We start from the raw sequence: 125019 nt of genomic DNA on the forward strand, positions 1-125019 counted from the left end.
TGACACAATGGGTAAGAAAGCACTAAGACTATTTGCAAACAGAGCAACCAACAAGGGTTTAATCTCCAAAACATACAAACAGCTCATGCAGCTCTGTGTCAAAAAAACAAACAACCTAATCAAAAAATGGACACAAGATCTAAATAGACATTTCTCCAAAGAAGATATACAGATGGCCAACAAACACATGAAACGATGCTCAATATCAATAATTATCAGAGAAATGCAAATCAAAACTACGAGGTATCACCTCACACTGGTCAGAATGGCCATCATCAAAAAGTATACAAACAATAAATGCCGGAGAGGGTGTGGGAAAAAGGAAGCCCTCCTACACTGTTGGTAGGAATGTAAACTGGTACAGCCACTATGGAGAACAGTATGGAGGTTCCTTAAAAAACTACAGATAGAACTACCATATGATCTAGCAATCCCACTCCCGGGCATATATCCAGAGAAAACCATACTTCAAAGAGATACATGCATCCCAATGTTCACTGCAGCACTATTTGCAATAGCCAAGACATGGAAGCAACCTAAATGTCCATCGACAGATGAACGGATAAAGAAGATGTGGTACATATACAATGAGCCATAAAAATGAACGAAATAATGCCATTTGTAGCAACGTGGATGGACCTAGAGATTCTCATACTAAGTGAAATACTGAGCCCACGTGCTACAACTACTGAAGCCCGTGGGCCTAGAGCCCGTGCTCTGCAACAGGAGAAGCCACTACGATGAGAAGCCCACACACTGCATCGAAGAGTAGCTCCCACTCACTCTAACTAGAGGAAGCCTGTGCACAGCAACAAAGACCCAACACAGCCAAAAAATTAAATAAATAAATAAATAAGAAGAATGGGGCTTCCCTGGGGGCACAGTGGTTGAGAGTCCGCCTGCCAATGCAGGGGACACGGGTTCGTGCCCCAGGCCAGGAAGATCCCACATGCCGCAGAGCAGCAGGGCCCGTGAGCCATGGCCGCTGAGCCTGCACGTCTGGAGCCTGTGCTCCACAACGGGAGAGGCCACAACAGTGAGAGGCCCGCGTACTGCAAAAAATAAAATAAAATAAGAATAAAAATAAAAAAGAGTGGGTATATGTATATGTATAACTGATTCACTTTGCTGTACACCTGAAACTAACACAACATTGCAAATCAACTATACTCCAATTAAAAACTAAAACAGACTCACAGATTTTGAAAACAAACTTATGGTTACCAAAAGGGAAACATGGAGGGGGGAGGGATAGATTAGGAGCTTTGGATTAACATACACACACTACTATATACAAAATAACCAATGAGAATCTACTGTATAGCACAGGGAACTCTACTCAATATTCTGTAATAACCTATATGGGTAAAGAATCTGAAAAGGAACATATACATATATGTATATGTATAACTGAATCACTTTACTGAAACTAACACAACATTGTAAATCAACTATACTCCAATAAAAGTTTTTAAAAAATAAAATTTGAGGAAACAAAAAAATAAAACGTTTTTTAAAAATAGAAAGCACTAAGACATCTAAGGTCATGACATGCTCTCCCTCCTGTGTCCAACCCTTCAGAAAAGGAGATATGACCAGACTAGCATAGGGATTCTTGGGTCAGAATTGGGGAGTCTTCAATGACTGCCCCCCCTACCAGATATCCATCTCCAGGACTAATTTTCAAAATATTTGACAAGTGATAACAATCAGCCACAGAGCAATCACAACAGTTGCCAGCCACAGTACTAGAACAGAGTCCTGGAGGTCTCCTGCTATGACAGACATTACTTGATTCAGTTGCTAGATTGTGGGGAGGTCCCAGAGGTCCTAGAGGCAAGATTGAGGCAGTGGCTCTTCATCAACCAGCACAGAAGATGTTCAAGTCCTCTGTTAACAACTGAAGTACCTGTACCAGTACACATTACCCCAAAGATAGGGGAGAGAGAGAGAGAGAGTAGAACCTCCTTAAAGCTTTATGAATGAAGGATTGAGCAACTGGTTGATGCTTACATTCATGGGACATCTTGCTGATTTCACAGGTGGAAATTTCTCCTCTTTACTGAAAGACCAAAAGAGACTTCAGTGCACCACTCAAAGTTTTTTTCAAATTTAGACTCTAGAAAGACACCTTACTACAAAAGTAGGGGTACATTTCAGTGAAAATCCTTATCCCTACCTTTTCATCATCTAGGAAGAAGCAAGGAAAGCTGGCAACCTGAAATGGGGACCAAAGGGTATTGGCCCACGTTTCCAGCTGTCCCAGATCTGAACACTGAGGCCTGTCGGGTAGTGGGGTCTCTTTGGACTACCCCTCCCACCACAAGTCTACAGACTCATTCATCAGTTCACACCTAGATCAATTCCTCTTCCTGTGAAGAGAAAGTCTACAAACAGAGAGGGAAATTGGATAAGCTAGACCCTGAGGCACAGCCTTTACTAGGCAGGAAAAAAACAGGGCTATGTGTGGGGCTCCTGAGCAATAAGGGGGGAAGTGAGCCATGTTAACAACAACCATTAATTTTTATTAAATTTCTAATCAAATACAACAATAATTTCTTCTCTTTCATAAAAAAACACAAATATTTACAACATTATCAGTTTGGGAATAGACAAACAGTAAAAATGAAGAAAAGTGATGAAAAGACAAATTCAAGGACAGAATAAATACAGCTTATTTACACGCCTGCCTGGCCCCGGTGGCTGCTGCCAGAGTACCAGACCCTCGGCCTCAGAATTAGCAGCAGTTCAAAATCTCCTCCAGTTTCAACACGTCCAAGGGTGGGATTTTGGTGACTTCAAAGAAGACCCTGCAAAAGGAAGAGGGGTCTGCTCAGTGTAAAATAGCCCAAAGCAAGCAGGCTCCATGGAATAAGTGGGACATAGGCCCTTGGTTCCCTATCTTGCTTTAACTCTGGAGCAGAAAGTAAGGTAAAAAGTACCTGAATCTTTCTTTTCCCTTAAATGAGGTTAGTCTGGGCCTCCCCATGACTGAGCACAAACCCAGCCTCAACTGGAGCTTGGTACTTACTGGTGAGAATACTTGGAATGCACAGTCTTGAGCTTATTGCACAAACGCAAAGTCAGCAGGATGTTCAGCTGCCTGACCAAGGGGTGAAGATCAGAGGTCTTGTAGCCACTGTAATACTCCAGGGTAGGAGCCTGGAAGAAGCAACATGGACAGTGACTTTTACAACAGGAAGCAGATACTTCCTGTCTCCAATACCCAAATCGAAACTTCCTATCCATAGTACAGGCAGGGAAGAAAGTCAAACAATTCAAAGACTCATAGAGCACAGACACCGACCAATAATTATAGGGTACTACCTAGAAGACTATGTTCCAGCTGCAGGCTAGTGATATGGCTATATCCATATGCACCAGCTGGATATTAGCCCTAGCCATAGGTATTTAAACTGAAATCCACCAAAGAATTTAAGGAACAGGACTGACTTTGTTACTTACTCTCAGGTTAAGAGCCAATGGCCAGGCAAACCTCAGAACAAACTTGAGGTCCCAACTAAATAGCCAGCAGGAACTTAAGGCTGTTCCTCCTCTCTGGCTCAAACAGCTATCATTTCATGCATTCATTTTCTCAGTCAACTTTAAGGATGCCTATCATGTGGCAAAAGGAATATAGCAGAGTGTTTAAGAGCAAAGGTTCTGGAGGCAAACTGCCTGGGTTCAAATTCCAGCTCCATTAACAGCATGGCCTTGAGCCAGTTACTTAACCTCTAGGTGCCTCAGTTTCCAAATCTGCCAAATAGGGACGATTACAGTAATTATATAACAGGCTTAAATGAGTTAATAGACATAAAGCACACGGAACAGAGTCTAGCACATACCCAAACAATGCTAGCTAGGATATTACCAAGCCCCATACAGGATGCTGGGAATACAAAGATGACTAAGAGATGACTAAGGCTCCTGCTCTTGAGGAGTCTGTAGTCTAGTTGGGGAGACAGACATGCACACATAGAATTATAAAATGTGTGGGAAGTGCTACAATGGAAGGGAGCATGGGACAGTGGAGGAACAGAGCTGCAGGACCCATGAATTTTGGCTGGGAAAGTCACAAAAAGCTTTGCAGAGGAGGGCACATCTGCAATAGGTACTGAAAGTCTAGTGGGAGTTCCACAGGTAGAGAAAAGAAAATTCATTATTCTGTGAGGCAGTGGTTTTCTTAAAATGTCTTAAATTATTTTCCCTGAACTCATGTTTTCCCAAATATCTTACCTGGAAGCCCAAATATCTTACCTGGAATTGGGGGTGGGAACTAAGAAGCCCACCAATTTGGATCCCTTTACCTTTTACATGGCCCCTGGGCTCCTGAGATACTTCTGCAGGAATCCCAAGGCTCTACTGAATACTCTGGAAACCACTGCCACAGGCAAAGGGCAGTCATTGGCATGCTGAGCAGGGGAGTAACACATGGGATAACACATCATATTGGGTGTGTTAATTAAGATTAACAGCCCTACTGTCACTGCCCCAATTGTTCACATTGTTCAATTGTTCACTGCCCCAATGCTTCACATTGATTATTATAAAAGCCCACTCACTGGTGTTGATACGTTCACATATGCTCTCTCATCTAATATACCTTCCATACTGCTATATACTAGTACTGTTTCCAAAACATACAAACAGGAAGATGTCACTCCCCTGCCTTAAAAACTTGCAATGCCTTAATGTAAAATGGATCTTTCAGCATGGCATCAAAGGCCTCTCACAATCTGACCACACTCTACCATTCTGGTCTCACCTCTCACCATTCCCTACTCATACGTCCTCTGCTCTATCCATAGGAAATGTCTTATTCTGCCCTGAATACATCACACTGTTTTCTTATTGCCTTCACATCTTTTCAATTGTTGTCCCCTCTGCCTAGAATGTCTCTTCTCAAGGTTCCTACTCATCTCTCAAGACCCAACTCAAAAGTCACCTCCTCTGTGAAGACTTTCTCATCTATAGCAGTATATATAGTGTAGAGGACTATGGATCCAGACTACCTGGGTTCAGATCAGGGCTGACACTTAGCTGATACTCACTGGTACAGCCATGCCAAGTGTTAAAACACTGAAATATTTTTATACTGGTTGGCAAGCAGTTTGCTGCCCTGAGCCTCTCAACTGTCCTCCCTCAGGACCTACCAGCCTTCCCCAGGACCCAAGGGTAAAAGCCTGGGTCAGCATGGGGCCTCCAAGATCATGGCTCCAGGGCTACAGCCACATCCATTCTGATTATAGAGTAGGTATATTCTTTGAACAGACTCCTAGTTCCCAAAATCCTAGCTCTGCCTCTCATTAGCCAAACATGGGAAGTTATTTCTTATCTGTACAATAGGAATAATAGTGCTGATCTCATAGGGCTGTTGTGAAGATTGAGTTAATAGACAAAGTGTTTAGTTCACTGTCTAAGAACTCAATAAATGCTAGCCATTATTATTACGTATTCTTTCTCATCGCCATCCCTGCCATTTACTTAATGCTTTCTCTGTCCCAAGAAATATCAGTGCCTTGTCCAAATTCACACAACTGTTTATAGGGTTTTTCCTCAGCACACAGAGGTTTCTCCATCAGTAGTGGTGCTAGAATTTCTAGGCTGCAGGGTCTTAGGAGTGGTTGGGAAGAGTATGCTCATTTGCAAGCATACTTTTTCTATTGGATTGCATGTTACACGTCAGTAAAAATTCATAGTTTTCTAAAGTTACTTTTATTCACAATTTTTTATAAAATTGAGAAAGTATCAAATATGCATTTTATTTGTATTGGGGAAGGAGGCTGTGGGGGCCTTCCTCCTCAGAGAAGAGCACAATAGTATATCTGAGTCCCCTGTTATACACATGGACAGTTGCTTTCACTACTCTGTTCTCTGGGTCAGTGCTTTCCAAATCCTGTTCCAATGAGCTCCCTTGGGGGCCCAACCTTGCTGAGGGGGCTGCAAGGAGCAGGGGTGGAATGGGGTAAGGCAAGAAGTGGGTCCACGCCACCCCCTGCTGCAATCAGAATAATTTCACATTAGTCTGTTTTGTGATACTGGGCTTTCAGGTAAGCTGTCTTTGGAAGAAAGGGTACTGTGATGAAGAAAAGTGAAATAAAATACTTTAAAACCATGGCTCTAGAAACCCTTTAGGCAGCCAGGCCCCTAAGATGTCAAGATGTTAAAGGATTCATAATGGCAGGTATGTAGTAGTTTTGTCACAGAGTTTCCCACAGCCCTAGTTTACACCTTCCTCCTGAGCTGACCCTGTGCTTTTAAATCCCTATCCCTGGGACTTTCCTGGTGGTCCACTGGTTAAGAATCTGCCTTCCAATGCAGGGGACGGGGGTTCGATCCCTGGGCAGGGAACTAAGATCCCACATGCCACGGGGCAACTAAGCCCACGTGCCGCAATTACTGAGCCCACACACTCTGGAGCCCATGTGCCACAACTGAAGAGAAGCCCGTGTGCTGCATGAAGAGCCCACATCCTGTAACTAAGACTCGATGCAGCCAAAAATAAAATAAATAAATAAATATGTTTTTTTAAAATCCCTACTCCTTCTTCCCCACCGCACACAAGTGTTTACCAAGTGTCCGAGCTTCTTCATGTAGAGGGCCAGGAGGAAGGAGCCAGCAGCTAGCTTGGAAGCCCTCTCCTGGACATAGTCATATTCCTGCAGGGTCATTTCACAGATGAAGCGGGACAAGGTCAGTGTCTTCATGCTGGCATGGACACACTAAAGGCAGGAAGAAGACTGGCTCAGCAATCAATTCAGAACACTGGCACCAAGCAGAAAACCCCCTGCACTCACTCACTCCAGTTATCCCACCTTGGGCCTAAATGGCTCTCTGCCTGAACAATGTACCTCTTTTGCCACCATGACTCACACTAAGGACCCTGCCCCCAAAGCACAGAATCTTTAGGAGGGGGGATTACGAAATTGTCTATGGTATTTGCCATTTTCAGGGTTTTAAACCAAATTATCAAGTGTGATTGTGGTACCCTCCACCTCCCCTTTCTGTACATGCCATCCTTTGAAGAGCCGAAGGCCTCCAACTGTTGACTTTTCACTGGGTTCCAGACTAGGAGGTATTTCATGCTCCAAAAGAACTCCTTCCCTTTTCTTGTTTGAATATGTGTGTGCATGTGTGTGTGTGTGTGTGTGTGTGTGTGTGGGCGCGCATGTGTGTATACACACACACACACACACACACAAATCCTACAACAAGACACACTTGTATAATACAAAGTGACTTCCCCTGTAACCAATATTCAGGTGAAGGAAGAGAACTTTGACAGCATCTCCCCTAAACTTCCCAAGTGTCCCTTCCTGATCAAAGAATCTTCTTCCCCTCCCCTACTCTGCCCTCACCTCAAAACTTTATAGGCATACCATGGAAATATGCAATTTTCTTCCCCCCACACTCCATAAAGATTGCCAATCTAGGAGGGTGGACTGAAGAAGAAATTCCCCTGTCCCCAGTTGTCCCTTTCCCTTTTCCTACCACTCAAGCAGCCACTCTGGGAATGGAGGGGACTAACCCAGCAGTGGTAAAATGAAGATGTACCTGCCCTGTCTTACCTTAGCATATCTGCGCAGAAAATGATAAGCGATGGGAATGTTGATATCAAATTTGAGGGTTTTTAGGATGCTGATTTCCATGGCGAGCATCTCATCTCGCTTATAAATATCATCACAGATGTACAGGAAGTCATCCACACAAGGTGGGCTGGGCTCCTATGGGTGGAGAGGAGAGGCAGTCACAACCAGGCTAAGACAGCCCACTCCTCTCTGCTTGGAGATGAAAGGCAGGGGAGGAGAGGGGTGAAGGATAGGAGGTAATAACATTCCCTGGCATGAACCTTCAGGGTAGCTCTGAGAGCCAGCTTCTGGTTTTTGAGTAGTACATCTGAAAAACAAAATCAGAGAGATAGGAGGAGAGAGGATAGGGCCTCTTGTGGTAGATTCTTATAGCACTGGAAGCGGCATAATATGGCACAGGGACTGGAAGCACTGATCTCTCTTCTAATGAGTGAGAGCCAGAAATGGGAAATCTAAGGCCTACTCTTGGGGAAACAGAGGGAAGGAGACCACAGGAAGGGAGCTAGAGATGGAAAATAAGCCCGCACTTTGTTTTCTTGTCTAAGGAATGAATAAAGATGTTTGAGAGGGGGCACTACTGGGGTAATAGGCAGTGAGAGACAGAGAGAGATAGGCACAGAGGGAACCTAAGCAGAGACTGAAGACCAAGGGATGGGAGATGTGCAAGGGGGCTAGACTGGGAAGGTCCAATCCAAGCCAAGGGTGAGAAGAAAACCCCCCTCCACAATCTGGGGCACCTTTCCATGTCCTGCCCTTTGCAGGTTGAACCTTAGTTTGGGGGAAAGGACTAGGAGGCAGGTAGACCCCTGAATCTTTTCTCTAGCTGCACCTCACTGCCCACCCCAGCCTTCTTCTCACACCTTTATTTTCAGATCACAAACTGGACCAACCCTCTGGGTTTGCAGACAGGGAAATTGAGGCCCAGAGAGAGGAAGTGACTTGCTCAAGGTCACACAGCAACCTAGTGACAAGACCAGGACAAGAAACTCTCCCTTCTACTGCTCTACTCACCAGTGGCTCCTTCCTTTCTTCTCTTCTCATATCATCTCCATACCTCCCCTTGCAAAAGTCTTTCTGTACTTCTCAGTCCTGTGAGGGGAAGACACCCCTGCTCCAAAAAACTTAGTGGAGGTCCTTTGTCCTGATAACCAGAAGAGGGGTGCTCCTTGTTCCAAAATTTGCTAACGAGAGCACCTTGCACACTCCTTCTCCCTCCCGCTCTTGGTTGTCCAGGAACCCCCAGCTGCTTTTTTAACCCCCTTGAGGCTGAGACAGGGAGCACTTGCTTAAGCCACAAGGACATCCCTAGGTAGGTGGAGGAAGGAGGAGAAAGGGAGAGACGTGAAAAGAGAAAGGAAGGGGAGCAAGGGAATGAACCAGGAAGTCAGTGAGCAGGGAAGGAAATGAGCTAGAGAGGGAAGCAGGGAACAAGGGAGAGAGTGAGGGAGGAGGAAGAGAAAGAGGAAGAAAGGGAAGGAGGAGGCTAGGGAGCAAGGGCAATCAGGAGGGAGGGAGGATGGGAAGGAGGGAGAGAACCAAGGAGAAAAGGAGCCAGGGAGGGAAAGAGGGTGGAAGGGAACAAGCATGAGTGGGTGGGAGGGAGTGACCACAGAAGTGAGTGAGAGGGAGCTGAGCAGAGAGGGAGCAGGGAGTGAGGGGGAGCAAGGGAACCAGGGAGCAAGACAGTAGGGAAGGAAGTGAGCCAGAGAGGGAAATGGGGAGAACGAGGGAGGGAGGGAGGGAGGGAGGGAGGAAGGAAGAAGAGAGAGAAGGAGGAAAAAGGAAGGAGACAGGGAAGGAGGGTGTGAGGAAGTTAAGGTGGGGGGAGTCATGGTGCCAGAGTACCATGGAGCAAGGATGGGAGATACGGAGGGAAGGAGCAAGCAGGGAGGGGAGAGAAGGAACCAGCAGAAAAGGAAGGGTGAGGGAGGAGGGGAGGAGGAAGCAAAGGAGGAGGGAGGGGAGCACACACTAGAGAAGCAACAGGGAGGAGAGGGAAGGAGGAGGAAGAGAGAGAGGGAGTGACAGAGGGAAGAACATTAGCTAGGGAAGGAGAGAAGAGAGTGAACAAAGGAAAGGGACAGGAAGGGAGGGAGGGTGGAAGAGAGGAGGGTGGAGTAGGAGGGAAGGCGCGATGGGGTGGGTAGGTGGGTGGGAAGGCATGGAGGAGTGAGGGATAGAACCAGGGTGGAAGGGAGAGGGTCATGGAAGGAGGGATCAAGTGAGGAGGGGAAGGAGTGAGCGAGAGAAGGATAGAGAAAAGGAGAGTTAGAAAGAGCAACAGAGAGTGGGTGGGTGGGATGGAGGGAGGGGCCCAGCATGGAGTGAGCGAGTGTACAAAACAGGGATTGAGGGATCAAGGAAGGGATTGAAAGAAGGCTGGAGGGAAGAAGGGAGCTACCGAGCAAGGGCAGAAGTGGAACAGGGCAGAAGTGGAGCGAGGGTGGAAGTGGAGCAAGGGCAGAAGTGGAGAGAGAGCAGAATTGAAGAGAGGGTGGAAGTGCAGTGAGGGCCGGAAGTGGAGTGAGGGCCGGAAGTGGTGAGAGAGGGAGGCAAGTAAGGAGCAAAGGAGGGGTGGAGTTAGAGAGGGAGGTACTGATCGAGGTAGGAGCTAGTGAGTAAAGGAGAGAATGAAGAAGGGAAGCAGAAAGCTAGTTAGGGACAGATCTGAGTAGGGAACACAAAGACAAATCCACAGTTCTAAAGGTTTTTGTACTCATAAAAGTTGCTACTTCTCTGTTCCTAAACCCTAAGGTTTTATACTATTAGTCTATCTGAAGGAAAAATGAGAGTAGAACAAGATCATTTAGCATATAAGGAAGAGGAAAGACTCAGATAAAGTAGTTAGATGGATATGGTTATGAAGGAAAGGCCAGCTACTTGCTTTTATACTGCTACTTCAAAAATAACTAATTTACTTGGACTCACTACCATCTACACCAGGCCATTTTCTCTTAAATGTCTCCAGCACCTAGATTTGGAAATGCTTCCTTATATAAGCAATTCAAGACTCCACTAGACAGAGGTGGAGTTGCTGGAAGAAGAAAATGGGGTGGGGACAGAAAATTATGGTCCAGAAGGAAGCTTTAAAAAGAACAATCCATTTAACTAGTAATATGTCCACCTACACACATCTTCAAAGAGGAAAAGGGAGAATTTTGTTGACGCCAGGAAACAAATACACCACCATTTGCACCCAACACCAGTTTCCCTGCTTAGGAAGACAAAAAATCGGTAGGAAAACTTATTTGTGTGCATGTATGTAATTGTATACACACACAAATACACATGTGAATGTACACACATGCGTGTATATATATGTATATACATGTATATAATATATACATACACATATGCATGCATATATATACATACATATGTAAATGTACATACATACATACATACATATATATCTGGCTTGGATAGAAACCGATTGATTAGTTTTCTCCAGGTCCTATGGACTCAGGCTCACCTCAAATTTTGCTGCAATCAGAAAAGCAGTGGAACCAAGGAGTTGTAGCTTGTCCCTCTTGCATATTACCTCCATAAGGTAGTGATCTACCAGCTTCACTGCCAAGTACAGGGTCTCATGACTCATCTCAAAGGTCATCTGGAGGAACACACAAACAGGGCAGGAATCCACGTATTGTCCAACTCCAAAGGCACATCCAGATAGATGTAACTACCTGGTCTGTGGTATTGAGGACAGTGGTGCTACCAGGCCTGGCCAGCTGAAACTCTGCTATGAATGCAAGAACTCATTCAGTTAGGGGTCTGGCTATATCTCTAGTGCCTTTGAGGACCCTGGCATTATCTATCCCTACACATTTGGGTAAGTGACCAATCTTACATCAGAGGGAGATGCTCTGCCTTCTCTATGAGCACCTTGAGTGAACACACCCTCTCTCTTTCATCTCCAAAACTTAGATTCTTGCTTTCCCCATTTGCTACTTTGTAGTGTAAACCCTGACGGTTGACTTTTTGTAATGCAAGTGCCTGACTTAAGCTCTGATTGCCAAAGCATCCACTTCAAAGAGGCATTCAGATAATAGGGAGACATCTTCAAGATGGCAGAGGAGTAAGACGTGGAGACCACCTTCCTCCCCACAGATACATCAGAAATACATCTACACATGGAACAACTCCTACAGAACAGCTACTGAACGCTGGCAGAAGACCTCAGACTTCCAAAAAGGCAAGAAACTCCCCACGTACCTGGGTAGGGCAAAAGAAAAAACAGAGACAAAAGGATAGGGACGGGACCTGCACCAGTGGGAGGGAGCTGTGAAGGAGGAAAAGTTTCCACACACTAGGAAGCCCCTTCACTGGCGGAGACGGGGTGTGGGTGGGGGGGGACACTTCGGAGCCACAGAGGAGAGCGCAGCAACAGGGGTGCAGAGGACAAACCAGAGTGATCCCCGCACAGAGGATCGGTGCCGACCAGCACTTACCAGCCTGACATGCTTCTCTACTCACCCACCAGGGTGGGTGGGGACTAGGAGCAGAGGCTCTGGTGGGTCAGATCCCAGGGAGAGGACTGGGGTTGGCTGAGGGAACACAGCCTGAATGGGGTTAGTGCGCCACAGCTGGCAGGGAGGGAGTCCGGGAAAAGGTCTGGAACTGCCTAAGAGGCAAGAGACCATTGTTTCAGGGTGTGCGAGGAGAAGAGATTCAGAACACTGCTTAAAAGAGCTTCAGAGATGGGCACAAACCGCCGGCAACCACCACAGACAACAGAGATGGGCATGAACTGCTAACGCTGCTCCTGAAGCCACCAAAACTCCTGTGTGCAAGCACAGATCACTATCCACAGCTCCCCTCCAAGAAGCCTATGCAGCCCACCACTGCCAGCGTCCTGTGATCCAGGGGAAACTTCCCCAGGAGAACACAAAGCACACCTCAAGCTGTTGCAATGTCACTCGGGCCTCTGCCTCCACAGGCTCACCCCGCCTTCTATACACCTCCCTCCCCCTGGCCTGAGGAGGCAGAGCCCGCGAATCAGCCACTCCTATTTTTTTTTTAACATCTTTATTGGCGCACAATTGCTTTACAATGGTGTGTTAGTTTCTGCTTGATAACAAAGTGAATCAGTTATACATATACATATGTTCCCATATGTCATCCCTCTTGCATCTCCCTCCCTCCCACCCTCCCTATCCCACCCATCCAGGTGGTCACAAAGCACTGAGCTGATCTCCCTGTGCCATGAGGCTGCTTCCCACTAGCTACCTATTTTACGTTTGGTAGTGTATATATGCCCATGCCACTCTCTCACTTTGTCACAGCTTACCCTTGCCCCTCCCCATATCCTCAAGTCCATTCTCTAGTAGGTCTGTGTCTTTATTCCCGTCTTACCCCTAGGTTCTTCATGACCTTTTTCTTTTCTTAAATTCCATATATATGTGTTAGCATACATTATTTGTTTTTCTCTTTCTGACTTACTTCACTCTGTATGACAGACTCTATCTAGGTCCATCCACCTCATTACAAATAGCTCAATTTCATTTCTTTTTATGGCTGAGTAATATTCCATTGTATATATGTGCCACAACTTCTTTATCCATTCATCTGATGATGGACACTTAGGTTGCTTCCATCTCCTGGCTATTGTAAATAGAGCTGCAATGAACATTTTGCTACATGACTCTTTTTGAATTATAGTTTTCTCAGGGTATATGCCCAGTAGTGGGATTGCTGGGTCGTATGCTAGTTCCCCTTTAACCCCCTCCTGTCGACACCAGAGGGCAACCTACATGCAGAGGCAGGGCCAAATCTGAAGCTGAGCTCCAGGAGCTGTGCAAACAAAGAAAAGAAAAGGAATTTTCTCCTTGCAGCCTCAGAAGCAGCAGATTAAACCTCCACAATCAACTTGATGTACCCTGTATCTCTGGAACACCTGAATAGACAACAAATCACCCAAAATTGAGGCGGTGGACTTTGGGAATGAAGAGGAAATAGGCAGTCTACCTGAAAAATAATTCAGAATAATGATAGCAAAGATGAACAATCTTGGAAATAGAATGTTACAAGAGACAAGGAAGGACACTACATAATGATCAAGGGATCAATGCAAGAAAAAGATGTAACAATTATAAATATATATGCACCCAACATAGGAGCACCTCAATACATACGGCAATGGCTAACAGCCATAAAAGGAGAAATCGAGAGTAAAATCGACAATCATAGTAGGGGACTTTAACACCCCACTTTCAACAATGGAAACATCATCCAAAAAGAAAATAAATAAGAAACAAAAGCTTTAAATGATACGTTAAACAAGATGGACTTAATTGATATTTATAGGACATTCCATCCAAAAACAACAGAATACACATTCTTCTCAAGTGCTCATGGAACATTCTACAGGATAGATCATATCTTGGGTCACAAATCAAGCCCTGGTAAATTTAAGAAAATTGAAATTGTATCAACTACCTTTTCCGACCACAATGCTATGAGACTAGATATCAATTACAGGAAAAGATCAGTAAAAAATACAAACACATGGAGGCTAAACAATACACTACTTAATAACCAAGCGATCACTGAAGAAATCAAAGAGGAAATCAAAAAATACCTAAAAACAAATGATAATGAAGACACGACGACACAAAACCTATGGGATGCAGCAAAAGCAGTTCTAAGAGGGAAGTTTATAGCAATACAATCCTACCTTAAGAAACAGGAAACATCTCAAATAAACAACCTAACCTTGCACCTAAAGCAATTAGAGAAAGAAGAACAAAAAAAGCCCAAAGGTAGCAGAAGGAAAGAAATCATGAAGATCAGATCAGAAATAAATGAAAAAGAAATGAAGGAAATGAAAGCAAAGATCAATAAAATTAAAAGCTGGTTCTTTGAGAAGATAAACCAAATGGATAAACCATTCGCCAGACTCATCAAGATAAAAAGGGAGAAGACTCAAATCAATAGAATTAGAAATGAAAAAGGAGAAGTAACAACTGACACTGCAGAAATACAAAGGATCATGAGAGACTACTACAAGCAAATCTATGCTGAAAAAATGGACAACCTGGAAGAAATGGACAAATTCTTAGAAATGCACAACGTGCCGAGACTGAACCAGGAAGAAATAGGAAATATGCACAGACCAACCACAAGCACTGAAATTGAAACTGTGATTAAAAATCTTCCAACAAACAAAAGCCCAGGACCATATGGCTTCACAGGCGAATTCTATCAAACATTTAGAGAAGCGCTAACACCTATCCTTCTCAAACACTTCCAAAATATAGCAGAGGCAGGAACACTCCCAAACTCATTCTACAAGGCCACCATCACCCTGATACCAAAACCAGACAAAGATGTCAAAGAGAAAGAAAACTAAAGGCCAATATCACTGATGAACATAGATGCAAAAATGCTCAACAAAATACTAGCAAACAGAATCCAACAACACATTAAAAGGATCATACACCACGATCAAGTGAGATTTATCCCAGGGATGCAAGGATTCTTCAATATATGCAAATCAATCAATGTGATACACCATATTAACAATTGAAGACTAAAATCCATATGATCACCTCAATAGATGCAGAAAAAGCTTTTGACAAAATTCAACACCCATTTATGAGAAAAACTCTCCAGAAAGTGGGCATAGAGGGAACCTACCTCAACATAATAAAGGCCACATATGACAAACCCACAGCAAACATCATTCTCAGTGCTGAAAAACTGAAACCATTTCCCCTAAGATCAGGAACGAGACATGGATGTCCATTCTCACCACTATTATTCAACATAGTTTTGGAAGTCCTAGCCACGGCAACCAGAGAAGAAAAAGAAATAAAAGGAATAGAAACTGGAATAGAAAAAGTAAAACTGTCACTGTTTGCAGATGACACGATATTATACATAGAGAATTCTAAAAATGCCACCAGAAAACTACTAGAACTAATCAATGAATTTGGTAAAGTTGCAGGATACAAAATTAATGCACAGAAATCTCTTGCATTCCTATACACTAATGATGAAAAATCTGAAACAGAAATTATGGAAACACTCCCATTTACCATTGCAACAAAAAGAATAAAATACCTAGGAATAAATCTACCTAAGGATACCAAAGACCTGTATGCAGAAAACTGTAAGACACTGATGAAAGAAATTAAAGATGATATCAACAGATGGAGAGGTATATCATGTTCTTGGATTGGAAGAATCAATATTGTGAAAATGACTATACTACCCAAAGCAAACTACAGATTCAATGCAATCCCTATCAAATTACCAATGGCATTTTTTACGGAACTAGAACAAATCATCTTAAAATTTGTATGGAGACACAAAAGGCTATGAATAACCAAAGCAGTCTTGAGGGAAAAAAACGGAGCTGGAGGAATCAGACTCCCTTACTTCAGACTATACTACAAAGCTACAGTAACCAAGACAGTATGGTACTGGCACAAAAACAGAAATATAGATCAACGGAATAAGATAGAATGCCCAGAGATTAACCAATGCACCTATGGTCAATTAATCTATGACAAAGGAGGCAAAGATATACAACACAGAAAAGACAGTTTCTTCAATAAGTGTTGCTGGGGAAACTGGACAGCTACATGTAAAAGAATGAAATTAGAACACTCCCTAACACCATGCACAAAAATAAACTCAAAATGGATTCGAGACCTAAATGTAACACCAGACACTATAAAACTCTTAGAGGAAAACACAGGAAGAACTCTCTATGACATAAATCACAGCAAGGCCTTTTTTGATCCACCTACTAGAGAAATGGAAATAAAAACAAAAATAAACAAATGGGACCTAATGAAACTTAAAAGCTTTTGCACAACAAAGGAAACCATAAAGAAGACAAAAAGACAAACCTCAGAATGGGAGAAAATATTTACAAATGAATCAACGGACAAAGGATTAATCTCCAAAATATATAAACAGCTCATGCACCTCAACATTAAAGAAACAATCAACCCAATCCAAAAGTGGGCAGAAGACCTAAATAGACATTTCTCCAAAGAAGACATACAGATGGTCAAGAAGCACATGAAAAGCTGCTCAACATCACTAATTATTAGAGAAATGCAAATCAAAACTACAATGAGGTATCACCTCACACCAGTTAGAATGGGCATCATCAGGAAATCTACAAACAATAAATGCTGGAGAGGGTGTGGAGAAAAGGGAACCCTCTTGCACTGTTGGTGGGAATGTAAATTGATACAGCCACTATGGAGAACAGTATGCAGGTTCCTTAAAAAACTAAAAACAGAATTACCATATGATCCAGCAATCCTGCTACTGGGTATATACCCAGAGAAAACCATAATTCAAAAAGACACATGCACCCCAATGTTCACTGCAGCACTATTTACAATAGCCAGGTCATGGAAGCAACCTAAATGTCCATCGACAGACGAATGGATAAAGAAGAAGTGGTACATATATACAATGGAATATTACTCAGCCATAAAAAGGAACGAAGTTGAGTTATTTGTTGAGACGTGGATGGATCTAGAGACTGTCATACAGAGTGAAGTAAGTCAGAAAGAGAAAAACAAATATCTTATATTAACACATGTATGTGGAACCTAGAAAAATGGTACAGATGAAGCAGTTTGCAGGGCAGAAGTTGAGACACAGATGTAGAGAACAAACGTATGGACACCAAGGGGGGAAAACCGCAGTGGGGTGGGGATGGTGGAGTGCTGAATTGGGCGATTGGGATTGACATGTATACAATGATGTGTATAAAATTGATGTCTAATAAGAACCTGCAGTATAAAAAAATCAAACAAACTAAAAAAACAACTAATACTAAAATTTCTTTGGGTTATTTGTATGGAAATATGTTAATATAAATGTTTCAGACATTACCTGAAATTTCTAAAAATCTTATATGTTCTGTTATAATGTTATAAGTCATAATTCTAGTTATTACTTTAAAATGTATATCTCAGAAATAACTAAATTACCTTGTCAATTGCATTATTATGAACTTTTATCAAATCTTTAACCATGGTCATTTTTAAGTCTTTTGTCATGTACAGACAGTTCTGGGTGTACTCTGATGCTTTTGCAAAAATGTTCCTATAAAAGGGTTTCATCTTCAAGTAATTCATGGAAAAGACTCTGACAAGTACAGGTTTCTGGTAACTGACTATACTGCTGAACTGAATGAATCAGCATTTTCAGAACTCTAATGGAAAACTGATGAATTCATAAAAGTGCTAACAAAAGATGAAGATAAAAAATTAATTTTATGGGACTGAGTGAACTGATGAGGATGATTATAATTTTTGTGACTTTCTGTTTGAATAACATAAAAATCCCACAAGGACTCAGAGGCAAAAAATATACAAATCAATTTTCACTGCAAAGTAAAGGAGCTGTTACAGCGGAGGATTACTGGACTGAATGTCAATATTATGACATAGTATGAGTGTGTTTCATGTTTGGTAATTGCAATCATTGTTGCTTTTGTTGTGGTCATCCATTTACAATGCTTGGTGTCAGTTTATTTATCTCTTGTAAAAATAAAACACTGTGTGTGTGTGTGTGTGTGTGTGTGAAAAATTTAAAAATTAAAAAATAAAAAAGTAAATTAAATAAAAAGGAAATAAGAAAAGTCTGAAGTCAATAATCTAATCTTCCATCTCAAACTACGAAAAGAAGAGCAACTTAAACCCAAAGCAAGAAAAAGGAAACAATAAAAATTAGCATAGATATCAATAAAACTGAAAACAGAAAAACAGAAAACAAATAAAAGCAAAACCTGGTTCTTTGCAAATATCAATAAAAATGATAAACTCCTAGCAAGACTGATAAACAAAAAGAGAGAACACACACATTACCAAATATCAAGAATGAAAGCATCATCAGGAAATGCTATGAACATAAATACAACAACTTAAATGAAAGGACCAATTCTTTGAAAACCACAAAGTTCCAAATTTCATCTGACATGAATAGATAACTTGAATAATCTCATAACTATTAAAGAAATTATATTCTTAGATAAAATTCTTCAGAGAAAAGAAAAAACTTCAGGCCCAGATAGTTTCACATGTGAATTCTACCAAACATTTAAAGAATGAATAATATAAATTCTGCACATCTCTTCTAGAAAAGAGAAGAGAAGGGAATACTTCCCAAATTATATTTTTAACATCTTTATTGGAGTATAATTGCTTTACAATGTTGTGTTACTTTCTGCTGTATAACAAAGTGAATCAGCTATATGTATAGATATATCCCCATATTCCCTCCCTCTTACATCTCCCTCCAACTCTCCCTATCCCACCCATCTAGGTGGTGACAAAGCACCAACTTGATCTCCCTCTGGAATGCAGCTGCTTCCCACTAGCTATCTATTTTACATTTGGTAGTGTATATAGGTCAATGCTATTCTCTCACTGCATCCCAGCTTACCCTTCCCACTCCCCGTGTCCTCAAGTCCATTCTCTACGTCTGGGTCTTCATTCCTGTCCTGCCCTTAGGTTCTTCAGAACCTTATTTTTTTTGCTTACATTCCATATATGTGTTTTAGCATATAGTATTTGTTTTTCTCTTTATGACTTACTTCACTCTGTAAGACAGACTCTAGGTCCATCAAACTCACTACAAACAACTCAATTTCATTTTTTATGGCCGAGTAATATTCCACTGTATATAAGTGCCACAGCTTCTTTATCCATTCATCTGTCAATGGACACTTAGGTTGCTTCCATATCCTGGCTACTGTAAACAGAGCTGCAGTGAACATAGTGGTATATGACTCTTTTTGAATTATGGTTTTCTCGGGGTATATGCCCAGTAGTGGGATTGCTGGGTCATATGGAGTTCTATTTTTAGGTTTCTAAGGAACCTGCATACTGTTCTCCATAGTGGCTGTATCAATTTACATACCCACCAACAGTACAAGAGTGTTCCCTTTTCTCCACACCCTCTCCAGCATTTATTGTTTCTAGATTTTTTGATGATGGCCATTCTCACTGGTGTGAGGAGATACCTCATTGTAGTTTTGATTTGTATTTGTCTAATGATTAGTGATGTTGAGCATCCTTTCATGTGTTTGTTCGCAATCTATAAATCTCCTTTGGAGAAATGTCTATTTAGGTCTTCTTCCCATTTTTGGATTGGGTTGTTCGTTGTTTTGATATTGAGCTGCATGAGCTGCTTGTATATTTTGGAGATTAATCCTTTGTCAGTTGCTTCATTTGCAAATATTTTCTCCCATTCTGAGGGTCATCTTTTCATCTTCTTTATGATTTCTTTTCCTGTTCAAAAGCTTTTAAGTTTCATTAGGTCCCATTTGTTTGTTTTTATTTCCATTTCTCTAGGGGGTGGGTCAAAAAGGATCTTGCTGTGATTTATGTCATAGAGTGTTCTGCCTATGTTTTCCATTAAGATTTTTATAGTGTCTGGCCTTACATTTAGGTCTTTAATACCTTTTGAGTTTATTTTTGTATACGGTGTTAGGGAGTGTTCTAATTTCATTCTTTTACATGTAGCTGTCCAGTTTTCCCAGCACCATTTGTTGAAGAGGCTGTCTTTCCACCATTGTATAGTTTGGATCTATCCTGGAGAATGTTCCACGAACACCTGAGAAGAAAGAGTATTCTGTTGTTTTTGGATGGAATGTCCTATAAATATCAATTAAGTCCATCTTCTTTAATGTATCATTTAAAGCTTGTGTTTCCTTATTTATTTTCATTTTGGATGATCTGTCCATTGGTGAAACTGGGGCATTAAAGTCCCCTACTATCATTGTGTTACTGTCGATTTCCCCTTTTATGGCTGTTAGCATTTGCCTTACGTACTGAGGTGTTCCTATGCTGGGTGCATAAATATTTACAATTGTTATATCTTCTTCTTGGATTGATCCTTTGATCATTATGTAGTGTCCTTCTTTGTCTCTTGTAATAGTCTTTGTTTTAAAGTCTATTTTGTCTGATATGAGAATTGCTACTCCAGCTTTCTTTTGATTTCCATTTGCATGGAATATCTTTTTCCATCCCCTCTCTTACAGTCTGTATCTATCCCTAGGTCTGAAGTGGGTCTCTTGTAGACAGCATATATATATGGGTTTTGTTTTTGTATGCATTCAGCCAGCCTATGTCTTTTGGTTGGAGCATTTAATCCATTTACCTTTAAGGTAGTTATCAATATGTATGTTCCTATTACCATTTTCTTAATTGTTTCAGGTTTGTTATTGTAGGTCTTTTCCTTCTCTTGTGTTTCCTGCCTAGAGAAGTTCCTTTAATGTTTGTTGTAAAGCTGGTTTGGTGGTGCTGAATTCTCTTAGCTTTTTCTTGTCTGTAAAGGTTTTAATTTCTCTGTCGAATCTGAATGAAATCCTTGCTGGGTAATCTTTTTTGTAGGTTTTTCCCTTTCATCACTTTAAATATGTCCCGCCACTCCCTTCTGGCTTGCAGAGTTTCTGCTGAAAGATCAGCTGTTAACCTTATGGGGATTCCCTTGTATATTATTTTTTGCTTTTCCCTTGCTGCTTTTAATATTTTTATTTTGTATTTAATTTTTGATAATTTTATTAATATGTGTCTTGGCATGTCTCTGCTTGGATTTATCCTGTATGGGACTCTCTGCACTTCCTAGATGTGACTGACTATTTCTTTTCCCATGTTAGGGAAGTTTTCAACTATAATCTCTTCAAATATTTTCTCAGTCCCTTTCTTTTTTCTCTTCTTCTTCTGGGACCCCTATAATTCAAATGTTGGTATGTTTAATATTGTCCCAGAGATCTCTGAGACTGTCCTCAATTCTTTTCATTCTGTTTTCTTTATTCTGCTCTGCTGTAGTTATTTCCTCTATTTTATCTTCCAGGTCACTTATCCGTTCTTCTGCCTCAGTTATTCTGCTATTGATTCCTTCTAGAGATTTTTAATTTCATTTATTTTGTTGTTCTTCACTGTTTGCTCTTTAGTTCTTCCAGAAAGAACTAAAGAACCAGAAAAATACAGTACACAAATATTTTTAAAAAGAACACTACAGACCAACATATATCATAAACATAGATGCAAAAATCCTCAACAAAATATTAGCATATAAGATTTGCAATACATAAGAATAATACTCCAGAACCAAGTGGAGTTTATCCCAGGAATATGAGCCTGCTTCAATATTTAAAAATCAATATAATCCACCACATCAATAGGCTAAAGCCAAAAACAAAATCAATAGATGCAGGAAAAAAGCGTTTGACAAATTTAACATTGTCATGATAAATATGTATCAGCAAACTAAGAATGGAAAGTAAATTTCTCAACCTGATCAAAGGTAGCAGCAAAAACTCTACAGTTAAGATCATACTAATGGTGAAAGATTAACTGCTTTATTTCGAAGATCAGGGACAAGACAAGGTTGTCCACTCTTACTGATTCTATCAACATCATAATTAAGTCCTGCACAGTGCAATAAAACACAAAAATGAAGTTAAATGTATACAGACTGGAAAGGGATCAAACTGTCTCCATTTGCAAATGACATAATTGTCTATGTAGATAACTTCAAGAAATCTACCAAAAAAAGAACTCCTAAGATTTAATAAGTGAGTTTTAGCAAGATCATAGAAAACAAGGTCAACACACAAATATCAATATTTCATATTGGCACTGTACAAATGGAAACCAAAAAAATTTTTAAATACCATTTACAATAGCTACAAAAAAGAAAATATTTGGGTATAAATCTAACAAAACATGTACAGGATCTGTATGGTTTTTTTAAAAAAAATCAAAGAAAATCTAAATACATGAGAGACATACTACATTCATGGTTCATGGGTTGGAAGATTCAACATACAAAAAAATGTTGATTCTATGCAAATTCACCTATAAATGTGTATTGGGGGTCCCCAAGACCACCTCCAGGTACAATGATTCCTAGGATGACTCACAGGACTCAGCACATAGTCACACTCATGGCTATGATTTATTATAGCAAAAGATACAAAGCAAAGAGAAAAGGAGCATGGGCAAAAATTGGTGAAAACCAGAAGCAAGCTTCCAAGAGTCCTATTCCCGCAGAGTCTCTCAGGATGCAGTTAATTCCTCCAGCAATAAGACGGAACAATACGTGTCAAGTGTTGTGTAACAGGGAAGCTCATTAATGACTCAGTGCCTAACATTTTACTGGGAGCTGGTCACATAAACACTCTACCTAACATGGACCAAAGTTCCAGACTCGCAGAAGGAAAGCAGGTGTTCAGAATAAACCATAGTGTTTGCACAAAGAGTTTAGGCACAGTTATCATTAGGGGAGAATTTTACAGCAGTGTAGGGAACTGCTTACCAATCAAGTTCCCAGATGCCAGCCAAAGGGCAACCTTGCAAACAGGCCTTTCTAAGGCTAGTAGCATCATGCCTGTTATGTTAACTCTTTTCTGCACAAGATGTAATTCAATTCCAATCAAACCCTCAGCGGGATTTTTTAGTAGATATAGACAAACTGATTCTAAAATTTGTCTAGAAAGGCTAAGACACTAGAATAGCTAAAACAATTTTGAAAAAAAAGACAGAATAGGGTTGGAAGAATCATGTTACCTCGTTTTAAGACTTACTATAAAACTATAGAAATAAAGGCTGCAATACTGGCAAAGGGATAGACACAGATCAATGAAACAGAATATTTAAAAAAAGTATAGAAATAGACCCACACAAATAAGGCAAACAGATTTTTGGCAAAGGTGCAAAAGCAATTTACTGGAGAAAGTATATTTTTCCACAAATGGTATTAGAACAATTAGACATCCATATGCAAAACAATGAAACTTGATTTCAAAACCTGCATACCTTATATAAAAATTAACTCAAAATGAATTATAGATTTAATGTTAAAGCTATAAAATTTTTAGATAAAATATGGGAGAAAATATTCATGACCTAGGTTTAAGCAGAGTTCTTAGATATGACACAAAAATTGCAATCCATACAGAAAACATCGAAAAACTGGACTATCAAAATCAGAAATTTTTGCTCTGTGAAAGACACAGATAAAAGAATCAAAAGACTACAGACTGGTAGGATATGTTTGTAAATCACACATCCAACAAAGGATTTGCATCCAGAACATGTAAAGAACTCTCATAACTTGACACAAAGAAAATAAACTACCCAATTTAAAACTGGGCAAAAGACACAGACACTTCATCAAAAAGGATATACAGATGACAAGTATGATGTTCAACATCATTAGCAAATGCGAATTAGAACTACGGTGAGATTCCTCTACACATCTATATGGCTAAAGTTTAAAAAAAAATACCCAGTGCTGACCAGGAATTCAGAGCAGCTAGAACTCTCATACACTGCAGGTGAGAGTGCAAGATGATACAGTCACTCTGTAGCACTTTCTCATTAAGTTAAACATACATTTATCATATGACACAGCAATCCCATTCCTGGGTATTGATGTTAGGAATGAAAACTTATATTCACATAAAACCCTGTAAATTAATGTTTATAGATGTTCTTTTCACAGTCTCAGAAACTGGAAACAACCCAAATGGCCTTCAATGGGTGAAGGGTTAAACTAACCTTGGTACATCCATACCATGGAATACTACTCAGCAATAAAAAGGAATGAACTATTGATACACACAACTTGGACAGACCTCAAGGGAATTATGGTGAGTGATAAAAGTCAATCCCAAAATGTTACAAAGGTCAAAAAGAGAAAAACAAATACCGTATGCTAACACATATATATGGAATCTTAAAAAAAAAAATTGGTTCTGAACATCCTAGGGCCAGGACAGGAATAAAGATGCAGACATAGGGCTTCCCTGGTGGTGCAGTGGTTGAGAGTCCGCCTGCTGATGCAGGGGACGCGGGTTCGTGCCCCGGTCAGGGAAGATCCCACGTGCCGTGGAGCGGCTGGGCCCGTGGGCCATGGCCGCTGAGCCTGCGTGTCCGGAGCCTGTGCTCCGCAACGGGAAGGGCCACAACGGTGAGAGGCCTATGTACCGAAAAAAAAAGATGCAGACGTAGAGAATGGACTTAAGGACACGGGGAGGGGGAAGGGTAAGCTGAGACGAAGTGAGAGAGTGGCACTGACATATATACACTACCAAATGTAAAACAGATAACTAGTGGGAAGCAGCTGCATCGCACAGGGAGATTAGCTCAATGCTTTGTGACCACCTAGAGGGGTGGGATAGGGAGGGTGGGAGGGAGATGCAAGAGGGAGGGGATATGGGGATATATGTATACATATAGCTGATTCACTCTGTTATACAGCAGCAACTAACACAACAATGTAAAGCAATTATACTCCAATAAAGATGTTAAAAAAAAAAGCGGGGGATAATAAACACACACAAATGTTAACACTGTTTGTACATTGTGGGATCATAAGTAATTACAATTTCTTACTTTGCTATAATAATTATGAATTTTGTGCAATAAAAATAACAAAACTTTTTTATTAAAAGATTCAGTTCATCATTCCAGCTGCTAGAGATATTTTATCTGTTATCTATTTATTTCCTACCCCTACTCCCAGTTTCATGCCATCTGTGAATTTGATGAGATGATCTTCTCTGTTCTCATCTACATCACTTATAAAAATATTGATCAGAACAAAGTCCACTGGCAGTCTACTAGAAATCTCTTTCTTGCTTGGTAATGATCAGCAATCTTTGTGATCAATTTTACTTATTTAAGATTTACTCAAATTCTACTCTTATCTAATTTACTATTTTGCATCATTTCCATAAGATGACATTTTCATGCTTTGCTGATGTTCAAATATACCATGTCTACCACATTTCCCTGGTCTGTCACTCCAAAGTGAGCCTGAACCATTACTCTGGTACTTAAAGGATATTAAACTATATTACATTTTCTTCCCAATTATATAGTAAGCCTCTGCTGGGCATATACTATGCTTTATATTTCCTTGCAAACTCCACAGCAATCCTTTCAATTCCATTCATTCAACAAATATTTATTGACACCTACTACGTCCAGGTACTATTCTGGACTACCTTTGTTAGTATAAAGTGATAATTAAGTATTCATAACAATATTCCCTCAACATCCAACCCTCAACAAACAGCCATCTGCCCTGTTTGGGGCTACAATGTCCTTCCTATTACCCATCCCATCCAAAGCTTGAGAGACTTTGTCACTAACCCCTATCCAAATCACAAGATATACTTTTACAGGATTTTGAGAATGATTAAACTGACATACCATCATTGCCTTTTCTAGAAATCTCTCTCCTTCCACTGGGTTCTCCGAGTGTCTTATTAATAACATTCTTATAGTACTTAGTATATTCTACTTTGTATCGTTCTTATCTGCCTGCTTGTCTTATCTTGTCCCCTAGGTCATAAGCTCCCTGAGGGCAGGAATCATGGCTTATTCAGCTCTGTAGACCCAGTAAATTTTTACTACGTTTGGGACCTGGCAATGCTGAATGAATAATTGATAAAGAGAATATCAGCCCCTTAAGGCAGCAGTTGTCAGGCTTACCTGCACCTCCACCAACCAGTCCACGAGAATGGCCCTCATGTCACTGTTGATATCATTCTGCCTGGTCATGTATTTTTTAAGTATGAACTTTTCCTGGCAGCAAGAAGAAAGAAGTGTTAACAAATAAACTCTTCCTGTAGTTCAAAAATTGTAACTTGGGAAAAAATATTTGCAACTAGTATCTCAGAAAAAAATTGTAACCTAAGTAATTTCCTCAGGGTTCTAAATCATTATTTTCAGCTGGTATCAGATAGGGGCAGATAAAAGTATCCTTTTCCAGACAAGTTTCAGTTATCCTTAGGAAATGGACACACATGATATTTAAGTGTCAGGGTGGATAGCGAGGAGTCCAGGAGAATATGGAATATGGGCAGGAATACACCTATGACTATAGATGAATACCAAAGAGATTCTGCCCCTTCTTTGCAATTCAGTCTAAAGCACAATACCAGGCTGTGTAGAGGAGTCCCTCTCAAACTTTAACATGCATATGTGAAAGATACTTGAGGATCTTTAAAATTCACATTCTAATTTAGAAGGTTTGGGGTGAGGCTAGGTTTCTGCATATCTTTTTTTAAATTTAATTTTATTTATTTTTTTATATAGCACGTTCTTATGTTATTGATTTTAGTTAGTGTATATATGTCAATATATATGTCAATCCCAATCTCCCATAAGATCCCCAGTGAAACCAATACTGCTGAGCTAAGGCCTGCACTTTTAGTATAGTAATCTCTTGCTTCCTCCAAGGTATACTAGAAAAAGTACAGGCACTGGCGTCAGTTAATCTATTGCTGTGTCTCTAGAGAAAAGATGAGATATTCATCTTTCCTCTTATGCATGGCTTGCTAAAATTCTAGTTAGTAGATAACCTTGGTCCCATCTGTTCCACTGAGAGACAGAAGAAAATCTGGAATTGATGAATATTAGTGGTAAAAGAGACTGGCAGATTTCAAAGGAGAAAGAAAATTTCACCAGGTTGGAGAGCTGGAATAAAAGGTCTGGTTTTACATATGATGCCAGAAACTTGCACAGAGAAAGGAAAAGATCCCTAAGAGCAGTCACTCAGAAAGAGCCCGCTTGACAATTTTTGTGTCTGAGATTAGCTCCTCAACAATTAGAGGTGTAGGCTTATGGTCTCCAAGGTAATTAGACTTTAGTTCATATCCCAGATCTACCACATACTATTTGTGTTGACTGAGCAGTTTCCTCCAACTATAAAAAGGAGATAATAATACCTACCATCATGAAGTTATTGGGAAAATTAAACAAGATAATGTTTATAAATCCCTTAGCACAATGTTTAACTCATAGTATGCTACCAGTAGATGTCAGTTGCTGCTAATATTGTTTTCATCATCATTATTACCTCCCCTTTAAACTTGCATTTGAAGGATGTGTGATGAGAAAATGAGAACTGGAAATCATTGCCCCTCACCCTCACCACCTACACACCTCTCTCTCCTTCATGTAACTGAAGATATCCTTAGCATATATTGAGTTGAAAAATGGATCACTGTGGTCCTTGTCAATATCCTCCAGTGGGGTCATCTGCTTGGAAATCACCAGAAAGACATATTAAGAGAAAGATTCCAAGGAAAGCTTAGCACACATACATAAAAAATGACTCCTTTCTTCCCACTGTCATCTCCTCCTAAGGTTCCTCAAGCCTTATATGTCCTGGGCCATAACAGAGCACCCCTTGGCCCTGTAATCCTCATACTGTTGAGTAACCAAGAAATGCTTAGTCCTCCTGTACATACCGGCTCTGCCCTAAGAAACAGACACTATTTTTACAGGTAAACTCAAGATTCTCCAAGAAAGACATTCTTGTCTTACTCTTTCAAATTATGTCACCTGTCTTCCTAGGTCCCTTGTCATGTCTCAGTGCTTTGATCTGGCCCAGTTCATCTTCTTGTTAGCCTTTTCCTCCCTTCTACACATTTAACCAGGTTGTTCTGCCTACAAGAGGGGTCTTTCTTCTTCTGCTTGCCAAATTTCATCCCTTAGTCCTTCCAATTTACAACTTAAAAACCATCTTCCTTGGAAGATGCCTCTGTGAACTTAATCCATCTTTAGCTAAGATCCAATGTAATGCAGACTGCAATTACTAAGAAAGGCAATTTCCTGAAAGAAATTGTCTAGCCACTACTGAAAAGCATATATATACATACATATATATATATAATATATATATGTATATAATATACACACACACACACACACACACACACACACACACACAGTATTCCAGACCCTTGGGGGGTATTCCTGGAATAAATACTTTCTAATTGCTCAGGTACATCACTACGCCAATCACAAAGTCAAGAGATTCCACAAGGCCAACTTGATTTAATACCAATTGCTTAGGAAGGCAAAAAAAATCTCTTTGCTAGCAGCCACCTCCAGGACAACAAAGAACACTTCATCTAATTTAAGAAGAAAGAAAGCAGAATACCTCCTTCTCTGATCTCTTGTCCTGAGATGAGAAAGGTTCATTGGAACTGGATTCACAAGTACTGGACTGGCTTGTGGTACTGAACTTGCCCACACTAGACATGGTGACAGTGCTGGACAAGCCTGTTCTAGAGTCAGGGGCAGTGGTAGACACATGTGGGCTGGTTTCAACTTGGAGGATGATGAAATCTTTGATAAAGGTGTCTTCTTTGTGAGTGAGATTCTTTTGCAAGGCCAATGGCTCCTTGGAAGACAAGTCTTTCTCACTGCTGGGCTTCTCCTGCAAGGCCAAGTGCTCCTTCAGGATAGGCTCCTCCTCAATTGTGGGATTCTCCTGCAAGGCCAAGGGCTCCTCAGAGAGGGTCTCTTTCTCACTCGTGGGCTTCTCCTGCAAGGCCAAGGACTCCCTCAAGATGATTTCCTTCTCAATGCTGGGATTCTCCTGCAAGGCCAGGGGCTCCTTCAGGATAGTCTCCTCCTCAATTGTGAGATTCTCCTGCAAGGTCAAGGACTCCCTCAGGATGGTCTCCTTTTCAATGCTGGGCTTCTCCTGCAAGGCCTGTGGCTGCTTAATTAGGGACTCCTCTTCAATGGTGATGTTTTCTTGCAAGGCCAACTGCTTTTTCAAGAGGAACACCTCCCCCTGAGCAGTGGGCTTCTTCTTTAAAGATAATTGCCCCTCTATGCTCACTGCCACCTCAGTGGAGAGCTCTTCCTTCAGAACCAACGGTTTCTTGAAAAGGAATTCCTCTTCAGTGGTGCTTTTGTCCTGCAAAGCCAACAGTGCCTTCAAGGAGTCCTCTTTGTTATCAGTCTTCTTCTGCAAGGCAAAAGACTTCCTGAAGAGGGACTCATCTTTGTTGGTAGGTTTAACATGCAGTGAAAATGGCTCCTGAAAGGGGAATTCCTCCTCAGTGGTAGACCTCTCCTCCAAGGTCAATGGCTCCTTAATATATGATTCTTCTTCAGTGGTGATATTCTCCTGCAAGGCCAATGGTTTCTTTGAGAGGGACACCTCTTGCAGAGTGGTGTGCCTCTCTTTCAGTACAGATGGATCCTGGAAGAGGAACTCTTCAGTTGTAGACTTTTTTTTAAAGGGCAACAGCTCCTTAAAGAGTGACTCCTCTTCAGAGGTAGTCTTCTCTATGACCAGTGGCTTCTTTAAGAGGAACGTCTTCCCCTGAGTGATTTGCCTCTTTTTTAAAGATACCGGTGTCTTGGTTAGAATTGTCTCATCAGTTGAAGACTTCTTCCTAAATGACATTGGCTCCATAAAGGAGGAGTCCTCACCTTCACCAATCATATTCTGCAAGTCCAACTGTTCTTGGAAGATAGGCATCATCATTTGAGTGGTACACTTTTTCTTCTTTAAAGATAATGACTCCTTGGTAGAGATTGCCACATCTGTGGTATGTTTCTTCCTAAATGACACTGGATCCATAAGAAATTCATCTTTACTGTCTATATTCTCCTGCAATGCCCATAGCTTCTTTAAGAGGACCACATCCCCCTGAATGGTGTGCTTCTCTTGCAGTGCAGATGGTTTCTTCAAGAGGGACTCCTCCTCAGTGGTAGGCTTTTTTTTAAAGGATAATGGCTCCTTAATGAGTGACTTCTCTTCAGAAATGGTCTGCAATACTAGTGGCTTGGTCAAACAGGACACCTTACCCTGACTGGTACACTTCTTCTTTAAAGACAACAGCTTATTAGAGGAGGTTGCCTCCTCAATGGTACGCTTCTTGTTAAAAGCCAAAGGCTCCCTTAAAAGGGACTCCTCCGCAGTTGGAGTCTTCTGCAAGACCAACGGCTTCTCCAAGATGGACAACTCCTCCCGAGTGGTGTGCCTCTCCTGCAATGCTGATGGCTCTTGGAAAAGGGACTCCTTAGTGGTAGGCTTCTTCTTAAGGGATAACGGCTCCTTAATGAGTGACTTCTCTTCAGAGGTGGTCTTCTGTAATACTAGTGGCTTCTTCAAGCGGTACCTCTTCCCCCGAGTAGTATGCTTCTTCTTTAAAGGTAATGGCTTCTTGGAAAGGGTTGCCTCCTTAGTAGTATGCTTCTTCCTTGAGGAAATTGGCTCCATAAGAAATTCATCTTCGCCATCCTTTTTCTCCTGCAATGCCTCTGGCTTCTTCAAAAGGGTAACCTCCCCATCAGTGGTGTGCTTCTCTTGCAACACAGATAGCTCCTGGAAGAGGGACTCCTCCTTAGTGGTAGGCTTCTTTTTAAAGGACAATGACTCCTTGATAAGTGCCTTCTCTCCAGAGATGGTCTTCTGCAATACTAATGGCTTCTTCAAGTGGGCTCTCTTCCCCTGAGTAGTGCACTTCTTCTTTAAAGATAATGGCCTTGTGGTGAAGGTTGTCTCCACTGTGGTAGGTTGTTTCTTAAAAGCCAATGGTTCCTTAAAGACAGAATCCTCTTCAGTGTCGATCTTCTCCTGAAAGGCCAATGATTTCTTCAAGATGGACACCTCTTGTTCAGTGGTGTGCTTCTTTGGCAATGCAGATGGCTCCTGGAAAAGGCACTCCTTCTCAGTGGTAGGCTTTCTCTTAAAAGACAACAGCTCCTTAGCGAGTGACTTCTCTTCAGAGGTGATCTTCTGCAATACTAGTGGCTTCTTCATACAGGACATCTTCCCCTGAGTGGTACACTTTTTCTTTAAAGATAACAGCTTCTTGGTGGGGGTTGCCTCCTCAGTTTTAGGCTTCTTCCTAAAGTTTATGGGCTCCATAAAGAAAGAATCCTCTTCAACACTGATGTCCTGCAATGCCAACTCCTCCCTCGTGCAGGACTGCTTCCCCTGATGTGTGCACATATTCTTTAAAGATAATGTACTCTTGTTGATGGCTGCCTTCTCAGTTTTATGCTTCTCCCCAAAAGTCACTGGCTCTACAACATCACTGTCAGTCTCATCCTGCAAGGATAGTGGCTTCTCTAAGAGGGACACCTCCCTCTGATTTGTGCTCTTCTTTAATGACCCCTTGATGAGGATTGTATCCTCAGTAGTGGGTTCCTCTTTTAAAATGAATGGCTTTTTGAAAAGAGATGCCTCCTCAGTAGTGGGTGTCTTGGAGCTGGTAGATATCTCCAGAATGAATGGTTTATCTATAATATTTGGTACCATGGTGGTTGAGACTACTACTGGTGAGAGTTCCAGCTTATTATACCTGTAAAGGAAACAATGTCTGGGTAAGAAGAATGTAGTTCCTAGAATCCTCACCTACCATCTCGTTTTGTCACTCTACTTACTAAATGTATGGAAGTGGAAAGGGCTTCAACCCCAAGAGACAGACTAGAGGGTAAAAATCAATGGGTACCATAGTAAATCAACTAAGTAGCACACAGTATAGTTTCTATGACCTAGGTCCCCATACTTTTCCAAAAAATTTCCCCTGAAATCCATGTTATTTATGCTTTCTCATATATGATTTATTAACTTTATTTATATACAAAGGCATTTATTATAATACTTACCACATTGTATGAGTGACTGGCTTATATATGTCTCCCTCACTAGCTGCATTTATCTGTCTTTGTCTATCAGCACCAGGCATCTGATAAAATTCAGGTTGAAATTAATATTGTTTAAAGGCTTATGAGAGAGGATTATAAGAGAGAGGCTTATAAAAGGCTTATAAGAGAAAGTTGGGCTGGTACTTATTGTTCATGGTATCTAACCATATTCCTTTCACTCTAGGCTATTCACAAGATGCTTTCCTAGTGGAGATAATAAAAAAGACCAAAATAAACATTTGTTCACATGTGTCAGATGCAAAGCTTTGTTTTGAATAGGACTGCATATCCAATCAGAGTGACTAACCTGGTGTGACCAAATCTCTGGATGACTAGAAATCAGAATAAGAAAAGGGAGAGAATTAAAGGTAAATATGATCAGTCTGAACAAGAGTAAGTACCTTCAAAAGACTAGATATTATATGATTCCTTTTATATGAAACATCCAGAGGAGACATATCCATAGGGGTATATCCATAACAGAAAATAGGTTGGTGGTTGCCTGAAGCAATTAGGCAAGAAAATAAAATAAAAGGGATCTAGATTGGAAAGGAAGAAGTAAAACTACTTATATTAGCAGATGACATAGTCTTATACATAGAAAATCCTAAGGAACCCACACACAAATACTATTAGAACTAATATACAAGTTCAGCAAAGTTCTATGATTCAAGATCAATATACAGAAATCACATGTATTTCTATATCCTTGCAATGAACAACATGAAAATGAAATTATGAAAACAATTCCATTTACAATAGAATCAAGAAGAATAAAATGCTTAGAAATAAATTTAATAAAAGAGGTGAGAAATTTATACTCTGAAAAGTACAAAAAATGTTAAAAGAAATTAAAGATCTAAATAAATGAAAAGACATCCCATGTTCCTGGACTTAGTATTAAGATGGTAATACTCCCCAAATTGATTTACAGGTTCAAGGCAACTTCTATAAGAATCCCAGCTGGCTTATTAGTAGAAATTGACAAGCTGATTCTAAAACTTATATGGAATTGCAGGGAACCCAGAAGAGCCAAAACAATCTTGAAAAAGAGGAACAACGTTGGAGGGATCACACTTCCCAATTTCAAAACACACTACAGAACAACAATAATCAAGATACCATAGTACTGGCATAATGAAAGACACGTAGGTCAATGGAATAAAATTGAGAGTTCAGAAATAAACACATGTACAGTCAGCTGATTTTCAACAAGGGTGCCAAGACAATTAAGTGGAGAAAGATTAGTCTTTTCAATAAATGGTGCCGAGGCAATTGGATATCTATCAATACATGCAAAACAATGAAGTTAAACCCCTAACATACACCAACAATAAAAATTAACTCAAAATGAATCAACAATCTAAGTTAAGAGCTAAAAATTTTAAACTCTAAAAAGAAAAAAATCTTAAAAGTAAATGTTCATAACCTTGGATTTGGCAATGGTTTCTTAGATTATGATACCAAAAGCATAAGCAACAAAAGAATAAATTGGATTTCATTACAATTAAAAACATTTATGCCTCAAGGAACACCAAGAAGAAAATGAAAAGACCTACAGAATGGAGGAAAAGTACTTGCTAATCATATATCTGATCAGGGACTTGTATCTAAACTATATAAAGAATTCTTACAACTCAATAATGAAATGATCAATAACCAAATATTTTAAATCAGCAAAGGATCTGAATAGACATTCCTCCAAAGAAGATATGCAAGTGGCCAATAAGCACATGAAAGATTCCCAAATCATTAGTCATCAGAGAACTGCAAATCTAAACCACAATGAGATACCATCCCACACTCACTAGAAAGGCCATTTAAAAAACAAACAAACAAAAAACCCAGAAAATGGCAAGGATGTGGAAAATTCAAAACCCTCATCCACTGCTGGTAGGAATGTAAGATAGTGCAACCACTATGGAATACAGTTTGGCAGTTCCCCAATGAGTTCAACATAGAATTACCATATGACCCAGCAATTTCTAGTTACATATGCAAAAGAATTAAAAACAGGTGTTCAAACAAAAATTTGTACACAGGTGTTCACAGCAGCACTATTCACAATAACCAAAAGGTGTAAACAATTCAAACGTTCATCAACTGATGAATGGATAGACAAAATATGGTACATTCATACAATGGAATATTATTTGGCAATAAAAGAGGATGAAGTACTAATACCTGCTACAACATGGATGAACCCTCAAACATCATGCTGAGTGAAAGAAGCCAGATACAAAAGACGACACATTGTACAATTCCATTTCTGGGAAACGTCCAGTATGGATAAATCTATAGAGACAGAAAGTAGACTAGTGGTTGCCTACAGATGGGGAGGACTGAGAGGTGGTAGCTAAAGGTAGAGTTCCTTTTGGGGTTGATGAAAACATCCTAAAATTCACTGTGGTGATGGCTGCATAACTCTGTGAATATACTAAAAACCATTGAATTGTACATTTTAAGAGGGTGAATTGTGTATGTGAATTATATCTTAATAAAGCTGTTACCAAAAAAAAAACCCACTTAGAATAATGTGTGATTACAGTGAACTCTCAATAGATGTTAGCTATTAGCTCTAGCACTATTATTAGGGTCCATTTCACTGAACTCTGAATGAGGACAAGAATGTTTATGGCATTTTGTGAGGATTTCCCTGCTAAAGTCAGAATGGTGAAAGAAATTCAAAAGAAAATAACACAGGGAATTAAGGTCAAAATACACATGCAAATCCCAGGAATTTCATTTCAGCAAGAAACTGAGTGGGCTAAATGCTAATCTTCTGGTATGATTTCTTTCTGCTGGGTAATTAGCAAAGTGTCCTGTGGACCTGGCATGTTAATTTTTAGGAGTTCCCCAAACTTTTCCCCTTACCATTTGGAACCCATGCTTAGCTGGGTTATAGCTATCTAGCTGATCTATTCTATTCTTCCAGAAAGAAGTAATTCCCACTGGAATGAGGAGAGGATATAAAAAGGTCTCACTCCACTTTCTAACTCTTCTTCTAATAGAAGATTTCCTAGGAGTAAATCCTTTTCCCGATCCTAGATGAGAATACTCCTATCTACTTGCAGAACCTGTGATCAGTTCCCTATAACAGCGGACAACACACATTTCTGGCCTAAGGAGATAGTAATTTCTCTACAGTAAAAAGGAACAAGCCTCCCCCTAAGGTTTCTAATGGGATAAGCAGACTGGCAAGCTATCAGCCAGCTGCTGAGAATCCCCTGAAAAGTTAAGTTGCATCCACACTCTCAACCACAGAGTAGCTCAGTCAAGGACTGAAGTACTAAAATAGAGAAAGATGAGCACAAGAACTTTTGGCAAATTCCTCAATGACAACAGCTCTTTCAATATGCACACACCATGTGGGTGGGTGACAGAGGGAAAGAGGGGGAGGGGGAGGGGGAGGGGGAGGGAGAGAGGGAGTAAGGGAGTGAGGGAGTGAGGGAGTGAGGGAGTGAGGGAGTGAGGGAGTGAGGGAGTGAGGGAGAGGGGCAAAGAGAAAGAGAGAGAAAGATTGGGGGTGGTGGTGAGATGAGGCCTATAATTCTTCAGCAATTTAGTCCATCTAAGCACCCGGAGTTAATGTAATACTCACCACTGTAGCTCACTAAAAATGTTCTCAATGGGGACAAAAGGCAGTCAAAAGGATGTCACACCCTCTCCTTTACCATATAAAACAATGCCATCTGACTACCCTCGTACTCACCCACGAGCACGTGTGTTCCTGTTTATCTTCTTGGAAACATCTTTAACAAACTCATTACTGGCTTCTTTCTTGGGCTTGGCAGGTTGACTTTGAGAAGCCTGCAAGGAAAAAATAAAGGTGGGGGGGCTGGTCTGGAGGAGGAAGCAAGGAAATGGAGAGAGAGAGAGAGAGAGAGAGAACCTCAAATTAACCAATAGGTGGTTCTCACAGGAAGGTCCTGACACACATCCACACCCTGGACACCTTGTTTGGGTGTTCCCAGGAACATTGATCAAAACATCTTACAACCAGTATGGTACTGGTGCCAACTAGTTATGATGGAAGCTAGCAGTACAGTAGTCCTGGTGCATATTAGCTAAATAGCAGCCCTAAGTGATTTCAAGATACATATGATGTAGTTCTGATCTCCAATGTCAGGCATATGGCTGGTAAATTCTCAAAAAGATGTTTTGTAAACATCACATTCCATTTTGACCCCATAAGATGTTCAGAGGGGGGAAAAGGTAATATAACTGGCTTTGCTGCCTGAGTATACCAAGATCAACTAGCTTTTCAGGATAGACCTCTAATACAACACTACCTGTGATACATCTATCCCATCTCACTGAGGGGATATTTATTTAACATGGGGCTCTGGAAAGCTCCACCAGAAACTCTAATCATGACTAATTCTATTAAACAGTAGAAGAGATCATGGGACTGTGAATAATGTCAGTAAAAATAATCTTAAAGGTTATGCCTTTAAAATGAAACAAATGGAATCTAATTATATTCCAAATAAATACCATAACCACACTGAAGGACAAAAGAAAGAAAACAGAAGGAAATACAAGATAATAAACAACTAATCCAAGTAAACACAGACTATACACCCTCACCATATACATCCTCAGTCAGGATGTGTTTGTGGGATGGTGGAGAATATTGCAAATAAATCTGGAACTCTTTTTAGTAGGTGTGTTTATTATGGTGGTGTGGAAGAAGTAATTCTGAAACTCTTTTAGATGTATTATAGTATTGAGTAAATGTGTTGATGATCTTGTGAACCATGGTTCTCATTGTAGAGAAGGAACATATAAACACGGATTGAGGAATACAAGAAAGAACCCTGTACGTTTTGGAATGGGAGTTGTGTGGACTCATGATTTCTTAAATAGGTATATGTGTATATACATCTGAGTATACAGGAGTGTGTGTATTTGTATATATAGATATATGTGTATATATATATATGTTTAAGTACAGATGTGTGTGTATCTATATGTATATATACATGCAGACATTTCCTAACTCTGTCTGCAGAAAGGGCAGAAAAAGCAGACACCCCAGTAGCACACCTAGCACTGAGATCTTGGTCTCTAATACCATTCCCCATTAAAAGGAACAGGAATTCTTCACAGAAATGGTTGACTCCATGCCAATAAAATAGGTACAAGAACATCCTGGAACATCCTGTTATGCTGGAAAGAAAATGTTCAAAAAAATGATGATAGTATGTCACAAAGACACAGTAGTCAGATTAAGGGGGGCCCTAGTGACCAAATTTGGGACAATTTGAGCACCAAAATAATAAAATACAATACTGAACAACAAACCACTGAAAAAACAGGAATTCATAAGTCTATACCAATAATAAATAAACAGGGAAGAAGGGAGGCCTCTGCTTGTAGACTGGTAAATGGGGAGCAAGTGCTAGAGTTGGAAAAATCATCAAAAAGATTGTTAGGCAAAAATCATCAATGAATGCTAAATCTAGGGGACATTTTGATGAAGAGTGGCTATTTGGAGGCTCTTAAGGGTGTGTCCCACAGATTATTAGTTGCAAGAGGAAAAAGAAATAAACAGTAATTATATAGTGGAGAAACCAGACAACATCTTGACTGGGTGATCAAAATTAACCTCACCAATGAGGGACAGATGGATGTCATGTGCCTCCAGATGTGATACTCTAAGGACAGAACATCACCTATACAGTACTCCAGCCAAGCATATATAACATCAATCTAATCACATGGAAACATCAGACGAACACAAAATGAGGAATGTTCTATTTTTAAAAGGGGGGTTGGGTGGGACTGTATTCTTCAAAAATATCATAAAAAACAAAGAAAGGCTATGGAAGTGTTCCAGATTAAAAGAAGCTAGAGACATGACACGTAAACGACCCTAGACTGGATCCATTACTGGAGGGGAAAAAGTGCTTATAACATTGACTTTACAAAGTCAATGGAAAAAAATTGGAATATGGACAATAGATTACATAAAAACACTATATCAATGTAAATGTATAAAGTTGTTGACTGCACTGTGTTTATATAAGACTATTTCTCTGAGGAGAAATAGTATATAGAGACTCTTTCTCTATATACACTGAAATACCCTAAGTACTTCATGGTAAAGGACCATGATGTATATAAGCAGATAGGATAAAATGTTAGTAATATGTGAATCTAGGTAAACAGCATATGTGTGTTCTTTGTACTGTTTTTTATTTTTGCAACTTTTTATAAATTTGAAATTATTTCCAAATGAAGTATAAAAAAATTATGCCTTTGTATCATCGTATCATAATAAGCAACTACAATCCAACAGGGAATTCTTTCTTAGGCCCTCAAGTTGTTGTCCACTTCTGCTCTTCAAAGAGCTTGACACAGTTTGCATTTTAATTTCACCTAAAGTTTTACAAACTCCTTATGTGTCAGGCTGAGATCCAGCTTTGGAAAAGATGTGCGTTCTTGGCAGGAGAGAGGTGGAGACCCTAATCCCCAGGGTGAAACTTTCAACTTGCCATATGTGAAGGTTCAAAGCACTAATATTTTCAGATCTAAGCTCAAGGGGACCTTTACCAGTATCTCCCCATAATTCTTTCACCAAAAAATAGGAAAATAGAGATGACAATCCTACTGGCAAAAAATAATTTAGGAAATAGACTTTATCTCCTCATCCACTGGCTTTGGACCAGCTCTAACAAATCAAAAGTCCTTCCCATGCTGAAAGGATAAAGGAGAGGGAAAAAAAGAACACTCACAGCAGACTAACTAATTAAAACAGATCAGCTCTTTTGGCAAGCCAGGACCTCACTGTGGTGAATGTTGAGGAGAAGACAGATATGGGGACATGAAAACGAAGTAATACTGACAGGAAGAAGCAAATCATCATAAAGGGAAACCCCAAAATTCAGAGAGAAAAGAGTCCTCAATCCTCAAAGAAATGAGCTCAGACGTCTGCAGAAATGCCCAACCCTGGAATGGCTTAGGTACACTGTAATGATAGAACTTTGTCTGGAAAGCACCAAAGATCATTCAAGGTGACCAGGACTTGAACACAAAAGGGAAATGGGCTTTCTGAGCTTCTGAAAAGCTAGAGGCAGAGATACTGCTCAGGGATGACTTGCATCCCCAACCCTGGACAAGTATGTGGCCTAACAGATGTTGAATTCAGTTGGAGAATCAGGAGGGTCCTAGCATGTGTTTCCTATTAATTTATTTGTGTTTGTTCTTTATGAATGATGACATAAACTTCACAACAAAAAGAGGACTGAGACATGGCAGGAAAGTTTTTCATATGCGGTTAGACTTTGCTTTGCACAGTGTCACTGGACTCCCATCAGGGACTCTGGAGGCCAAGGGAAGCTACATTAAGATGAGCTGCATCTGCTTCTGATTTCTGTGGCTACCTTATTTCAACCAAGTTTCTAGAGCCATGGTTAAATAAGTCAGGAAATGAATCTAACCTTACAGGTCTGTGTGGGAGGTAGCTCTTTCAAGCAATCTAGAGTAAATCTGATTATGCAGGAAGCTGTAACACAATCATACATGTTGTAATCTGCATGGGGAAAAGACTGTTTTAGCACAAAGGTGGTCACATAGCATCTAAAGAGCAGAGATACAAAGGGGAGAGCTTTGCCAATGCTTATCCAATCCTGCCCAAGGGGGTAAAATATTATCTAGCAGATGTAAGAATTCTGGTAGCCACAGAAGGACACTATTATAGAGGGCAGGATAGGGTCCACTAGGGTTCTCTGTATCCTAGATGAAACAGACTTCAAAAACAACATTGGGCAAGTCTTTATCTGTGAAGTGGAGATAATTATAGTATCTGCCTCAAAGGATTTTATGAGGATTAAGTGAGTGGATACAGGGAAAAATGCTTAGAATAGTGCTTGACACATGGTAAACACTCAGGAGACATCAGTTATTATTATTTTCTAAGACAAAAGATTACCTCTGACTCAATTCTATATTCAGTTAGTAACTTTCTAACTAGTAAATTTTTTTTGCTGGCGCCTTAATAACATCAGAAGGGAGGTAACTTGGAAGTGAACTCAGGAATTCTAGTCAAAATTGAGTTTCTAGATCTCCATAGTTGAAAACCAGATCATGGAACTGTGGTCATCAATGGTTCTGTACATCAGACGACATTTTTGATTGTCACTATGACTTGGATGCTGCTGGAACTTAATGCTAGGGACCAGGAATGCTGGCTGAAGTCAGTCATATACAATAGAAAAACTTTGCTGTTCAAAATGTCCATAGTGCTTGAACTGATAAACACTGCCCTAGACTACAATGAATCTACCAAAGTACTTACCTCCAAGGCCTATGCAACCAGCTGAGCCACCTCTGGACTTTATCTAAATGCAAGATCCCAAAGTTCTCATATTTCTCTACAATTTCATACCTGATAATCACTCATACTGCTTCCAGAGAGCTCCATCAATTAATCCAGATGGTATGTGGCAGCAGAAGAGCCACTGCAGTTTCTGAAATTGGGTCATTGATTCCAAATAAAATTGGCTCTCAACATTCTAGAGAGGGTCAGAGTTTGGTAAACTGGAAAGGTCCCTCAAGGAAGAGGCTGTGTAAACCTTATGCAACACCATGGCAGAGAACTGGACTGGCATACTCACATTGGTGAGATCTTCAAAAGCTGACCTCTTTTTGAGTGGTCCCTGAGGTGAAGATGGAGATATCTTTGCTTGGTAATTCTCCTCTCTCTAAAAAAGTAAAAGAGGTAAATGCGTATATCCAATTGTGAACAGTCTTTTCAGGGACGTCAGGTCATCTTTGGGGCTCAGGGGGGGAATGGCTGAATCTCCAAGCAACTGTAGACGCCTATAATAAACCCCAATAAACTACAACAAAAGGAAATTTTGGAACCCACTGCTTAGATAGTCACTGAAGGAGGTAATCATTGATGATAGGGACAAGGCTGGGAGGAGAAAAGATAACTGTCAGTGTAACTCTCAGAATGAGTAAACTAGCTTGGTGAAGCTAATTTTCTCTCTTACTCCTCTCATATTCATGGCTATACTAGCCAAGATTAACCATCACCACCCCCACCACCCTGCAACTCCCAGTCATTCCTTTAATATGGACATTCCCAGTTAAATTAGTTCAATAATTTAACAAAATTTAAGTGTCTCTTAAGTAGTTGATTTAAGACATTCTCAATAAGGACAATAACACACATACCTAGATACTGATCCAGGATCAGCTCTTTATTAGGTATTGACCTCGCACAAGTCACTTAGTTTCTGAGACTCAATTGCCTCATCAGTAAAACTGGAATAATAACCTACCGCATTTGAGGACCAAATAAGAGAAAACATGTTTTTTAAAAATCTATATAAAGTATAAATGGGCAGAAATAGTATTTTAAAAGTATATAGTCCAGGCTGATGGGTGGGGCTGGGTTTCCTCCCTGTTAGTTGTTTGGCCTGAGGCACCTCAACACTAGAGCCTACCCGGCTCTTTGGTGGGGCTAATGGCAGACTCTCGGAGGGCTCACACCAAGGAGTACTTCTCAGAAATTCTGCCAGTGTCCTTGTCCCCACGGTGAGCCACAGCCATCCTCCGCCTCTGCAGGAGACCATCCAACACTAGCAGCGCCACATGTATGAAACTTGGAAGCTGTCACTCCACCCTAATAACAAGTAGAAAATCAACAACTCTTACTGGATCTGTAAGAGAAGGTGGTGGACACAGGGCAAATTGCTGCCTCCAAGATTGAAGAGACAGTTTTTTGGAATCGGGAAGATGGGGGAAGAGTAAGACGCAGAGATCACCTAACTCCCCACAGATACAACAGAAATATATCTACACGTGGAACAACTCCTACAGAACACCTACTGAACGCTGGCAGAAGACCTCAGACTTACAAAAAGGCAAGAAAATCTCCACGTAGCTGGGTAGGGCAAAAGAATAAAGAATAAACAGAGACAAAAGGATAGGGACGGGACCTGCACCAGTGGGAGGGAGCTGTGAAGGAGGAAAGGTTTCCACACACTAAGAAGCCCCTTCGAGGGCGGAGGCTGCAGGTGGCGGAGGGGGAAGCTTCGGGGCCGTGGAGGAGAGCACAGTAACAGGGCTGCAGAGGGCAAAGCGGAGAGATTCCCACACAGAGGATTGGTGCCGACTGCAACTCACCAGCCCGAGAGGCTGATCTGCTCACCCGCCGGGGTGGGCGGGGGCTGAGAGCTGAGGCTCGGGCTTCGGTCGGATCCCAGGGAGAGGACTGGGGTTGGCGGCGTGAACACAGCCTGCCGGGGGTTAGTGCACTACGGCTAGCCGGGAGGGAGTCCGGGGAAAAGTCTGGACCTGCCAAAGAGGCAAGAGACTTTTTGTTCCCTCTTTGTTTCCTGGTGCGAGAGGAGAGGGGATTAAGAGTGCTGCTTAAAGGAGCTCCAGAGACGGGTGCAAGCCGCAGCTAACAGTGCGGACCCCAAAGACGGGCATGAGACGCTAAGGCTGCTGCTGCCGCCACCAAGAACCCTGTGTGTGAGCACAGGTCACTATCCACACCTCCCTTTGGGGGAGACTGTGCAGCCCGCCACTGCCAGGGTCCCGGGATCCAGGGACAATTTCCGAGGGAGAACGCATGGCGCGCCTCAGTCTGGTGCAACGTCCCGCTGGCTTCTGCTGCCATAGGTTCGCCCCACATCTGCACCCCTCCCTCCCCCCGGCCTGAGTGAGACAGAGTCCCCGAAGCAGCTGCTCCTTTAACCCCGTCCTGTCTGAGTGAAGAACAGATGCCCTGCGGGACCTACACGCAGAGGCAGGGCCAAATCCAAAGCTGAGCCCCGGAAGCTGTGGTAACAAAGAAGAGAAAGGGAAATCTCTCCCAGCAGCCTCAGAAGCAGCGGATTAATGCTCCACAATCAACTTGATGTACCCTGCATCTGTGGAATACACGAATAGACAACGAATCATCCCAAACTGAGGAGGTGGACTTTGAGAGCAAGATTTATTATTTTTCCCCTTTTCCTCTTTTTCTGAGTGGGTATGTGTATGCTTCTGTGTGAGATTTTGTCTGTATAGCTTTGCTTTCACCATTTGTCCTAGGGTTCTATCCGTCCGTTTTATTGTTTGTTTTGTTTTTCTTTTAAAAAAATTATTCTTAATAATTATTTTTTATTTTAATAACTTTATTTTATTTTATCTTACTTTATTTTATTTTATCCTCTTTCATCTTTCTTTTCTTTCTTCCTTCCTCCCTCTCTCTCTTTCTCTCTTTCTACTTTTTCTCCCTTTTATTCTGAGCCTTGTGGATGAAAGGCTCTTGGTGCTGCATCCAGGAGTCAGTGCTGTGCCTCTGAGGTGGGAGAGCCAACGTCAGGACACTGGTTCACAAGAGACCTCCCAGCTCCACATAATATCAAATGGCGAAAATCTCCCAGAGATCTCCATCTCAACACAAGCACCCAACTTCACTCAACGACCATCAAGCTACAGTGCTGGACATCCTATGCCAAACAACTAGCAAGACAGTAACACAACTCCACCCATTAGCAGAGAGGTTGCCTAAAATCATAATAAGTCCACAGACACCCCAAAACACACCAACAGACATGGACCTGCCCACCAGAAAGACAAGATCCAGCCTCATCCACGAGAACATAGGCACTAGTCCCCTCCACCAGGAAGCCTACACAACCCACTGAACCAACTTTAGCCACTGGGGACACACACCAAAAACAATGCGAACTATGAACCTGCAGCCTGCAGAAAGGAGACCCCAAACACAGCAAGATAAGCAAAATGAGAAGACAGAAAATCACACAGCACATTAAGGAGCAAGGAAAAAACCCACCAGACCTAACAAATGAAGAGGAAATTGGCAGTCTACCTGAAAAAGAATTCAGAATAATGATAGTAAAGATGATCCAAAATCTTGGAAATAGAATAGACAAAATGCAAGAAACATTTAACAAGGACCTAGAAGAACTAAAGATGAAACAAGCAACAATGAACAACACAATAAATGAAATTAACAATACTCTAGATGGGATCAATAGCAGAATAACTGAGGCAGAAGAACAGATAAGTGACCTGGAAGATAAAATAGTGGAAATAACTACTGCACAGCAGAATAAAGAAAAGAGAATGAAAAGAATCGAGGACAGTCTCAGAGACTTCTGGGACAACATTAAACGCACCAACATTCGAATTATAGGGGTTCCAGAAGAAGAAGAGAAAAAGAAAGGGACTGAGAAAATATTTGAAGAGATTATAGTTGAAAACTTCCCTAATATGGGAAAGGAAATACTTAATCAACTCCAGGAAGCACAGAGAGTCCCATACAGGATAAATCCGAGGTGAAATATGCCAAGACACATATTAATCAAACTGTCAAAAATTAAATACAAAGAAAACATATTAAAAGCAGCAAGGGAAAAACAACAAATAACACACAAGGGAATCCCCATAAGGTTAACAGCTGATCTTTCAGCAGAAACTCTGCAGGCCAGAAGGGACTGGCAGGACATACTTAAAGTGATGAAGGAGAAAAACCAACAACCAAGATTACTCTAAACATCAAGGATCTCATTCAGATTTGAAGGAGATATTAAAACCTTTACAGACAAGCAAAAGCTGAGAGAGTTCAGCACCACCAAACCAGCTTTACAATGAATGCTAAAGGAACTTCTCTAGGCAAGGAACACAAGAGAAGGAAAAGACCTACAATAACAAACCCAAAACAATTAAGAAAATGGGAATAGGAACATACATATCGATAATTACCTTAAATTAAATGGATTAAATGCTCCCACCAAAAGACACAGACTGGCTGAATGGATACAAAAACAAGAACCATATATATGCTGTCTACAAGAGACCCACTTCAGGACTAGAGACACATGCAGACTGAAAGTGAGAGGATGGAAAAAGATATTCCATGCAAATGGAAACAAAAAGAAAGCTGGAGTAGCAATTCTCATATAAGACAAAAGAGACTTTAAAATAAAGACTATTACAAGAGACAGAGAAGGACACTACATAATGATCAAGGGATCGATCCAAGAAGAAGATATAACAATTGTAAATATTTATGCACCCAACATAGGAGCACCTCAATACATACGGCAAATACTAACAGCCATAAAAGGGAAATCGAAAGTAACATAGTCATAGTAGGGGACTTCAACACCCCACTTTCACCAATGGACATATCAACCAAAATGAAAATAAATAAGGAAACACAAGCTTTAAATGATACATTGAACAAGATAGACTTAATTGATATTTATAGGACATTCCATCCAAAAACAACAGAAAACACATTTTTCTCAAGTGCTCATGGAACATTCTCCATGATAGATCATATCTTGGGTCACAAATCAAGCCTTGGTAAATTTAAGAAAATTGAAATTGTATCAAGTATCTTTTCCGACCACAATGCTATGAGACTAGATATCAATTACAGGAAAAGATCTGTAAGAAATACAAACACATGGAGGCTAAACAATACACTACTTAATAACGAAGTGATCACTGAAGAAATCAAAGAGGAAATAAAAAAATACCTAGAAACAAATGACAATGGAGACACGACAACCCAAAACCTATGGGATGCAGCAAAAGCAGTTCTAAGAGGGAAGTTTATAACAGTAAATTCCTACCTTAAGAAACAGGAAACATCTCGAATAAACAACCTATCCTTGCACCTAAAGCAATTAGAGAAAGAAGAACAAAAAAACCCCAAAGTTAGCAGAAGGAAAGAAATCATAAAGATCAGACCAGAAATAAATGAAAAAGAAATGAAGGAAATGATAGCAAAGATCAATAAAACTGAAAGGTGCTTCTTTGACAAGATATACAAAATTGATAAACCAGTAGTCAGACTCATCAAGAAGAAAAGGAAGAAGACTCAAATCAATAGAATTAGAAATGAAAAAGGAGAAGTAACAACTGACATTGCAGAAATACAAAAGATCATGAGCGATTACTACAAGCAACTTTATGGCAATAAAATGGACAACCTGGAAGAAATGGACAAATTCTTAGAAAAGCACAACCTGCCAAGACTGAATCAGGAAGAAATAGAAAATATGAACAGACCAATCACAAGCACTGAAATTGAAACTGTGATTAAAAATCTTCCAACAAACAAAAGCCCAGGACCAGATGGCTTCACAGGAGAATTCTATCAAATATTTAGAGAAGAGCTAACACCTATCCTCAAACTCTTCCAAAATATAGCGGAGGCAGGAACACTCCCAAACTCATTCTACGAGGCCACCATCACCCTGACACCAAAACCAGACAAGGATGTCACAAAGAAAGAAAACTACAGGCCAATATCACTGATGAACATAGATGCAAAAATCCTCAACAAAATACTAGCAAACAGAATCCAACAACACATTAAAAGGATCATACACCATGATCAAGTGGGGTTTATTCCAGGAATGCAAGGATTCTTCAATATATGCAAATCAATAAACGTGATACACCATATTAACAAATTGAAGGAGAAAAACCATATGATCTCAATAGAGGCAGAGAAAGCTTTCGACAAAATTCAACACCCATTTATGATAAAAATCCTCCAGTAAGTAGGCATAGAGGGAACTTTCTTCAACATAATAAAGGCCATATATGACTAACCTACAGCCAACACCGTCCTCATTGGTGAAAAACTGAAAGCATTTCCACTAAGATCAGGAACAAGAAAAGGTTGCCCACTCTCACCACTCTTATTCAACATAGTTTTGGAAGTTTTAGCCACAGCAATCAGAGAAGAGAAGGAAATAAAAGGAATCCAAATCAGAAAAGAAGAAGTAAAGCTGTCACTGTTTGCAGGTGACATGATACTATGCATGTCACCTGAGAATCCTAAAGATGCTACCAGAAAAGTACTAGAGCTAATCACTGAATTTGGTAAAGTAGCAGGATACAAGATTAATGCACAGAAATCTCTGGCATTCCTATACACTAATGATGAAAACTCTGAAAGTGAAATCAAGAAAACACACGCATTTACCACTGCAACAAAAAGAATAAAATATCTAGGAAAAAACCTACTTAAGGAGACAAAAGACCTGTATGCAGAAAAGTATAAGACACTGATGAAAGAAACTAAAGATGTTACAAGTAGATGGAGAGATATACCATGTTCTTGGATTGGAAGAATCAACATTGTGAAAATGCCTCTACTACCCAAAGCAATCTACTGATTCAGTGCAATCCCTATCAAACTACCACTGGCATTTTTCACAGAACTAGAACAAAAAATTTCACAACTTGTATGGAAACACAAAAGACCCCGAATAGCCAAAGCAATCTTGAGAACGAAAAACAGAGCTGGAGGAATCAGGCTCCCTGACTTTAGACTATACTACAAAGCTACAGTAATCAAGACAGTATGGTACTGGCACAAAAACAGAAATATAGAGCGATGGCACAGGATAGGAAGCCCAGAGCTAAACCCACGCACATATGGTCACCTTATCTTTGATAAAGGAGGCAGGAATGTACAGTGGAGAAAGAACAGCCTTTTCAATAAGTGGTGCTGGGAAAACTGGACAGCTACATGGAAAAGAATGAGATTAGATCACTCCCTAACACCATACACCAAAAATAAGCTCAAAATGGATTAAAGACCTAAGTGTAAGGCCAGTAACTCTCAAACTCTTAAAGGAAAACATAGGCAGAACACTATGACATAAATCACAGCAAGATCCTTTTTGACCCACCTCCCAGAGAAATAGAAATTAAAAAAAAATAAACAAATGGGACCTAATGAAACTTCAAAGCTTTTGCACAGCAAAGGAAACCATAAACAAGACCAAAAGACAACCCTCAGAATGGGAGAAAATATTTGCAAATGAAGCAACTAACAAAGGATTAATCTCCAAAATTTAGAAGCAGCTCATTCAGCTCAACAACAAACAACCCAATCCAAAAATGGGCAGAAGACCTAATAGACATTTCTCCAAAGAAGTTATACAGACTGCCAACAAACACATGAAAGAATGCTCAACATCATTAATCATTAGAGAAATGCAAATCAAAACTACAATGAGATATTATCTCACACCAGTCAGAATGGCCATCATCAAAAAATCTAGAAACAATATATGCTGGAGAGGGTGTGGAGAATAGGGAACACTCTTGCACTGCTGGTGGGAATGTGAATTGGTACAGCCACTATGGAGAACAGTATGGAGGTTCCTTAAAAAACTAAAAAGAGAACTACCATATGACCCAACAATCCCACTACTGGGCATATACCCTGAGAAAACCATAATTCAAAAAGAGTCGTGTACCACAACGTTCATTGCAACTCTATTTACAATAGCCAAGAGATGGAAACAACCTAGGTGTCCATCATCAGATGAATGGATAAAGAAGATGTGGCACATATATCCAATGGAATATTACTCAGCCATAAAAAGAAACGAAATTGAGCTGTTTGTAATGAGGTGGATGGACCTAGAGTCTGTCATACAAAGTAAAGTAAGTCAGAAAGAGAAAGACAAATACCGTATGCTAACACATATATATGGAATTTAAGGGAACAAAATGTCATGAAGAACCCAGGGGTAAGACAGGAATAAAAACACAGACCTACTAGAGAATGGACTTGAGGATATGGGGAGGAGGAAGGGTAAGCTGTGACAAAGTGAGAGAGTGGCATGGACATATATACACTACCAAACGTAAAATAGATAGCTAGTGGGAAGCAGCCGCATAGCACAGGGAGATCAGCTCAGTGCTCTGTGACCACCTAGACGGGTGGGATAGGGAGGGTGGGAGGGAGGGAGATGCAAGAGGGAAGAGATATGGGAACATATGTATATGTATAACTGATTCATTTTGTTATAAAGCAGAAACTAACACACCATTGTAAGGCAATTATACTCCAATAAAGATGTAAAAAAAAAAGTATATAGTCCAATATGTTTTTAAACCTCATAGGGGAAATTTTGTATTTTAAGAAAGGAGTTTGGTAATTCATATTAATCTCTTTTAGTGTATACAAGGGAGAGATGGGGGAAAGGAGGAAGGGTGAGTATTTTGGATCAAAGGGAGCTTCCTTTCTAGGTAGTGTTTATCTACACATGCCTTACCCCACTCCCAAATGAGCAAGACTATCTCTGTGGGGTTAGAGGTTAAGGTAAATCACGCTGTAGGGCTTTTCTGTTCCCTAACAGTTTTTATTTGGTGAAAGTCTCCTAAGTATCAGATTTCCTTTATGAATTGAGAACCCTGCCCTACCTATGTCAGAGAGTTGTTATAATATGAAGCAGAACATTGAGGTCAGACCATTTATTTTCCCTGTTCTCTATTTACATCATGGACAGTTAGCACATGACACAGTAAGTGATTACAAATTTAGAGAACTGGATTCATATTACAATAGAACAATCTAGCACAGTGGAGCAATCCTGAAAGAGCTGAGAATTACTTCTGTTTTTTAATTGATTAAGCTAAGAAATAAGTAAACTATTAGTCTCTTATCTAGTTCATGATAAATAATCCTAGTGGAAATAATTAGCAAAAAATAAATTACTATTTTCTCTCAAATTGGCTAAGAAATTAACTGTTGGTCTGTTATCCAATTCCTACTTAGTATTACTGGTAGAAATAACCAGCCCCAAATAAAATCAATGGGTGAAACTGAACTCAATAAAATTTATATTTGCAAGATGTGCCCTGAGAGAGTTGGATTTAGAAAAATAACTGCCACAGAAGAAAACTTACAGTGGCAGGACTCTAATTGGAAAATTTGATATGGACAAAAATCTGATCAATGTATCAAATCTTTCTTGCCAAATTTACATAGGAAAAACACATTTGGCCCCTCCAAGAAAATCATTTCAGTGAGACAAAAATGAAAATGATTAGAAAGTGTTTATCTGTGCTGAGAGAAAACCAATCAAGGAAAATAAATTGGCCTGATGATGTTTGCTCCAGGAAATACTCTTTTTTTTTTTTTTTTTTTTGGCGGTACGCGGGCCTCTCATTTGTTGTGGCCTCTCCCGCTGCGGAGCACAGGCTCCAGACGCGCAGGCTCAGCAGCCATGGCTCACAGGCCCAGCCACTGCGCGGCATGTGGGATCTTCCCGAACCGGGGCACGAATCCGTGTCCCCTGCATCAGCAGGCGGACTCTCAACCACTGCGCCAGCAGGGAAGCCCCAGGAAATACTCTCTTAATGACAATTCATCAGGTTAGTAAAATTCTGATTAAAATATGAATGATGAGGAACATAGAACATCACAGGGTCGGAATGACAAACTATCCACAAGGTCAAAACAGCAGGCTTGGGCTTCCCCGGTGGCGCAGTGGTTGAGAGTCCGCCTGCCGATGCAGGGGACACGGGTTCGTGCCCTGGTCCGGGAGGATCCCACATGCTGCGGAGCGGCTGGGCCTGTGAGCCATGGCCGCTGGGCCTGCGCGTCCGGAGCCTGTGCTCCGCAACGGGAGAGGCCACAGAAGTGAGAGGCATGCGTGCCACAGCAGTGAGAGGCACGTGTACTGCAAAAAAAAAAAAAAAAAACTCAAAATGGGCCCATTCTTCAAATTTAATAGCTGTAAAAAGCATTATAATACATTTGTTGACCTAGTCTTCATACTCTCCCCAGGATGTACCAAGCAGCCACCTGGCAAGGTGCTTTGAGCATCTCAGAGAGAGTAAGAGTATAGATGTGATCACTAATGAGAACTGAGTATTGTTTGCTTTTGAAGGTTATGGAGGACGGCCTTCACCTTAGCCATGTATTTACAGGAAAGAAGAGTTGACACTTTCCCCCTAAGTCCTAATTTGATGGTCTTCTCCAACTACAAGGTCTGCCACCCTTTCCCACTTTCTCAGATTAAACCACACATATTTCAAAAGATGTAGGGATGAGCATAGGGACTGAACCAACACAGGAAGAGCTTATATGAAACACTGTTGGGAGGGACAGCTTGCTCTAACCTTTTCAGATGGGCCATGATCACTGGGCACAATTTTGCTGGACTGAGATTTCTTAGTCTCACGTCTGGAGCGTTGGGGTGGTAGTGGCAGTGGCATTTCTTATGGATTCAGCAGCATCTATCCAAGGCAGGGCTGCAATCAGAAAAGGACTCTTTAAAACACCATTCACCAGAAATATCAGAATTCTCTGGAGATCCTTGAGAAAACCCAGTCTCTCTGTAGCATCCCTAGGAGAAAACATACTTTGATTTAAGCAGATCTGGGCTCAAATCTTGGTTCTACCACACTTAACCATGGGCAAGTGACTTAAACTCCCTAGGCTTCAGTTATCTCATCTGTAAAATGGAGATAAGTATACGTACCTCTGCAGGGCACTGTTCAAATTAAATGAGATACTCTATGTAAAAAGCTCAGTACAGTGCCTGCCACCCCCTGTGGGCACTGGGACTGTGGCCTAGCCCCTAGTTTAGCCTAGGAACACTGGGGACAAATTAACAGTTTTGCATTGAAAATAATCAAGAACATGACAGATCATATAGTATGGAGGCTCGCTGGTAGGGTTAATGTTCTTTAAAAGGCATGGGGTCCTGGCCACAGCAATTATAATGATGCTACAGAGAAGGCAAAAGAATACACTGCACACACACACACACACACACACACACACACACACACACACACACACATGCACAATAGGCCAGAGGGTATTCAAAGGCTGCATTCAATCAAGAAACTGTAATCCAGTTCCAGACACCCAGTAAGAAAAAAATAAAATAAAAAGATAACAGCAGAAGGAACTAACTTGTTGAAAATCACTTGACATAAAAATTTAACAGTCATTACAGACCTTGGGAGAGTCCTACCTTCATCCTATCTCAGTGTGGGATCCCATTCTACATTCCTTAAATTTCTTTTAGTTTGTGAGTTCCCAATAGTTATGATATACTTATGTATCTTACAAGCAAATACATAATTAGGAGGAATCAGTTCTTGGATATCCAAGAGACCCTTCCCACTCAAATACAACTGCCCTTCCAACTCCACCGATATTCAGTGTCCAAGCTCAACTGCATTTGACAAAGAACAGGCTTCCATAAGAGAGACCCTAAAGGCAATGCACCAGATACTTCAGGCAATGGAGATACAAACACAAATAAATCATGTATCTTACCCTAGAAGTATTCACAGGCACAGCTCTAACAGTAACATAAAAATATGACAAATGATTTAAAAACGGTAGATAAAAAGTACTTTAGAAACACAATGGCAAGACAGTAATCTTGTGGGAGATTCCATCTGGACTTAAACGACAAAAAGGTTCCCAAGTAGACAGGGGAGCTTTCCAGGCAAAGAAAGCTTGAGCCTAGGCAGAGGGTTGAACATGCAGAGCACAGCAAGTTTGGTAACATCCTGGAGTGTGGAGTATAAAGAATGTGTTGGGGAGGAGTTAGAAAGAGGCTGCAAGCTAGGCTGGGGCCACGCTGGTAAGACTGCAGAGAAGACTGCAGTTTGAGGGGAAGGTTTAAGAAAGAAGAAAGGCTAACTTGGGCTTTGCTTTGGATGGAGAATATTAAACATTTTGTTGGCAAGGAAAAGTTAGTACAAGTATGTGCCTTCACATTTACTATGTCAGTTAATCCTCCCAACAAAACTGTGAGGGTAAGCAGGGCAAGTACAATTCTTTCCATTTTATAGTCCCAGATGAGTTAAGTGACTTACTACACAGGACAAATTATTAAGCAGCATAGAACATTCAGCTCTTTCCAGGGCTCTTTTCTAAAATACCATGAAGTCTCTCTGATCGTATGCAAAAAAGATTCCAAAATAGCCTACAGTCCAAAGTGAAAGGCCATAGTGTGGTAGTATGAGGAGTAATGAGGAGTTAGAATGAATAGACTTTTTTTTAAGAAGCAATTGGGCTCCTAAATCAGCCAACTTAGCATCTTAGAGCCTCAGTTTCCTCATTCGCAAAAGAGCTATACCACCTCTTACTTGCAGAGGTATTGTGTGGCTCAAATGTAAATTTGTACGTGCAAAGCTTAACCTGGTACTCAGAATAAATGGTGCATCTTATTCTCCTTCTCTTCCTCCAAATCCAAACCTATTTTCCATCTCATCCCTCAAAACTCAGCCAAGCAGCAATAAAGCTAAATTGAGTGAACCCACCCTTAACTGCACTGTATGAAAACCACTCACTCCACTATTATTATTCACACCTCATACAATTTTCTATGGATGACCAAAGACTCATGTTCTGAAATCTTTATCTTTCAAACGGAAAGAAAACATCAAACTGGAGTCAACAGGCCAGAAAACTTTCAGCTGATGACATCACAGGCTGACTAAACCTCAGAGAAAATAAGGTTTTTCAGATGATGGTTATGTATCACCTTCATTATCCTGAACAATAATCACTTGCTTTGGGGGACACAGACACTGACTTAAGTAACTAATTTCCCTGCCACTAGGTGGGGGGAGGGGATTGACATCACCAAAAACATGCTTTCATAAAAGGACACTCTGTAGAACACTCTCAACTTGTACCACCTACAGAACCCTTAGCCTTATTTGGACAAAAAAATTAAAATCCTTTCTGCTTTCCAGACTTTCCATCTCCCCTACATACACACTGATGAGTGTTGAAGACTCCATTGGGCATCCCAGGGCTGGTGCTGAAACCCACACAGGGGCAAGTTGGCCTTTTTAGAAGCCCAATTGCTCAGAGTCCAAAACTGTAGATCAAGACAATCTCAGGAAACAGTAGCGACTTCTTTTTATATATAAAGGCAGGTTACAGACAGCAAGACACTGGGGAGAGAAAGCAGCATGGTGTCAATGAAAGCAGCACTGAGCTGAGAAGGATGCCTAGGGTCTAGTTCTAATCCTGCCCTAGCTGGCTGAGTGACACTGGACAGGTCCCTTTTCCCTCTCCAGGCCTCCTTCCCCCACCTAATAAAATGAGATAGTGGGACCAGAGTCTCTTCGACATTTAAACCATGGTCAATGGACCAGCAATATTAGCATCACCTGGGAGCTTGTCAGCAATTTAAAATCTCAGTCCCCGAGGTAGGCCTCACCAAATCAGGAAGTGCAAGTTAATAACCCCAGGTGATCTGTATGCACTTTAAAGTTTAAGAAGCACTGTTCTAGGATCCCTTCAACTTCTGACATTCTAAGATTCCAAGAGGACCATAGCAGAGAGCAGTGGAAAGCCAGAGTTGGAGGGGTTGGAGGTGGTGATAGAAGAGAGCCAGGGGAGACAACAAGGGAGGAAGGACACATGTTTCCATCTTCCTTCATATCCTTCAACCGTAGTTCAAAAGGCATCCCTCAAGTAGCATTCTCTAGCTTAAATACGTCTTGTGGATGAAATTGATCCTGCACAGTTTCGCTTGTGAAAAGACGTTATGTAAATGTACTCGCATTCAGGCATGTGTACTGGTAGCTCCATTTAAAAGCTGGGACCCAGTTTTGGTTTTTTGTTGTTTTCGTTTGGTTTTTTAGGTTTGTTGGTTTTCTTTGCTTTGCCATCTCACCCACTAATACACACTCCCTGCCCAACCTCGTACAGGGCTCTCTCCGCAGACTGCTGACTGACAGGAAAAAGCAAAGGTTTCGTGTCAGGGATCCCATGCATCCCGGCAAAAGAAGACAGTGAGTTACAAGTGACTGGAGTGAGGCTCAAGGACCCACCCGCGTGCGACACAACCGAACATTCAAGCGGGCAGTACAAGTTCAAAGGCGCCTACCTCATATCGAGATTGAGGGCAGAAGAGGAAAGACCACGGGCGCAGTCCTAGCCCAGGAGAGGCCCGGGAAATGACCGGAGCTCCGCGTCCCAGCAACTGGCGTTCGTCTCAACTTTCCCCGTGCTCTCTCCAATCAGCCCAGTAGCGAATTTTGAAAATTACAGCCCAGGAAGCAGAGCAGCGGTGATTGGCCAGCAAGGGCAAATCAGCGTGCAGTTGAGACTTGAGCTCGCCTAGCAAGGAGGGGCGGGGCTGGGTATTTTTAAACTGAACTCTGCAGCTAATTGACTTCACAACGGGGCGTGGTTTCCTGTACCCCTGATTGGACTGGGCTGGGCTGACAAGCGGGAGTGCTGCGTCTCTTTAAAGACTCGTTTTCATTTAAATAATCCTGCTGGAGGATGGCGAGAGCCGCTGCATTATGTAGTGAAGTTCAGAGCAATTAAAACATTAATATTAATAAGCTTTTGGGAATTCCCTGGCGGTCCAGTGGTTAGGACTCGCCGCTTTCACTGCGGTGGCCCAGGTTCAATCCCTGGTCAGGGAAATAAGACCCGCAAGCCGGCGCAGTGCGGCCAAAACGTGCCTTTGTGAGGGAAGCAGAGCAGAAATTATTGCCCTTATTTTATGGATAGCCCCCAAAGTGCAGAGAGCTAATAGTAGCTAACATTAATTGAGTGCTAGCTCTGTGCTAATTGCTATAATTTTTTAAATTGTTTTCAACACTGTCCAAAAAGGTAGGTACTTTTATTATTGCCGTTTTACAAACAACAAAACTCTAGCTTGCTAACTGCCTAATGTCACAATGCTACATTGTGGCAAAGCAGGTAATACAACCGATATGCTCATTCATTTCATTCCTACATTAATTAATTCATTCCATTCCTACATTAATTCATTCATTCAACAAATAATTATTGAGCACCTGCTTTATTCCAGGAGCTAAAAATATATATATATGAGTAACTGACAAAAGACTTGAAGAGTGTATAACCCTGCCCTGTCTTCTGAGGAGGGAAAGAGAGAATGGAGATGCCAGGAATAAAATCTAGGAATTCCTGCATATACAACAGATACTCTACCACTAAACTGCATCTTTACACTTATTATTAGTCCATTCTCCTTTTAGTATCTCATAGCTTCTACATTAAATGGAAAATAGTCACATGATCCCAGGCCCTCTTCTCTTTTTAATATCCCTAGGTTATCACATCCAGATCCATGACTTTAAGTAGCATCTAAAAGCTAGCCCTGAACTCCAGACTCATAAATCCAACTGGCTACTCCACATCTCCACTTGGATGTCTAATAGACACCTCAAACTTAACGTATTCACAACCTTCACCAAACCTGATCCTTCCTCCAATGTCCGCCATTTCAGAAACTGGTACCACATCAAGCCTGTTAATCAAGCCAGAAACCTGGGTATCATCCTTGATTCAAACTCTTTTCCACTACCTTACCCTACCAAATCCAATCCTTCAGCGAGTGCTGTTGATTCTACATCAAAAATATATTTTATATCCATCCACTTCCCTCCATCTCCACTACAACCATAGTCTCTCGATTGGACCACAGTCAGAAGCTTCCAAGCTGCTCTCCCCCTTTCCAATCTGGCTCTTCTCTAATGCAAGTACAATACAATATGATCAGTCTTTTTTTAAAAAAAAAAAGAGGTATCATGTCCCTCTCCTGCTTTTGTGGTTTCCCACAGAACTTAAAATAAAATCCAGACTCCTTACCCTGGCCTACAAGTCCCACCTATCTCACAAACCTTGTCTCATACCACTCTTTCTCATTTACTCCATTCCAGCCATAATGATCTTCTTCCCAAACTTTGAATATACAGAAAATCCCTCTTCTCGGGAACTTTGCACATGACGTTCCCACTGTCAGAAACATTCTTCCCTCTCTTCTTTAAATTATTTTTCTCATGCTTTAAGTCTCACCTTAAATATCCACTCTTCAGAGAGGCCTTCCTTGACCATGTTATCTAGAGTAGGATTCTTCTCCCAATCCCTAATATTTTACCTCAGCGCCTTGCATTTCTTTTTTCTTTTAATTTTTATTGGAGTATAGTTGCTTTACAATGTTGTGTTACTTTCTTGCTGTACAGCAAAGTGAATCAGTCATATGTATACATATATCCACTCTTTTTTAGATTTCCTTCCCATTTAGGTCCTTACGTTTCTTTTAGAGTAATTATTGCTATTTGTAATTTTTTAACCTACTTCCTCACTCAAGAATGGAAGGTCCACAACTGCAAGGACTGCACCTATTGTGCTCTTATCTCCAGTGATTAGTATTAAGAAGAGTTCACATTTATCAATTGCTTACAATATGTTTGACACTGTTCTGACACTCACAACAATACAATGAGTTGTTAATGTCCCCGTTTTGCAGAAGAGGAACTTGAAGTACAGAGAAGTTTAGTAACTTGCCCAAGATCACACAGCTAGTAAGCTATTGGATTGGGATTCAAACCCAAGCAGTCTGATTCCAGAGACCAAACACATAAGCACTACCCCATACCTGCCTCCTTGACAGATGGCTGAAAAATATTAATATTTGTTAACCAAGTAAAGGAGTATCTTCCTTTAAGGGTCATCGCTGTGGACAAGTGTCCCACTGGGATGCACTATAAAGGAAATATAGTATTAACACAAGTCACAAGTCTTCTTTAGTCAAAAGAGGAAAAGGTCCATCCACCAAAACAATAGCAACACAAAAATCACAAAACAAGCAATTTTATTTTTCCTGTTTCTTTCCACTTCTTCACAAAAACAAAAAAGTTATTGAGTAAAAATTATAATTTTCCAAAAATTAAATTTTTTTTTCTTGCAACTTTCAAACTTCCAGTGGACTTAACCTTTCCTTTGGGTAGCACTCAGAGGGAACACTAAGAAAAGAGGAGACAGCCCTTTGACTCTACCATTTTCCAATATTTCCCTCCACCCAGGCATACAACCCTTTCATGAACTCTCCTTTCCCCTCCCCACTACATCCCTGTATTAAAACCTGATAGGAAAGATCTGCTCTTACCTACCTCACTTTTACATGAAAATATATTTCACATGGATCCAAGATTTAATTGTGAAAATGAAACAATGGAAATACTAGACAAAATATTTTAAAAATTTTTATAATCTTGCAGAAAGAAAAATATTTCTAAACAGGACAAAAATCTAGAGATAGCAACAGGCTCAACAAATTTTAGTAGCTAAAAATTTTTAATTTTTGTTTGGCAAAACAAGTAAACAAAAATAAAAACAGGGTTAAAAAACTTAACAACAAACTGGCCAAAAACATTGTCAACATGAATGACAAAGGAATAATTTCCAAAATGTACAAAGAGAATTGCATGATCAGCAAGAAAAAGATGACAAATTTGACAAGAAAATGAACAATTAGAGAAGAAATACAAATGGTCAATAAACATAAAATATGCTCAATTTCACTAAAAAGAAATGTAGATTAAAACAACAATGCATTGTTTTGTTTAGGACATTGGCAAAGGTTTAATAGATTAATAATACTTTCTGTTGGTAAAGGGGTACGTAAACAGGCATTTTTATTCATTGCCAGCAGAAATAAAAACTTCCACTAACTTTGGGAGGGTTATTTGAAAATATCTAGTGATTTTTGTTTTCTTTTTTTGGCTGCATTGGGTCTTCATTGCTGCATGCGGGCTTTCTCTAGTTGCGTGAGCAGGGACTACTCTTCATTGCAGTGCGCAGGCTTCTAATTGCAGTGGCTTCTCTTGTTGTGGAGCAGGGTCTCTAGGCGTGCGGGCTCTAGAGTGCAGGCTCAGTAGTTGTGGCCCACGGGCTTAGTTGTTCCATGGCATGTGGGATCTTCCCGGACCAGGGCTCAAACCTGTGTCCCCTCCATTGGCAGGCAGATTCTTAACCACTGCACCACCAGGGAAGCCCTCTAATGAATTTTTAAAGCTTGAACCCTTTTACCCAGAGATTCTGCTTCTGGTAATCTTTCCTACAAAAATACTTAGGCAAGTTTTCCAAATTTGAGAGAGACATAAACCTACAGATTCAAGAAGCTAAGTGAACCCCAAACAGGGTAACTCAAAGAAATTCAAACAAAGACACATCATAATCAAACTTCTGAAACCTAAAGAAAAAACAAAACAAAAACCTTGAAAGCAGCAAGAGAGAAATGACACCTTTCTAACAGAGCAAAATTTTGTTGAATGACAATAGATTTCTTATCAGAAACCATGCAGGCCAGAAGAAGGTGACAATATTTTCCCAGTACTGAAAAAAGAGAGCTGTCAGCTCAGAATTCTATATCCAAGTAAAATATCCTTCAGGAGTGAAGGGGAAATCAAGTCATTCTTGGATGCCCCCCTTAAAAGAATAGAAAGTTTACAAAGTAGGAAAAATAGTAATAGAAGGAATCTTGTAACATCAGGGAGAAAGAACAGTGAAAAGAGTAAAAATACAGGTAGATACAACACACTCCTGCTGATGCTGCTTTCTCAATTATGTCTGACAGTTATAGCAAAATGTATAACTGTCTGATATGGTTCTTAATGTATGTAGAGGAAATGTTTAAAACAATAATATAGATGTAGGAGAGTAAAGGGAGGAAAAGTTTCTAGACTTCCTCAAACTGATAAAATGTCAACTCCAGTAGATTGTGATATGTTGTGTATATATAATGTAACACCTAGAATATGCACTAAAAAAGCTATATACAACTCAACATCAAAAACACAAACACTCTGATTAAAAAATGGACAGAAGACCGGAGTAGACATTCTTCCAAAGGGGAAATGCAGATACCCAAGAGGTACATGAAAAGATGCTCAACACTGCTAATCATCAGGGAAATGCATAATAAATCAAAACTACAATGAGATACCACCTCACACCTGTCAGAATGGCTATCATCAAAAAGACAACACATAGGGCTTCCCTGGTGCGCAGTGGTTGAGAGTCTGCCTGCCGATGCAGGGGACACGGGTTCGTGCCCTGGTCCGGGAAGATCCCACGTGCCACAGAATGGCTGGGCCCGTGAGCCATGGCCACTGAGCCTGTGTGTCTGGAGACTATGCTCTGCAACGGGAGAGGCCACAACAGTGAGAGGCCCCCGTACTGAAAAACAAAAAAAAAAAAACACATAACAAGCGTTTCTGAGGATGCTGAGGAAAGGGAACCCTAGTACACTGTTGGTGGGAATGTAAATTGGTGCAGCCACTGTGGAAAACAATATAAAGGTTTCTCAAAAAACTAAAAATAGAACTAACATATGACTCAGCAATTCCACTCCTGGGTATATATCTATTTAAAAAATAAAAACACTAACTCAAAAAGATACATGCAAATCTAAATTGGAAAAGAAGAAGTAAAGCTGTCACTGTTTGCAGATGACATGATACTATACAGAGAGAATCCTAAAGATGCCACCAGAAAACTACTAGAGCTAGTCAATGAATTTGGTAAAGTTGCAGGATACAAAATTAATGCACAGAAATCTCTTGTATTCCTATACATTAATGATGAAAAATCTGAAAGAGAAATTAAGGAAACACTCCCATTTACCATTGCAGCAAAAAGAATAAAATACCTAGGAATAAACCTACCTAAGGAGACAAAAGACCTGTATGCAGAAAACTATAAGACACTGATGAAAGAAATTAAAGATGATACCAACAGATGGAGAGATATACCATGTTCTTGGATTGGAAGAATCAACATTGTGAAAATGCCTTTACTACCCAAAGCAATCTACAGATTCAATGCAATCCCTATCAAACTACCAATGGCATTTTTCACAGAACTAGAACAAAAAGTTACACAATTTGTATGGAAGCACAAAAGACCCTGAATAGCCAAAGCAATCTTGAGAAAGAAAAACGGAGCTGGAGGAATCAGGCTCCCTGATTTCAGACTATACTACAAAGCTACAGTAATCAAGACAGTATGATACTGGCACAGAAACAGAAATATAGATGAATGGAACAGGATAGAAAGCCCAGAGATAAGCCCACACACATATGGTCACCTTACTTTTGATAAAGGAGGCAAGAATATACAATGGAGAAAAGACAGCCTCTTCAATAAGTGGTGCTGGGAAAACTGGACAGCTACATGGAAAAGAATGAAATTAGAACACTCCCTACCACCATAGACAAAAATAAACTCAAAATGGATTAAAGACCTAAGTGTAAGGCCAGACACTATAAAACTCTTAGAAGAAAACATAGGCAGGACACTCTATGACATAAATCACAGCAAGATCCTTTTTGACCCACCTCCTAGAGAAATGGAAATAAAAACAAAAATAAACAAATGGGACCTAATGAAACTTCAAAGCTTTTGTACTGCAAAGGAAACCATAAACAAGATGAAAAGACAACCCTCAGAATGGGAGAAAATATTTGCAGATGAAGCAACTGACAAAGGATTAATCTCCAAAATTTACAAGCAGCTCATGCAGCTCAATATCAAAAAGAAGTCAACCCAAACCAAAAATGGGCAGAAGACCTAAATAGATATTTCTCCAGAGGAGATATATAGACTGCCAACAATGCCAACAAACACATGAAAGGATGCTCAACAGCACTAATCATTAGAGAAATGCAAATCAAAACTACAATGAGGTATCACCTCACACATCAGAAAGGCCATCTTCAAAAAATCTACATACAATAAATGCTGAAGCAGGTGTGGAGAAAAGGGAACCCTCTTGCACTGTTGGTGGGAATGTAAATTGATACAGCCACTATGGAGAACAGTATGGAGGTTCCTTAAAAAACTAAAAAGAGAACTATCATTTGACCCAGAAATCCCACTACTGGGCATATACCCTGAGAAAACCATAATTCAAAAAGAGTCAGGTACCACAATGTTCATTGCAGCTCTATTTACAATAGCCAGGACATGGAAGCAACCTACATGTCCATGGACAGATGAATGGATTAAGAACATGTGGCACATATATACAATGGAATATTACTCAGCCATAAAAAGAAATGAAATTGAGATATTTGTAGTGAGGTGGATGGACCTAGAGTCTGTCATACAGAGTGAAGTAAGTCAGAAAGAGAAAAACAAATACCGTATGCTAACACACATATATATATGGAATCTAAAAAAAAAAAAAAGGTTATAAAGAACCTAGCAGCAGGACGGGAATAAAGACGCAAACCTACTAGAAAATGGACTTGAGGACACGGGGAGGGGGAAGGGTAAGCTGGGATGAAGTGAGAGAGTGGCATGGATGTATATACACTACCAAATATAAAATCGATAGCTAGTGGGAAGCAGCCGCATAGCACAGTGAGATCAGCTCGGTGCTCTGTGACCACCTAGAGGGGTGGGACAGGGAGGGTGGGAGGGAGGGAGACGCAAGAGGGAAGAGATATGGGAACATATGTATATGTATAACTGATTCACTTTGTTATCAAGCAGAAACTAACACACCATTGTAAAGCAATTATACTCCAATAAAGATGTTTTAAAAAAAGACTTGCATACTGAAAACCACAAAACATCACTGAGAGAAATTAAAGACCTAAATAAATGTAAAGACATCCCATGTTCTTTGGTTGAAATACTTAATATTGTTAAGATGGCAATTCTCCTCAAATTGATCTACAGAATCAATGCAATCCCTATCAAAATCTGTATAGCAAAGAGTTAACATAGCAGGCCTGAGAATGCTATCAATTGAAAATCCTGCTGGCAAGTTTGGCCCTTGGCTAGGATCTGGGAACTTGAATTTGGGGAGGGTTCCCACCACCCTAACTGATAAGAATAGCTCACTGTACTTTAACTGTTTGTGCAAACAACATGGTTTCTGATGAACACCAGCTTTCCTCCTAGGACTCTGGACTTTTGGTATGTGCTATATAGGCAGAGGGTGCCTGCATGACTGAGTCTCTAATGAGATTCCTTCACAAAACAACATTTCACACATGTTGTCACAACTCTTTACTGGGAAAAGTTATGCTAAGTGAAGGAAAGCAGTTACAAAAGACCACATATTGTATGATTCCACATATTAAATGTTCAAAATAGGCAAATCTATAGAAACAGAAAGTAGAATAGTGGCTGTCTAAGGCTGATGAGGTATAGGGTTGGGGGAGCTGAGGTGTGATAGGTAAAGGGTATGAGGTTTCTTTTTTTTTGGTGATGAAAATGTTCTAAAATTTAGTATGATGATGTTTTCACAACTCTGTGAGTATACTAAAAATCATTGAATTGTACACGTTAGGTGAATTACATGGTATTTGTATTACATTTCAATAAAGCTGTTATAAAAAATAACAGTAGCTAATAAAATATATTGTTCTTCTAAAAATATTCTGTTGAAGAGTGGCAAGGGAAAAACTCAGTGGAACCAGTTAGGAAGGTATTGAAGTAAGCCAGGCAGTTTGGACCAACATGATCCAGTATTCTTGGCCGTGGCCAGGAACTTCTGTATGGTTCTGGGCATAGCAATTCTTGAACAGCCATTACCAATGATTGTCTTTCTTTTCTTTCTGAGATAGAATTGACATATAACATTATATTAGTTTCAGGTGTACACACTAATTTTCAGTTACGTAGATATCCTTAAGCACTTACTAATATAGACCAACCTAGTACTATTTCTTGCAGGGTAAATGAAAATGAGTAAAACAGTCATTCTCCTCAAGCATTTCTGTATTTGGAAAGCATTTCTGTATTTGGAAAAAGCTCCTAATGAAATAACTATAACGCAAGGCAGAGTGTGATAAGCCCCAAAGCAAAGTGAATATAAAACTGAGAAGGACTTCAGAGGACACATGCTGAGTGATTATTTTAACACCATCACTATTGTCATAATCACTCTGACATCACCAAAAGTGATTACTGATTACTGAGTGGCTAAGTACATGAGGCCCTGTTAGGTTCTCTACAGAGTTGGACAGTCACTGCTTTCCTTGAACCTATACACATCTTTATGACAGGGCCATTAAGGAAATATATCAATAAATATAATATACACAAACATGCAGTTTTTAGGATGGCAGGAAGGACTCACCAATTTCCCTTTGAATTTGAGGAACGCCTTGGCAAAGTGGGCTTGTGTATGGGGGTGATATTTGTATTGTGTGCAAACACGTTTTCCAAGCAGCTGCGACCTCCTAGTGGCCACAGGAACTCATTACCCCCATTGCCATCTTGATTTGAAAGAGACAGGCACAGAAGGTCTAACCCTGATAGCCCCACGGGGCCACACTACACCGCAAAGCTGAAGACTAGGGCAGTCTTTATCCTATTTTAGGGTAGTCTTCATCCTATTTTAATGATCCTTAAGTGTGCTTGTTGGGGGAGGTGGGGACCCGCTACAAGGGCTGTGAGGGAACCTGAGAGGCCTCGTGCTCCCAGATCCCCTTCCTCTCCTCCACGGTCTTTGTTTAAAACATTCACTCGCTGATAATGATACAATCTGGAGGGAAGCGTAAAAACTCTGTCATCAGTTAATAATTGAAGTATTTAAATATTTAAGTATTTAAATATTTAAGTATTTTTTTGTCAGATGTTCGAGACAAGTTTGTGGGTTTGACAGGAAAAAAATATCCGATTAACAGCCAAGTTCCCTCAGCAACATCTCCAGCTCTGACACAGGATATAATTATATATTTATATGTTTATATATATAAGGTAAAAGGCTCTTTTAATACCTAGAAAAATATGTTGTACCTTTAACAAGCCACAGAGGGATTGGAATAATGCTATACATTGGATAAGAGCTCCCCACCAATCAGAAACGGAAAAAAAACAAAACAAAGAAAACAAATACACACGGAAGAGGGGCTGGGGGTTGGGGGGTGGGTACTAACCGCCTCAGAATAATCTCCTCAGTATAACCGCCTTCAGAAAAAACAGCCTCCGGAAAAGCGATCTCCCAGGCCGGAGGTTGGACCCCACCATTCTCACCAGCAGGGGGAGATAACGGAGCAGCACTTGGTTCAGTCAGACCTGAAGCCACCAGATGGGGCCAAAAGATCAGAGTAGATACCCTCGATACTTTTCTTCTCAGGGAATTTCTCTTCTGCATCTTCGGACCCGAGAAGAAAGAAAAGACCTACTAATCTCTGCTCACACACACAGACACCCACCTCCAAGATGATGGTAGTGGCCAGTGCCAGACCACCAACCAAATGGCCTCTCTGCTCCAGCTACCCATTCATAAAATCAGAATCGAAATAGTACCCATTTCAGAAGATTGCGTGAGAATTAAATGAGTTAATGCATACAAAACACAGTACCAAACAAATTATCAGGCCCCATTCCAGACCTGCAGAACTAGAAACTCTGGGTCGGGGCCCAACTATCTGTTTTTAGGTTTTGGTTTTTTTAACACTTTATTTACATTTATTGGTTTATATCTCCAAAACAGCCAAAAAGAAGGGATGTACAGGGCAAAGTATGGGGTGGGGATAGGTGTACGCAGAACTTTCATGTCCCTTTCAGGTACATTACCCTCTTGATCCTGGGAGCTCCCCAACTGTTTTAACAAGCCCTTCAGGTGATTCTGATGCACGCTGAAGTGTAAGAATTATTGCTCAAAGAAGAAGGCTTCCCCCTCAAATAGCTAACCAAGGTTTTTGTCATTATTACAGATTCCATGATTATGTGGCTTCTGACTTGTTTCCTGCCTGAAATTCCAAAGCCATCATTTGTTTCTTGAGCCCACCTGTGTGCCCAGTAGTGTGGTAGATACAATGAAAGAGACAGAAAACCTGCCCTCCAGGCTTTCAATGTAGGTTACCCAGGAATAGGGAAAGTTAATTAACTCTAGGAGGCCAGACCTAGTCAATGTTAGATAAATTATACAGATGATAAACAAATGTTCTAGGAAATCACAGGAAGGAAATTTCACAATTATAAGAGGGAGGGGCCTGACTAGAAATGGCCACTGCCAAGCCAAGCCCACCCCTCAAAAATAGCTGTAAGTCATTTTCTACAAGGCAATAGAACAGACCTTAGCTGCCTAATTTAGTCCCTACCATATCTGAGGAAATTCCACCATATCTGAGTCTGCTTTCCTTTAACAGCTGCCCTCTGAAATTTAAAAAATGAGAATGTTTATAGCTTTTAAAGAGTCTTTTATTTTCTCCCTCCACTGCTTCAATCACATAGGAAAAGACAGACAGATATGCACAGTACAGACATAATATAAATACTTGACAGAAGTAATTATGCAGCACCATTGCCGAGATGTTCAGAATAGCTATCTAATTTTTCACTTTAGTGTGGTTGCATGAAGCTACTCTAAATGACATTGTGTATTCTCATGGCTGGAAAACAGTTCAGGAGAAAAAGAAGTGGAGTTCCCATTTGTATTGGTCCACAATAAATAATGTCTGATAATCATTAGCATCATGGCCCATTTACCAAATGGTCACTGTGTCATCACATAAACTAAATTAGGTAGGCTAAATCTGAGTCTGGAAGATCCTTAGTGGGACTAACAGGCAGAAAGTGATTTCATGTAGGCTGATCATTCAACTCATTTAAATTTCATTTTGCCATTATTCATAATAATTACATTACAGACACAGGTCCCATTTTTATTATCTTAATAGCTCTTTCAAACCAAATGCAAACTGAAAGCATATTTAAAGTGCTGACTTGTATAATTATTCACAAGTTTGTGTGGAAGAGATGTTTGGGTAGAATAAACAAGGTTAGAAAACAGATGGTGATTAGAGGAAAAAATGATAACCAAAGCTTCTGTGTGTAACATCTCTGTGTTTGGCTCTTAAAGGTTAACCTAAGTGCATACTACTTCACACATACTCACACACTAACATAGCATATTCCTTCTTTTTATTTATTTATTTATCTGTTTGTTTGTTTGTTCTTGGCTGCATTGGGTCTTCGTTGCGGCACACGGGCTTTCTCTGGTTGCAGCAAGCAGGGGCTACTCTTCATTGTGGTGCACGGACTTCTCATTACGGTGGCTTCTCTTGTTGCGGAGCACAGGCTCCAGGCGTGCGGGCTTCAGTAGTCGTGGCACGTGGGCTCAGTAGTTGTGGCTCACAGGCTCTAGAGTGCAGGCTCAGTAGTTGTGGCGCACGGGCTTACTTGCTCTGTGGCATGTGGGATCTTCCCAGACCAGGGCTCGAACCCGTGTCCCCTGCATTAGCAGGTGGATTTTTGACCACTGCGCGACCAGGGAAGCCCCCATATTCCTTCTTTTAACTCTTTGGATATCCCTTCTCCCCCATCTATCCCCATCTCTAGTCAGTACAGGCCAGTCTGAGAGCTTCAGCAGGAGAAAGAAGAGGCAGTGGATACACTGTAACCTATGACTAAACCTCCTTACATTTCATTATTGGTTTCCCATCCAATTCAAATGCTGCTCTTGTTTGCTCCTGGTTAGCCTCCAAGATGACAGGATTGGGGTGCCAAGGGACAGGCCTCTAATCATCCATAATAGTTCTCTCTTTGTCAGTTAGGGGATATGGTAAGACATTTTCCAGGCCAGGATCACAGTTGTTTCCTTCTGGGCTGGGAGACAGAGTTTTTCGGTTTTTTGGTGGTTGTTGTCTATTTGTTTTTATCTTAGGGGTATACGTTCTTGTGATTGAAGAATAAATAAACATTTTCTTTATTTGCTTCTTATTCCACAGACATGAGCCAGACACAGGAGCTCCAACTTTTTCTTTAATCATCAAAAGTTCCCCTTGACAAATGGGTGGTATAGGAAAAGCAGGTCCTGTATTATGGATTCTAACACATCACCACTGACAAAGCCTCCCTCCTTGACCCAAACTTATTTTTAAATAAAAATTGTATATATTTAAGGTGTACAACATGATGATTTGATATAGTCAGGCTCCTCTGAGCTGCCTTCTCAACTAGGCCTCAACCTTGGCCTTATAAGAACTACAACTTTCAGCACAATTCCATCCACTCCCTACATTAAGAGACTTGAACAAACACCAGCATAATTTCTGTCACCTCAAGGCCATGTCCCTAGGATGATGACCCCAGCCTCTTTAAAATGCCTGCCTGAGAAAGTTCAAAAGTGCCAAAAGAATTTATTGTTTATTCCAGCCAAAACCTGACTATAGCCCCCTGACCTCCCTTTTCTCAGAACATTTACTTTAGAAAACTTGTGATTGTAAATCCTTTCTCTGTCCTTTTGAGATGTATCTTCTACAACCCAGGAAAATCTTTCTCAGAGACCTGGGAGTCATCCCTTTGAAACGTAATCATCAAGAAAGATAGGGCCCCTATCTCTCAGTCTCTATGAAAGGGTAGGAACCTGACTTTGTTAGGTTAGCAAACACAGTTAGTTAGTACCAGTTAGCAAACACGGATGCCTTGATCACATTGATCAACCTCCCACCCCAAAAATTTCCCTCAGCACTTTTCCTTTAGCATTCCCCAGCATTTAAAAAGCCTTTTGTTTCAGTGGAGTTGAGTTCTGTTCATCTGAAGTAAGGGCTTCAATAGCCTGAATAAAATAGGTCTTGCCACCTTTAACAAAGGTCCAGCTCTGTTTGTCTCTGACGCCATGAATTGACAAGGTCAAAATTGTACAGGAGGGTTAAGACATGTAATTTTAGGGTAACAGATAAAAGAAGAAATGGAAGTAGAACCAAGGATATGAAACTCTATGATTTAGGTGGTAATCTCAACTGATTTTTAATTCAGATACAGTTATTCACACGAGGTTAACGTGAAGGCAGGTGAAGAAAGGACAAGGAGAAAACAAGATGAGACTTGGGCACAATGAGAGCATTTGGTTATGGGCTAATATTTCCAAACTGGGGCTAAACTGAAGGCATCTCAAAGTGTAATGGATAATGCTTTAAGGAATACTGTAACCAGCCATCTAGCACTGACCATAATGTAAAAGAATAAGTGGGGCTCAGGTCTTTTCATGATTTGAGGAGTCTGTGAAAGGCTGACCCTGACCTAAGTGGATTGGCTTTTGGGAGGGCTAATTATGTCTCATGATAAAGGTTAAAGCTTGCTGGACCACTTAGACACCCAGAATCCTAAGGATAGAGCCCCTGTGTTTGTGCTGTCACTGGTCTCTACAGAAAGAATGATATCATGAAGTAGAAGTTCTGGTACCAACTGGCAGTCAAGGCTTTAGGGTAGCTTGGAGGGTTGAGGAAAGTAGCAACAACTTGAGTCAGACTGGAAGGATCATCACAGCATCCAAATTTACAAGAAAAAATCATTCCAAGTTCCTACGAAATAGCCTACTCTGATACTACAAAGGTAGGGGCATCTTCCGACTTCTTTTTGACTAGCCAAGGGGGTGTCTTGATGATGAGATGAAACTACAGAAGCTGCTAAGGCAGCCTCAAACTTTCTACTTTCATATTTTTATTCAGGATACCCAGAAAGGACTTTAACATTTCTCTGTTTCTACATAAATCCAAAGATCTCTTGCCACATAACTCTAAATATCTAGAGGGAAACCCAAAGAGAAATAAGCTAAGATGTGAAACTTAATACTGTTTTATTCACAGAGGCTGGTGGTCATTCTGTATAAGAAAAATACAGACCTCCACTGGTAACTAATATGACTAGATTGTTCTGGAAGTCTAGCCTGAAGAGTAATGAGAAGGGAGGTCTTAAGGAGTTGTGAGCTGGACAAAATGTAAACGAAATATGTGTACCCTTCTAGACAGAACAGAAAAAATGTACAGCAGACAACCTGATGTGCTTTTGATGAGAAGGGCTACTGAGTTTGCCAGCCTGCCCCCCCCCCCTTTGCTAAGGTTGCTACAGTTTCAGGCATTATGACCCAACAAATCCTGTTACCATGTGCCAGGGTCAGAAGCAGCGAGGAGAGCCTGGCTCCTTCAGTCTCATCCAACAGCTGATGGGGTGGCAGCCAGCAGCAGGTGCCCAAGAACTTGGCATTTCCCACTTCCATCTCAAGGGGCACATCTCCCTTCTAGGTAGCACATTTTCAGCCAAAGTCTAAAATAACTTCATTATCAAGGTAATAAGTTCATAAATTTTATTTTTTACAGTTTTTTTTTAGGATTTAGACTGAGGCTATATCCAAATCACATGAGGAACCTCTATGCCTCCCCCTCTTTTTCTCTAGGCTAGTGATCTCTAGCTCTTGAAAAAAAGAAACTCCCTCTTCTGAGGATGTGGAAAACCTCTTCCTAAAACTTTTTCAGGGATTTCTAGAGATTTTTGAAGGGAGAGTCCAAGAAGATCTGGGGAAATGAGATGGAGGGGGGTAGGGGGAATGGTAAAGTGTCAAAATGTAGTAGTATCCTGTGAAAGGCTAGCCATCACAGGATAGTTGTTACTAAAATGTTGAGAGTGAGAGAGGCAGAGGGAGGGAGGGAGAGAGGAAGGGAGGAAGAGAGAGGGAAGGAGGGAGAATGGAGGGAGGGAGGGAGAATGGAGGGAGGGAGGGAGGGAGAGAGAGGGAAGGAAGGGCTGAGGGAGAGAAGGCGGAAAGAAGGGGGAGGGAGGGAGGAAGCTAGAGGTTAAAGGGGTCTAATTTTTGAAGGAAGTGAAGGGAAAGGAATTTAACTGCCCTCTAATACTTGGCCCAAAAGGTTTCTCTTGTTAAATTTTAAAGATAAATCAAATTCAACCCCAGATACCAAAACAATTCTACTGAGCTCTTAACTGTATCTTCCTAAATGTGTCTTATATAGGGAAAATCAGTCAGTGGCTTCTGCCATTTCCTTTTTACTTTTAGTTCCAGGCTGGGGTGGGAGGTGGCAGCGGGGTTGAAGGAAGTTGGCAGAGATTATTCTCTCTTTCAAATAAACTTTGTCCTATGGGATCAGGGTCTGGTCTTCCCGCAGACATTTGTCTCTTAGTTATATTTATGGCTATCAGACTGAGTGTTCCCAGTATTCAGAAACTTTTTCTATATATTGTTTTAATAAAAAGAATTATTCACTTTACTGGTATTGACCTTAGTCTTTTCTAGTGGCCCTATGTGGTAGGTAATTTCACTTTCTTTAATGTAATGAGAAAGACTCGGTTTAGACTAGGTTTAGCTAAAATTCAGTTAAAGGGGATGAGGTGAGCTTGACTCTTTGAAGATACCCAAGAGTGGATAAAGAAAAGAGGATACAGATGAGATTTAGTTAATGAGGTTGGGGAGAAGTAAATCACTAAATTTAACCCCACAGTCTCTAGACCTCCTTTTAAATTTACTTCCCAGCCTGTCATTTTTCCTGACTGGCATTTTCCCAAGTCAATATGATACTCCCATGGTTCCAAATACCTGGTTTGGGGAATCTAAATTAAAGAAGACTATGGATTGAGCTAAAAGATAATGATCTTGATCATCAGGTTCAAACATTTCGGAGTGTCCTTCCCCCATGGCTTACCCCACCAGTTCCTAGCCTAAACCTATATGAAACAGAGATGGGTTTCAGAAACCCCTTCAGGGATTCTTATTCAAACTGATTCAGTTTCTAAAAGTCATATATAAGACTTTCAGATTTATTTTCTTTCTCTTTCCAGATGTCTGATAATAATATTGACTGGTTACACAGCCACAGGGGCATGTGCAAGGTAGATCTCTACAGCCCAACAGGACAGCAAGATCAGGACCAGAAAGTGGTAATATACAAAATGACTCCTACAAAGAAAGGCTTGGCATTTGGGTATAGATATCCTGGAGCCCAGGATAGACTAATGGATAGTGGTACTGTGACTTCTCCAAGGAATCAAGCTCAGTAAGGTCTGTGGGAGACCAATGTGCTCATACATCACACAGGGACAATTCAAGGGAGGGGCAAGATGAGGAGTGATGTGAAGGAGCTGAGGAGGGGAGGCTTGTGGGGGAGCCTGAGGGGAGCCAGGGGTGGTGGTTGCCTAGTTACCAGCCTCTATTATCTCACACCTCTGAAGTCATAATAATGTCGCCTAGCTACCAGTAAGTTACCCTAAACCTGGACTCCTTCAGGAGGGCAAAATATGTATTTTTCCTAATGAATAACAATAAAAAGCACCTATTAAACACAGAAATGTTTATCCATGTACCACTTAAAATCTTCTATGTCATCAATAGTAAAAACACCACATCTTGGCAACATTAGTGTAGTAGAAAGTGCTCCAAACTGGGAGCCAGGGGAATCGAGTTCTAATAGGAGTTCCACTTTTGAGTCTGTGTCAGTAGGGCAAGCCATCTCCCTTCTCAGTTTTCTCAATAAATGTGGATATTGTATTTTGGGCCTCTTTCTCTCACACGTAGGTATTCTCATTTAGGAAATATAGTAACATTAAGATTCTGTCTGCCTAGAAGTTGAGACACAGATGTAGAGAACAAACGTATGGACACCAAGGGGGAAAAGCCGCGGGGGCGTGGGGATGGTGGTGTGCTGAATTGGGCGATAGGGATTGACATGTATACACTGATGTGTATAAAACTGATGACTAATAAGAACCTGCTGTATAAAAAAGTAAATAAAATAAAATTCAAAAATTTAAAAAAGATTCTGTCTGCCTAATAAAAATCATTTGTCTATTGTTTATTAAGTACTTAACTATGTCTAGGTGCTCTACTAAAAGCTTTACACGCACTATCTCAATCAATCCTCACAAGAACCCGATAAGGTAGGTGCTACTATCATCTCCCAGAGAAATTAAGGCCTTTTCTCTAGAATTTTTCTAAATTCATCTTAATTTGATGCAGATATACTTTGTTGATGTGTCCACCCTGAACATGGAAGATAAAGATTCTAAGGTGGGTACTCTCTGCTTCCCTCAGAGTTGGAATGGGTGGGAGGATGCTGAGAAGGGTTAACAGTTTCAGCATGAGGAAAGGGAAAGGTTGTGGCAGAGGGTGGAAAGGTGACGGGGACTCAGGTGGGAAGCCATCATTCTCATGAGCCCATGATCCCTGGTTTGGAATTTACTGTCATTCTTGATACCAAATCTCATTTTATAAGCCACTTAAGTCGCTGGTAGGACTAAAAGAATGAAAGCATGGAAGATAGCATGTCAGAAAAGCAGGGCGGGGGGGGGGGAAACCCTGTCCAAAAGGTTGATGTTTAATGGAATATGGTTCCTGAGACTGATGGCTTTGTGAATACCTTCAGTGGGGTGGGAGGGAGTAGTAATTTGTAGAGGGAGCTTTATCTCATTCTTCAAAGACTAGCTAGCCTTACAAGCCTACCTTTCCTTCAGAAAGAAAGGGGATAATAGGAGAAATGACATTCATGCTTTGAAGTAGTAGCCTAGCAGGTCAGCTTGGAGAAGTCTCAAAAAGCAACTTTTCACAAGAATCTTGCCCTTTAATTCCATAGGATGCTGCTGGTTCCAATTCAGAAGGTGACTTAAACCTGGAGAATCTGGAAGAAGAAGAAATTATTGTGATCAAGGATACTGAGAAGCAAGACTCGTCTAAGGTATAGACTTAGCCTCTGAGTCTACCCTTTCTCATTCCCAGAGCCCAGTGCTGAATCTGAGGACTCTGGTTCAGAGATAGTAAGAGAACTATTGTCAAACAGGCCCAAAATACAAATATTATGATATTCTAGAGAACACAGGCCTAAGCTCACAGTCACAGTAAGTTAAATGCTCAGGTAACTCACAATGACACTATCACAGAGGCTCAGAATGCCCTCTCCTAATTTCAGGTACCTACAGCAAAAAATCTCGCTACGCTTATCTTAACAAAGATATGGGCTTATAAGCAAAATCCTTTGCAATGTTCTTTGCTGGCTTGTAATGGACTTGTGTGCCCCACATTGCCCAGTGTCCAACAATGAAGAAAGAGGATATGAAGAAGAGCGAGTCCACAACAACCAAAAACTGTAGTTGCCCTACCCTGTTGTCTAAGAGATTACCCAGGCTGTTGGGTAGCATAAAGTTCAACGCAATTACACTTGCACACCACTGTCAGATATGGAATCCTTTTGTTTTTTGTGTAAATATCCCAAATTACACCTGGCAGGCTGGTTTGGGGTAGGCATTAGAGCACATGACAAGTCACTCTCACTGTCCTAGGAGCCTAGAGTAGCTGATATTGGAACAGGATATTTGGCTTCAGTGCAAAGGAGTCAAATATTTCTTGTTGTGTTCCTAGGCTCATATTATAACCAGAAACATCATTTTTGACCCCAGATGCCTTTGGAGTGATGAGAGTAGCCCCTGAGGAAGGGAAAACCAGTTACAAAATATTCTCCAAAGAGTCTTGGGTTCAGTTGGGGGTGGCCAACTCCATTTTGGGGTCTTAATAAAAGGATATACCTGGTGTTTGGGGTTTTTGGGGGGGGTTTTGTTATTGTTTTTTTGAAATTTATTTTATTTTATTTATTTTTTTATACAGCAGGCTCTTATTAGTCATCCATTTTATACACATCAGCGTATACAGGTCAATCCCAATCTCCTAATTCATCACACCAACACCCCCATCCCCTGCCACTTTCCCCCGTTGTTGTCCATATGTTTGTTCTCTACATCTGTGTCTCACTTTCTGCCCTGCAAACCGGTTCATCTGTACCATTTTTCTAGGTTCCACATATATGCTTTAATACACGATATTTGTTTTTCTCTTTCTGACTTACTTCACTCTGTATTACAGTCTCTAGACCCATCCACGTCTCTACAAATGATCCAATTTTGTTCCTTTTTATGGCTGAGTAATATTCCACTGTATATATGTACCACTTCTTCTTTATCCATTCGTCTGTCGATGGGCATTTAGGTTGCTTCCATGACCTGGCTATTGTAAATAGTGCTGCAGTGAACTTTGGAGTGCATGTGTCTTTTTGAATTATGGTTTTCTCTCGGTATATGCCCAGTAGTGGGATTGCTGGGTCATATGGTAATTCTATTTTTAGTTTTTTAAGGAACCTCCATACTGTTCTCCATAGTGGCTGTATCAATTTATATTCCCACCAACAGTGCAAGAGGGTTCCCTTTTCTCCACACCCTCTCCAGCATTTATCCTTTGTAGATTTTCTGATGATGCCCATTCTAACTGGTCTGAGGTGATACCTCATTGTAGTTTTGATTTGCATTTCTCTAATAATTAGTGATGTTGAGCAACTTTTCATGTGCTTCTTGGCCATATGTATGTCTTCTTTGGAGAAATATCTATTCAGGTCTTCTGCCCATTTTTTGATTGGGTTGTTTGTTTTTTAAACATTGAGCTGCATGAGCTGTTTATATACTTTGGAGATTAATCCTTTGTCCGTTGATTCATTTGCAAATATTTTCTCCCATTCTGAGGGTTGTCTTTTCATCTTGTTTATGGCTTCCTTTGCTGTGCAAAAGCTTTGAAGTTTCATTAGGTCTCTTTTGTTTATTTTTGTTTTTATTTCCATTACTCTAGGAGGAGGATCAAAAATGATCTTGCTCTGATTTATGTCAAAGAGTGTTCTTCCTATGTTTTCCTTTAAGAGTTTTATAGTGTCCAGTCTTACATTTAGGTCTGTAATCCATTTTTAGTTTATTTCTATGTATTGTGTTAGGGAGTGTTCTAATTTCATTCTTTACTAGTGTAGCTGTCCAGTTTTCCCAGCACCACTTACTGAAGAGACTGTCTTTTCTCCATTGTATATCCTTGCCTCCTTTGTCATAAATTAGTTGACCATAGGTACGTGAGTTTATCTCTGGGCTTTCTATCTTGTTCCATTGATCTATATTTCTGTTTTTGTGCCAGTACCATGTTGCCTTGATTACTGTAGCTTTGTAGTATAGTCTGAAGCCAGGGAGTCTGATTCCTGCAGATCTGCTTTTTTCCCTCAAGACTGCTTTGGCTATTCGGGGTCTTTTGTGTTTCCATACAAATTTTAAGATTTTTTGTTCTAGTTCTGTAAAAAATGCCATTGGTAATTTGACAGGGATTGCATTGAATCTGTAGATTGCTTTGCGTAGTATAGTCATGTTCACAATATTGATTCTTCCAATCCAGGAACATGGTATATCTCTCCATCTGTTGGCATCATCTTTAATTTATTTCATCAGTGTCTTATAGTTTTCTGCATACAGGTCTTTTGTCTCCCTAGGTCTGAGGTGGGTTTCTTTTAGACAGCATATATATGGGTTTTGTTTTTGTATCCATTCAGCAAGCCTGTGTCTTTTGGTTGGAGCATTTAATCCATTCACGTTTAAGGTAATTATCGATATGTATGTTCCTCCGACCATTTTCTTAATTGTTTTGGGTTTGTTTTTGTAGGTCCTTTTCTTCTCTTGCGTTTCCCACTTAGAGACGTTCCTTTAGCATTTGTTGTAGAGCTGGTTTGGTGGTGCTGAATTCTCTTAGCTTTTGCTTGTCTGTAAAGCTTTTGATTTCTCCATTGGATCTGAATGAGATCGTTGCCGGGTAGAGTAATCTTGCTTGTAGATTCTTCCCTTTCATCACTTTAAGTATATCATGCCACTCCCTTCTGGCTTGTGGAGTTTCTGCTGAGAAATCAGCTGTTAACCTTCTGGGAGTTCCCTTGTATGTTGTCGTTTTTCCCTTGCTGCTTTCAACAAGTTTTCTTTGTCTTTAATTTTTGCTAATTTGATTACTATGTGTCTTGGTATGTTTCTCCTTGGGTTTATCCTGTATGGGACTCTCTGTGCTTCCTGGACTTGGGTGGCTATTTCCTTTCCCATGTTAGGGAAGTTTTCGACTATAATCTCTTCAAATATTTTCTCGTGTCCTTTCTCTCTCTCTCTTCCTTCTGGGACCCCTATAATGTGAATGTTGTTGCGTTTAATGTTGTCCCAGAGGTCTCTTAGGCTGTCTTCATTTCTTTTCACTCTTTTTTCTTTATTCTGTTCCTCAGCAGTGAATTCCACCATTCTGTCTTCCAGGTCACTTGTCCATTCTTTTGCTTCAGTTATTCTGCTATTGATTCCCTCTAGTGTATTTTTCATTTCACTTATTGTATTGTTCACCTCTGTTTGTTTGTTCTTTAATTCTTCTAGGTTTGTTAGACATTTGTTGCATCTTCTCGATCTTTGCCTCCATTCTTTTTCCAAGGTCCTGGATCATCTTCACTATCATTATTCTGAATTCTTTTTCTGGAAGGTTGCCTATCTGCACTTCATTTAGTTGTTTTTCTGGGGTTTTATCTTGTTCCTCCATCTGGTACATAGCCCTCTGCCTTTTCATCTTGTCTCTCTTTCTGTGAATGTGGTTTTTGTTCCACAGGCTGCAGGATTGTAGTTCTTCTTGCTTCTTGTCTGCCCTCTGGTGGATGAGGCTATCTAAGGGGCTTGATGGGAGGGACTGGTGGTGGGTAGAGCTGACTGTTGCTCTGGTGGGCAGAGCTCAGTAAAACTCTAATCTGCTTGAATGCTGATGGGCAGGGCTGGGTTCCCTCCCTGTTGGTTGTTTGGCCTGAGGTAACCCAACACTGGAGCCTACCCAGTCTCTTTGATGGGGCTAATGGCGGACTCTGGGAGCACTCTCGCCAAGGAGTACTTCCCAGAACTTTTGCTGCCAGTGTCCTTGTCCTCACAGTGAGCCAGAGCCATCCCCCACCTCTGCAGGAGACCCTCCAACACTAGCAGGTAGGTCTGGTTCAGTCTCCCATGGGGTCACTGCTCCTTCCCATGCGCACACTACTTTGTGTGTGGCCTCCAAGAGTGGAGTCTCTGTTTCCCCCAGTCCTATCAAAGTCTTGCTGTCAAATCCCGTTAGCCTTCAAAGTCTGATTCTCTAGGAATTCCTCTTCTTTTTGCTGGACCCCCAGGTTGGGAAGCCTGATGTGGGGCTCAGAACCTTCACTCCAGTGGGTGGACTTCTGTGGTATAAGTGTTCTCCAGTTTGTGTGTCACCCACTCAGCAGTTATGGGATTTGATTTTATCGTGATTGTGCCCCTCCTACCATCTCATTGTGGCTTCTCCTTTGTCTTTGGATGTGGGGTATCTTTTTTGGTGAGTTCCAGTGTCTTCCTGTTGATGATTGTTCAGCAGTTAGTTGTGATTCTGGTGTTCTTGCAAGAGAGATTGAGAGCATGTCCTTCTACTCTGCCATCTTGAACCAATCTCTGGTGTTTGTTTTTAAAAGAGGAGCCCATACTTACTACACACAATGCAGGTCTACTTTATTGCAACTGAAGCCCTTTTGCAAAAAGTGGACCTTATTATGACTTCATGTTTCTAGGAATTCATGGTGATGAAGCAATGAATGGAGCAAAGAGGGCAATGGTACTTAGTGCTGAGTAGATGTGTACACAATATGTATACACATATCTAAACATGGGCATACACAGTCACAAGTATAGATATACACATATACGTTTACACAAAGTGACATACACATAGATATATACATGTATATACGTTAACAAAAAATAATTTATAAAATAATTTATAATAATTTGTAGCCAGGCCAAACACATGCCTGGCTACATGTGACACTGACAAACACACACAAGCATTGAAATAACAAACTTATGTATAGTGATCTAGTCATAACAATGACTTACACACATATGCAAAGATATACAGTTATACAGAGTCAGACACACTAATGTGCCCACATGTGATACACATAAACATTTATATATACATCCAAGCACACTATGCATAAACACACACTCACATTGATACACACAAGCCTTGATCAAAACAGACCATGCAGACTCAGGTACAGGCATACTCACTTATAAATATACCTCATGTTGATACACACACATACAAACTTTAACAAAGTGACACATTAACTAACGCACATGCTTGTGTACACTGATACACATATTGACACAAATGCAGTGACATCCCCACTCATGTACTCACAGACACACTCAAATGCCAGTGTGTATGCAACACTGACATACATCAATCATTGACATAGTATATAAATATAACATAAACTGATACCTAATATATCGATATACACAGTCATTATACAATCACCTATTTATACATACTCATTTTTAACATACATATTTATTAATATATTATACATTAATTATATATTAATATATTGATGAGTATGTATGCTAATACCTGAATGTATGTTTCAACATATATAAATACATTTATCGCTGCATGATACATGCTATTGGATTTATATCATAAACACATATGCAGCTCTCTCAACTTGACACTTGCTTATTTTCATATTCAGAGACACACTGATATACACACACATATTTTTACATTCACATATATGTACAAAATATACATACTAACATGCACATGCTGGCCTCTACAGTTGACATATACAATGGGTATGATGTCAGCACATTATGACACATGCTTACACACGGTGACATCACACACTGTGCATTGACATACACATATGCACACACATACACACAGGCACATTTTCACACACTAACAGTACAAACTGACACATGTTCCCACTCATGAATTGATATATTGATGTGTATATACACACACGACAGAGACACTGACATATTTTTGACATGTATTGAAATAAGCACACATACTCAGATGAAATTGACAAACATATTGATAACACTTGTGTATAGTTAAGTGTACAGATGTATCTACTCTGAGCTTTTGTTGCTGTCACTTGTGCATGAACGTGTATTAATGGATATAGTTGTGTGTTATGCGCCCATGCAAATACTAAAGGCCAAATCCCTAATCTGTGCAACTTGGAAGATATATCTTCTAAATACAATAGGGGAAAGAAGTAGCCTAGCCAAAGCCTTATGGATAGGTCTTCTTTTTTTAGATGGAGAGGTCAGTGTGCCTTTTCAAACAAGCTCCTTCTAATCCTATAAGTGTCCTCTATCGTCTACTCAGTGATCTTCAGAAATACGCCTTGTGTTTCCAACAGGCACTTAGCCCCTCATCCTCTAGCTGTAGACGTCAAGTAGGAGACACAGAGGGCAAATATCACAAACTGCCCACTGGGAACTGCTACAGAGGCTATGCCAATCAACTGAAAATGGATTACGTGGACAAAGGACCTCAAGGCCAACATCTGGAAATGACAGCGGCCAAAAACACCAACAATAACCAGAGTCCTTTCACCCCACCAGCCAAATCTCCTAGCAATCAGAGGACAGTTATCTCCCCTGATGGAGAATGTTCTACGGATGACCCTTCCTTCTATGTCAGCCGACTATCTCCTCTGGTGATCCAGATGGCCCGTAAGAAAATCAAGGAGAAGTTGGAAGGTGGAAGCAAATGTCTTCATCATTCAATCTATCCACCCAGTGGGGACAAAGGGAAAAACAGCCCTCATAGTGCTGTGAGCAAGATCACTTCTGAAATGGCCCATGATGCTGTGGAAGTGACCTCTGCAGAAAGGCAGGGCACTGGGGAGGAGTGTAGGGAAGGTGGCCGAAAAACCTTTCTGTATAGTGAATTATCCAACAAGAGCAAAGGTGGAGACAAATACATGTGCCAAAGAGACAACAAAGAATTTGCAGATTCGATCAGCAAAATGTTCATGGTTTATGCAAATCAAGTGGCATCTGACACAATGTTCTCTGTCATGCAGAACTTGAAAGTTCATAGCTCTGGGAAGCCAATTCCAGCTTGTGAGGTCGTGAGGAGGGTGCTGTTAAAACACACCAAGGAAATTGTGTCCGATTTGATTGACTCCTGCGTGAAGAACCTACGTAATATCACTGGGGTCCTGATGGCCAACTCAGACTTTTTCTCAACTGTCAGGAGGAATCTGTTCAACCATGGGAAACAAAACACTGCTGATATCATGGAGGCCATGCTGAAGCGTCTTGTCTGTGCTCTTCTTGGGGAAAAAAAGGAAACTAAGTCTCAGAGTTTGTCATATGCATCCTTGAAGGCTGGGTGCCATGATCCCAAATGCAAGAACCAAAGTCTCGAATTCTCAGCCATGAAGGCCGAGATGAAGGGGAAGGGCAAGGGCAAAATGAAACCAGAGAAGTGCAAGTCATTGACCAGTGCTGAGAAAGGCAGTGAACATACCCTCAAGGAGAGCCTGACAATGTGGAACCAAAATCAAGGCAGTCAAGGCAAGATGGCTGGCAAAGCATGGACCAATAAGGAGGAAAAGAGAGAGAAGATCAGCCTTTCCATGGATTCACTGGCAAAGGACTTGATTGTCTCTGCCCTTAGGCTGATCCAATACTATCTGACCCAGCAGGCCAAGGGCAAAGATGCATTTAAAGACTGTCCTTGTTCTACCACCAGCTATATGACTCAGAGTGCCCAATACAAAAAGTGCAGAGGTAGCCAAAGTGTCAAGGCACTTTCAATGAAACATCTAGAATCTCGTGGAGCACCTGGATCATCCACCTCTCAAAAGGAGAATGAACACCTGGACTCCCAGAGGCTGGATATGTCAAACATCATTCTGTCACTGATTCAAAAACTGCTTAGTGAGAGCTCCTTCAACTGTGGAGATCTATGTGAAGGTGAGAACAAACGTTCTGAGCCCAGGACAGACAAAGGAGCCTCCATGTCCAAGAGGCCTGACAAAGGGGAAGAAAAATGCCAGGACAATCAAGAACTTGACTTTATCAGTGGGATGAAGCAAGTGAGCCGACAATTTATAGATCAACTGGTAGAATCTGTGATGAAGCTGTGCCTTATCATGGCTAAGTATAGCAACAATGGGGCAGCCCTTGCTGAGTTGGAAGAATAAGCAGCCTTGGCCAACAACCCCAACTACCAGGCCGGTGGCCCCAGATGTAGTCATGATGCTGCGATGTCACAGAACTATCAAGACTCTCCTGGAACTGAAGTCATTGTCAATAATCAGTGCTCAACAAGTAGCTTGCAAAAGCAGCTCCAGGCTGTCCTGCAGTGGATTGCAGCCTCACAATTTAACATACCCATGCTCTACTTCATGGGAGATGATGCTGGACAACTGAAGAAGGTAAGCAATGCAACAAGGAACAAGAAGAAAGAGGGTTAGAATGGGTAGGGGCAGGGAGGCGGTATTGTACTTAGAGCCCAAGAAGCAGTCCATTTTTTTGAGTCTGTTCTTTAACATGTGACTCATGAATTACTCTCACCTCATAAAGACACAAAAGTGATGAACCATTAGTTACATAGGGCTCTGGACAACTCAAGTCCTGTGTACTTCCAAGAGGAGGAGAGTGAGATTAGCTCATTTTGTCAGTGATCCTTTCAACAAACTATTTGGTAAAACATCAGGGAGCAATTTTTAAGTCTTATGTTTTGCACACGTGTGCATGCACACACACACACACACACACACACACACACACACCCCACAGCTGTGTTTCCTACATTAGATGGATTCCAGAGAAATAAAATACTGAACCAAATTATCCTCCCTATTTCCAATCTCATGTACTTTTTTTTAGGGAGGCAGGGGAATGGCAACCCCTAACCTTGACCTAGAAATCAGTACAGATTAACTGAAGGATCCCAGTACCTGATGAAAAGTATTAGTGAACACAATTGATTCCAGAGTTTGTTTTTTGAAGCTCAAAAAGAAAGGACCTTTGGCATTTTAATCTATGCCATTAGAGGAGGGTCCAGAAAAAAGGAAAGCCATGTCAGCAGCCTCCAGTCCTGGACCTGTGGCAGCCTTTAATCCTAGAATCATAGCATAGGCAGGAAGGTGGGTGGGGTATAGTAGACTTTCTCCGTCGGGGCCCTGGCTCCAAAAGCATCATGTGACTCAAGGTATCTGCTCTCTCCACAGCTTCCTGAAGTTTCAGCTAAAGCAGCAGAGAAGGGGTACAGGGTAGGAGATCTTCTTCAAGAGGTCATGAAGTTCACCAAGGAACAACCACTGGATGAAGCCGTGGGAAACATGGCTAGAAAACAACTGCTAGACTGGCTGCTCACTAACCTGTGAGCCAACAATTCTTTCTCCTCTCCGTTTACTCCCCACCCCCAGCAGCATTCTATCCCAGCTGGAGCACCCTCTACCATCAGACCAGTGAACTGCACGCTGCACGACTGTATTTTCCAATACATCTGAGCAGTTGGACTGTGCAAATACAGGGTGTCCAACAAACTGGGCAAGAACTTGAATAAAAAAAACTTTTTTTAAATTGTGTCATTGTTTTCTTGGTCAGATATATCCGAGGCAAGGGAGGGGAATGCGTCCAATTTCAAGGACTGGTGATACAGTGTTGGACTTGTGTCCGGATCTCACCCTGGGTTATTTTCTAAGCACCCAAGACACAGGGATATAACCCATGTCCAAGTTCCTAAGTCATCCGGTTTATCCAAATCTCAGTTCACAAGCTATTTAGAGTTTTGCCACCTGTGGTCTCCCTGTTTCTCCCAGAATTTCACAGTTAACTTGATAATCCCCCTTCTAATCCCAAGGATGCAGCTTTCTTGATCACTTTTAAGAGTTTGTAGATGGGCTAGCTTAGATGAAAAACAAACTGAAGAAAGTATATTACCCACGGACACACATACACTCCCACTGTTCACTGCACATGGTTAAACACTATCCAGAACTACAATGGGATCTGATCCTCCCCCACACATAATAAAGCTTCCTTATAAGTCATTTCCTCCAACTGATGAGATTTCCTTGTTTTCCAGCAGTCTGAGAGAAAAATTTGCAGAGAACAAAGCTACAGAATGGTAAATTCTTCACAGTCACCTTATGTGAATCCCAATGTCTCCTTTGAGACTAGCACTAAATTCCTAGATTTGCTCTATGCTTCTCAGAAGTCTATCACAATGCTATAATTCATTACAAATCAGATCAAGACAGTGGTTTCAGCCCTGTGGTCCTCTGTTAGCTAGTTTGCTGTGGCATTCCTTGGCACCTTTGAGGTGCTTGTGGCTTAGTAGAACAAGCACAGATGTGGCTTCCTTCTCGACTCAAAAGTTAAAGCTTTGGCCTCTTACTAGTTGCATGGCCTTAGAGTCACCTAGGTAGACTCTGAGCCTTTTCCTTTATCTGCAAAATGTAGACAAAAATTACCCTCTCTGTTTAGAGGTTAAACTAGAAGAATAGATGTAATGATGCTTTGCAAGGAGAATCTTGTTACAAATTAGATATGGGATTGAAGTTGTACCTCTCAAAGCCCATCCTAACACAGTTGCAAGTGCCCTTGATATATTTCCAAACTGAAAGCAAGATCCTCTGAGTGTGGGACCCAGAAAGGCACATTTTGGGGGAGATAAGAAGCATACAGACAAACTTTGACAACTTCTCTACAATGCCTGGACCAGTCAGATAGAAGTAAAGGTAGGCTCCTTCAAAGCCAGGATTTTAAAACTCCCCAGCCCTTCTAAAGCTAATCAAACCTTTTCTAGTCTCACCCTGACCCCATGAAAATCTTTGGAGTTAAGCTACCACAGAACATTCTCTTTGTCCTTGAAGAAAATCCTTAATAAACAAATCCCGGGACCAGGTCTGCATTTCTGATGACTCAGTCCTCCCTGAGCACAGCTGGGTCCCATAGTACTTTACTTCCTTGATTAACTCGGCTCTTGACTTACTCCTGATTTTTATTATGAGGCGGCCTTGGGGATTCTTTGGAACGTGGAAATAGAGCAAAGGAAGTTATATGTTCTGTTAAATGAGGGCCATTGGGGCAAAATGGTCTCTAAGGGCCCTTCCAGCTCTGACATTTGAGGATTCTAAGAGTTTCTCTTCCATAATTTCTCAGGGAAACTTGTGTGGATGAGGTAAGATCAGGGTGAGGAAACTTGATTTTTGCCAGAGCTAACTGACAGACTCCAGCAGAGAAAGGAATGCTTTGGGCCAGACAGGGCCCTGACAAGGATCTGGAGGAGCTCAACAGGCCTTGGGGTTTATTCCTGGAGGGTGAGACCCTGACCTTTCACCCCTCTAAATGGGGAAGTGATCCCAGGCATCCTATTAGCAATGTGGCCACTGCCAGCAGCTCAGCTTTCTGCTGAGCTGAAAGCCCCACATATAGGAAAGGGATGACAGGAGCAGAAGGAGAAGGAAAACAGGATTATCTCCTGGCAGGCAGTGTCACTGGTTTGATATCTCTGACAATTTTAGTCTTTCTGAACATCAGGCCTCCATTTCACAAGAAAGTTGTGAGCAGAACTCATCTGGGAGGTTACCACAGGGCCAGGCCTAGGCTGAGGTGAGGCAAGAGAGACATTTTCCTCAGAGGCAAAATTTAAGGGGGCAGCAGAAAAAACTTGGTAATCAAAATCAGTAGTTTTTTTTTAATTGAAGTATAGTTGATTTACAATGTTGTGTTAATTTTTGCTGTACAGCAAAGTGACTCTGTCACACATATATACTTTTTCATATGCTTTTCCATTATGGTTTATCACAGGATAATGAATATAGTTCCCTGTGCTATACAGTAGGACCTTGTTGTTTATTCATCCTATATCTATAATAGTTTGCACCTGCTAATCCCAAACTCCCCAAATCAATAGCTTTAATGTACCATTTAAGAAATCAAAATTAATGCAGAGTATCAAAGTGTCAAATATTGTAATAAAGAGGATTAGTAACAGTGCCAGGCCAAAACATAATGGAGCATAAGGTAAAAGGAAAAATTGGTAAGACCTTTTATGGGAGGACCACTTTACGGGAGATTGCCAAGGCAGTACTTAGAGAATGTATAGCCCTGAAAGCCTTCATCAGTACAAAAAAGCAACAATGAATTAAATCCCTGCCTAGAGAACTTCGGGAGGGAACAAATAACAAATCAAACAAGTTTAGGAAATGGGAAATAAAATTTAGAGCAAGGAAACAAAAGACAGAGAAAGCAAAGTTTCACTTAAACCTTAAAAAACAATCAGGGGTGAGGAGAGGGGTATTGCAGTGTTCTCTCTCTAGCTTAACTTAAGAGTATATCTTTCCAAAGAAAGCTCAGATTAATTCTCGTTAAAAACAGGAACCACACAAGATTGCCCCGGTTAAAATTCTACTTTACAATAGTTCTAATAATGGAAGAAGAAAAGTAAAAAGTAGAAATACAGGAGTAATAAAAATAAAAATGCCACCTTTGCAAATGATATATTTGTACGTCCATGAAAATCAAATCCCCAAATATGAGAGGTAGTGAATGAGCTTTGCAAAGGTATAGGATAGAATTTACTTGTCAGCTGTAAGAATTTGCCATCAACTATAAAACAATTGCAGCTACTTTCTCCTCACTGACTCAGAGACATGTAAAAAGTCCAGCAGTTCCACTGCACTGAGGTCTCTGTGGTGTCAGAACATGAAAAAAAATCTGGAAGAATTGATTGAATTTCTGTATCCTAGAGCCACCCAGCCAGAAAGAGGAGAGTCTAATTACCATAGTGACAATAATATTAAACACGTATGTATTAAGGAAGGCAAGAAATGACATTTACAGAGAACTTACTTAGTGCCAGACACTACCAGGTGCTTTAGTTCTTTTAAAAACCTTGTGAGATGGTTTGTTATTAGCTGCTTTTTACAGCTGTGAAATTAGATGGTCAGGTTTAAAGGCCTTTTTTAAAAGTTATACATCAGTAAGTGGGAGAGTTGGGATTCAAATCCAGGTTTGCCTCATGCCAAACACTATGCTTTTTCCATTCTATCACACTGTCTTCCCATTAATTCAGAATCCATGTTTATTAAACAACTATAACACATGAATGAGAAAAAGAAAAACAGGTAAATAGAAAAATAGACCATGCTCTTAACTAGTAAAACTAAGTAAAATAAAACACTTTCTAATTCAACATATAGGTTTCATATAAAGCCAATTTAAATCTTTATGGGGTGGTCTCAAAGTATCTCCCCCAAGATAGTTATTACTTACCAAGGGGAAAGAGTAACTTTACAATGGATGAGCCCACCAGTAACAACTTAATTATGTGATAAAGGTTAACACCATCAGTAAAGACACATTGGTATCATGTACCTCCTGATATAATATCAACAGAAGGGCATTCTTGCCAAAAACCCATGATCCCAGTCTAATCATGAGAAACTACCAGATAAACCTAAATTGAGGGACATTCTACAAAATAGCTGACCAGAATTGATTCCAAAGGGTCATGAAGGGAACATTTTAGAGTTGTGGAAATGGTAACTATGTATCTTGATAGGGGATATGTATACATTTAACATAGGTGTATACATTTCTCAAGACTGATCAAACTGTACACTTAAAATTAGTTAACATTATTCTATCTAAATTAGATCAATAAAGTTTAGTTTTAAATATATTTAAACTTAATACCTGTAGGAAAAAAAACCCTTCCACTGTTCACAAGTTTCTTTGCTCCTCTGTCTCTTTCCAGAAAGCCTCCAATTCAGCAAGTCTTTCTGACTTCAGGCTCTCAGCCACCTTTAACTTGCAGCCCTCCCTCCTGCCCCTTCCACTTGTTTGTGGTGGCCCAGAGCAGGACCCTGGGAACTCCCCCTTTATGAGAACTTCCCTCCCAGATCCCAGCTACGTATCCAAGGGGAAAAGGTTTTCAGCTCACCCCTCTTCTTGTCATAAAAGTCTCCTTCTCAGAAAAAACTTCCTTCATCACCCTACCTGCCACAGTTACTCTTTATTACATGACCCTGTTTTATTTTCATCACACTAACTGATACATCCTCTTTATCATAATTTACTTGCCTATTGACCGTCTCTTCCCTCTAGAATGGTAACTCCAGGAGCACAGGGACCTGCCTATCTTGTTCACTACTGTATCCTCATTGCCCAGCACTGTGCCTGGTACATGGTAGCCATTCAATAAATATTTATTGAATGAATAACTATCCACCTATTTCAGTGTTCCCTGATGGGGACAAATAACATTAAATGGGGAATCAGAAAATTTGTCTTTAACCATGGCCACTTAATAACACTTCATCACTTGATATAGTAGCCAAGTATGTTTCCTCACCTCAAAAATCAGGATGCTAATCAATATCTTTCAATATCTACCTCTCTGGAGGTGTTGTGCAAAGAGGCAACAAGCAAGGTGAAAATGTTTAAAAATAGACCTAAATGTGCCCATTAAAACTTCAATGCAAAATAATAATAATAAATCTCTAACATTTACTGAGCTTTTACTATATGCCAGACATTCATCTAAGTGCTTTCCATTACTTTGTCCTTTAATCCTCCCAACAACTCTATGAGGTAGGTACTCTTTTTTTTTTTTTTTTGAGGTAGGTACTCTTTTTTTTTTTTTTAACATCTTTATTGGGGTATAATTGCTTTACAATGGTGTGTTAGTTTCTGCTTTATAACAAAGTGAATCAGTCATACATAAACATATGTTCCCATATGTCTTCCCTGTTGCGTCTCCCTCCCTCCCACCCTCCCCATCCCACCCCTCCAGGCTGTCACAAAGCACCGAGCCAATATCCCTGTGCCGTGCGGCTGCTTCCCACTAGCTATCTACCTTACTGCGTTTGTTAGTGTGTATATGCCCATGACTCTCTCTCGCCCTGTCACAGCTCACCCTTCCCCCTCCCCATAACCTCAAGTCCGTTCTCTAAGAGGTCTGCGTCTTTATTCCTGCTTTACCCCTAGGTTCTTCATGACATTTTTTTCTTAAATTCCATATATATGTGTTAGCATACGGTATTTGTCTTTTTCTTTCTGACTTACTTCACTCTGTATGACAGACTCTAGGTCTATCCACCTCATTACAAATAGCTCAATTTCGTTTCTTTTTATGGCTGAGTAATATTCCATTGTATATATGTGCCACATCTTCTTTATCCATTCATCCGATGACAGGCACTTAGGTTGTTTCCATCTCCGGGCTATTGTAAATAGAGCTGCAATGAACATTTTGGTACATGACTCTTTTTGAATTTTGGTTTTCTCAGGGTATATGCCCAGTAGTGGGATTGCTGGGTCATATGGTAGTTCTATTTGTAGTTTTTTAAGGAACCTCCGTACTGTTCTCCATAGTGGCTGAACCAATTCACATTCCCACCAGCAGTGCAAGAGTGTTCCCTTTTCTCCACACCCTCTCCAGCATTTATTGTTTCTAGATTTTTGGATGATGGCCATTCTGACTGGTGTGAGATGATATCTCATTGTAGTTTTGATTTGCATTTCTCTAATGATTAATGATGTTGAGCATTCTTTCATGTGTTTGTTGGCAGTCTGTATATCTTCTTTGGAGAAATGTCTATTTAGGTCTTCTGCCCATTTTTGGATTGGGTTGTTTGTTTTCTTGTTATTGAGCTGCATGAGCTGCTTGTAAATTTTGGAGATTAATCCTTTGTCGGTTGCTTCATTTGCAAATATGTTCTCCCATTCTGAGGGTTGTCTTTTGGTCTTGTTTATGGTTTCCTTTGCTGTGCAAAAGCTTTGAAGTTTCGTTAGGTCCCATTTGTTTATTTTTGTTTTTATTTCCATTACTCTAGGAGGTGGGTCAGAAAGGATCTTGCTTTGATTTATGTCATAGAGTGTTCTGCCTATGTTTTCCTCTAAGAGTTTGACTACCCAAAGCAATCTATAGATTCAATGCAATCCCTATCAAACTACCACTGGCATTTTTCACAGAACTAGAACAAAAAATTTCACAATTTGTATGGAAACACAAAAGACCCCGAATAGCCAAAGCAATCTTGAGAACGAAAGAAGGAACTGGAGGAATCAGGTTCCCTGACTTCAGACTATACTACAAAGCTACAGTCATCAAGACGGTATGGTACTGGCACAAAAACAGAAAGATAGATCAATGGAACAGGATAGAAAGCCCAGAGATAAACCCATGCACATATGGACACCTTATCTTTGATAAAGGTGGCAGTAATGTACAATGGAGAAAGGACAGCCTCTTCAATAAGTGGTGCTGGGAAAACTGGACAGGTACATGTAAAAGTATGAGATTAGATCACTCCCTAACACCATACACAAAAATAAGCTCAAAATGGATTAAAGAACTAAATGTAAGGCCAGAAACTATCAAACTCTTAGAGGTAGGTACTCTTATTGTCCCACATTGTAGATAAGGCAACTGAGGCCCAGAGAGGCTGAGAAACTTGCACAGTGAGAAGTGGTAGAGTTGGTATTCAAACCCAGATAATCCTGGCTCCAAAGCTCCCACTCTGTGCTGCTTCATAGAATACCAGGGCCTTGTCCATAAAGTCACTTGTCAGGATAAGTCCTGGTGTAGTGCAGAATGGAGTGGACACATCTAGGAGGTGACAGGAACCTCTGGAGTGGGATGGATGGTTGGCTAGAAGGAATCCAGGCTGGTAGAAAAGGAGAGATTTCCAAAGGGTACTGCAGGCATAAGCCAGGGCCCAGAAGAAGGCCAAAAGCTACCCTCAAAGCAGCAGTCATCTCAACAAACAAGCAGATACAGCTCCTGGGACTCACGGAACAGGGAGTACCCCCAAGTTCAAGTACAGCTGATGCTCAAAATGCCTCCTCAGGGGACAAACTGGTAATTCACATTTGCTCACAGTTCCCAGGGCCACGACTGATGGAGGGTGGGTCCTGGGGGTTAGGGGGGAGGGGAACCAGAGTGAAAAAATACCTCCAGACAAGCTGGCAGGCATGTGCCCTGGGGGAATAAGGGTGGTCCCTGATGGTGTCCATTCAGTGTTCCCCAGAGCCAGGCTGCACGAGGCAGAGGGGAAGGAGGCATTATGGAATACTTGGGGTGCTTAGGGCCTTTGTCAATGAGTATGAAAGTTGTTTCAATATTTTAACAGCCAGTAGGGTTGTACTGGTGCCTAAAGTCTGAATGCCAGCCCTAGGTTGGAAATTCTTTACTTTCTCCTATCTTTCTCAAGCCTCAGGGCCTGGCTAAAAACTGAATTTGAGGTGTCATCTGAGGTGCATCCAGCTGAGGAAAGGGTGGAAGGGAGGGACCCCACAAGTTGCTCCTTCTGGCTCACATAGCTCCATCCTCACTTTGATCACGCTGTATTATAACGTCCTGTTTACATGTCTGCCTTTCCTCTAGACTGGAAGTAGCATGTAATAAATGGATGTGACATATATATGGAATCTAAAGAAAAAAATGGTTCTGATGAACCGAGGGGCAGGACAGGAATAAAGACGCAGAAGTAGAGAATGGACTTGAGGACACGGGGAGGGGGAAGGGTAAGCTGGGACAAAGTGAGAGTGGCATGGACAATACACTACCAATTGTAAAATAGATAGCTAGTGGGAAGCAGCCTCATAGCACAGGGAGATCAGCTCAGTGCTTTGTGACCACCTAGAGGGGTGGGATAGGGAGGATGGGAGGCAGATGCAAGAGGGAGGAGATATGGGGATAGATGTATATGTATAACTGATTCACTTTGTTATACAGCAGAAATTAACACACCATTGTAAAGCAATTATACTCCAATAAAGATGTTAAATAAATAAATAAATAAATAAATGGATGGATGAATGGATGGATGGATGGATGCAAAGGGCCTCCTACCTACTGGGCAGCCAGCCAACCAATGTTTGTTGAGCAACAGCTAACGTGGATTGTGTGCTGATTCTGTGCCATGTCTCTCATCTGATCCTCACAGCACCCCTCTTGGTAGCCCCACTTTGCAACTGAAAAAATGAAAGCAAAAAAGATCAGAAACTTGCCCACAACTGGGATTAAGCCCAAGCAGCCTGATTCTGGAGTCTGTACTCTTAACTACTGTGCTTGATTTAAGTGGCTGGTGGGTGGCCATACGTGTGCAAAAGTTCAGAGATGAATAAAGTGTGGCTTGTTTAGGAAGCGGGGAGACATATGTAGCTGGAATGCAGAGTGTGTGAAGGGGAGGTGATGGGTGACAAAGCTAGAAAACTCAGCTGACATCCGATTGCAAAGGGCCTTGTATATCATGTTTAAAATTTTGGACTCACTTTTAAGGTCAATGAAAAACCATTTGAAAGGTTGGAAGCCCAGCAGTTTCAGGGTGAGATTTATGTTCTGGAATGTTCACTCGATCTGCTGTGGGACGGATAGATTGGAAGGAGTGCTGCTCAACTGTTATTTACTTCCTTTGTTTATTTCTGGTTTTTTCCTCCCTTTCATTTTTCATTTTTAAAATGCCAACCTCACTGGACTTTACTGACAGTTAAAAGGATTTATCCACATCAGGGCCAGCACATCTCTTGGAGGGCAGGTGGGGGGAGGTAAAGTTTGACTGTCAGGAAAACCCCAGCTGTTATGGAGCCAATTGGTAAAGGGGAGAGTGGTAGGTTTTCACTTGCCTTCCCTATGCCTGCACTTTGTCTCACCACCTGTATTTCACACTCTCACTCTCACCAGATGCTAAGAACAGTCGACTCCAGATTCCATGTTCCCCCCAACCGCCAAATGACAAATGGATGTATTTTTTCTGACCCTGAAGGGGTTTCACACAACACCTCCCAGAAAATATAAATCCTTTTCCAGAACTCAGCAGGAGGCAGAAGCAAAGTCAAACAGCCTGACCTGCTAACCTTCCTCTTGGGGTTTGATAGCATCTGTCTCCCAGAAACCTTGCTTTTGAAAAAGAGATTTCTCCTGTCTGAGATTTCAGGTGCCTGTCAGCCAGCCCTGTGGCACAGACTATCTGCTGGAGGGAAGAGGGGGCTTGCCAGGGAAATCTCCTCTGGCAACGAAGGGCCCACTGCTGAACTGATATAGCAACTTACTTCTCATCCCGATGCAGCTTCTACACCAGGCACACCTAGAATGATTTGTCATATATCTTTATCTGCCTTTGAGTATACTCTTGGGGTTTCCATCCTACTTCCCTGGCCCTTCCTTCTCAGTCCCTCATGGAATCCTCTTTCTCTGCCCATCTGATAAATGTTGGAGTACCCCCAGATTCACCCTCACCTCATCTTCTCACCACTCCCACTCCCTAGTTGCACCTGCTTTACAAAGGAAGGCCTAGCTGCAACATTGCCAAAGAGGACTAGTGCCGAGGTTTGGGTCCCGAAGGAAACCAAGAACCAGAGAAGGTAGAGCTGGGTCTGAGATGAAGTTCCACAGTGGTGCTTCTTTTCTGGGGAGGGGGGGTGGCCCAGAACTTTTAAAATGCATATCCCTAGGTTCTGCCCAGGGAAGGTCTTCGTTCGTTAGCTTGAGGCAGCAACACAGGCATGTGTATTTTGAAAAATCTTCAAGAGATGGTCTATCACTCCTTTTTATTTTGAAAATATTAAAACCTACAGAAAGTTATAAGATTGGCACAATGAGTACCCATATACCCTTTATCCAGTTTCACCAACTATTAATATTTTGCAATCTTGCTTTATCTATCTATCTAGCACACAACTGACTAAAATGGTGAAACATGTGGGGATATATGTTTATGTATTTTTAAAAATGGTGAAAGTATAATTATTATTCTATAATATAATAATTATTATTTTGCTGAACCATTTGAAAGTTAGCTGCAGACATCAGGATATTCAAGTACCTCAGTGTGTATCTCCTAGGATCAAGGACATTCTTCCACATAGAATTCATACTCGTTTTCCTTAAATATCCCAATAATGACTTCTGTAGACATTCCCCTCTATCCCATCCAAAAGACACTTATTGCATGGAGTTATCCTTTAGTCTCCTGTCATCTAGAACATTTCCCCGGCCTTTTTGCTGGTCATTTATGACACTCACATTTTTCTAGTCCAAGGCCAATAGTTCTGAAGAATGTCTGAGAGATTCTGATCTACAGCCAAGGTAGAGAACAACTTAGAGAATACTTTAGTTTGGAGAGACCATAACCAGTCAATGAACGGAAGGGCAGGCCTAGGGCCAAAAATAGAGACTCAGGAACGGTGTGAAAACTGAAAGGAGGTCAGGAGGGAAGTGAAGAAGTGTGGCGGCTGGGCAGATTGGATGGCCTAAAAGTAAAAGGTCACAGCAGCTATTCTTCCCAGGGTTACAAATACTGAAATACACCCAGCAGTGATTCACCCGGTGACTTCTTCAGTCCTCTCACCTGTCTCCTGTGCCCCAAGCCCCTTTGCTGATCTGTCATGGCATTTATTGAACATATACTCTGTGTCAGGCACTGTTCTAAGCACATTACATGTATTACCTCATTGAACCTTTACCACCACAATCTCTCTAGGAGGCAAGAACTGTGATTGTCCCTATTTTTTTAATTTTTAAAATGAAGTATAGTTGATTTACAATATTGTGTTAGTTTCAGGTGTACAGCAAAGTGATTCAGATATATATATATATCTCAGATCCCTTTTTCCCTGACCAGGATTGAACCCAGGTCCTCTGCAGTGAAAGAGTAGAGTCCTAACCACTGGACCACCAGGGAATTCCCCCAGATCCTTTTCTGTTATAGGTTATTATAAGATATTGAATATAGTTCCCCGTGCTGTACAATAAATCTGTTGTTTATCTACTTTATATATAGTGGTGTGGATCTGTTAATCCCAGCCTCCTAATTTATTAAATTAGGAGTGATTGTCCCTATTTAATGGATCAGGGAACTGAAGCCCAGCGGGGTGGTAACTTGTTCAGGGTCACACAGCTAGTAAGTAGGGTCCCAGAATTTGAATCCAGGCAGTCCTGTCTCTAGAGCCTTCACTTTTTTTTTTCACTTTATTTTTAAAACTATTATTCAATAAAATTGACTTTTTCTTCGTTTGATTTTCAGTTCTAGGATACAGAACAGTTCCATCATCCCCCAAAACCGCCCTGGTGCTATCCTTTTATAGTCACCCCTCACCCCCTCCTGTGAAGAATGTTGTCATTTTTTGTTTTGCTCCTTCTGGAGGCTGTGTTTCCAATGTCAGGGTTTTTTAAATTGTGCACTGTTAAGCAGGTCTTTCCTATGCATTCGCCAACCAGTAGTCTGTTGCGTCCTCGCGAAGAACAGTTAGTTCAGTTTTCCATCTGCGTTATGCTAATTAGGAGCAGTTTAATGCACCCAGGGGTCAAGAGTAAACAGCTCTGTCGGGCGGCTTTCCTGAGCTCCTCATACTTCCTTATCTTTCCAGTACTTCCTCGTTCCCCAGGCTTCCATGTTTGGTTCTCTGGGCTAGAAAGAACCCATGTCCAGGATTGCGCTGGGACTGGGAGGGGACAAGTGGGAGGGGACAAGGAAGGGGGTGACAGAGACGCCTCTCCCTCTTAGAGCTGCAGGTGCATTGAAGAGAGAGGAAGGGTCTTCTCCTTCAGAGTTTTGGCTTCTGCTATTTCCCATACCTGGCTGTGGGACTACCTGGTGACCGGGGCGTGAGGGAACAGAACAAAGAGGAGGGAGAAGAAAGCACCAGTGTATTTTCTGCACTCTGTCTGGGGCTTAGGATTTCCCTTTGCTGCTCCTCCATCCAGAACTAGAGGCTTCCTCCTGGATCTCCTTTTGCACCTCTCTGCTCACTTCCAGTTTTCAGAATGTGTTGAGTTGGTGGTGGGAGATGCTGGAGGAACAAAAGTGGTAAACTTACCACCAGTTTGGTGTTACTTTTATTTCTAGTGTTCTCTGATTTGTCTGCTGATATATGCCGAGTTCTTAAAGAGTTGTTCATGCTTTCTGTACAAGTTTTAGAGTCAGGCTCAGTAGGCGATAAAGAGAGGTGTGTGTTTACTCGGTCATATCCAGAATCAAAAATCAACCCTCACTTTTAAACCCCATGCCATACTGCCTCTCCACACAAATGTCCCAGAGACACTATGAGCTCATAATGTGCCAAGCGGATTTCATTACCATTCATTCACCTAGTCTTACCTCTTCCAATGATCCCTATCTCAACCATCACACCATCATTTGCACAGTTGTCCAAACCCAAATCCCAGGCATTGTCTTTGACCCCTCCCCCTCTATACTGTCCACATCCAATCATTCATTGATCCTTGCTTCTCCCTCCTTATTTCCATGATCTTAAATTATTCAGGTCTTTATCCTTTACCACCTGGATTATTGCTACAGTCAGCTAATTGGTGTGACAGGCTGATATTTTTATTTTTTTATTCAACTTTCTACTTTGTATTGGCTATATACACAAAAACACACAAAATTATAAGCCCAATATATTATTATTTTATGCATTTTTATGGAAGTATAGTTAATTTACAATGTTGTGTTAGTTTCAAGTGTACAGCAGTTATAAATATATATATATATATTCTTTTTCAGGTTCTTTTCCATTATAGTTTATTACAAGATATTGACTATAGTTCCCTATGCTATATAGTAGGTCTTTATTGTTTACCTATTTTATATATAGTAGTGTGTATATGTTAATATGTTAACTCCTGAGTTATCTCCCCCCCTCCCTGCTATCCCCTTTGGTAACCATAAGTTTGTTTTCTATGTCTGTGAATCTATTTCTGTTTTGTAAATAAGTTCATTTGTATCATTTTTTTAGATTCCACATATAAGTGATATCATATGATATTTGTCTTCTCTGTCTGACTTACTTCACTTAATATATGATAATCTCTAGGTCCACCAATGTTGCTGCAAATGGCATTATTTCATTCTTTTTTATGGCTGAGTAATATTCCATTGTATATATGTACCACATCTTTATCCACTCATCTGTTGATGGACATTTAGGTTGCTTCCATGTCTTAAGCCCAATATAGTATTGATAAATTACCACAAGCTGAACTTACTCTGGTCAAGAAACAGAACATTACCAGCATCCAAAAGGCCCTCTTTCCTGCTTCCTCTCAAATACTACCCCTTCCCTTCTCCCTGTAAGGTGACCGCTATACTGGCTCTCAACACCACAGCTAGTCTCTGCCATTTTAAAAACTTTATGTATAAATAGAATCATACTGTATGATTTTCTTGTGCCTAATTTCCTTAGCTCAACACTATGTTTGTGAGAATCAATCATGTTGTTGTGTGTTGTTTTATTCTCACTTCTGTATAATATTCCATTGTATGTTAAATCATATATTTTATGATGGATGGATATTTGGGTTATTTCCACTTTGGGCCTATTAAGAATAGTGCTGCTATGAATACTCTTATACATGTCTTTTGGTGGCCATAAACACTCATTTATACTTGATGTATACCTATAGATTATATTTCTGACATGCATATGTTCATCTTTAGCAGACACTGGTAAATTATTTTCCAGAGAGGTTGTACCAATTTATACCTCCACTAGTGGTGTACGAGAGTTCCTGTTGCTCTATAGTTGGATAATATTTTAGGAGATTAATATGCTTATATATATATTTTTTCACCCCATATATTCCTCCTTTTATTTTCTTCCATTAAGCAGGTTCTGGACCTCTTGGTCACCAGGAGGTTTGTAGAAGTGCAGAAAACTGACATTTCCCACAATACTTGCTGGCTTTTGTTCACAAGAGCCTTGAGCCCCAGAGGGAGGGAAAAATCTGCAGTAAAGAAAAAACATCTTGGAATAAATAGAAAGGGAAGAGGATTTTCCCAGATTAAAAAAGAGATTTCTCCAATATAAAGGAAGGAGAGAAAGAGCTCTGTGGATTCCAGAGTGGCAGAGCCTGGCCTGGCTTCTGGGCAGCGTATGCGGAAGGTCCTAGTGAGAAGTGGTGAGGTAGGGAATCTAGGAAGTTGAGACCAGAAGCAAAAGTTTTTCACAAAAGCATCACAGTGCTGCCAGACCTGAAGGGCCCTGCACAGGGGTCAATGTGTATGTCAACATTTACCAGTGTGAGCAGATGGCTTGATGACTAGAGGGCCATACTGCCATGTGTTGGTGCATATAGAATTCCAGAACCTAGGCACAACTCAGAGTCAGGGGTCCCAAGAATAACTTAGGTTGAGTTTCCCTCCAGACTTATGGGATTGGGAGCTCAAAATGGAATTAACTCTGATTTATAAAGAGCAGTGATATTTCTTATCCATTGGAGTTGTGGAATGAGGTTTGTACCTCCAACACTGACCTGGTATTCCCCAGGGCTACTGTTAGCACATATAGCATCTTTGTGAAAATTAGGAAACAGGCATTGCCTCTGGGCTAACCAGTTAAGGAAAGGCTCACTTTCCTCTGAGCTGGCAGTGTTGGGCCAGTACTTGGCATGATAAGTAGAATGTGGACTAGATTTCAGCCCCCTTTCATGCTTCTTGTACCATACAACCTGCGCAATTATACATAGCAATCCTGAGGAGTCCCTGTCGCAATCCATCCTTCCCATCATCACCAGAGTTCTTGCTCTGAAGCACACATCAGACCATGGCACTCCCTAGCTTGAAACCTTTCAGTGGCTCCCCATCACTTAGATCTGCACTAACAGATACGCTAGCCACTAGTCACATGTGGCTCTTAAGCATTTGAAGTGTGGCTAGTTCAAATTGAGATGCACTATAAATGCACTATAAATGCACTATAAATGTAAGATTTCAATGATTCAGTACTAAAAAAGAATGTAAAATATGTCATTAATAATTGTTTATATTGATTACATGTTGAAATGATATTTTTATATATTTGCTTAAATAAAATATAATATTAAAGTTGATATTGTCTGTTGCTTTTTTCTTTTTTAATGTGGCTATCAGACAATTTAAAACTGCATATGTGGCTCACATTATTATTTTTTCCTTCTAGTTTTATTGAGATATATTGGCATACAGAACTGTATAAGTTTAAGGTGTACAGCATGATTTGACTTACACACAGCATGAAATGATTACCACGATAAGTTTAGTGAACATCTATCATCTCATATAGATGCAAAATAAAAGAAAAAGAAAAAATTTTCCCTTGTGGTGAGAACTCTTAGGATTTACTCTCTTAACATACAGCAGTGTGAATTATCTTTATCATGTTGTACATTACATCCCTAGTACTTATTCATCTTATAACTGAAAGTTCGTACATTTGACCACCTTCATCCAATTCCCCCTACCCCCACCTCCCTCCTCTGGGAACCACAAATCTGATCTCTTTTTCTATGAGTTTGTTTGCTTGTTTGTTTTTGAAACATAATTGACCTACAACACTGTGTTAGTTCCTGGTACACAACATAGTGATTTGGTATTTCTATACATTTGAAAATGATCACCACTCACATTATATTTTTAATAGACAGTACTGGTCTAGGTAAAGTCCAAACTCCTGACTTTGACACAAAAGCACATCATATTCTCGTCTTTGCTTCTTCTATAGCCTTATATACCCTCCAGTCTTCCTCCTTTCTCCCCACCCCTCCAACACATGCATACACACACTCTTTCATCTGGCTTACAACCACTTTAAATACGTTTTCATTCCTTTTCCTACCTTTTGCTTTTGCACAAGCTTTTTCCTTTTCCTCAGATGCACTTGTCTCCCCTGGGTCTTAGGTTCCTCGTGTCTCAAATTTTAAGAGCCATAGATAATCTCTAGCATTCCTTCCAGGCCAGTGGTTCTGCAACTTGACCTCAAAGTAGTACACAGCGGTATAGATAATTCAATAGTCATTGACGTTTGCATTCAATGTAAGAAATAATAATATATACTGTGCACTAGAGGCCCACTGTGTTCCAGGCTCTGTTCCAATTGCTTTCCATACCACTTAACCTCATTAGCAATCCTATGAGATGAGTACCATCATTATTCCTGTTTTACACATGGGGAAAACCAGGTTCAGAGAAGTTAAGTGATTTGCCAAGGATACTGGAGACTTCAGAGTTTCTGCTCTTAACATCTATACTGTGTTTGAGAAGCTGGGAATTGATAGCAATTTCAGCTGAAGGAATCTACACAGTGAAAGAAATGATCAGGAAAAGATGACAAGCTGCCCAGATCTCTTATCCTGTTCTTGCTCTTTCAACATTCAGCTGCCTCGTCCTTCTCTAACACTGGAAGACTGGTGTCTCTACCTGTCACTGTCTGACTTTCCTTCCAGGTTTATATTCCCACAGAACCTCAATCATGGAGGCCCAGCCTACAGCTCAGGATGGCTGCCCATGTACACCATTGGACGCTTCCTCTCTGCCCTTGCTCAGCTGTCCCAAGAGTCCAAACGGTCTGGTCAGAAGGGGATTCTCAATATTTTTCAGGCCCCTCTCTTTAGGTTCAGGGATTTCCCTGAATTCTCTGGAATTAGGTTGCCTCATCAGCAAGAAATGCATTTATCGAATAATCCCACGAAGTCATAGGTAAACACAGAGGAAATGTGCAAATAAAAGAGCAGAAGCACATTCATCTAATCGGGTCTCTCTTCAACACACACTCACTCTTCTCACTCACACACACTTTTTAAAAAAATCATTCTAAAAACAACCTAACAGCAACATTAAAGAGGAGTTGTGGGAGAAATCATCTGAAGTGATTTAATAGAAAGGCTGTGGAATGTGTCAGACCTGGGTTCTGCTCCTGGCTTTGCTATGTGACCTTCAGCAAGATAACCTCTGTCCGAGTCTTCTGATAAACTGTTGAGCCCCCTCCATCCCTTCAATCCCCCACCATGTATCCAACCATCTAGCCCTCCTGCTTTGGATTCTTCCACAAACCCAGGCATTCAGCTTGCTTTTCTCTCCTTCAGGAGCTGTCAGCCTTTGCTCTTTGTCTTGAGGTTCAGCTTTTGCAGGATTGACTGAGATGTGGAATCCAGGCCTGCAGTCCCCGCTTCTTTGCTGCCCCCAGAGACAAGGGGCCATGGCCTGGCACCTGGGAAACTTTTACTAATTTGATACTCATGATTTTCATTCAAAGGTTTTGCTGTCAGCCCCTTCAGGGAAACAGAGGGGTTAACAAAAATCACTAAAACTGGAATATTGACAAAATTTCCAGAATCTTAGAAAGTACTCCGAGTCCCTGTCCCTGTTGTTTTGTCCCTACGTCTCTTGCTAGATGCTTCCTTGAAGCCCCAGAAGCCTTCTGTTCAGTTTTATCTCTCAGGATAGAGCTCAGCAATCCTCTCATTTGTCGCTGACTAGCTGTGTGGTATTGAGCAGGTCATTTACCCTGAGCCTCAGGGGATGTAATATCTCCTACTAATATTTCCCCTTATGCTTTCTTCTTCTTTTGCTTTTCTTTTCTTTTTTTTTTCTTTTTCTTCTTCTTTTTAATCTTTCTCTGTCTCATTGCTCCCCTCACCTGGAGCACTCTCCCCAACTCCCACCCAGGCTTTGTACTGCTGGCAGCTTAATCTTTAGGTCTCAGCTGAGGTAATGCCTCCTGAGACAGGCCTTCTCTGTATACCAAATCTAAAGTAGGCCCTCTGCTCATTATTTTCTCTTGATATTTCTTCTTCCTGTTAGTTATCACAATTTGAAATTATGTATTTACTTTTCTGCTTATTTATTATCTGTCTCATCCCTAGACTGGGAGCCTTAGGAAGGCTGGCACCGTATGCCTTGTTCCCTGTTTGGGTACCTATATAGAGATGGTAGTTATTCACGCAAAACTACTGTGGCTGAACTCTGGGAGGGCATTTTGTATTACCTGTGCTTTCTCTGGTTCTCACAAGCAATCCAGTTGCATCAAGGCTTTTATTTTTAAAAAATTAGAGGCGGAGAACAGAATCTACTGAAGATGTAGAGAAACTAAGGGAAGGGTCATATTTTCCTATCTCTCCCAAGCCCTGTCCTCTGTTTTCCCCACACTCTAAATTCCTCTCTGTCTACTATCAGAATTGCTCTCTCTCCTCTACCTTTGTCTCAGTTTGATGCCCTCAGGAGACTTTCTTTTTCTGCAGGTAATTAAATTATGTATAAAAGGACATTACTGAGAAGGTTGCTTTGTTGCTTCCCCCGGCCCCCATCCCATTTTTCCCAACACCCACTAGAAGCTAATGGTATTATGAATTTAACGTGTAAAGTTTTGATTCAAGATTGTGGTCTTCCTGAGGACAATGACCACTCTTTCATCCTCCAGATCCTCTGCCCCAAGCACAGGGCTCAGAACGTATTTGAGGAATGAAAGGAGGAGTGGACTTTCTGTTCTGTCTTGAACACTAATTATTGATTGACTTCCCAAGGAGAGGGAAGCTGCCCTGTGAGGGACACAAGGGCAGTGCCTACTCTTCAGGTACTTATGATCTGAATGAGGAGAGAAAAGAATGCATAAGATAGCATATTCTCCAGGTCAAATGAAGAAACCAACTAGCATTGTTGGAGTTCAGAGGAAAGACTACCCTGGAGGCCTCAGAGCTAAAGTAGGATTTAAGTTGGGTGTTAAAGAAAAGAAGGTCTTAATTAATCAGAGAGTGAGTGGGGAGAACATTAGGAGAAGAAAGCAACCCAAGTGAATCTGTGAGGTAAGGAAAATAAATACCTCCCTGGACACACCAGTGTCTAGTAGGTTTCTTCCTGACATACCATCATCTACCATTAGCTGCCAGTCTGCAGCTGGAGTCCCCAGGGCAGCCTGTTATTCTAAAGCAGCTTCTCTGGTCACCTTTTGAGGATTTGTGAATGCCATCTTACAGGTTACTAGTTTCATAAGTAGCCCTAAATTATAATATGGATATGTTATATGAATCCAGTGGGTGTGCACTGAGGTATAAGATGGGCTGCTACACTGGTAGGGCCTATACAGAAGTTTTCATAAGTATTACTTTATATTTTATTTAACAAACATATAGCATTTACTAGTGCTAGGCATTGTGCTAAGCAGTTTAAAATATTAACTCATTAACAGATACCAACCTCATATTGACCTATGAGGTAAGTGCTATTACTATCCTCATTTCAGAGATGAGTAAACTGAGGCACAGAGAGGTTAAGTCACTTACTCATGGTCACACAGCTGATAAGCAGCAGAGCTGGGATTCAATCCTTTCTCTTTTTTTTCTTTTTTGGTTTATACAACAGCTTTTTTGAGATATAACTCATGTGACATACAATTCACCCCTTTCCAGTGAATAATTCAGTGGTTTTCAGTTCATTCACCAGGTTGTTCAACCACCACCTAACTTCTTCACCACCTCAAAAAGAGACCCTGTCCCCATTAGCAATCACTCCCCATTCCCCGACCCCAGCCCCTGGCAACTGCTGATCTCTTTCTACCTCTTCTTGACGTTTCACATAAATGGAACCACACACTATTGTGAACTTTTGTGTCTGGCTTCTTTCACTCAGCATAAAGTTGTTTTTTTTTTAACTGAAGTACAATTGATTTGCAATGTTTCAGGTGTACAGCAAAGTGATTCGGTTATATATATATGTATTCCTTTTTCAGATTCTTTTCCATTATAGGTTATTACAAGATATTGAATATAGTTCCCTGACAGTAGGGCCTTGTTAGCATAAAGTTTTTAAGGTTCATCCATATTGTAGCTTATGCCATAAATCTTCATTCCTTTTTATGGCTGAACAACAGTCCATTGTACATAGGGACCACATTTTGTTTCTCTAGTCATCATGGACGTTAGTTTTTCATAATCCTTGATTTGTCTATTTTTCTATACTAATCCACCTGTCTGTCCAATAGAACTTTCCAATGTTGGAACGTTCTAGATCTGCACTGTCTAATGTGGGAGCCACCAGCTACATGTGGCTACTGAGCACTTGAGATGTGGCTAGTGTGGCTGAAAAGCACCTTATTTAATTATACTTGAGTTTAATTACTTCAAACCCTGTGGGATGGACCACAGTCTATAGCTGCAGAGGAGCTATGATAGATTGATCAGAATCAGAGGCTCGATTCACGAGTCACTCTGAGACTGTGCGGCCAAGAAAGGACACTCCAAGCAACCTGAAAAATAACCCCCCCCAGCTCTAGGAGGTCTGCTCCCTGCACGGTCATGATGAAATACTGCACAGGGGTCTCGGCCCCTGGTCCAGCCAATCACAAAAGGGATCCAAATTCTGGAAGAAGTCACACATTGGCCCTAACCAGAAGGCTGAAACTACCTATCATGATGTTGCAATTGCTACAGAACTGAGTGGCTGAGGAGGAAGGGAAACAGAGGTAAAAAACTGCTGGATTACTTATGCCTGACTCCAGGCCAGGCTCAGGAACAGTGGTGAGGAAATAGGAGGGCATTCCCTTGTGTGATGAGTTATTTACATCCACTCCCCCAACAGCAGCTGCCTGTGCTCCCACAGCACAGCAAGGGATCCTTGGCCTGAGAACAAGGTTGGTGGAGCTGGGACTTCTTGTTCCTCAGAGACAAAGCGAACCCAGAACTGACCAAAGTGAGGCACAGATGCGCACCTGAGGCCAGCACAGGGGACAGTCACGGCTCAGAGAAGACAGAACAAGCCCCTCGGTATGAAGTGCCCAGGGAGCCTGGCAGCTCTTCAAGGGGATACCCATCTGCAATCCAAGATCCAAAGGTTTTTACGCAAGTTGGCACTCAAGTTCACTTGGAGGCAAACCTGACCCACACCAGCGTGTGTGACTGTTACCGCTCTGACGCTAAAAGTCCCTGAACGCAGGCTCTGACTCAGCCCTTGTCAACACCACATACCTAAAACCCAAAATTCTGAGTTCTGTAATGTACCCAGCCCCAAGGTTTTCAGGAAAGGGACTAGGCCAGTATCGGGTCCTCCCAGCTACATTCAAAGCTCTCCAAAAAGGGTTTATTTGTTTTTTTCAGGACAGCTCCTCCAGATACCAAGAAGGACTGCTGTTTCAGTGGAAGGATTCGGGAAGGGGGTGTACTCCTAGGGTATCCTTGGCCTTCAGAGACTGCTGCAGGCGGACACCACAGAGAAGAACACAGGTGGAGCGCCTGCATATCAACCCTGGAAGATGCACCTGCGTGCCTCCCACAGGCCAGAGGAGGCATGGGAAGGCAATTCTTGGAACTCATAGGGTAGTGCTTCCAGGAACATCCGCCAATGCTAGGTTTACATGCAGGGTGGCTTTCTTTTCAGGATGATATGAATGATAAGCCTTGTGTTCTAAGTCAGGCCCCAGACACTCAATCGTCCTGAACTCCCATAAGGTGTACAGGATAAAAAGGATTTCACCTAAAAGGTATCAGTCACTAGATACAGTTCTTCATTCAATAAAAATATAAGGTGTGTACACTGTGTGCCAGGTACCAGGGCAGTCCTAGGACACGGTGAGTCCTAGACCCTGCACTCACAGGAATAGACAGATGGCAGAGGCCAGGAGCCATCATGGATGCAGTGAGAGCAGCAGCCGCACAGACAGTGCCCCCGCCCGGGGGCTGTGGGTGCAGGGTTTCCTCCCTGAGCCAGGACAGGGTGTGGAGGGGCAGCATGGAGCCTGAATGTGGGTTACTGGCTTGCAATCTTCTCTCTCCGGAGCTTTACTCTGCTCACCTGTCTTTTCCTTGATCTCACAGAGCACAATGAAGAGAGCAGGCTTTTCATCCCATGGCAATTCAGAGCATGCTTTCTGGCCCGCGCCTCCTCCAGGCTCCGGTCGGTGATGGCCATGATCTGCTGCAGGACGCCGCCCGTATCGGGGCGCGGCGGGGTCCCAGGTGCGCGGCGCGGGGCGGGGGACGGCGGCGCGGGGCGTGGCGGGCGCTTAACCTGGAGCCGCCGGGCCTGGAGAGCTCGAGCTGACGTCATAGACAACTGCCCCCATCTGTGCGGCGCGCCCTCAATCAATTCTTAACCATTATGCTCTAGTGCCTCTCTCTATAAAAATCCTGGATGGATGGTTGAATTAAGATCCTTTAAGTCTAGAAGCTGCAAAGATAGTACCAAAAATTCACCCTGTTTCCCCTTATATTAGCATGTTACGTAACTGTGGCCCTTGTGTCAAAATTAAGAAACCAACATTGTTACATTGCTGTAAACTAAACTACAGAATTTATTTGTATTATACCAGTTTTTCCACTTATGTTCTTTTCTGTTCCAGGCTTCAATACAGGCTACTATTTTGTATTTAGTTATCATGTCTTCTTAATCCCCTCTGGTATGTCAGTTTGTCATTCTCCTTGGTTCTCATGACCTTGACAGTTTTGAAGAGTACTGGACAGGTATTTTTGTAGAATGTCCCTCAATTTGGGTTTGCCTGATGTTTTCCTTATAAGTAGACTGGGGGTGACTGGTTTGGAGGAAGAACACCACCGAGGTGAAGTGCCCTTCTCATCTCATGGTATCAGGGAGGGCATGACATCCACATGACATCACTGGTGGTGTGAACTTTCATCACCTTTCTAGTTAGTGTCTACCAGATTTCTCCATCAGAAAGTTACTACGTTTCCATTTCTATACACATCTCTATTCTGTACACATACTGGTTAGAAGTGAGTTATTAAGTCCAGCCTATAGTCGAGGGGGAGGGTGTTAAGCTCCACCACCTAGAGGAAGGGAATACATATATTATTTGGAATCATTCTGTATGAAAGATTTTTTCCCTTCTCCTCTATTTATTTATTTGTTAAATCATTTATTTTTATCAGTATGGACTCGTGTGTTTCATACTTTGGGTTTTTATTTGGATTATTATTGACTATTTTTAAAATATATATCCTTCCTGTACCTTTAAAAGGTTATTGACTTGAAAATCCAGAATTCCTTACTGTGGATTTGTTTGAAGTAGGGACTATCTGAATTAAGTTTGAGGGAGTGTATGTGTGCATGCAGATGAGGAAATTAAGTGATGTTATGTAAATTGACCATGCTTATATAGTATGTGATGGAATCTCATACAGGAATGGTGTCTACAGAATCCTAATAGTAGGTCTCCATCCTCTGCTTAAGCACCTCTTGTGACATGAAGCTCATTACCTCATAAGACAGCTCTTTTGATGTTGAGTCTGCTCTACTCCTAGTGGGATTGCAGTCATCCAGGTAGTGGGATTGCAAGAGAGGAAGGGAAATGATGGCCATGGGAAGAGCAGAATATGACAGAGCAGTTGGCAAGAAAAGGGATTTGATTAGAGGAAGTGGTGACTGAGTCTAGGATGAAGCTGCTAAAAACTGATGTGTCTCGGGACTTCCCTGGTGGCACAGTGGTTAAGAATCCGCCTGCCAATGCAGGGGACACAGGTTTAATCCCTGGGCCAGGAGGATCCCACATGCCGCGGAGCCACTAAGCCTGTACACCACAGCTACTGAGCCTGTGCTCTAGAGCCCGTGAGCCACAACTACTGAGCCTGCATCCCACAACTACTGAAGCCCGTGAGCCTAGAGCCCGTGCTCCACAACAAGAGAAGCCACCTCAATAAGAAGCCCACGCACCGCAACGAAGAGTAGCCCCTGCTCGCCGCAACTAGAGAAAGCCTGCATGCAGCAACGAAGACCCAATGCAGCCAAAAATTAATTAATTAATTAATTTAAAAAAGACTGATGTGTCTCCCTGGATTTCAGGGAAGTATTGGGCTGGCAAAAAAGTTCGTTCGGGTTTTCCATGTTACTTTTTGTCCAACCAATAGTTGTCTACCAGGCTGACAAAATATATACAGAGAGAACTTGTAGTGACTACTCCTCCACACCCCATGCCCATCTAGACCCTATTCTTCTCCCCCAGTGGACAACCTTCAGTTATTGTATTACTCCTTTGCCCATCCCCAATACATCCATTCTTAGATATAAACTATATTCGTTAATTCAACAAATATTTCTTGAGCACCTACTATATATGCCACAGGAAATATTCTAGGTACCACAGATGAGTTGGAAGGGTAGTGTGTGCGTGCATGTGTGTAGGAGGTGAAGCAAGCCCTTCTATTGCTCTCTTTTATTTGGATTAAATTATTTCTCATTCCTTCTATCCCTGATATGATTTTTTAAAATCTTTGAGATGTAATTCACGTGTCACATATCATACAATTCACCCATTTAAAGTGTATGTACAGGCAACTCAAGATGGCGGACGAGAGTGATACAGCAGTGAAGCCCCGGGCACCTCCAGTGCATTCCAGAAATGCAGCCAGAAATGCAATGGAAATGGCCATGAGCACTGCAGCGATTGCAAGAATGAGGAGGACAACAGCTACAACGAGGTGATTTGAGTCCAGCCAATGACACTGGAGCCAAAAAGAAGAAAAAGAAACAAAAAAAGACGAAAGAAAAAGGCCGTGAGACAGATTCAGCCCAGGATCAGCCTGTTAAGATGAACTCTTTGCCAGCAGAGAGGATCCAGGAAATACAGAAGGCCACTGAACTTTTTTTGGTGGCTCAAGGGACCTGCAAAAACCATGGAGGAGGCTAGCAAGTGAGGCTACCAGTTCTGGGACATGCAGCCCGTCCCCAAACTGGGAGAAGTTGTGAACATGCATGGTCCTGTGGAGCCTGACAAAGACAACATCCGCCAAGAGCCCTACACCCTGCCCCAGGGCTTCACCTGGGACGCCTTGGATCAGGGGGACCATGGTGTGCTGAAAGAACTATACATCCTCCTGAACGAGAATTATGTGGAAGGTGATGACAACATGTTCCAATTTGATTATTCCCCAGAATTTCTTCTGTGGGCTCTCCGGCTGCCTGCCTGGCTCCCCCAGTGGCACTGTGGTGTTGTAGTGGTCTCAAGTCAGAAACTGGTTGGATTCATCATCGCCATCCCAGAAAACATCCGTATCTATGACACAGAGAAGAAGATGGTAGAGATCAACTTCTTGTGTGTCCATAAGAAGCTGCACTCCAAGAGGGTGGCTCCAGTCCTGATGCGTGAGATAACCCAGAGGGTTCACCTGGAGGGCATCTTCCAAGCTGTTTACACTGCTGGGATGGTATTACCAAAGCCTGTTGGCACCTGCAGGTACTAGCATCGGTCCCTAAACCCACGGAAGCTGAATGAAGTGAAGTTCTCCCACTTGAGCAGAAATATGACCATGCAACACACCATGAAGTTCTACCAACTGCCAGAGATTCCCAAGACAGCTGGGCCACAACCAATGGGAAAAAAGGACATTCCAGTAGTGCACCGGCTCCTCACCTGGTACCTGAAGCAGTTTCACCACATGCCAGTCAGGAGCCAGGAGGAGGTGGAACATTGGTTCTACCTCCAGGAGAATATCACTGACACTTTTGTGGTGGAGAGTGCAAACGGTGAGGTGACAGATGAGCGGAGCTTTTATACACTTCTGTCTACCATCATAAACCACCCAACCCACAAGAGTCTAAAGGCTGCTTATTCTTTCTACAATATTCATATCCAGACCCCTCCTCTAGACCTTATGAGCAATGCCCTCGTTCTCACCAACATGAAAGGGTTTGACATGTTCAATGCAGTGGATCTTATGGAGAACAAAACCTTCCTGAAGAAGCTCAAGTTCAGCATAGGGGACAGCAACCTACAGTATTATCTTAACAATTGGAAGTGCCCAGCATGCGGGCAGAGAAGGTTGGGCTGGTGTTACAGTAACCAGTTGCCAGTGAGATTCTGGATAAAGCCACTGAGAATTCAAACCAGGAAATGGAGCCCCACCACTTGTTGGTCCAATTTTCACAAACGTGAGAATCTCTGGCAAGGGGAGCAGAACTGAACTGGCTTTACAAACCACCACTGAATTTGACAGTTGTTTTGCAATGGCATAGGCTGTGTGATGTCACCTCTGGCCATGTCTCTGGTCTCCCTGTTTTTCAATTAATCACATCATTATGCAGCCGTGATCAAGGGAATGTAACTGCTGAAAACTAGCTCATGATTGGCATATTATGGAGTTAATGGGTTAATAATAAAAGTATATATATATATATATATATATATATATATATATAAAGTGTATGTACAGTTCAATGGTTTTTAGTATATTCACAGATATGTGTAAACATCACAGTTAATTTTAAAACATTTTCATCACATCAAGAAGAAACCATTTAGCTATCATCCCTCTATTTCCTCAGTCCCTCCTCCCAGCCCTAAGCATCTACTAATCTATTTTCTGTCTCTATATGTTTCCCTTTTCTGAATTTTCATATGAGTGGAATCATATAGTATATAGTCTTTTGTGACTGGCTTCCTTTACTTAGCATAATGTTTTCAAGGTTCATCCATGTTGTAGCATATGTTTCAGTACTTCATTCCTTTTTATAGCTGAATAATATTCCATTGTATGGATACCATATTTTGTTTATCCATTTGTCTGTTGATGGACATTTGGGTTGTTTCCACCTTTTGGTTATTGTGAATAATGCTGTTGTAAATATTCACATACAAGTTTCTCTGTGGGCATATGTTTTCATTTCTTTTGGGTAGATACCTAGAAGTGGGATTGCTGGGTCATATGGTAACTCTATGTTTAATCATTAAGGAACCACCAGACTATTTTTCAAAGTGGCTGCACCATTTTATATGTTCCCGCCAGCAGTGTATGAAGGTTTCTACTTCTCCACATCCTCCACATCAACACTTATCTGACTTTTTTTGTTCTAGTCATCCTAGTAGATGTGAAGTAGTATCTCATTGTGATTTTGATTTGCAGCATTTCCTTGATGACTAATGATGTCTGAGCATCTTTTAATTTGCTTTTGGGCCATTCATATATCTCATTTAGAGAATTGTATATTCAAATTCTTTGCCCATGTTTTAACTGGGTTAGTTATCTTTTTATTATTGAGTTGTAAGGGTTCTTTATATATTCTAGACACAAATCCCTTATTCTTTTTCCCATCACTTGGCTGAGATCCATGTCTGGTAGGAAAGTGCCCAAGGCAGACCTTGTAGTCAAGATGATGGTGTAAAAAGGCAGGAAAGAGCCTCAAACAGAAAAAGCTGTACATGTGGAGAAAGGGCCCAGCCTGTTTCTGGATTTTCTAGAAGTCTGGCAGCCCATGGAGGGGATCCTAGGCCAAGGGGAGCTGGCTACACCTAGCTAGCAGGTTAGCAATGCTACTCCAGGTAGCTGTTAAAAATTATTTGACCATACACAAACTTCACTAAATGATGCCCTTTCTGAGGAAAGCCTCACTCTGTGCTTGGTAATTTCAGCTCCTTGTCTTGGAATAATTATGCCAGTGTTCATAAAAATCTTATTCATGACACTTGTTAAAGACAGCAAGGCAGACTTTATTTGGGGGAGTACTACAATGGGGTTTACCATGGGGAAAGAGATGGGGCTTAACTTGGAATACAACAAGGAAGGGTAAGGATTTGTAATCAAGGAACAGGTTTAGGGTGGGTATATCAGTGTATGAAAGACTACTAAGAGGAAGCAACAGGGGTAAGGGGGGATTCTGGCTAAACTGACCTAACAGGATTCTAACTGAAGGCAGTCAGGGTGATCAGACATCACCTAGGGGATGGTAAAAGTTGAGGAATTCGATCAAATATTGAGAGTGATCAGATGGGGGGCATTCTCATTAAAGAGACTTAGGAGTCTCGCTAAAATTGGACAATGCAGAGAGGAACACAGAAGCTCAAAAGTCAGGGCCTAGTTGAGAAGGTAGTTGGAGACTGACTAAAGTTTGGTCAAGGAGAGACTCTTCGACACTAGTCCCCCACCCCAACTCCCGTACATTTTCCCTGTCTGCTTCCCTATGAGTAGATGGTCAAGGGAGACAAACACTCCTCAAGGCTATTGGGTGGTCTGATGGTTGCTAGGCAGCCCCCAGGGCCCCTTTCAAACTGTAGCCTGCCCCACACCCCTCCCGGCTGGCGTGCCCCTGCCCCACCTTATGGCGGCTGGCTGCTAGCAGTATTATGGGTCCCACAGCAAAGACTCATCTGCCTGCAGGCTGCACTGCCAAGGGCCAGGAAGAGGCAGCTCAGGCCTGGTGGGGGAGGGGGGCAAAGTCGTGTAAGTCCTTAGGATTCATCAGAACAACCAAAGCCCATTTGGTGCTGCAGGATGTCTCCACCACTCACCTCTTTGTCTCTTTTGCCATGCCCATTTCCCAGGTAAGGGAAGCTGGGAGCCCTAGAGGGTGGACCACTGGCACCCCTGGGGAGGGTCTGGCACCAGCAGGGGTTAATCTCCACATTATTGGGGCTCATTAGCCCCAGCCATAACCTCACTCCCTCTGTACTTCACTCCTAAAGGACCTGGGTTTCTGAGGTTCCTTCCCTGTCACCCAAATACAAATTTGGGTAGGTCTGAGGTCCATATCTTGGCTTAATTGTGGTCACATGGAGAGTGGGGCTAAGCTTGTTTGTTTTGCTCAGAAAGGACCAGAGCAGGCAAAGTGGGACCTTCAGGCAGTCTGTATGCTCCTGTCCCTGAGGTGGGAACAGTAGGTACTGTCACATACTGGGAATGAACTCCGCAGATATGGGCAAGAGCAGAAGGTACTTTCAGCCTGGGAGCCTCCCAGGGAACAGACGCTGCAGCCAGACTACCTGGGTCCGAATAGCGACTCCATCACTTACTAGTTGTGTGACTCTAAGAAAGTTACTTCACCTCTCTGAGTCTCGAGTTCCATAAATGAGGATAACAGTTCCTAACTCATAAGGTTGTTGGGGGGACTAACATGTGTTAATATATGTAAAGTGATGTGTTTACTGTTATTTTCATTGTGGATGGAAAGAGGGCAAATGCCTTGGTTTTCAAGGGCCTAGGCCTGGCAACTCTTGATTCCCATAGAGCTGATAGGCACTGAGAATCTGGGGCGTGGGCACTTCACCTACACTCGTGGTTAATCCTCTCAACAACCCAGTAATGTATCATCAGTCCCATTTTGCAGATATATCTCTTAGCAAGGCAAGGAAAAGGTTAGGGTTAAAGTAAGAGGGAGTGAGTGAGTGTGTGAAAAGCTCAGTCTCCTGACTTCTCCTACAGTGCCCTCTTCACTTCACAATCTGCAACAGACAGCTGAGGAAAAAACAATTCCTGGACAGCAGGATAGAAAAGTTGTTCTATGAAATCAGAGTAAAATGACTTAGAGGGAAGAACTGCCAACAGAGAAGGGCTTCCTGCTTGGACCCTGAGCCATGTTTTGACTCCTGGTTCCTGGGGGTTGTTAGTTTCCTCTGAAGAGGGAACTTATTTCCCTTCTATAGGCAGAACCCAGGAAACAAGCCTACTTTCCTATAAGCTAACCTGAGTACTCTCCAAAGAAAGAAACTAGGTCTTCATTAATCACCAACTCCAGCTACCTCATCCCTCCCACCCCTTACAAATCAACAAACACAAAAACTTGAAACACTTGGCTCCTGGCCCAATGAGAACTTTGACCTTTTTATTTATTTATTTATTTATTTATTTGGCTGCGCCGGGTCTTAGTTGAGGCATTCAGGATGTTCGTTGCTGCATGTGGGATCTTTTAGTTGTGGCACATGGAATCTTGTTTCTGGACTAGGGATCGAACCCAGGCCCCCTGCATTGGGAGTGCAGAGCCTTAGCCACTGGACTGCCAGGGAAGTCCCAAGAACTTTGATTTCTAAGGAGTGAAGAAACCTCTGACTCCGCTCCAGATTTGTTGAATAAATATCTAGTGATTCCCAAAGCAGAAGAAATAATTTTCAGAAGGAAGAGATCAAGAACAAGGGAGAACAGTGACCTTGTTTTCCCATCGCCACATTCCTCTCCATTTCTGAGCCCTCTCTACTACTCTTAGAAGGAGGTAGAGAATCTGCCTTTGACTACTGTAAGAATGGAGTCAACCAAAGTTCAGAGGTTAGCTCAGATGGAGAGTAACAGAATCCAAGCCTATAACCACTGAGTCCCATCTCCTGGTTTTATCCCCCTCACAACTAGGACTCTCCCTAAACAGAGGTATAAACTTGCCTCCTGAGATTACCAGCCAGCCAAATTTTAGTACACACTTCACCCTCCACCCTCACACTCTAGCTCAAAGCTGAATTAAGACTTCGGGAGCATAAGGACTAAAAAAGAAATTGTTTGGGGGAAATCAGCTATTTGTCAATCAAGTCTTTTGCATCTTTAAATTCATATATGGACTATTCACGTGTAACATGCCTATCATTTTTAAATCCTCTGAAACAAATTAGATGTCATAAACTTCTCTTTCTCAGGAAAAATGGTTCTAAAGCATGAGGTAATTTGAACTTGTGAAACTGAAGTTGGATTCCAGATAAGTTATAGTTTTATTAAAGAAATTGAGAAAGTCCTGTTTAATGTGGCTGCCCTTTTGGGGAACTTTTTTTAAAGTTATTTCAAAAACATGAGTCTTTTTTGCCATATGAATTTTTGTTGCAATGTACACATAACATCAAACAGCTCGGGTGCAGGGAGTTCACCCTTTTCTAGGCTTCATATGACCTCTTCAGAGATCTTCAAAGACATTTTCAGAGAAAGCGCAGATAAATTTATGTTTTATTATAATCCTTTTCTCCATTCACATTCTCAATGTCTTTCTAAATTAGAGAAGGACATAGTTCTTGTACTACACTTTGAAATTATGATGTTATGACAGGCTGACATTTTAGCACCTTTTCTATGGCCAGCAATAATGATAGGCATCTTGTAGGCACATGTCTAAGGATGCTGTCTCCTTCCATTTCTATAAACTAAGAAATCTCATTATGTGCTTCTGCATGTTTTGAGGAAGTTGAAAATGACCCCAAACTTTCATTATCAAAGCTCTAATTTCACAGGTAAGCAAAACACACTCCTTTTAAGCAGCATTGTGTACAAGGTGTGCAGGACATTTAACGGGCAAAATATTTTCATTTTCTTTAGTACGTTTATAGACTGAATGGAATTTTCAAAATTTATGTGTGTACTGTCTGCTGAATATGCAGATAGATGAGCAAAATCTAGTTTGTATTGTTCTGCTTTCTGTGGTTTCATTAACATCTTCATAGGTATCAAGAAAGCAATATGAAACTCTACCTTTTTTAAAAAAAATTGAAGTACCTAATAACAAAGTTTTTTCTTGCTGAGATCAGACTCATCATTTGACACACCGTAAAAAGCATGATCATTGGTAAGATATGACAGAATCAGATCTATGCTATAAGGGACCTACATATCTGTTATCAAAATTTCCCCCTTTTGTTTGCCTAGATTTGCAACCTCGTAATCAGGATATGTAACTTTAGTCAGTTTCATAGAGTAATCAAAGGAATAACATGATAATGCATGTTCATTTGTGTGGTATGCCCAAGCTAATTCAGTGGCTGTTATTTTCAACCGAGCAGTGGCGTCTTTTGTGGAGACTTTTGATTGATATAGAAGTACTTGCCAGTCTTATCCAGGACTTGTAAGATTCAGTCTCTATATGTGCTTTCACATACCGTTCTTCACCATGCCCAATCCCAAATTCTTTATATTGTGTAATAGGTCCTGTTTGGGTTATTTACCTCCCTAATCCAGTTGTATATGGTCTTCACCTGTCTAAAATAACACAGTAGTTTAGCCTTCTTTTTCAATGATGCTAGTATTGGTATTGTAATCGTTCTCATTTTCATTATCTGCATTCTTGCAGAACATGGTGTTATGGGCTGAACTGTGTCCCTCCAAAATTCATATGTTGAAGCCCCAACCCGCAGTATCAAAGAATGTGGCTCTATTTGGAGATAGGGCCTTTAAAGTGGTGATTTAAGGCTGTTAGGGTGGGCCCTGATCCAATCTGACTGTGTCCTTATAAGAAGAGGAAATTTGGACACACAGGGAGACACAAGGAGTGCACGCTATGCAGTGAAAAGACCATGTGAGGACACAGGGAGAAGGCAGCAATCTACAAGCCAGGAGAGAGGCATCCAAAGAAACTAAACCTGCCAACATCTTGATCTTGGACTTCCTAGGCTCCAGAATTGTGAGAAATAAATTTCTGTTGTTTAAGCCACCCAGTCTATGGTATTTTGTTACTGCCGCCTAAGCAGACTAAGACACATGGTGACAATATTTACAATGTTAAAGGTTAAACTAGCACTATTTCAATACAATTACTGCAAAGTATAGGCAAAGTCACAGACTGTTAATGCTCATGATTACAATACACTTAAGTTGCACACTGAAGTGGCATCATTCAGAGTGATGCAACAATGAATCATCCATTATTCATTCAGAATGATGCAATAATGAATGATCCATTACTGTGAACCAAAATCATGGTTGTCAATATCAGTATCCAGGGGAAAAAACAGCTACAACAACTGCAGAAGGCAGATAATCTATACCATACTTGTTTCACACTAAAAACTGTGTTGTTTTCACCCCCTATTTTGGGGGCCACCATACAGGTTTTATACTCCCCCCTCAACAATATTTAGCACCCACCAGTGAAAATTAAGACTTTTGATATCCCAGGAAGGGGTTTCCTGGGATTCAGGACTTTCAGTGCTAAAACTGTAATAGTTCAAGGCAAACCAAGACAGTTGGCCATCCTAAGTGGTGCTCCTGGGATGCCACTGGCTATGTTCTATTTCTTGCCTGGGTGATGGTCACATGATGTACTTTATAATAACTTTTAGCTGTACATTTATGTTTTATGCATTTTTATGTTAGTGTATTTGTTTTTCAATATATTTTAGAAAAAGTTATGCCCCCTCGCTTCCCATCCCATATGTAATTCAAAATAAAATGATACTAAATCATAAAACAGAACAAAATCTAAGCAATTTCTGATTTTTCCATGGTATATATATAATGTAAAATTGATTCCACTTTTTGTGATGCCCTACTTTGCTGGTGTCTTAGGTACCTGTTTATTTAAACAACCTGGTATTTCCCTCAATGAATGACATCACATTACCAGACACAACATTGGCAGGCCTTCTGACACTAGCCCCATGTGACCTTTTGCTTTTTATCACTCTTTCAGGTAGAGTTAATGGTTCCTTTCCACTGCACTTTGTGTCAGTGCTGATCACAATTAATTGAAATTAGGTGTTTATTATGTGTCTGCCAACATTACACTGAACTCCTTGAGAGAAGAATGGTGCCTTGTTCATTTCTGCATCATCAGTGCTTTGTGATTGGTACTTGGTGACATTTTTTGAATGAATGATGGGATTTTATTAGGGCCAGCTATTAAAGTCTTCCCTCCCTGGTGCCCTTGTACTACAACTGCATTATAAGCCTGCCTATGTTGGCTAAATCCCAAACTGGCTCTGTCCAACTGACAGCATTTATTTTCTGAGCACCCCCATTACCCTAGAATATAGAGCTGGTATAAAATTCATTTATATAAGATACATTTATTGACTATATCAATAAATACAGTCAATAAATGTACCCTGACCTGTGCCTGCAGTACAAAGAGGCAAAATCTAAATTGAAAAGATACAAAAAAAATTAAATAAAATAAATGGAAAGCGTAATCAAATGCTGAATTATGGCAGGGAAAACCGGTCTACATGAATCATTTACTGAGCCTTCTACATTGATGGCTCCTGGAAATAACTGTTTGACATCATCTTCTAGAGGTGCCAAACAGTTACTTCCAAAAACCCAAGGGGTTTTTGATCATTTTTCCAAGTTTTAGTATTGATTTTTTTGGGGGGAGTGTGTCTTCCAAGCTCCTCACTCAGCCATTCTGAAAATCCCCACAATTATTTATTAATTGTTGTACAACATTCTCTATCCATGAGAATAGATACTATAAATAGCCCAAGATAAAGAGGCATTGCTGTCTTGAAACATATGGCAAAGATAGCTTCTTCACTGCCCAAAAGCACAAAACAAAGCAAAATCTGTCAAAATCATTTTTAATATTCAACTCATAAAATAACATATATTAGGTAATCTGATGGCCCTTGGCCATTATGAGGTACTTTTGTTTTCCTGTTTTGTCTTAGAGGTATTTTGTGCTTTTGATGCAATCAAATTTATTTACTTGTATCTCTATGTTTTATGCCTACCCTACCCTATATTTCCTTTTATAATTTTATATTTTATGTTCAGGGCTTTTATATGAAATTTACTTTCATGAAAGTTGTGAACCAAAGATCTAACTTTATTTATCCTAAGTGGATAACAAGTGTTCCTAAGACCATTTACTGAGTACTTTATCCTTTTTTTTTTTTTTGCTGTACACGGGCCTCTCACTGCGTGGTCTCTCCCGTTGCGGAGCACAGGCTCCAGACAGGCAGGCTCAGCGGCCATGGCTCACGGGCCTAGCTGCTCCGCGGCATGTGGGATCTTCCTGGACCGGGGCACGAACCCGCGTCCCCTGCAACAGCAGGCAGACTCTCAACCACTGCGCCACCAGGGAAGCCCCCTATCCTTTCTCCTTTGTCAAAAACTGAATTCCCTTATACAGTTGGATCTGTTTTGGACTCTTCATTCTGATCCATTGATTCATTTGTCAGTGTTTCTTCCATTACCACATCATTTTAATTACTACACCTCTATGGTGTGTTTTGATATTTGATAGGGCAAGTTAAGTCTCAACCCACTGTTCTTTTTCAAAATTGTCTCGGCTATTTTTGCACTTTTTCTCTTCCAAGTGATTTTTAGAATCAATTTGTTGAGTTCTGTAAAACTTTTCACTAGGATTTTGATTGGGATTAAATTTATAGACTTTTATAGGTCATTGACATCTTTACAATATTGAGTTTTACCATAGTGAAATACAACATATCTATCACTTCACTCAGATATTCTTCCATTTCCATCTGTAAAGTTTGGGGTTTTTTCATCTAGATTTTGTACATTTATTATAGATTTTTTTCCCCTGGGTAATTTATAGTTCTGGGAGTTGTTGTGACTGGGATCTTTTTAAAATCTATTACAATGCCCAGTAGATTATTGTTGGTGTATGAAAATATTATTGCTTTTTGTATGTTGCTCTTGTATTTTGCCACTTTGCTAAATTATTTGTACTGGTTCTAATGGTTTCTCGATTGACTGTCTTGGATTTTTTATGTAGACAATTATATTGCTTACAAATAATGATAGTCATATTTCCCTTTTTATTATTTATATCTCTTTTGCCAAAGTTAATTCATTCATTCAATTAATATTTGGCAGCTGTTTATGTGCCAGGGCAGCTGCCATGTGCCAGGCATTGTTCTACACTTGGGGGATACAGTAATGGACAAAACAGACAGGTTTATGCCCTCTAGTGCTTATATTCTATTCAGGAGACATTGACAATTTAGGAAAGGCATAAAAAGGTCAGTCACCTAGCTGCATGTAAATCAAGGAAGTTAGAACACTCCCTAACAGCATACACAAAAATAAACTCAAAATGGCTTAAAGATTTAAATATACAACATGATACCATAAAACTCCTAGAAGAGAACATAGGCAAAACATTCTTTGACATAAATCGTAGCAATGTTTTCTTAGATCGGTCTCCCAAGAAAAAAGAAATAAAAGCAAAAATAAACAAATGAGACCTAATGAAACTTATAAGCTTTGCACAACAAAGGAAACCATAAACAAAATGAAAAGAAAACCTACAGACTGGGAGTAGATATTCGCAAATGATGCAACCAACAAGGGCTTAATTTCCAAAATATACGAACAGCCCATACAACTCAATATTAAAAAAACAAACAACCCAATCAAAAAATGGGGAGAAGATCTAAATAGACCTTTCTCCAAAGAAGACATACAGATGGGCAATGGGCACATGAAAAGATGCTCCTCATTGGTAATTATTAGAGAAAGGCAAATCAAAACTACAATGAGGTATCACCTCACACTGGTCAGAATGGCTATCATTAAAAAGTCTACAGATAACAAATTCTGGAGAGGGTGTGGAGAAAATGGAACCCTCCTACACTGTTGGTGGGAATGTAAATTTGGTGCGGCCACTATGGAGAAAACTAAAAATAGAGTTGCCATACAATCCAGCAATCCCACTCCTGGACGTATATCCAGACAAAACTATAATTCGAAAAGATACATGCACCCCAATGTTCATAGCAGCACTATTCACAATAGCCAAGACATGGAAACAGTCTAAATGTCCACTGACAGACAAATGGATAAAGAAGATGTGGTTTATGTATACAATGTATTATTACTCGGCCATAAAAAGAATGAAATAAAGCCATTTGCAGCTACATGGATGGACCTAGAGATTATCATACTAAGCGAAGTCCGTCAGAAAGAGAAAGACAAATATCATATGATATCACTTATTTGTGGAACCTAAAAAAGAATACAAATGAACTTATTTACAAAACAGAAACAGACTCATGGACATAGAAAACAATCTTATGGTTACCAAAGGGGAAGGGGGTGGAGGGATAAACTAAGAGTTTGGGATTAACAGATACGCACTACTATATATAAAATAGATAAACAACAAGGACCTACTGTATAGCACAGGGAAGTATATTCAGTAACTTATAATAACCTATAATGGAAAATAATATGAAAAGGAATGAATATATACATGTATATAAATACACATATATATATATATCTGAATAACTTTGCTGCACACCTGAAACTAACACAACATTGTAAATCAACTACACTTCAATAATAAAAAAAAAAGTCAGTCATCACTGGCAAAATATCCCCAAACTTAGTGGCTTAAAATAACAATAAAGGGGAAGGGATAATTTAGGAGGTTGGAATTAGCAGATACACACTACTATATATAAAATAAATAACAACTATATATAAAATAAGATAAACAATGGGGACCTACTGTATAGCACAGGGAACTAACTATATTCAATATTTTGTAATAAACTATAAGGGAAAGGAATCTGAAAAAGAATATATATATATATAACTAATTATATATATATATATATATATATATATATATATGAATCACTGTGCTGTACACCTGAAACTAACACAATGTAAATCAACCATACTCCAATTCTTTTAAAAAAGGCATAGGCTCTGAAATCAGAAAGAAAAAACAATAAATATTTATCTCACACAGTTGATACTGGTCGTGAATCTGGTAATAGCCTGTTGATGACTCGGGGTCTTTCTTGAGATTGTAGTCAAGATGTCAGCTGGGCTTGCCATCATCTGAAGATTTGGCTGGGACGGGAGGATTCATTACCAAGATAGCTTACTTACATGGCTGGCAAGGTTCTGGTTGTTGGCGGGAGGCCTCAGTTCCTCATCTCCATAGGGCCGCTTAAGTGTCCTCATCATGTGGCAGCAGGCTGTTCCCAGGAAGAGTCATCCAAGATGGAGAGACAGGCAGAAGCTGTAAAGTCGTTTATGACCTAGCCTTAACAGTATTCCATCATTTTCACAATATACTATTGATTACACAGGTCAACCTTATTCAGTGTGGGAGGGGACTACACAAAGGTATGAATACCAGCAGGCAGGGATCACTGGGGGCCATCTTTATTTATTTTTATTGGAGTATAGTTGATTTACAATATTGTGTTAGTTTCAGGTATACAGCAAAGTGAATCCATTATACATATACATATATCAACTTTTTTTTAGATTCTTTCCCCATATAGGCCATTACAGAGTACTGAGTAGAGTTCCCTATGCTGTACTGTAGGTCCCTATTAGTTTTCTGTTTTAATATAGTAGTGTGTACATGTCAGTCCCAATCTCCCAGTTCATCCTTCCCTCCCCTTACCCCATCAGGGGCCATCTTGAAGGTTGGATACCACAAACTATACAGGAATTTTGAGGGAATTTTAAAGCATGAAAGTAGAGGATGTCAGCTGTGAAGCATAGACAACTTGAAGCCAGGAGACAGGCTCATGAACAAGAATTGAGGATGATTAAAAAATGAATCTCTAAGTTATTCTCGACCACCAAACTCAATAATGACTTTATAACAAATATTTTGTAATACCCTTTTATTTTCCTGAAATGGAGTTTGTGGATAAGTAACTTACCTATATACCTAATTTGAAAAGATGAGCATAATGTCCTAACTGTAATATTAAGGACATAAAATTATATTTTTTAACAAAATAAAACATATTTCAATATCTAAATGCTTAATCATGATTATACTGGAAGACATAATGAAGTCAGTGACCTCCACCTGAAAATGCTAACTGATACAGGTGTGTTGTATTGGTCACTCAAATACCACAGATGGCATTGCCATAGTGATGTTGAAATGGAGCAGAACCCTATGGTCCTCCCCACAATGTCCTCTGCCTGCCTTTTGTCTGTGGAAAAACTTTTCTTAAAGAATAAATTTAATCAGAGAGTGAGAAAATTCAGAAACAAAGGAAAACAGTCCAAGACTAAATAATAATAGTCACTAAGCATAATCAAGGACCTTTAGTTCCTCTTCATGGGCTATAGGTAATATTCTGAGCCATATTCTGTGAGCTATCTTGTAGATATTGAAACCCCCACCAGGTAGAAGAAGTTAACTACAGGATGACCAGACTATAACCATGACATAAGCGGCCACAATTCTGAGAATTGGGCTCAAGGAAATGGGAACAAACCGACCCTGGAACTGAAGATTAACTGTACTTAAAACAATCAAGATGATGCTGGTCAGACCACCACATGACCAATTTCAAGAGGACTGTCAGAGCTGACTCTTGCTTCTGCATGTAGCCCCCTCCCTCTGTCTATAAAAGCTCTTGCATACTGGTTGTTGGGGGTCGGGGGTAGCTGGCCTTTGGACAGGAGTTCGCCCTCCTCCCGGGTTGCCAGCATCCAAAATAAAGCAAATTTTCCTTTCCACCAACTTGCCTCTTTATTGGCTTTTGAGAGGCGAGCAGCTGGACCTTACTTTTGGTTACAATGTGGTTTTCCAAATGATGAACAACTCTTGGTAAAATTCTGAATAAAACAACGCACAATCTGCCCTTGATTTACATGATTGTTGCATTTTTGAAAACTTCAGTGTTAATTTAAACTGTTTAAAAATACTTGGTGTTTTTGTTTAATATGGAGTTGGGCTATAAGCTTGGATAATCGTAAGCAGTCTTTTCACCTACATGAATGTCTAGCAGACATTCAAAAGTTACATGAGATAAGACCATCATGTGCACTGCAGGACTTTAGCAATCCTGAACCCTGCCCACCCTCCCCCCCCCCCGGTTGTTGTGACAACCAAAAGTACCACCGTATATTTCCCAAAATGCCTTCTAGGGAGCGATATGGACCCCCACCCTCACTCCCGCCCCTACTGAGGACCACTTACCGAAGAGAGGGAAGGTATGTGTAGGCAGTGGAAGGAAATGAGAAGTGGAGGGGTATGGTTGTGAGGGGTACTTGAGAACAGGAAATGAAGCAATCTGAGTCTTAGGGCTTCCATCGTCATACATATTTATTGATGGAATGAAGGTCTCAGAACCAAACACAACCTTACACCAGGGACAAGAGGGAAGATGGAGAGGGGGGTATAAGAAAAGGCCAGGACTTGTGGACTCTGAGCTAATAGGACTTAGGACTACTATTGCACTTTTGCTGAAGTCACCTTAGCATTTTAGACACTACCTCATACCTTTCTTTCTTTCCCTTTCTTTGAGCCCAGACTAACTGGAGCTTCTAAAAGACATCTCTATTTTACATATGAGAAGACTGAGGCCCAGAGAGATGAAATGCCTTACAGGAGGTCCCCACAGCAAGTTGATGGCTGAGCTGGGGGAGGTGAGGATCTTTCCACAAGAGTACTCTTTCTTTTCTTTTTGAGGATACAAAGAATTTATTTTGGCGTGTCTCTTTCCTGACTGTCTTCTGTGGTTTGTCTGTGAGAACTGCTGATAGCAATATGTCTTCAGGAAATGCCAAAATTGGGCACCATGCCCCCCAGTTCAAAGCAACTGCTGTAATGCCAGATGGTCAGTTCAAAGATATCAGTCTATCTGACTACAAAGGAAAATATGCTGTGTTCTTCTTTTACCCTCTTGATTTCACCTTTGTGTGCCCCACAGAGATCATTGCTTTCAGAGATAGGGCAGAAGAATTTAAGAAACTCAACTGCCAAGTGATTGGCGCTTCTGTGGATTCGCACTTCTGTCTCCTGGCATGGATCAACACACCCAAGAAACAAGGAGGACTGGGACCCATGAACATTCCCTTGATATCAGACCCCAAGCGCACCATTGCTCAGGACTATGGGGTCTTAAAGGCCCATGAAGGCATCTCATTCAGGGGCCTTTTTATTATTGATGATAAAGGTATCATTCAACAGATCACCATAAATGACCTTCCTGTTGGCCGTTCTGTGGATGAGACACTGAGACTAGTTCAGGCCTTCCAGTTTACTGACAAACATGGGGAAGTGTGCCCAGCTGGCTGGAAGCCTGGCAGTGATACCATCAAGCCTGATGTCCAGAAGAGCAAAGAATATTTCTCTAAGCAGAAGTGAGCACTGGGCCATTTTAGGACCAGGTTGCAGTAGGTGGCCATGAGAACAAAACTATTGTATTTTGTACTATTGTAATGCTTAAAACACAGGACCTTACACTCAGCCGAGATGTGGTGTGGAACAGGACAGGCCTTTCCTGCCGGGGTTGGGGAGGCCAGCCTTTCTTCCTCTGGAGGGAATGGCCTGAGCTGTATCATGCGGCAGGCAAACTGATGTGCATAGTAGTAGGTTATCGCTTTTGGTCTTTTGTAGTTTTATTAAACTTGAGCTGAGACCTTGTTGATTCTTCATTTTGGGAGGCATTAGCCTTTGAGTGTAAGAGAAATTTACTTTTTGCTTTCCCTGTTTAGGGGAAAATAAGGTGTGAGAGCTGCCTCAGAATCAGGAAATTATATTGAGGGGAAATGCAAGGAGATACAGGGAATGGACCTGAAGCAAGGTGTTTCATTTCACCATATCTGGAGAAGAGCAAGACCTACTACACTATTGGCCAAGGCACTGCAATTTATGCACAGGCTGGGTTGCAGGTTAAGAGCCCAATGAGATTACTGACATTTACTTTTACACTACTGGGAGGGCTGTATGAAAACCTGAGGCTTGGCCTCTTCTGATAAATGCCTGGTACTCGTTCTGTAAAAGATCGGCGATACAGGCCTCAGTAGCTTTGGAACCAAAAGCAGGAGGGGGAGACAAACACAAGCGCTGGTGTTCATAGGGTAGGGCTTTCTGTGTCAAAAGCACAGTGCTGAGCACCTCTTGGCTTCCCTGGGTTTCTATCCTTGATTTAATGGTAGTTCTTTCTTGTCCTCATATCATTGTCCTGAGGGAGGGCTGTCAGTGGGGCAAAGGTGGATTCCTCCTGGGCTCTTGAGGCTAGGGCAGACTCAGGACTGAGAATCCTTCTGTATATCATGTGGTGTCCTTCCAGACACCTTCCAGACACGGCTACCCCAGCCTACCTACCCCTCCAGTATTCAGACAAGCAAGAACTATGAGCGGCAGTATAGGATTCCCGGGGCCTTCAATAATAGCTTATTATATGCCAGACACTATTTTGTATTTATTCAGTCTCCATAATAACTCTCTGAGGCAGGTACCATTAGTTAGGGGACAGTTGCTTCTCAAGCCCTGTAACAAGTAGCATCTTGAAGCACTGCAGAGAAATGGTAACAGGTAATAATCCCATATTCCAAGGCAGGTGGCAAGTCTGGATCTGCTTTGGTCTTTTGACCAAACTTCTTTGAGTTTTGTTATCTTCATTTAAGATCTCTACTATAATTCTTTATCAAAAAATGATCATCTTGGGGCTTTCCCGGTGGCGCAGTGGTTGAGAGTCCTCCTGCCAATGCAGGGGACACGGGTTCGTGCCCCGGTCCAGGGAGATCCCACATGCCGCAGAGCAGCTGGGCCTGTGAGCCATGGCCGCTGAGCCTGCGCGTCCGGAGCCTGAGAGGCCACAACAGTGAGAGCCCCGCGTACTGCCAAAAAAAAAAAAAGATCATCTGGTACCCAATAAAAGTCTTGCCCAGCCAAATTTTTTAAAAAAAATTTATTTTAATAATAGGCATCTGGTCAGTTTCTAGTGCTGGACCAAGGACTCTAGGCCTGGACCTACTTCAAATTGATCTGGTTTAAATGGATCACACTCTACATTCCAGATTATAACTGCCACTTGGTGAGTAGACATAAGGTTCGCCTCAAAGCTAACAAGAAAATGTAAAAAT

The 125019-nt window shown here is 41.0% G+C and overlaps 2 protein-coding genes and 2 pseudogenes across 2 annotated transcripts; 3 read left to right on the top strand and 1 right to left on the bottom strand.

Moving 5' to 3' along the window:
- Positions 1 to 2504: 2504 nt before the first annotated feature.
- Positions 2505 to 54853, bottom strand: CCNB3 (cyclin B3). Its single transcript, XM_067722395.1, is given in 13 exon segments — positions 2505 to 2739; positions 2741 to 2810; positions 3032 to 3162; positions 6573 to 6722; positions 7569 to 7724; positions 11062 to 11199; positions 26075 to 26167; positions 27530 to 27628; positions 28533 to 31701; positions 35760 to 35857; positions 40669 to 40755; positions 50966 to 51097; positions 54715 to 54853. Coding segments are annotated over 12 exon segments (4374 nt in total). The 5' UTR covers positions 51062 to 51097; positions 54715 to 54853; the 3' UTR covers positions 2505 to 2652.
- Positions 54854 to 68933: 14080 nt separating this feature from the next.
- Positions 68934 to 82411, top strand: AKAP4 (A-kinase anchoring protein 4). Its single transcript, XM_067722396.1, is given in 6 exon segments — positions 68934 to 68951; positions 71187 to 71285; positions 72361 to 72411; positions 72974 to 73075; positions 79322 to 81457; positions 82256 to 82411. Coding segments are annotated over 5 exon segments (2544 nt in total). The 5' UTR covers positions 68934 to 68951.
- Positions 82412 to 107080: 24669 nt separating this feature from the next.
- On the top strand, positions 107081 to 108849 carry LOC137216353 (glycylpeptide N-tetradecanoyltransferase 1 pseudogene; annotated as a pseudogene).
- Positions 108850 to 122660: 13811 nt separating this feature from the next.
- Positions 122661 to 123569, top strand: LOC137216548 (peroxiredoxin-1 pseudogene; annotated as a pseudogene).
- The last annotated feature ends 1450 nt before the right edge of the window (positions 123570 to 125019 follow it).

This window comes from Pseudorca crassidens, chromosome X, assembly GCF_039906515.1.
Source record: "Pseudorca crassidens isolate mPseCra1 chromosome X, mPseCra1.hap1, whole genome shotgun sequence".
In the NCBI taxonomy this organism is placed as follows: Eukaryota; Metazoa; Chordata; class Mammalia; order Artiodactyla; family Delphinidae; genus Pseudorca; species Pseudorca crassidens.